The sequence below is a fragment of the Gadus morhua genome, chromosome 1 (genome assembly GCF_902167405.1).
Source record: "Gadus morhua chromosome 1, gadMor3.0, whole genome shotgun sequence".
Lineage (NCBI taxonomy): Eukaryota > Metazoa > Chordata > Actinopteri > Gadiformes > Gadidae > Gadus > Gadus morhua.
Window position 1 is genome coordinate 3,110,899 of NC_044048.1, and position 144,179 is coordinate 3,255,077.

Here is a 144,179-nt window from a genome sequence, read left to right on the forward strand (position 1 = left end):
GTCAAAACGGGTGAAAAACAGAGACCAACGAGATTGCCTGGGATTTAAGCGTTTAGCCGAACGTAGATACTCCAGATTCTTATGATCCGTCCAAACTAAAAATGGCTCCTTAGCTCCCTCCAGCCAATGACGCCACTCCTCTAGGGCCAATTTTACTGCCAACAGCTCTCTGTCGCCAATGTCATAATTGCGCTCAGTGGGAGTGAGTTTGTGGGAGTAGAATGCACAGGGGTGGACCTTCTGATCTGCCCCAGACTTCTGAGAAAGAATAGCCCCCACCCCAACATCTGAGGCATCCACCTCAACGATAAACTGACGGTCAGGGTCGGGTTGGCTCAAGATCGGGGCCGATGTGAAACGACTCTTCAGGTCGTTAAACGCCGCCTCGGCAGCTGGTGAACAAGTGAACTTCACCCTGGAGGAGGTTAGAGTGGTTAGGGGAGCAGCCAGAGAACCGTAGTTGCGGATGAACCGCCGGTAGAGGTTAGCAAATCCCAGGAATCTTTGTAGTTCCCGCCTAGATGTTGGACGTTCCCAGTCGGTGACTGCTTTTACCTTCGGGCCATCCATCTGGACCCCTCCAGCTGTGATGACATACCCCAGGAAGGAAACAGTCTCTTTGTGAAATTCACATTTCTCCGCTTTAACAAACAGTTGGTTCTCCAAAAGGCGCTGCAGGACACTACGGACATGTTGGGAGTGCTGGGAAACCGACGGAGAAAAAATCAAAATGTCATCTATGTAAACAAAAACAAACTTGTTAAGCATATCCCTCAGGACATCATTAATCATACCCTGGAACACAGCTGGGCAGTTGGTGAGACCAAAAGGCATGACTAAATACTCATAGTGACCTGACGGAGTATTAAATGCAGTCTTCCATTCATCCCCCTCCCTTACTCGGACCAGATGGTAAGCACTGCGGAGATCCAACTTGGTGAAAATCTTGGCCCCCCGCAACAACTCAAAAGCTGAGGACATCAGAGGCAGAGGGTAGCGGTTCTTCACAGTGATGTTGTTTAGGCCCCTATAGTCTATACAAGGACGCAGGGTGCCGTCCTTCTTCCCTACGAAGAAAAACCCGGCACCAGCAGGCGAGGAAGAGGGGCGGATAATACCGGCAGCTAGTGATTCACCGATGTATTTGTTCATAGCTGCGGTCTCGGGAGAGGACAAGGAATAGAGACGGCCCCTAGGAGGTGACGTACTAGGTAGAAGCTCGATGGCCAGGTCATAGGGTCGGTGCGGTGGCAGGGAGGTTGCACGGGCTTTACTGAACACAGCCTTGAGATCCAGGTACTCAGGTGGTACTTCAGACAGATCCATGGAATCATCTGTGGCTGGTGAGACTGCAGGCGGGGGGGTAAGGGCACTCTTAAGGCAGTTATTCAGACAGAATGTGCCCCAGCCAAGGATGGTGTTATTAGCCCAATCAATGTGTGGATTGTGCTTTACCAGCCAGGGCCGGCCGAGGACGATGGGAGCAGTTGGTGAGTCTAACATATGGAACACTAGGTCCTCTTGATGATTGCCAGAAATGAGCAGACTCACCGGGGGCGTGACATGGGTTATCTGGGAGAACCTTGCTCCGGTTAGTGCTCTTGCCTCCAGAGGGGACTTCAGCTGGGCTGGGACGAGGTGTAGCTCAGAGACCAGGGAGGTGTCCATGAAATTGCCATCCGCTCCCGAGTCAATAAGTGCAGACACGAGGTGGGAATGAGCTCCTGTAATGAGCGTGGCAGGGACAAGGGTACGGGTGGTAGCAGAGGGATGAAGAGGAGTGACGCTCACCAGTAATCCCCCTTCTACGGGTGAGCGTTGCCTTTTGCCGGGCATTGGGCGGAGTAATGACCCGGTTTACCACAATACATGCACGAATTGGTGTCCCTTCTTCTCTGTCTCTCGGCTGGGGACAGATGGGTACGATCCACTTGCATGGGCTCTGGTAGGCTGGGGTAAGATGGCGCAGGCAGGAACGGGAGAGGGGCCTCCGAGGCGGGTGACCTCGGAGGAGGGCGGAACTCTCGCTCCCCGGCGCGCTGCTTCAGGCGTTTGTCCACTCGGATGGCAAGCTCAACGAGGTCATCAAAGGTGGAAGGCAGCTCACGGGTGGCGACCTCATCCTTAATGGCCTCAGAGAGTCCATAGAGGAAGGCATCATACTGGGCATCTGAATTCCATCCACTGGTGGCGGCGAGGGTGCGGAAGTCTATTGCATAGTCAGAAGCAGACCTCTTGCCTTGACGGATCTGCAACATCACTCGGGCGGCCTCTCTCCCGTGCACCGAGCGATCAAAGACCTTCTTCATCTCATCTATGAATGACTGATAGCTGAGACAGGCTGGGGAGTTGGAGTCCCAAACCGCAGTTCCCCACTCTCTTGCACGGCCCGCCAAGAGGGTAATGACATAAGCAACCCGGGACTGATCCGACGGAAAGGTGGCGGGCTGCAGCTGGAACACCAGCGAACATTGTGAAAGGAACGATCTGCAGGTTCCAGGTTCCCCGGCATAAAGTGCAGGAGCTGGCAGACGGGGCTCTCGGAACAGGTTATCAGGTGGAACGGGGGGGGGGTCGGGCGGTGTCGCCAGTTGAGGCTGGGGTGACCGCACCAGGGCCAGTTGGACCTGCTGCAGCTGGGCCGCCAAGTCTGTGATGCTGGTTGCGATGGCCCCCAGAGAATCTTCAACTGTCTGAAGCTGGGCTTGATGTTGACCGAGAAGCGCTCCTTGCCTCTCCAGCACAGCTTTCACCTGATCCAGATCTGCTGATTCCATCTTGGTCAGATCGTACTGTCACGACACAGAACGGGAATCAATAGCAGATCAAAAAGGGTTTATTTCCATACAGTCCAGCGGGCAAATCAGATTCCAGGTACAGGCAGGGTTCGTAAACAGGCAGGCAGGCAGACAGATACTGGCGGACAGGTACAGGCAAGAGATCCAAAACCGATAGGCAGAAGGCTTAGTCCAAAAACAGGCAGGGTTCAAAACCGGGAAGAACAGTAAACAATAGTTTCTCTTTAAAGAGCTTCACGCTAGTCGCACTCACGTGGCAGTCGGGTAGCAAACAGTACCTAACGTGACGATCTGACAAAGTGAGCAGAAAGGGCAGCGTTTAAATACTCCACCAATCAATGCAAGATGAGGGACAGGTGGACAGAGAAAATGGAGGGCACAAACAAAAGGCAGGAAGTCGCCCAAATAAGGACATGGGTGTCACCCCGGACACATGACCAACACATGGCTCCAAACATAAACAAAGCCCCGAACTATCACACTCCAACAGGTAGGGGGAGACAAAAACAACAGTCCATGCGAGGATCCTGACAATAACACATTGAACATTGAACACAAGAAATGGAAGAAATTCCATTCCATGTACTTTCACCATACATAACTATATAAAAAATAAAAGTGCCTGCAGGAAAATATAAATACAGTACGCAAAAATTAACTTTGACGGAAAGTCCTCCGCTTGCGCTTCAGCTTCAGATGCCATCAAGAGGGGTCTCCGGTCGTAAACAGTCGCAAGTACGTCCCTGACCAATCAGCATTCATTAGCAGAATGCTAGCGTGTACGGCCAACAACAGCCCAAACTGTAAGAAATCGAAAGGACATAAGTACTCATTGATTTGACTTTTGAACTATAATCTATATTGAACTTGCGGAATCTACAATAAAATGTGCGATATTTCAACGACAAGCAGGGGAAAGAGATATATTTAGCCGTCTAGCCCCATAGACTCCCATTCATTCTGGACTCGCCCTTGATCACCCCCAGTGGATGTCTGATGGAACTACAACCAAGATCGGTACAATGGGACGTATAGGAAGTGCCTAGGCTCTTCGTAGACGGGCTCTGATATCGGTCAGCAGCAGCCCCGCAGAGAGAGTCCGGGGGCCTCTACGAATAGTCAAATCTCCTAACCTTTTTGCCTCCTTTCCTTAACCTTTGTGGAAAACGTCGTCTGATCATGGAGAGATGAAAAGGTGCTTCCTTTCGTACATAGGAAAAGACAGCACTGTTTAAAATGAATTCGACTCCACTTTTCCTAACCGACGTCATTGCGGGACGGCGAGTTTTGCTGACCTCAGACCTCTTTTGCGTGGAACTACAGTTTTCCGAAGTTGGACTACAACAAGCGCTCTATATATCCATGCGCTCTTGTCACATTGATTTCAATCAGGATGATCATGTCGCCAATAGTGAGAATCACTTAGGTCGGACTTGGCCTACGGGAATATTTTCTGGCCACTTGAATCCCAATTCACATGTGAAAAAAAAGAAGCTAAATTTATGTTGATGTTGAAATTAACTACCCCCACTAGTCTTTCTTAAAGGGACACTGTGTAATATTTTCAGTAATTTATTACCTAAAATCAACGTATTCATTCATAAATAAGTAATAATTAATATGTAGTTACATAGGAAGTGTAAGCTTCATGGAGGCTTCCATGTTCTTCCGGTCTATGTACTGCCGACAGGGACAAAAAGCACTACGTGGTACAGGAAATACAAACGCGTTTTCACTCTGAGCCAGCGTGAATGATGACTGAAATACTTCACTAACTTGCTCGAGGAATAATTACTCATACATCATTAGCTTACTTACACTAATGATTCAATGCAGTTTGAAATTTGTTTTAAATAACGAACCTCATCATCACTCGAATGACTCGATGAGGTAGTATTGGATGTCATGACACAGCTTTTTGGCACATACTGCCCACCGTAGTTTTTGAACAAGCGAGCACTAATAGTTTGAATGCAATATACAATTGTACCACTCGATGGGAGTAATTTTTACACAGTGTCCCTTTAAATGTGAAGTCAGCATTTTATTTTCATATGGTGTATATTCTGTGCTTAATAAACATCAATAAATGAATTCATTTCGATTTAAATAATATGTTTCTGTCATTGGTATCCATTATTATCAATTGTATTTTATTCTCTTCTCTTCTTCTGCTTTACCGCGTCTCTCATGCGTCTTCGCGTAGCTGGTAAACTTCGCCAGTGGCATTTTGCTTTATATATTGCCGCCATAAAGGATCAGGAAATTCAGGGAAGCCAATCGCGTACAGAGTCATTGATTCTGTATGCGATTTCGATCACGCCTCTTGTGCTGAAGAAAATAACAGCAGCTTCCCCAGACCAATGTGCAATCTACGATTGATCTTGGTCAGGCAATATCTCTTCACGGGCGCAGCCATTTTGGTTGAGAGCGTCATCACTGCGAGAGATGAATACAAAGGGGGCGTGCGCGTGCGAAAAATGCGCAAGAAAGCTCAGAGATTTCCGACTCGGAAGGCTGGCGTCCGAGTATTCAGGAACACACCATTTCTTGCAGCATTTCTCGGAGGCACGCCCCCTTTTTGTCGTAATCTCGGAATTCTGAGAGAAGGCCGAGAGCCGCTCTCAACAAAATGGCTGTACCCGTGAAGATATTTATTTTCTTTGTATTTGTACCACGTTGGTCCTTTTAATGTCGATTTTAAATGCTCTTCAACACTTGATTTCATTGCTACTTTATTCCGGTCACCAATTTATTCATTGCACGGTCTTGCTGTGCATGCAATACAATGTAAAGTTGTGTTGTTTTGTTTTCGAGCTGGTTTGCTAAAGAGGCTAATGTAGCTAACAATAAACAACGACTAGCCAATTTCATGACACAATCACAAAGTCGAACGGGAACGCTGTAAGTGCTCCGATACCGGAAATGACAATTGCAACTGGGAATGCTGGTGTCCGAGGCATCTGGATCACACCATAACCCTCAAGCCCCTGACACCAAAGTTTGCACATTTTGGAACCTGACAAATAGCAACCAGTGTTTTTGAAGGCTTCCAGTCAATACTGACGTCATAACCGATTACTCGAAAAACTACTCATGCCAATCCTTCTTAGGCGGATGGTTGTTGTAGATAATTAAATGGGTGGAACTTACTATGCCATAATGCCTTTAGATTATGATAACCTTCACACATTTGGTTATAAATAAGATTATTACCAATGGTTCAACATTGTTCACATTCAACCCTAATATGACCCTACGTTGTTTATTACCTTTATGCACCATAACCCTACTTATAAGTTGTAATAGCGCGGCCTACACCAGAACTATTTGAAAAGAGCCATCCCTTTATGTAATCACTGTACAGAAGGGCATTAACAAACATTATATCAGTAAGATTTGAAAATATTATTTATATCTATTCAGAATTATTTATACATTGTGAAAAGTATACACTAAGCCCCATACTTGAAAACAAATGAATGATGGACAATCGTCAATCATTTTCAGAATGTTGCACTGAAGTATAAAATTAATGTCACATTTCAGGAATGCAAGCCATGATATCTGATTGCGATTACAAGTTTAGAGTCCCAAAACGGTGTTCTTTAAATACTTAATTCGTCATAGGTTTTATTGTTACGAAAGAGACTCTCAAATGTGCATGGTGCCGACATGAAACAGAACTATGAAACACGTCAAAGGTCCAAAGTGTATGGATAAACGTGATCAAGGAAGAGATTACTCTCTAAAACCAACTGCGTTACGCTACTCAGGTTTAGCATGGTCTGGGGCAGAGAGAGAGAGCTCCCTTCTGATAACTTTTGCGTTAAAGCTAAATATTTGTTCTACCTTCTTCGGTGTGAGTACTTTCTGTTTGGTCCAAATAATGTTATTTTATCTGTGTAAATTCAACATGTCCTCCTTGGCACAGCACAATGGGCTGTGTTGTCCAATCAGATTACAGGCACACATCACACTCTGTTCTGCTTTACTTCCTGATGAATGTGCTGACTGTATCCCTGAATGAACTCAGCCTCGTGCTTTGGGTTATGCTAGCCATTCACAGCGTGTCCTACTGGATATTCAGAGAGCTTACATGATGGACATAGGAACAGCAAGTTGCTGATTGTTGGATGTGATAGAGAATGCATGTGTGTGTTGGACTTCTTTTTTTCTTAAAGATAAGAAATATATATGAAAAACCAGCCAGAGTTTCACATAATGTAAAGTAAAGTGTAGCTCCGGCCCAGTTGTTGTAAGCATAGTGGAAGGAACACATTTTGTAGATCTGTAAACAACATTCGCAGTATGGATACTATGTGTACTAAGTAAACGCAAGCTCAATGTAAATGTGTTTCACGTTGTATCATATGTAAACAGCGTGTTGCCCGCTGTGAACATGATCTCAATCAAGTGTACCTTAGCAGAGACTTGGAATTAAAAAGGGGCTTAACAACTAATCCAAGCAGGTAAGGTCCATGGTTTGTTCATTTGATCATATTAATTTTGCTAAAGAAAAAGCTGCTTTTTGACGTTAATGTTGAATGGTAAATGAATAAAGAGAGTATGTCTCAGATCTCAATCATATTATTGTTATAAATCTGATTCATAGGCCTGCTGCTTCAGGGGATATAACTTACCAGTTTAGTACATATTACGCCATCAATGATGAAACACATGTATGTGAGTGTTCTTGCCACTGCTGGCAGCCTCTTGGTTAGAGCGAGAGTACAGTGAGTTCCATATTTAGATGGTTTCCCAACCTGTTTTCAAGAAGAAGTGGGTTAGAACATGAAGTTTAATAGTTGAAGTGTACATAGTGTTCAAAAAAAAATTAGAAGTGCACATCATGCAAATCACAAGAAACCTTTGTGAATAAAAGACTATTAGAAATATTGCATAGTAGCATGGTCGACAATTCCGGTTTCACCGCACTTACTCCAGATGGCGCACGTACACACATGCACACACCCACACGCACGCACACTAACACTCGCACACACACACACACACACACACACACACACACACACACACACACACACACACACACACACACACACACACACACACACACACACACACACACACACAACCAACGATGTTGAGGAAGTGTTCATCCGGGCTCGTAGCGGCAGTCCGCCCCCTCTGCTGCAGTACAGTCTGTTCCCCGTGGCAGCGTGTCGGCACACAACGGGTTACAGGTCAGTCTGCTGGAACACTGTGTTCTCATCAGCTACAGTACAGCCGGAACATTGTGTTACTTAGTGGCTACTTTCCAAGACCTGCCCTTAATATCACACTGAACGCCCTCCAGCCTCGCTCTCTCCGCCTCCTCTTCGGCGTCATTTCCATTCTTCGCTCTACGTTGGGCGAGATGTGTGGAAGCGAGGTTTATTAAAGTAAGGAGCTTGTTAGTGGACACGAGAGGGGATACAAGTTAATCATCAGACATCAGACTCAGGACCAGGCGTCTTTTATCGAGCTTTTATCAAACAGTAAGTCGGGTTCATTTATTTTGTACAGCCTATGTTTGGTTTACTTCATCTTTTTCTTTGTAAATATGGGCTAATCGGTTTTAAACAAAATAATTATCCACCTGTGCTGAACTCTCGGTGGAGAGAGACTACGATGAGACCAGACACAGGTGAGGAGGTCTCTGTCTCTAGGTGCTTTAAGAGTTGGACCTCATAGCTTTGGTGGATATTCTTTCTTTTGCGTTACGGGAAGGCTGTTGGTCTGGGTCCAACCCGGCATCTCTCTCTCTCTCTCTCTCTCTCTCTCTCTCTCTCTCTCTCTCTCTCTCTCTCTCTCTCTCTCTCTCTCTCTCTCTCTCTCTCTCTCTCTCTCTCTCTCTCTCTCTCTCTCTCTCTCTCTCTCTCTCTCTCTCTCTCTCTCTCTCTCTCTCTCTCTCTCTCACGTACACGCACACGCACACGCACACACTAACACACGGAAATGCATATAGAAAAAATTATAAATATAACGGCTGGCAGACACAGCGAGGTTTCTCAAATGAGTGAAAACATCGTGTGTGGGACACGTTAAAGAAAACATGTTGTGGTGTATTTTTTATGATTTATAGGCCTACTTATAATATAATTGTATATATGTAATGTACAATGTAATTACCGTACTAATCAATTAACAATATACAATGTAATATAATCAAATATATACAATATACAATGTAATTATACATGTATACTTACAATGTAATTATACATATATGCTTAAAATATGTAATTATATAGTAAGTATGACTTGAAGCTTTCGGTTGATCTCCCTATTAGTTTCCTTTCTAAGCTGGTAATGGCAGGTTGTTTTTGGCCTAACCGTAGGATATCTTTTTTTGCATGGGTGTTTGATGGAGGCTACAAAACACACTAATGTTCTCTCATTGAGTGCCAAGAGCTGTTGGGACGGACAGTGGTTTGATGATAAATCTCAAGGAGTGGCAAATATGTCCCGTTAACTCTATAACCTGCTTTATGAGTCTCTCTCAAAGTCTGCTGTCTCGCCGGATGTACAACTGTGCATTTTTGGGTTTAGAATTAACATTTTGAAAAAGAAAATGTCAATTACAAAAGTAGATCAGGACATCGTACAGCATCACAATAGGGTTATGAATTATACTCATGCAGCAGATTGAAACGCTTTTGCTGCTTTCACGATGATGTCATTGATTGTAAAAATAAATGCTGAGTGAGACTGACTTGCCTTCAGATTGGTTAACACCATCTGACCATCTGATTGGTTAATAACATCCGACTGTGCAGGGACGCTCTGAATAGAAGGGACACAGTGTTCTGACACACACACACACACACACACAAACACACACACACACACACACACACACACACACACACACACACACACACACACACACACACACACACACACACACACACACACACACAGAGACACACACACACACACACACACACACACACACACACACACACACACACACACACACACACACACACACATACACCTACACAAACTCACACACTCAGGCACAGGAGCGCAAACTGTACCTTTAGTACAGTTGTGTAATATTATTCCTTCCACTAATTTCTTCATGTAGAGGATGTACATCAGTCTAGCATTGAACACAGACATTTCAATGAGTAAAATACAAAAAAACAACTCTCCTAATGATCTTGTATTAATCTGTAGGAGAATCATCTCAGGTTTACCAATTCAATTTTGAAAAAGGACAGCCAGTTCCTAAAGTACCCTCATATGCGTTTTCCTTAAAGATTCAATAAAAAATCTAGTCTAGATCTTCCCCATTTGATATAGGGTGAAACCATTTATATCCAGATTGTAAACACTCAACTCTCCGCGTGCTTAATGCTGTATTTATTTGTTCAGCTCCTAACAGGAGTTTCGGAAATGTTTTCTTAGTACGTAAATGTTGTCTTCAATCGTTTTGGCTGTAAAGCAAAGGAAAATGTCCACAGTGACCAATGTCGAGAAACCAGTAAATTGTCCAGACGAAAAATTGCACTCAAGCTGAAGATTTAAGTGTTAAAAGGAAAAAAAGTCATCTCTGTCCACAAAGTGAGCAGGTCTGCCAAATGCACAATCTCTTCCAATATCTGATCTGCAATAGCCTTTCAAAAACATCCTCTGAAATTCTTCTCACCCCCTTGTGTCCTCCCCCGGTCTGTCTGTCGATGCGGCTCTTAACCTAGGGTTAAGTCTGGGTTTCCTCCAGCAACAAACAACATTTTCTGTCACCTTTTTGTTTTCTCATTATTTGTCACTTAAAACTTAACTCAGAAAAAATATGTTCCTTAAATTCGATGGATGGTTGAATTTTGCTGTATGAATAATAATTGATATAAAGCCCTAACTAAGTAAAAGTAGAAAAGAAGGCAAACCTGTGTAGCCTTGTTGTACCATTCCCTCTGGATCTCGACTGGCTAACACCTGCATGTGAATAATCTCAGTTTACACTTTGAACTTGCATCACATCTATTTTATTTTTGAATAAATTTAACTTCGACAAAACAGTTATGTTGAGAGCATGTAGTATGTCGATGTTCCTGTTAAATAAAAAGAGTGTTCTATTTTATGTATCCAATCGATTCTCATATGGGAGAATATAATTGTGAATTTGATGAAAAGCAAAATCAATATCCAATAGAAACGGCTTACAGCGTATGCGATGTGTAGACAAGGTGCTGGGGTCGGTTTGAGGTCAGAGTAGATGACGTCAGGTCCGAACCGTGGCATAGAAGGATCAGGGTATTTATTACAGTATTTAATTAGAGGTTAAACCCCTTGAGATGCACATCTTGTTTTGAAGTTATCAGACATTTGCACAATATGAAACAATCACACTAACAGCAACAAGAACATGCACATAAGGGCTCCCCCACACTCTACCTATTACTTCTGTTACAAGTGACATCTGTAACAGAAGTAATAGGTAGAGTGTGGGGTCTGAGTCTGCTTATAAACGTATATACGTATATATAATCAAAATTAAAAGTCTTAAAGGCATGAAACAAAGAAATCGATCTGAATGAAATAGGCTAAACATTGAAGTCTGAGGATGCTTAACATTTGAAAGCATGTCTCCCGATTTCTTTAAAGATTCTAGGGATGGTAAAAAAGGTTGTTGAGTGAATATGGTTATCTTAATGGCAGTAAAAGCTGTTCTAAGAATAGAAGATAGTGAAAGTAATTGCAAAGTGCAACCTTTGATAATGTCAAAGGTTGCACTGTTATTGTCAACTATAGTAAAAGGATGACAAACCTACACATGTTATGTCAACTATAGTTAAAGGATAACAAACCTACACATGTTATTGTAAACTACAGTTAAAGGATGAACATGAGTTTCAGATGTGTTCTGCTATAGGACATCACCACCATAATCAATCATTTGAAATAAAGTTGTTTGCAAAACTATAAAACAATTAAATGGCCGATAAAGTATTCTGTGACTAGCATCTGAGTGTGGTTGTTTGTAGAGATGTAGAGTATGGTTTGATTGTTATGTTTTGAGTCTGTCAGGTTATAATGTTTCAGAATTAAAGTATGTGTTGTGTTGTGTTCAGGAAGCTAGGGGACTCAGGAGGGTGAAGTACGTGCAAATAGTTCACTTCGGATTTCAGGATCTGTGACCATTTATGTTTGATAAACAATATGTTTTAACGTTACAACGTTATGTTATAACATTTTCTTTATTTTTTACATTCTGTCAACAATTTGTTATGTTACTGCATACAATAGTTGTATTGCTGCATCATATTTGGCCTAATTAAGTCTGTACTAAATTTTTATTTTACGGTAATAATATATATTTTGTAATATAAATATTTGTATTGTAGTTGTTCTATCTAGCTGTGTCATAGTTTTATTACGGTTAGGGTAAGGGTTATAGAATTGCAGAAGAAACACACACTTGACAATACAGGTGGGGTTTGACACCTTGTTCTAAGAAGAGGACGAATTAGTAATGATGTGAAGAAAATGATGGTGTTTCTAGTAATGATAAGAGGTTGGCCCAATTTATTTTTGCTTTATTATGAACATCATTTCACGACCAGTCTAAGGCATCCAATCAAGTCTTTCAGCACTATGTTAACTGGGAACATGTTTCATAATTCTAGTGGTAGAAGTTAACTTTATAAGTCAACATTGTTGTATGTATACCTTGTCGGCCATGTCAATGATGTCATCTATTTGGCTAGATGCTTGCCACTTAGCATTGTGTGCAATGGGCTCCAAGTTTGGCTGCAGTTGTTGACAGTCCTAGACAGAAATATGTCCCCTACCTTGATGGCTTGTGTCTGGAAGGACTTCACTCAAAGCACTTGAACCTCCTTATTGTTGGCCTCATAGCATAATTGCCTAAAGGCTGGTTCAGGCTACACAATTCTCAGATATTCCTCCACGATTTAAGATGTCAGACAATGCGATCACAGAGACATGAAATCGGGCCTGGTCTCGTCAGGAGACTGGCCACACTATAAGATTCAAGAGTGCGATGCTCTATGATCTTTAGGTCCTTTCCAAACTAACCCGGGTTATTATAGCCTAGTCTTATTATAGCCCGAAATTAACTAAAAGCCACATAGAAAGAATAAAGCATCCAGCATATGATTTCAACAATGTGTGAGGGCATATACGCAGCGGGGATGATCCACAATGGAATGCTAATGGAAAACCAGCGGACGAGCGTTGGGCAGAGATTTCGGAAACAGGGAGATTATAGAAAAATATCATGTCAAATTGGTCAGTTTGCCGTTTGTCTAGTAGTCAATATTTTAACCTACACTGTAAAAAATAAAAAGTTGAGAAAACTCAAAATTGGGAGGCAACTTACTGCAATCAATTTTTGAGTTTTGAGCCCAACAAAATGTCATTTTTCTTCTTTAGACAAATTTGAAAGTTAGAGTTATACCAACTAAGATTTTATATTAAAACAGTAAGTCAGGGTTGTTAACTTAATATTTCAAATTAAGGTTAATATTTAAAAAAAAAACATTTCAAAGAATGCAAAACTAGTTTTAAGTTCACTTTATTAAATTAATAATTGGAAACTTCCATTTTACATTTCTGAATGCCAGACAGCAATAGAACAAGTAACATGTAGCTAGTTCAGCAGCAGAGAATCGCTGTCTAAATGCAGCAAACCAAAGTGCAGAACAAGTTCGACATTATGGTCAAACTTGTTCTGCACGATACGGGAGCCCAGGTTAAACGGTGACGCAACTCTCGTGCCTCATACACCGCACAATCCCGAGATCTGCCTTTATTTAACACACACCCACAACACACAACGCACCGCAAAACCAACCAACGGACATGCAAGTCTCGGTAACGGTGGTGGCAACACTACACACAATAAACAACACACAAACAATAAAGACCCCAAACCCGTTAACCCCACTTAACCTATCAGAAACAAATTGACAAAAGGCAATAAACCCCTTTTCCCAACCGGCATCACGAATACCCAGACTCCCCGGGGGGTAGGAGTCGCCACAATATTTACCATCTGAAAATTCCGTTAGGAAACCCCGTATTGTGTCGAAATGCGCATGTGCACCGTAGATGACCAAGCCTCAGACAGAGTCTGACTTAAACCCGTGTGTCTTGCTAACAAAGATACTACACTGAGCCCAACTCTTGACCCAAAACTCAACATTGTTGGTTGGACTAAATTGCATTGCACAGTTGACATGAATACTTAATGTTTTATATTCATTTTACTCAGAAATCATAATGAGACCAACAATTTTAAGTTTTCGTTTTTACAGTGTACTTATTAAATATTTATTTATCTCAACCGCGACCCGCCCGCATTCCTCCAAGTCTTCCTTTTTTTCACGCAATCCACCCGTGGATTATCCACGGTGTCCGCGGGTATGACCGCCAACCACGCATCTCTACTAGTCTTTACTTTACTAGTTAGTTCATTACTAGTTAGTAAACACTGCCCTTGAGCTCCAGCTGTTTGCGGGATTCCCTCCATGTCAACAATGGATACGTCATGCGATTCCCCCAAAAATCTGGCATGCCAAACTTTCGTCGTGGCGTTTTCGAACGTTGCAGACGAAAAAAATCGCAGATCGCAAGTGTGGTTTTGATCAATAAGGTATCCGAATGGTAAAGTTAGAATCTTCTTTATTGATGACCAGGTCCAACAGAGAATCCATGCATATCAAGTTCCGGAAAATCGCAACCAAATCATGTGAAGTTAATCCTGCGAGACCCACGCACGGTAACACTTTAGAGTCAAACCGTTAAACAGTACAGCTATCTACATCCCCCATCTTTAGCTGTAGCTCCTGAACATGGGAAACATAAAATGATACACTTCTGTACAAACAGCAGTTTTATAATAGCAATGTAAATATGATCTGGTTCACTTAACTTTAACTGAGTGCCCCACAACTAAATGAATTGTCAACAGAATAAACATTATGCAGAAGTCAAATAACAAAGCATTATTTCTGACATTTTGGATTCAATAAACTTTGGCAGCTAGCTCAGTTCATGTATTTTCTATTTGGCCTAGAGGCTCTGCCGGACCTAGTGAAATACATAGAATTAGCAACTTGAACTGGGTATTTGGCCGGCGGTATGACTGCTCGGATCCCACGCCTTGCTGGGATACAGGTTTGCAGGTGGGCAGAATGGTCCGAGTGCGGGACAACAGCCTTTGTGCAGGTGAGCCCAAGATGTTGTCTTGGGGCATGTTTTGTGTTCCAAGCAGATTCAGGTAGGAGTCTGTCCCGTCCTTCTCTGTGGTCTCTTGGACTGAGGATATCCTGGACTGCTCGTCACATGCTTGAAATCCAAAGATCGGGCGAAGTCATGGAAGGCCTGGCTGGTATACTGTGTTCCATTATCTGAGTACAGATTCTGTGGTATGCCGTGGACTGAGAAGTGACGCTTTAGCTTATTGATGACAGTCAATGATGACAGGCTGCTGAGCCGGTCTATTTCGAACCAGCCAGAATATGAATCAACAAGCACCAGGTAATGGTGATTCTTCCATTCGAACATGTCTGTGGCGACAAGAGACCAGGGCAGGTCTGGGACTGTGTGCAGTTTTAGTGGCTCTTTTGGCTGGTGAGGCCTCAGGCTGTTACAGGCGTTGCATGACATAACGACAGCCTGAATGTCCTCATTTAAAGATGGCCAGAAAACACTTTCCCTTGCCCTTTTCTTGGTGGATTCAACTCTTGGGTGTCCCATGTGTAGCACCTTCAGGTATTCCGAGGGCAGGGCAGTGGGCACGACCGCTCTGTTTCCTTGCATGAAGGATTGATTGATTTTATTTTTGTAGGGTCTGCTTTTAGACCCTTATCTGTGAATGTGTGCCCAACATAGCTCACCTCGTTGAGTCCAAACTTGCATTTGCTGGGATTCAGTCTCAGTTTCACCTGTCTGGCATGATCCAGTACCTTTTTTCAGGTTTCTTTCATGCTCATCAGGGTCTTTTCCACTGATGATGATGTCGTCCACGATTATAGCACATGGATGTGCTGCAAAGATTTGTTCCATGGCTCTTTGAAACACTTCTGAGGCTGTACAAATTCCGAACGGCATCTTTAAGAACTTCAATTGGCAAAATGGATTTGTGAATGTTGTGCGGAGGGATGAGGCATGATCCAGTCTGACTTTCCAGAAGGAGCTTTTAGCATCAAGGACGGAAAAGATAGTGGCACCTGACATCTGAGCGGCAACCTCCTCCACCGTGCGCATGGGATGGAGAGGTAAACAGTTTCTGTGACAGGGTGTGATCCTTAACACAGTCTAGGATGAACACCTCACTGCTGAAGGTGACTAGCTTCATATGTAGGCTGTCCTGTAGGCCAATAATGGAGTGAACACTTTCTTTCACGACTTGAAACTGTAGGTTATACAGCTGTTCATTTAGCTTGCATGGTAATGCCACTGTGCCAATCGGTTTGATCATAGATCTGCCAAATAACACAAGATTTACATGCTTAATTGGCATTTGCAGTTCTTCAGTGTGCCTGACAAGTTTGTGTTAAGGGACATAAAGTTACATTTCGCCCCTGTATCCACTTTCAGGTTTAGTTGTTTGTCATTAACAGTCAAAAAACAATGTCCTTCCTTGTCAATTTTCTTGCAATCATCATGCCAGGACAAGCCTTCAATGTTGAATGTGTCTTCACTTTCACTGCTGGAGTTTGTTTCGGCATATAGCTGGTTTATCTGTCTGTTTGGTCTGCTTGACTTGGTAGACCTGCATTGGGTTTTGAAGTGGTTCTGCTTACCACAGTTGTGGCACTGTTGGCCAAAAGCCGGACATTGGTCACGTTTCGCTGGATGGGTTTCCCCACAATTCCGGCAGCTGGAGATTGATGGATTTTCCTTCACAGTGCGCTTCATTTTGCTGTAGATGTTTCTATGTTTTATTTGTACAGCATCCACACTGACAGTTGTAGCAGTTTTAGGCGTGGAGAGGGCTTTGCTATGTTTTTCAGTGAGCTCGCTAATTTGGCAAATGCGTAATGCTTTACAGTAGACAGTGTTAGGTCAGTCTCTTTTAGCAGCGTACGTCTGACACTGTCACTACTTATTCCACAGACCAGTCTGTCGCTTATCAGTTCGTTTTCCAATGCACCAAAATAACAGTTTTTAGCCTGATTTCTCAGTGTACTCACGTATGCCTCGATTGTTTCGCCAGGTTTTTGGTGTCTGGTGTTGAAGTTGTGCCTCTCCATTATCACGTTTGATTCAGGGTTGCATATTTCTTTAAACTTTCTTTTCAGACACTCTGGGTCCTCTCTAGATTCTGCTGGAACGACGACGCTATCATCTTCTACAAGTACTGCGGGCGCATAGGTGAATGACCGCTCCCTCTCTATAGCCTCCGGTCCTGCGAGGTTGAGGAGAATATAAGCTCTCGTTTGGGCCGGTTTATCGCCGTGTGTGGTGGCAATGAAAATATCATATTCTCGTTCAAACTTGCGCCAGTGCACTGCCACATTCTCATCGAAAACGAGAGGGTCCGGACTTCTGAATCCATCTGCCATTTCGATGGTTTCGCTTACCGCGGTCAAGACTTCAAAGTTGATGTTCCTAGAGATGAAGTTGTCTGGGTTATGGCTTCAGGAAGAATCCCACTTCTAACACCATGTTGTTCTGATCAATAAGGTATCAGAATGGTAAAGTTAGAATCTTCTTTATTGATGACCACAGTCTCACAGAGAATCCATGCATATCGAGTTCCGGGTAATCACAACCAAATCACGTGAAGTTAATCCCGCGAGACCCACTGAAAGTATGGTAAGACTTTAGGGGTTAAACCGTTAAAGAGTACAGCTATCTACAGCAAGCATGTCACATTACAAGACCTCGTCTCGTTGCCGACTTTTCAAAATCGTGTACGACTCCCAAATTTGTCTGCGACGAACAAATCGGGGCAAAATCGGGCTGAAATCGTGTAGTCTGAACCTGCCATAAGTCATATTTTGACCAAATTGTGATATGTAACCTAACTCTACTCTCCTTATGCTGCTGATTCACTGTGCCTCATTGGCTGTATTAATTTTACATTCCATAATCACTATTTCCTTTGTCAGCAATTAGACTTAGGCTTTTTTAACGCTCCTCCAACAGTGCAATATAAGAGAAAGTAAAAGTATATGAGAAACGCAAGTTGACACAAGCTGAGACTTAAATAATAAAAAATAAAATAAATGTAATAATAACTAGAACTGCAAGCAGTTATGCAGGGGTCCAAGAAGTGTGCATTTCGCCGGCACAACGTGACAAGAAATGTGCGTTTCGCCGGCACAACGCGAAGGATGTGTTCAAAACGCTACCCTGAACCTGTGGATACAAAGGATTTGACTGTGGGAGCTTCGGTGTGGGAGTTATAGCCTAAAACGCGTTTTCAGAACATTCCCTTGGCCAACTAGGAGATAGACAATGTGGTGGTTTTTTGGCGCCGCCCTGTGGCGAAGTTTTCCAAAGACAATTTTCCTTTGCCAAATAACTCCCGCCCACATTAATAATTCTTGGCCATATTTTCTATATAGACTCGGGTTTGCCCCTTGACGGTTTCCCTTGAGTTTGAAGAACATTCCTTTGGCCAATTAGAAGATATACAATTTCCTCGTTTATTGCGCCCCCTGAGGGCGTAATTTTCCGAATCTTTTATCGAACGCCGATAAGGTTAGCACCAACATGTGTGTAAAGTTTGGACTCGATCCGATGTCTAATTTTGGATTTCTTTGGAATTTTGATTTTCCACGTCTAATTTAGCTCATAAACCAATATTCAAAACGCTACCGTTTCGTCGTCGAAGGTCGGATCAAAAAACTGTCTCACGATTCCTCTGCGTGTGCGTCTGAAGATGTCGTGTGCAAAGCTTGGTGTCGATTGGTCAAGAAATGTGGGAGGAGTAGGGAAAAAACAGTTTTGCGGTTTTCGCGATTTTGCGAAAAAAAATTCTAGACGCAAATGGGCGTGGCCTATGCCAAAAGATGCAGCAGACTCCAGTGCATCTGTGTGTACAAGTTTTTGGACTCTGGGAGGTTCGGTGTGGGAGTTATAGCCGCAAACGCGTATTCCTTGGTATAGCGCCACCTAGTGGCCGGCATGTCTGGATTTGGTCGTCTGCCTAGAACTCACGTACCTGGATCTAGTCATGCAATTGGCGTGTGTGCACCATTTACGGTTTGGGCTGTGGTACCACTTCTAGGGGGGAATAATAATAACTAGAACTGCAAGCAGTTATGCAGGGGTCCAAGAAGTGTGCATTTCGCCGGCACAACGCGACAACAAATGTGCATTTCGCCGGCACAACGCGAAGCATGTGTTCAAAACGCTTCTCTGAACCTGTGGATACAAAGGATTTGACTGTGGTAGGAGTAGCGAGAAGTCAGTGTAGCGTTTTCGCGGCGAAATTTTGTAGAAGATATACAATTTCCTCGTTTATTGTGCCCCCTAATGGCGAATTTTTCCGAAATTTTTATCGAACGTCATTAAGGTTAGCCCCAACATGTGTGTAGAATTTGGACTCGATCCGATGTCTAATTTTGGATTTTTTTGGATTTTTAATTTTCCACGTCTAATTTAGCTAATAAACCAATATTCAAAACGCTACCGTTTCGTCGTCAAAGGTCGCATCAAAAAAGTGTTTCGTGCATTCTTTGCGTGTGCGTCTGAAGATGTCGTGTGCAAAGTTTGGTGTCGATTGGTCAAGAAATGTGTGAGGAGTAGCGAAAATACAGTTTTGCGGTTTTCGCGATTTTGCGAAAAAAAATTCTAGACGCAAATGGGCGTGGCCTATGCCAAAAGATGCAGCAGACTCCAGTGAATAAGTGGGTACAAGTTTTTGACTGTGGGAGGTTCGGTGTGGGAGTTATAGCCCCAAACGCGTATTCCTTGGTATAGCGCCACCTAGTGGCCGGCATGTCTGGATTTGGTCGTCTGCCGTCATCTCACGTACCTGGATCTAGTCATGCAATTGGCTTGTGTGCACCATTTACGGTTTGGGCTGTGGTCCCACTTCTACGGGGGAATAATAACAAACACTACAAAAACAATAGGGATCCAACCTGTTGGCTTGGACCCCTAACTAGAACTGCAAGCAGTTATGCAGGGGTCCAAGAAGTGTGCATTTCGCCGGCACAACGCGACAAGAAATGTGCATTTCGCCGGCACAACGCGAAGCAAGTATTCAAAACGCTACCGTGAACAACATGTGGATATAAAGGTTTTGACTGTGGGAGCTTCGGTGTGGGAGTTATAGCCCAAAACGCGTTTTCAGAACATTCCATTGGCCAAATAGGAGATAGACAATGTTGTTGTTTTTTGGCGCCGCCCTGTGGCGAAATTTTTAATTTTCCAAAGACAATTTCCCTTTGCCAAATAACTCCCGCCCACATTAATAATTCTTGGCCACATTTTCTATATAGACTCGGGTTTGCCCCTTGATGGTTTCCCTTGAGTTTGAAGAACATTCCTTTGGCCAATTAGAAGATATACAATTTCCTCGTTTATAGCGCCCCCTTAGGGCGTAATTGTCCGAATTTTTATTCGAACGTCGTTAAGGGTGGCGCTAACATGTGTGTTAAATTTGGACTCGATCCGATGTCTAATTTTGGATTTTTTTGGATTTTTAATTTTCCACGTCTAATTTAGCTCATAAACCAATATTCAAAACGCTACCGTTTCGTCGTCGAAGGTCGGATCAAAAAACTGTCTCACGATTCCTTTGCGTGTGCGTCTGAAGATGTCGTGTGCAAAGTTTGGTGTCGATTGGTGAAGAAATGTGGGAGGAGTAGCGAAAATACAGTTTTGCGGTTTTCGCGATTTTGCGAAAAAAAATTCTAGACGCAAATGGGCGTGGCCTATGCCAAAAGATGCAGCAGACTCCAGTGAATATGTGCGTACAAGTTTTTGACTGTGGGAGGTTCGGTGTTGGAGTTATAGCCCCAAACGCATTTTCCCTTGGTATAGCGCCACCTAGTGGCCGGCGTGTCTGGATTTTGTTATCTGAGTAGCGGTGCCGATTCTGGATCTAGTCATGCAATTGGCGTGTCGGCACCATTTACGGTTTGGGCTGTGGTTCCACTTTCACGGGGAGGTAGTATAATAATAAAAATCCTTACAAAAACAATAGGGATCCAACCTGTTGGCTTGGACCCCTAACTAGAACTGCAAGCAGTTATGCAGGGGTCCAAGAAGTGTGCATTTCGCCGGCACAACGCGACAAGAAATGTGCGTTTCGCCGGCACAACGCGAAGCATGTGTTCAAAACGCTACCCTGAACCTGTGGATACAAAGGATTTGACTGTGGTAGGAGTAGCAGGAGTCAGTGTAGCGTTTTCGCGGCGAAATTTTGTAGAAGATATACAATTTCCTCGTTTATTGCGCCCCCTAATGGCGAAATTTTCCGAAATTTTTATCGAACGACATTAACGTTAGCACCAACATGTGTGTAAAATGTGGACTCGATCCGATGTCTAATTTTGGATTTCTTTGGATTTTTGATATTCCACGTCTAATTTAGCTAATAAACCAATATTCAAAACGCTACCGTTTCGTTATCGAAGGACGGATCAAAAAAGTGTTTCATGCATTCTTTGCGTGTGCATCTGAAGATGTCGTTTGCAAAGTTTGGTGTCGATTGGTCAAGAAATGTGGGAGGAGTAGGGAAAAAACAGTTTTGCGGTTTTCGCGATTTTGCGAAAAATATTCCTAGACGCAAATGGGCGTGGCCTAGGCCAAAAGATGCAGCAGACTCCAGTGAATATGTGTGTACAAGGTTTTGAATGTGGGAGGTTCGGTGTGGGAGTTATAGCCCCAAACGCGTCTTTCCTTGGTATAGCGCCACCTAGTGGCCGGCGTGTCTGGATTTTGTTATCTGAGTAGCGGTGCCGGACCTGGATCAAGTCATGCAATTGGCGTGTCGGCACCATTTACGGTTTGGGCTGTGGTACCACATTTAGCGCAGGAATAATAATAAGACTAGAACTGCAAGCAGTTATGCAGGGGTCCAAGAAGTGTGCATTTCGCCGGCACAACGCGACAAGAAATGTGCATTTCGCCGGCACAACGCGAAGCATGTGTTCAAAACGCTACCCTGAACCTGTGGATACAAAGGATTTGACTGTGGTAGGAGTAGCGAGAAGTCAGTGTGGCGTTTTCGCGGCGAAATTTTGTAGAAGATATACAATTTCCTCGTTTATTGCGCCCCCTAATGGCGAAATTTTCCGAATTTTTTATCGAACGACATTAAGGCTAGCCCCGACATGTGTGTCAAATGTGGACTCGATCCGATGTCTAATTTTGTTTTTTTTAGGATTTTTGATTTTCCACGTAAAATTTAGCTAATAAACCAATATTCAAAACGCTACCGTTTCGTCGTCGAAAGTCGGATCAAAAAACTGTCTGAGGGTTTCTTTGCGTGTGCGTCTGAAGATGCCGTGTGCAAAGTTTGGTGTTGATTGGTCGAGAAATGTGGGAGGAGTAGCGAAAAAACAGTTTTGCGCTTTTCGCGATTTTGCGAAAAAAAATTCTAGACGCAAATGGGCGTGGCCTATGCCAAAAGATGCAGCAGACTCCAGTGAATCTGTGTCTATAAGGTTTTGAATGTGGGAGGTTCGGTGTGGGAGTTATAGCCCCAAACGCGTATTCCTTGGTATAGCGCCACCTAGTGACCGGCGTGTCTGGATTTTGTCGTCTGCATAGTCCGAAGAGATCTGGATCTAGTCATGCAATTGGCGTGTCGGCACCATTTACGGTTTGGGCTGTGGTCCCACTTTTAGGGAGGTAAGTATAATAGGAACTAGAACTGCAAGCAGTTATGCAGGGGTCCAAGAAGTGTGCATTTCGCCGGCACAACGCGACAAGAAATGTGCGTTTCGCCGGCACAACGCGAAGCATGTGTTCAAAACGCTACCCTGAACCTGTGGATACAAAGGATTTGACTGTGGTAGGAGTAGCGAGAAGTCAGTGTAGCGTTTTCGAGGCAAAATTTTGTAGAAGATATACAATTTCCTCGTTTATGGCGCCCCCTAATGGCGAAATTTTCCGAAATTTTTATCGTACAACATTAAGGTTAGCACCAACATGTGTGTAAAACTTGGAGTCGATCCGATGTGTAATTTTGGATTTTTTTGGATTTTGGATTTTCCACGTCTAATTTAGCTAATAAACCAATATTCAAAACGCTACCGTTTCGTCGTCGAAGGTCGGATCAAAAAAGTAATGCAGGAATTCTTTTCGTGTAGGTCTGAAGATGCCGTGTGCAAAGTTTTGTGTCAATTGGTCGAGAAATGTGGGAGGAGTAGCGAAAAAACATTTTTGCGGTTTTCGCGATTTAGCGAAAAATATTCATAGACGCAAATGGGCGTGGCCTAGGCCAAAAGATGCAGCAGACTCCAGTGCATCTGTGGGTACAAGTTTTTGGACTCTGGAAGGTTCGGTGTGGGAGTTATAGCCCCGAACGTGTTTTCCTAGGTATAGCGCCACCTAGTGGCCGGCATGTCTGGATTTTGGCGTCTGCGTAGTCCCCATGGATCTGGATCTAGTCATGCAATTGGCGTGTCGGCACCATTTACGGTTTGGGCTGCGGTACCACTTTCAAGGAGGTAAGTATAATAATAAACACTACAAAAACAATAGGGATCCAACCTGTTGGCTTGGACCCCTAACTAGAACTGCAAGCAGTTATGCAGGGGTCCAAGAAGTGTGCATTTCGCCGGCACAACGCAACAAGAAATGTGCGTTTCGCCGGCACAACGCGAAGCATGTGTTCAAAACGCTACCCTGAACCTGTGGATAGAAAGGATTTGACTGTGGTAGGAGTAGCGAGAAGTCAGTGTAGTTTTTTTGCGGCGAAATTTTGTAGATGTACAATTTCCTCGTTTATTGCGCCCCCTAATGGCGAAATTTTCCGAATTTTTTATCGAACGACATTAACGTTAACACCAACATGTATGTAAAATTTGGACTCGATCCGATGTCTAATTTTGGATTTCTTTGGATTTTTGATATTTCACGTCTAATTTAGCTAATAAACCAATATTCAAAACGCTACCGTTTCGTCGTCGAAGGTCGCATCAAAAAAGTGTTTCGTGCATTCTTTGCGTGTGCGTCTGAAGATGTCGTGTGCAAAGTTTGGTGTCGATTGGTCAAGAAATGTGGGAGGAGTAGGGAAAAAACTGTTTTGCGGTTTTTGCGATTTTGCGAAAAAAAATTATAGACGCAAATGGGCGTGGCCTATGCCAAAAGATGCAGCAGACTCCAGTGAATCTGTGTGTACAAGGTTTTGAATGTGGGAGGTTCGGTGTGGGAGTTATAGCCCCAAACGCGTATTCTTTGGTATAGCGCCACCTAGGGGCCGGCGTGTCTGGATTTTGTTATCTGAGTAGCGGTGCCGATTCTGGATCAAGTCATGCAATTGGCGCGTGTGCACCATTTACGGTTTGGGCTGTAGTATCACTTTCACCGCGGGAAGTATAAAAATCCTTACAAAAACAATAGGGATCCAACCTGTTGGCTTGGACCCCTAACTAGAACTGCAAGCAGTTATGCAGGGGTCCAAGAAGTGTGCATTTCGCCGGCACAACGCGACAAGAAATGTGCGTTTCGCCGGCACAACGCGAAGCATGTGTTCAAAACGCTACCCTGAACCTGTGGATACAAAGGATTTGACTGTGGTAGGAGAAGCGAGAAGTCAGTGTAGCGTTTTCGCGGCGAAATTTTGTAGACGATATACAATCTCCTCGTTTATTGCGCCTCCTAATGACGAATTTTTCCGAATTTTTTATCGAACGACGTTAAGGTTAACACCAACATGTGTGTAAAATTTGGACTCGATCCGATGTCTAATTTTGGATTTCTTTGGATTTTTGATATTCCACGTCTAATTTAGCTAATAAACCAATATTCAAAACGCTACCGTTTCGTCGTCAAAGGTCGCATCAAAAAAGTGTTTCGTGCATTCTTTGCGTGTGCGTCTGAAGATGTCGTGTGCAAAGTTTGGTGTCGATTGGTCAAGAAATGTGTGAGGAGTAGCGAAAATACAGTTTTGCGGTTTTCGCGATTTTGCGAAAAAAAATTATAGACGCAAATGGGCGTGGCCTATGCCAAAAGATGCAGCAGACTCCAGTGAATAAGTGGGTACAAGTTTTTGACTGTGGGAGGTTCGGTGTGGGAGTTATAGCCCCAAACGCGTATTCCTTGGTATAGCGCCACCTAGTGGCCGGCATGTCTGGATTTGGTCGTCTGCCGTCATCTCACGTACCTGGATCTAGTCATGCAATTGGCGTGTGTGCACCATTTACGGTTTGGGCTGTGGTCCCACTTCTACGGGGGAATAATAACAAACACTACAAAAACAATAGGGATCCAACCTGTTGGCTTGGACCCCTAACTAGAACTGCAAGCAGTTATGCAGGGGTCCAAGAAGTGTGCATTTCGCCGGCACAACGCGACAAGAAATGTGCGTTTCGCCGGCACAACGCGAGGCATGTGTTCAAAACGCTACCCTGAACCTGTGGATATAAAGGTTTTGACTGTGGGAGCTTCGGTGTGGGAGTTATAGCCTAAAACGCGTTTTCAGAACATTGGCCAAATAGGAGATAGACAATGTCGTCGTTTTTTGGCGCCGCCCTGTGGCGAAATTTTCCAAGGACAATTTTCCTTTGCCAAATAACTCCCGCCCACATTAATAATTCTTGGCCATATTTTCTATATAGACTCGGGTTTGCCCCTTGATGGTTTCCCTTGAGTTTGAACAACATTCCTTTGGCCAATTAGAAGATATACAATTTCCTCGTTTATTGCGCCCCCTAATGGCGAAATTTTCCGAAATTTTTATCGAACGACATTAAGGTTAGCACCAACATGTGTGTTAAAATGTGGACTCGTTCCGATGTCTAATTTTGGATTTCTTTGGATTTTTGCTATTCCACGTCTAATTTAGCTCATAAACCAATATTCAAAACGCTACCGTTTCGTCGTCGAAGGACGGATCAAAAAAGTGTTTCATGCATTCTTTGCGTGTGCGTCTGAAGATGTCGTGTGCAAAGTTTGGTGTCGATCGGTCAAGAAATGTGGGAGGAGTAGGGAAAAAACAGTTTTGCGGTTTTCGCGATTTTGCGAAAAAAAATTCTAGACGCAAATGGGCGTGGCCTATGCCAAAAGATGCAGCAGACTCCAGTGAATATGTGTGTACAAGGATTTGAATGTGGGAGGTTCGGTGTGGGAGATATAGCCCCAAACGCGTCATTCCTTGGTATAGCGCCACCTAGTGGCCGGCGTGTCTGGATTTGGTCGTCTGCTTAGAACTCAGGGACCTGGATCTAGTCATGCAATTGGCGTGTCGGCACCATTTACGGTTTGGGCTGTGGACCCACTTCTAGGGGGGAATAATAATAAACACTACAAAAACAATAGGGATCCAACCTGTTGGCTTGGACCCCTAACTAGAACTGCAAGCAGTTATGCAGGGGTCCAAGAAGTGTGCATTTCGCCGGCACAACGCGACAAGAAATGTGCGTTTCGCCGGCACAACGCGAAGCATGTGTTCAAAACGCTACCCTGAACCTGTGGATACAAAGGATTTGACTGTGGTAGGAGTAGCGAGAAAGCGAAATTTTTTAGAAGATATACAATTTCCTCGTTTATTGCGCCCCCTAATGGCGAAATTTTCCGAATTTTTTATCGAACGACATTAAGGCTAGCCCCGACATGTGTGTAAAATGTGGACTCGATCCGATGTCTAATTTTGTTTTTTTTGGATTTTTGATTTTCCACGTCAAATATCGCTAATAAACCAATATTCAAAACGCTACCGTTTCGTCGTCGAAAGTCGGATCAAAAAACTGTCTGAGGGTTTCTTTGCGTGTGCGTCTGAAGATGCCGTGAGCAAAGTTTGGTGTTGATTGGTCGAGAAATGCTGGAGGAGTAGCGAAAAAACAGTTTTGCGGTTTTCGCGATTTTGCGAAAAAAAATTCTAGACGCAAATGGGCGTGGCCTATGCCAAAAGATGCAGCAGACTCCAGTGCATCTGTGTGTACAAGTTTTTGGACTCTGGGACGTTCGGTGTGGGAGTTATAGCCCCAAACGCGTATTCCCTGGTATAGCGCCACCTAGTGGCCGGCATGTCTGGATTTGGTCGTCTGCATAGTCTTCACGTACCTGGATCTAGTCATGTAATTGGCGTGTGTGCACCATTTACGGTTTGGGCTGTAGTACCACTTTCTTGGTAGGAAGTATAAGAATAATAATCCTTACAAAAACAATAGGGATCCAACCTGTTGGCTTGGACCCCTAAAAATCCTTACAAAAACAATAGGGATCCAACCTGTTGGCTTGGACCCCTAAAAAATCCTTACAAAAACAATAGGGATCCAACCTGTTGGCTTGGACCCCTAATAACTAGAACTGCAAGCAGTTATGCAGGGGTCCAAGAAGTGTGCATTTCGCCGGCACAACGCGACAAGAAATGTGCGTTTCGCCGGCACAAAGCGAAGCATGTGTTCAAAACGCTACCCTGAACCTGTGGATACAAAGGATTTGACTGTGGTAGGAGTAGCGAGAAGTCAGTGTAGCGTTTTCGCGGCGAAATTTTGTAGAAGATATACAATTTCCTTGTTTATTGCGCCCCCTAATGGCGAAATTTTCCGAAATTTTTATCGAACGACAATACGGTTAGCACCAACATGTGTGTAAAATGTGGACTCGATCCGATGTCTAATTTTGGATTTCTTTGGATTTTTGATATTCCACGTCTAATTTAGCTAATAAACCAATATTCAAAACGCTACCGTTTCGTTATCGAAGGACGGATCAAAAAAGTAATGCAGGAATTCTTTTCGTGTAGGTCTGAAGATGTCGTGTGCAAAGTTTTGTGTCAATTGGTCGAGAAATGTGGGAGGAGTAGCGAAAAAACATTTTTGCGGTTTTCGCGATTTTGCGAAAAAAAATTATGGACGCAAATGGGCGTGGCCTATGCCAAAAGATGCAGCATACTCCAGTGAATATGTGCGTACAAGTTTTTGACTGTGGGAGGTTCGGTGTGGGAGATATAGCCCCAAACGCGTATTCCTTGGTATAGCGCCACCTAGTGACCGGCGTGTCTGGATTTTGTTATCTGAGTAGCGGTGCCGGACCTGAATCTAGTCATGCTATTGGCATGTCCGCACCATTTACGGTTTGGGCTGTGGGCCCACTTTTAGCGCGGGAAGTATAACTAGAACTGCAAGCAGTTATGCAGGGGTCCAAGAAGTGTGCATTTCGCCGGCACAACGCGACAAGAAATGTGCGTTTCGCCGGCACAACGCGAAGCATGTGTTCAAAACGCTACCCTGAACCTGTGGATATAAAGGTTTTGACTGTGGGAGCTTCGGTGTGGGAGTTATAGCCTAAAACGCGTTTTCAGAACATTGGCCAAATAGGAGATAGACAATGTCGTCGTTTTTTGGCGCCGCCCTGTGGCGAAATTTTCCAAGGACAATTTTCCTTTGCCAAATAACTCCCGCCCACATTAATAATTCTTGGCCATATTTTCTATATAGACTCGGGTTTGCCCCTTGATGGTTTCCCTTGAGTTTGAAGAACATTCCTTTGGCCAATTAGAAGATATACAATTTCCTCGTTTATTGCGCCCCCTAATGGCGAAATTTTCCGAAATTTTTATCGAACGACATTAAGGTTAGCACCAACATGTGTGTAAAATGTGGACTCGATCCGATGTCTCATTTTGGATTTCTTTGGATTTTTGCTATTCCACGTCTAATTTAGCTAATAAACCAATATTCAAAACGCTACCGTTTCGTCGTCGAAGGTCGGATCAAAAAAGTCTTTCGTGCATTCTTTGCGTGTGTGTCTGAAGATGTCGTGTGCAAAGTTTGGTGTCGATTGGTCAAGAAATGTGGGAGGAGTAGGGAAAAAACAGTTTTGCGGTTTTCGCGATTTTGCGAAAAAAAATTCTAGACGCAAATGGGCGTGGCCTATGCCAAAAGATGCAGCAGACTCCAGTGAATATGTGCGTACAAGTTTTTGACTGTGGGAGGTTTGGTGTGGGAGTTATAGCCCCAAACGCGTCTTTCCTTGGTATAGCGCCACCTAGTGGCCGGCGTGTCTGGATTTTGTCGTCGGCATAGTCTTCACGTACCTAGATCTAGTCATGTAATTGGCGTGTGTGCACCATTTACGGTTTGGGCTGTAGTAGCACTTTCTTGGTAGGAAGTATAATAACTAGAACTGCAAGCAGTTATGCAGGGGTCCAAGAAGTGTGCATTTCGCCGGCACAACGCGAAAAGAAATGTGCGTTTCGCCGGCACAACGCGAAGCATGTGTTCAAAACGCTACCCTGAACCTGTGGATACAAAGGATTTGACTGTGGTAGGAGTAGCGAGAAGTCAGTGTAGCGTTTTCGCGGCGAAATTTTGTAGAAGATATACAATTTCCTCGTTTATTGCGCCCCCTAATGGCGAAATTTTCCGACATTTTTATCGAACGACATTAAGGTTAGCACCAACATGTGTGTAAAATTTGGACTCGATCCGATGTCTAATTTTGGATATCTTTGGATTTTTGATATTCCACGTCTAATTTAGCTAATAAACCAATATTCAAAACGCTACCGTTTCGTCGTCAAAGGTCGCATCAAAAAAGTGTTTCATGCATTCTTTGAGTGTGCGTCTGAAGATGTCGTGTGCAAAGTTTGGTGTCGATTGGTCAAGAAATGTGGGAGGAGTAGGGAAAAAACAGTTTTGCGGTTTTCGCGATTTTGCGAAAAATATTCCCAGACGCAAATGGGCGTGGCCTAGGCCAAAAGATGCAGCAGACTCCAGTGCATCTGTGTGTACAAGTTTTTGGACTGTGGGAGGTTCGGTGTGGGAGCTATAGCCCCAAACGCGTCTTTCCTTGGTATAGCGCCACCTAGTGGCCGGCGTGTCTCGATTTTGTTATCTGAGTAGCGGTGCCGGACCTGGATCAAGTCATGCAATTGGCGTGTCGGCACCATTTACGGTTTGGGCTGTGGTACCACATTTAGCGCAGGAATAATAATAAGAAAAATCCTTACAAAAACAATAGGGATCCAACCTGTTGGCTTGGACCCCTAATAATAATAACTAGAACTGCAAGCAGTTATGCAGGGGTCCAAGAAGTGTGCATTTCGCCGGCACAACGCGACAAGAAATGTGCGTTTCGCCGGCACAACGCGAAGCAAGTATTCAAAACGCTACCGTGAACAACATGTGGATATAAAGGTTTTGACTGTGGGAGCTTCGGTGTGGGAGTTATAGCCTGAAACGCGTTTTAAGAACATTCCATTGGCCAAATAGGAGATAGACAATGTCGTCGTTTTTTTGCACCCCCTTGTGGCGAATTTTTCCAAAGACAATTTTCATTTTCCAAATAACTCCCGCCCACATTAATAATTCTTGGCCATATTGTCTAGATAGACTAGGGATTGCCCCTTGATGGTTTCCCTCGAGTTTGAAGAACATTCCTCTGGCAAATGAGAAGATATACAATTTCCTCGTTTATTGCGCCCCCTAATGGCGAAATTTTCCGAATTTTTTATCGAACGACATTAAGGCTAGCCCCGACATGTGTGTAAAATGTGGACTCGATCCGATGTCTAATTTTGGTTTTTTTGGATTTTTGATTTTCCACGTCAAATTTAGCTAATAAACCAATATTCAAAACGCTACCGTTTCGTCGTCGAAAGTCGGATCAAAAAACTGTCTGAGGGTTTCTTTGCGTGTGCGTCTGAAGATGCCGTGAGCAAAGTTTGGTGTTGATTGGTCGAGAAATGCTGGAGGAGTAGCGAAAAAACAGTTTTGCGGTTTTCGCGATTTTGCGAAAAAAATTTCTAGACGCAAATGGGCGGGGCCTATGCCAAAAGATGCAACAGACTCCAGTGCATCTGTGTGTTCAAGTTTTTGGACTCTGGGACGTTCGGTGTGGGAGTTATAGCCCCAAACGCGTATTCCCTGGTATAGCGCCACCTAGTGGCCGGCATGTCTGGATTTGGTCGTCTGCATAGTCTTCACGTACCTGGATCTAGTCATGTAATTGGCGTGTGTGCACCATTTACGGTTTGGGCTGTAGTACCACTTTCTTGGTAGGAAGTATAAGAATAATAATCCTTACAAAAACAATAGGGATCCAACCTGTTGGCTTGGACCCCTAATAACTAGAACTGCAAGCAGTTATGCAGGGGTCCAAGAAGTGTGCATTTCGCCGGCACAACGCGACAAGAAATGTGCGTTTCGCCGGCACAACGCGAAGCATGTGTTGAAAACGCTACCCTGAATATGTGGATACAAAGGATTTGACTGTGGTAGGAGTAGCGAGAAGTCAGTGTAGCGTTTTCGCGGCGAAATTTTGCAGACGATATACAATTTCCTCGTTTATTGCGCCCCCTAATGGCGAATTTTTCCGATTTTTTTATCGAACGACGTTAAGGTTAACACCAACATGTGTGTAAAATTTGGACTCGATCCGATGTCTAATTTTGGATTTTTTTGGATTTTTGATATTCCACGTCTAATTTAGCTAATAAACCAATATTCAAAACGCTACCGTTTCGTCGTCAAAGGTCGCATCAAAAAAGTGTTTCGTGCATTCTTTGCGTGTGCGTCTGAAGATGTCGTGTGCAAAGTTTGGTGTTGATTGGTCGAGAAATGTGGGAGGAGTAGCGAAAAAACAGTTTTGCGGTTTTTGCGATTTAGCGAAAAATATTCCCAGACGCAAATGGGCGTGGCCTAGGCCAAAAGATGCAGCAGACTCCAGTGCATCTGTGTGTACAAGTTTTTGGACTCTGGGAGGTTCGGTGTGGGAGTTATAGCCCCAAACGCGTATTCTTTGGTATAGCGCCACCTAGGGGCCGGCGTGTCTGGATTTTGTTATCTGAGTAGCGGTGCCGATTCTGGATCAAGTCATGCAATTGGCGCGTGTGCAACATTTACGGTTTGGGCTGTAGTATCACTTTCACCGCGGGAAGTATAAAAATCCTTACAAAAACAATAGGGATCCAACCTGTTGGCTTGGACCCCTAAAAATCCTTACAAAAACAATAGGGATCCAACCTGTTGGCTTGGACCCCTAATAAAAACTAGAACTGCAAGCAGTTATGCAGGGGTCCAAGAAGTGTGCATTTCGCCGGCACAACGCGACAAGAAATGTGCGTTTCGCCGGCACAAAGCGAAGCATGTGTTCAAAACGCTACCCTGAACCTGTGGATACAAAGGATTTGACTGTGGTAGGAGTAGCGAGAAGTCAGTGTAGCGTTTTCGCGGCGAAATTTTGTAGAAGATATACAATTTCCTTGTTTATTGCGCCCCCTAATGGCGAAATTTTCCGATATTTTTATCGAACGACATTAAGGTTAGCACCAACATGTGTGTAAAATGTGGACTCGATCCGATGTCTAATTTTGGATTTCTTTGGATTTTTGATATTCCACGTCTAATTTAGCTAATAAACCAATATTCAAAACGCTACCGTTTCGTTATCGAAGGACGGATTAAAAAAGTAATGCAGGAATTCTTTTCGTGTAGGTCTGAAGATGTCGTGTGCAAAGTTTTGTGTCAATTGGTCGAGAAATGTGGGAGGAGTAGCGAAAAAACATTTTTGCGGTTTTCGCGATATAGCGAAAAATATTCCTAGACGCAAATGGGCGTGGCCTAGGCCAAAAGATGCAGCAGACTCCAGTGCATCTGTGTGTACAAGTTTTTGGACTCTGGGAGGTTCGGTGTGGGAGTTATAGCCCCAAACGCGTCTGTCCTTGGTATAGCGCCACCTAGTGGCCGGCGTGTCTGGATTTGGTTATCTGAGTAGCGGTGCCGGACCTGGATCTAGTCATGCAATTGGCGTGTCGGCACCATTTACGGTTTGGGCTGTGGTACCACTTCTAAGGCGTATAGTATAATAACTAGAACTGCAAGCAGTTATGCAGGGGTCCAAGAAGTGTGCATTTCGCCGGCACAACGCGACAAGAAATGTGCGTTTTGCCGGCACAACGTGAAGCATGTGTTCGAAACGCTACCCTGAACCTGTGGATACAAAGGATTTGACTGTGGTAGGAGTAGCAAGAAGTCAGGGTAGCGTTTTCGCGGCGAAATTTTGTAGAAGATATACAATTTCCTCGTTTATTGCGCCCCCTAATGGCGAAATTTTCCGAAATTTTTATCGAACGACATTAAGGTTAGCACCAACATGTGTGTAAAATTTGGACTCGATCCGATGTCTAATTTTGGATTTCTTTGGATTTTTGATATTCCACGTCTAATTTAGCTAATAAACCAATATTGAAAACGCTACCGTTTCGTCGTCAAAGGTCGCATCAAAAAAGTGTTTCGTGCATTCTTTGCGTGTACGTCTGAAGATGTCGTGTGCAAAGTTTGGTGTCGATTGGTCAAGAAATGTGGGAGGAGTAGCGAAAATACAGTTTTGCGGTTTTCGCGATTTAGCGAAAAATATTCCCAGACGCAAATGGGCGTGGCCTAGGCCAAAAGATGCAACAGACTCCAGTGCATCTGTGTGTACAAGTTTTTGGACTCTGGGAGGTTCGGTGTGGGAGTTATAGCCGCAAACGCGTATTCCTTGGTATAGCGCCACCTAGTGGCCGGCATGTCTGGATTTTGTCGTCTGCCGTCACCTCACGGACCTGGATCTAGTCATGTAATTGGCTTGTGTGCACCATTTACGGTTTGGGCTGTAGTACCACTTTTAGCTGCTGGAATAATAAGAAAAATCCTTACAAAAACAATAGGGATCCAACCTGTTGGCTTGGACCCCTAATCATTACAAAAACAATAGGGATCCAACCTGTTGGCTTGGACCCCTAACTAGAACTGCAAGCAGTTATGCAGGGGTCCAAGAAGTGTGCATTTCGCCGGCACAACGCGACAAGAAATGTGCGTTTCGCCGGCACAAAGCGAAGCATGTGTTCAAAACGCTACCCTGAACCTGTGGATACAAAGGATTTGACTGTGGTAGGAGTAGCGAGAAGTCAGTGTAGCGTTTTCGCGGCGAAATTTTGTAGAGGATATACAATTTCCTTGTTTATTGCGCCCCCTAACGGCGAAATTTTCCGAAATTTTCATCGAACGACAATAAGGTTAGCACCAACATGTGTGTAAAATGTGGAGTCGATCCGATGTCTAATTTTGGATTTCTTTGGATTTTTGATATTCCACGTCTAATTTAGCTAATAAACCAATATTCAAAACGCTACCGTTTCGTTATCGAAGGACGGATCAAAAAAGTAATGCAGGAATTCTTTTCGTGTAGGTCTGAAGATGTCGTGTGCAAAGTTTTGTGTCAATTGGTCAAGAAATGTGGGAGGAGTAGCGAAAAAACATTTTTGCGGTTTTCGCGATATAGCGAAAAATATTCCTAGACGCAAATGGGCGTGGCCTAGGCCAAAAGATGCAGCAGACTCCAGTGCATCTGTGTGTACAAGTTTTTGGACTCTGGGAGGTTCGGTGTGGGAGTTATAGCCCCAAACGCGTCTGTCCTTGGTATAGCGCCACCTAGTGGCCGGCGTGTCTGGATTTGGTTATCTGAGTAGCGGTGCCGGACCTGGATCTAGTCATGCAATTGGCGTGTCGGCACCATTTACGGTTTGGGCTGTGGTACCACTTCTAAGGCGTATAGTATAATAATAATAATCCTTACAAAAACAATAGGGATCCAACCTGTTGGCTTGGACCCCTAATAATAATCCTTACAAAAACAATAGGGATCCAACCTGTTGGCTTGGACCCCTAATAAAAATCCTTACAAAAACAATAGGGATCCAACCTGTTGGCTTGGACCCCTAACAATAATAATGGAAAGTAAGTGTATAAGAGGAACACAACTAGGAGAGCAGAGACCTAAATGCAAAACTAAATAAATGTAAAATGTAAACTTTATACCAGATGTTGACTGGTATAAAGTGGCAAGTTATAAAGTGTTATAGTGGTGAGCTAAGTAGCTTAGGAGTTCAGTAGTCTTTTGGCCCGTGGGATGAAACTGTCCCTGAGTCTGGTGGTGCGAGACCAGATGCTGCGGTAGCGTCTACCAGACGGGAGCAGCTGAAACAGTTTATTACTGGGGTGATGAGGTTCTTTAATAATCCAGTTAGTCTTCTTCCTGCAGCGCTGAGTGTAGAGGTCCTCCATAGATGGCAGCTCTGTCCTGGTAATGTGATGGGCAGCTTTCACCACCCTCTGTAATGTCTTACGGTTGAGGGCAGAACAACTGCCATACCAGGCGGTGATGCAGCCGGTTAGGATACTCTCTATGGTGCACGTGTAGAAGTTGCAGAATATCCTGGACTCCATGTTGAACCTCCGCAGCCTGCGGAGGAAGAAGAGCCGCTGTCTTGCCATCTTTGTGATGGCGTTGGTGTGGTAAGTCCAGGTCAGGTCCTCGCAGATGTGGACCCAAAGGAACTTGAGGCTGCTGACTCTCTCTACTGTCGTCCCGTTGATGGTGATGGGGGAGTGCTCGGCTCCCTGTCGCTTCCTGTAGTCCACATCAGCTCCTTAGTTTTGCTGAGGTTGAGCTTGAGGTTGTTATCCTGGCACCAAGATGTCAGGGCTCTCACCTCCTCTCTGTACGCCGTCTTGTCGCCATCGGGGATCAGGCCGATGACGGTCGTGTCGTCAGCAAACTTGACGATGGTGTTGGAGCTGTGTGTGGCCACGCAGTCATGTGTGAACATGGAGTAGAGGAGAGGGCTGAGCACGCAGCCCTGGGGTGCGCCGGTGTTGAGAGTTCAGATGGATGATGTGGCATTTCCTATCTGCCTGGGGTCTGCCCGTCAGGAATTTCAGTATCCAGTCACAAAGGACGGTGTTGAGCCCGAGTTCCCTGAGCTTCCCAGCAAGCTTGGAGGGCACAATGGTGTTAAATGCTGAACTGTAGTCAATGAACAGCATTCTCACATGTGTGTTCCTCTGGTCCAGGTGGGACAGGGCAGTGTGGAGGGTGAGGGCGATGGCGTCGTCTGTGGACCTGTTTGCCCTGTATGCAAACTGCAGGGGGTCCAGTGAGTCTGGGAGGAAGGAGGTGATGAATGATTTGACTAACCGCTCGAAGCACTTCATGACGATGGAGGTGAGTGCTACTGGGCGGTAGTCGTTGTGGCAGGACGCTTTTGACTTCTTGGGAATGGGAATGATGGTGGACTTTTTGAGACTTGTGGGGACCACAGACTGGAGCTGTGACTTGAAAATGTCTGTAAACACACCTGCCAGCTGATCTGCACGCACCCTGAGAGCCTGGCCAGGGATGCCATCAGGACCAGGGGCCTGTGTGGATTAATCCTTTTGAAGGATTAAGTAGTGTTATGATCAATCCAAAGAAACCTCATCATTAACTAGAAAATACATTTCCTGCAGAAAATGCGGTGAGTGCTGTAGTACAAAGTGTCGTTGAAAATATTTTTGAATGAAGCCACATAGATTAAGACATAAAGAAACGTTAAATGGCTTAAATCAAGTGAAGGGATTTGAACAAAAGTTCAAAAGTCTAAATGGAGTAAACAATCTAAAGATGCACACCATTTAAAGGTCCCATGGCATGAAAATCTCCCTTTATGAGGTTTTCTAACATAAATATGAGTTCCTCTAGCCTGCCTATGGTCCCCCAGTGGCTAAAACTTGCATTTGGTATAAAACGAGCACTAGGTGTTCTGCTCGCCTTTGAAGAAAACGGAGGCTCAAGCGGGCTGATTTGGAATGTGGTCCCATATGTCGTCATAAAGGATCTTAGCTCCTCCCCTTTCTCTGCCATGCCCGCCCAGAGAATTTGGCCCGCCAATGAGACACGACCGTGCGAGCGCCACATGTGTGTGTGTGTGTGTGATTACACACACTGTAACGCAAGTGTTTGCTGTCGGTTCTTTGACATCTCTAGTATTTCCACAACGAGAATGTAGTGGGGGTTATCTCAGCCATGGTTGAGAAGGAATTGGGGGAAAGGAACTTTGGCTTTGACTCCCTGAAGTACATGTACTGCGACATGCCGCCGGTTACCGCGAGGCACCACCGCCCGGCAGCGGGCAGGGGGGAGCAGGCAGCGCGTGGTTCAGTATACTTCAGATTGATGTAGAAGTGGAAGAACCAGAGACGTCGGAGAACCCGACAAAGTCATTTGTGATTCATAATATCGTCTGGAGGCGCACACAGCTTTTGGCCGTGATAATATGTATTATATAGTGCTGTCAAGTGATTAAAATATCTAATCGCGATTAATCGCATTAATGTCAAAGTTAACTCACAATTGCAAAAAAAATTCCATGCTAAATATCCCTTGATTTCTTTGTCCCATATATTTTTCTCATTTTAATGCTCTTATCAACATGGAGAAGTGCATCGGCTTGCCTTGTGCAAATGTTTTTTTATTGATAACAACACATATACTGATCAAAACAGGATGATGCAAAAAAAAAGCCTATAGTGCAATTAAACGATGAACATACAAACATGCCGCCTTGAACATAGCAGTCAGACTACTGCTTCTTTGTTTTTAGCCAAAGAAAAAAAAAGAATTGCGTTAATCGTGCGCTAAAAAAATTAACGCCGTTAATAACGCGTTTAACTGACAGCACTAGTAATATATGATATAGATTACTATGTATTATATGATATTATTTAGATATAGACTGTAGGACTGTAACGCAAGTGTTGTATACTTCCTTGTTATTTGGATAACCGTTCTGCTTTTGGTGTTATGGCGCATAACACGTCGGACTCTCGTCTCTTGTATTTCTACAACGAGATTCGTATTGGGGGTTATCTCATCCATAGTTGAGAATGAATTGGTGGAAAGGAACTTGGCTTTGACTCCCTCAAGAACATGAACCACGACATGGTGGAGAAAGGGATTGTTGGCCGTGAATGTCTGCCGCTTGAGGCCCGCTTCCCGCTGCCGAGGGTACCGCTGCCGAGGGACCACCGCCTCGGCGCTGCAGGAGGCGGAGGTGCCTAAGCACTGCCCGGCAACAATCCCTTTCTCCTCCATGTCGCGGTTCAGTCTACTTCAGATTGATGTGGATGTGGAAGAACCAGGAACGTCGGAGAACCCAATGCGGTCGTTTGAGATTGATAATATCGGCTCACACAGCTTTTGGCCGTGATAATATATGTTATATGATATAGATATCTATGTAGAATATGATACTATTTAGATATAGAGCTCCAGGGCTACCGTGTGTTCTAGAATATTTACAGAACACGGCTATAGGCTGTGTGTGCCTCGCCATTGCGATACATCCACTGTAAACAGAGCGCAAGGGACCGTGGCTGCAAGCTGCTCAGGACCACACCCCCACCCTCCTCCTTGACCCCCCTCGCTCCTCCTCATTTGCATTATAGCTACAGACACCAAAACCGCGCATTTGGGGGAAGCTCAGCCATCCGTGAGGAACTCGGATTAGAGCCGCTGCTCCTCTACTTAGAAAGGAGTCAGCTGAGGTGGTTCGGGCATCTGGTAAGGATGCCCACTGGGCGCCTTCCTTGGGAGGTGTTTCAGGCACGTCCAGTGGGGAGGAGACCTCGGGGAAGACCCAGGACTAGGTGGAGAGATTATATCTCAACACTGGCCTGGGAACGCCTCGGGATCCCCCCGTCAGAGTTGGTCAATGTGGCCCGGGAAAGGGAAGTCTGGGGCCCCCTGCTTGAGCTGCTCCCCCCGCGACCCGACCCCGGATAAGCGGACGAAAATGAGATGAGATGATGATGAGATGAATGTGCAACTGGCTCGGAGTGGCTGTAACTCTGCACCATGGCTGAATTTCGGGAACGTCTTTGTATACTGTGTTAGTGGCCTACTAATACCTATATTAAAGCATCAATAAAATAGCATGTCATGGGACCTTTAAGAAAAAGTTAATGGTTGAAAACAAATAAAGTGACAGCTGAATGAAAAGCACAAAGCATTGCTAAAAATGCAGAAATGTAAAAGGTCAAATGTATTGCCCTGCACTGCTGGTGTGTGTGTGTGTGTGTGTGTGTGTGCGTGTGTGTGTGTGTGCGTGTGTGTGTGTGTGTGTGTGTGTTTGTGTGTGTGTGTGTCTTTAAGAGAATAGCTAGCCGGTATGTGTAAAAGTAGCCCAATAAAGCAGGAAAAACAGCCCAATCTGGCCCCACTGCCTGAACGTCCTCCAAAAGTAGCCCAATCCAGCGGGAAAAAACACCTAATCTGGCAACACTGCTGAACGTCCTCACGCTCCAGCTTCAACGTAAATCAATGTGACCAAATGAAAACGAAGCCGGTATGAAACTAAAACTGTTATTCTGAAGATACAAGTGTGTAGATTTGTTTAATTGTTTGGACGATGGTAAATGGTTGAAATTTGACCGAGTTACGATGTCTTAAGTAATTTAAGTGTTAGAATGGGCAGACGGCTTCACTGTGACCAACTGTAGAATATGACGGTTTGAAACTAAAACTGATTCTGAAGAAAATGATATCGAAATTCCGATTAAGTTACGCCTTAAACAGTTGAAGTACCAGAGGCCTCCCATTGACTCCCATGTTAAAAAAAGATGATTTTTTAAAAGTATATCTTAAAAAGTATAAAATATTTTAAAATCTGAAAAGAATCAAGCGATTCCAAATATTTAAAAATTTGAATGGAGTCTCTAGTTGAAAAATTGAGATAGGTCCCAAAGTTTGTAGAGAGAAAGAAAGAAAGAAAGAAAGAAAGAAAGAAAGAAAGAAAGAAAGAAAGAATAAAACTTATGAAGAACAATAGTTGAGCACTGCATGCAGCACTCAGCTAATCGACAATTGATAAATCAATCATTTGTGCACATTGTAATTTACTTTCTTTATGTGACTCAGTGTTTTGCTGTGGAGTGTGTGTGATTGATGGCTGGTTGAAGCAGCCTCAGCTGGCGAGCCTTTGGCTGATTGGCCTCTGGGGCTGGTTCAGGCTGTGGTGCCCCCACTCATCAGGGAACACCAGAGCTCTTTCTTGATCAGCGTTGATGTCTGTACGTTGCGAAGGAGAAAACACGAAACAGTAACTTATAATTCTGATAAATGTCCATGATTTTTTGTCAAATTTATTAATGTCTGATGTAGAATTGTATCATTCATTCACCAACGTACACAACATTTACATTTACATTAAGGGTATTTAGCAGACACTTATCCAAAGCAACTTACAATTAGTACATTTGTCAGAAGAAATATATTCAGACATTTGTCTGAATATATTGTTTCAGAAGAAACAAACAATATATTGCTGTCGATACAGTAAGGATGTTCATAGAAACAAGTGGCAAACACAAAAAAAAAATTCTAACCCTTTATTGAACAAAGATGGGGTAAGATGCTACACGATGCTTAGTACTATTTTTAATTACAAGGGCGTACAACATACAATAAGTGTGTACATTAAGTGCCAGGACATACAAAATACAATAAGTGCAATAAGCGATGAAGAGGGGTATGGGGGGTAAGGGGGTGGCTATGCAGAGTCTAGGTAGACTCTGAACAACAAGAACAACCTTCCACAACCTTTTTCTCGCCATTGGCCTTTATAAGTAAGCTACAGATCTTGGAAAACTCAATATATATATATATATATATATATATTTCTTAACTCTTCTTCTTTAGTATAGGGCACATCGGACAATCATTTACAAAAGGAAAGGAGATAATGCTGTCCCGAAATTTTGAATATAAATATTTACATATTTCCAAACGATCAACATGGCCAACAAGTATTAAGGTCACCGACAGGTCAGTGGGTCACACTGGCTCTGCCGACGAACTTTCCAATTTTGTGTTCACACGAGAGTTGTAGTAATGTAAAATGCTAAATAAACATAAATATACCGTAGCGTAGGCTAATTAAAACGTAATGACAAATGATTTCGAGATAAATTACTGAAACATAATCAAAAACACATAGTTACTAATAACAGTTTTCACTGCTCCTCTACTCCCGAAATGGAGACGTTTATTGCTATGGTACGTCATGACCTCCAAGCCCTCTAAACTGGTTCCTAAACCTCTACATTCGGTGCTGGGGTCTATAGTGCTCAATAAAGCCACCTAGGTGGCATGGGCTTCTACATTTCTCAACAGTGTGATTTATCTTTGTGATGATCCCTAACAGTGTGATTTATCTTTGTTATGATTCCTAACAGTGGGATTTATCTTTGCGATGATCCCTAACAGCGTGATTTATCTTTGTTATGAACCCTAAAAGTGTGATTTATCTTTGCGATGATCCCTAACAGTGTGTTTTATATTTGGGTTACTCAACTGCAACATTGTGATTTATATTATGTCTATTTGGGTTACTCATCTGTAACAGTGTGATATAACTTTGTGTTGGTCAGTAACAGTGTTATTCCTCTTGTGTTACTCTTGAGAGTATGAGTGGGATGTCAAGAGAAAAGGATGACCACTGATCAAGACTTGTCTGTCGACCAATCAGCTGTCGCTTTGTTTGCTGTAAAGGGTATTGACGTAACGTCGAGCAAGGATAAAGGAGTACTGAAGGTATGAGTGGCATTCCCTAGTATCTCATGTGTCAACTTTAAAATACACACATTCACTGTTGAGCTAACTGACAAAATTATAAATAACTTTATGGCTATTATATTGTATCTGATTCCATACAGTAAATATACACATACACAATCACACACACACGCACACGCCCACACACACACACACACACACACACACACACACACACACACACACACACACACACACACACACTTGAGTGTCTGTGGAGAAGGGAATGAATGGATTTCATCATTGCAGATAGTGAAGGTCCAGGGCGTAGATGGAGACAGGCCCATGCTTGGGGACAGGGTTACCCTGCACTACACGGGTAAACTGCTCAACGGGCAGAAGGTGGACTCCAGTTTAGATCGCAAGGAACCCTTTTCATTCAGTTTAGGAAAGGGTAAGTGACTCATAATAATAATAATAATGTCCCAAGCGATGATATCTTTGCAATGGCATGTAGCTTAGGCTCTAGACGTATTCAACACTGAGCCATTCCACAGGGCAAGTGATCAAGGCGTGGGACAGCAGTGTGATGACGATGCAGAAGGGAGAGGTGTGCTCACTGCTCTGTCGTCCGGATTACGCCTATGGAGCCCCAGGGAACCCACCAAAGGTTCCCCCAAACTCAACCCTACTGTTTGAGGTTAGTATAGTTTTAGTATAGTATGGATGCCTTGACGTCACTACAACAATACCTGACACACAAAGGGAGTGTGGTGGTTGTGTATGGATAGAGAGGGAGAGATTTCCCCTGAACGTGGAGCTCTTCTTGATGGTGTATCGGCAGGTTGAGCTGCTGGACTTCCAGGGCGAGATGCTCACAGAAGACGGTGGAATAATGCGGAGGATCAAGACCAAGGGAGAAGGCTTCACCAACCCCAACGACGGGGCTACTGTCGATGGTAAATCTCTTCTGGTATTTAACCGACTTTCATAAATACATACTGCGTTGTTGTTTTTTGAGTGCCGATGTTGCTTTAGAGAATCGATCAGGAAGGATTGGTTGATCTGTTGTTCCCTTCACAGTGCACCTGGAGGGGAGGTGCGAGGGCCAGCTGTTTGACTCCCGGGATGTGTGTTTTATTGTGGGAGAGGCGCAGGACAAGGGCGTCCCACTGGGAGTGGACCGGGCCATGGAGAAGATGCAGAAAGGAGAGTGCTGTCTACTTCAGCTTAAATCCAAGTACGCCTCAAGCATCAACATGTGGCCCCTCATCGATTTCTGCTACAGTATTTACTTCATATTAACTCACGCTGTCCTTGTCGCCATGCCCATAAGAAACACTTCAAGGCGTAAGTTTGACCTAAAAGCATAGTTTGATAGATTGAGTGATTTTTCTTTGTTGCTAGGTATGGCTTTGGGAGAGAAGGTAAGCCAGAGTTAAAGATTGGACCAAACAAAGACATGCTCTATGAAGTTACCCTCAGAGACTTCAAAAAGGTGAACCTGCTTTAGAGACGGACGGAGATGTTTTCCACAGCCATTAGAAATAATTTTCAATTTTGATGTTGATAAGTAAATTAAGTGAATAAATGCATGCCAGTAAACATTCAACATCAGTTACCATTCAGATTGTAATGTTATGCTATCCTCCGTGTCTCCTCAAGGCCAAAGAATCATGGGAAATGGACTTGAAAGAGAAACTTGAACTGTCTGTTGAAGTTAAGCATAAAGGGAATCAGTATTTTAAGGTAGACTCGCCTACGTTTCTTATACTTGCCGTAACTAATCAAAGAACCAATGGATCAGCTGACACCTCCTCTGCGCGCGGCTAGGCGGGCTTCCTCCAGCAGGCCATCATCCAGTACCAGCGCATCGTGTCCTGGCTGGAGATGGAGTGTGGCGTGGGAGAGGAGCAGCAGAGGAAGATCCAGGAGTTCCTGCTGCTGTCCCAGCTCAACCTGGCACTGTGCTACCTACGGCTGCAGGAGTTCTCCCACGTGGTGGACAACTGCAACAAGGTATGCCACTGCACATCTGTGGTCAGGGGCGGAGTGGGGCACTAATAGCCACCGGGAGAATCCTCCCTGGTCCGGCCCTCCCCCCCACATGTTTGGGTCGCCACAGTATTAACGGTGTTGAGGCCAACACCTATTACTCAACACCGGCAACACCGTTTTTTTTTTGTTGCCTAGCGACACGCACAAACACGCCCCTTTTCCTCGGACTGCAAACTCGCCATCTCGGTTGAACTCAGTGGTGACCGAGTTAGACAGGTTAGTTTTACCCTACTGATGATGTGTTGTTGCAATAGTAATCCTGCTCAGTACGAGAGGAACCGCAGGTATGATCAACATATTGAAGGCGTATTATCAAGAGTATTCTATGTATTCAATGTGTCAGCAACTACCTTTTTTTTTGAGGTTACTATTGCAACAACACATCATCAAAAAATCGAAGAAAAAAATGTAAAAGCGCTTCGTAAACATATGTCTCCGAATTCTCTTTGCAAGGGAATTCGGAGACAGAATTCAAGATGGCTGCGCCCGGTGTGACTTGAAGTATGAACTGTTTTCATTGTACTTGGACCACTTTGGTGGTTTAAATGGCAATTTCAATCACTCGTATTACTGCAATACCTTACTGCGTCCGTATCTCTGCCTATGGCCTATAGCCTACTTATTTTGGAGCGCTTGGTCCTCTGCCAATGCTAACGCGACAACAGCTTTCCGGGTGGCGTCCATGTTTTCCTCCAACGACCGAGCGAAATAATAAAACGCTTGAAGTGTGGGCGTGGCGTCAGATCCGAGATCCGAGTCGGTTCGCAGAGAATACTGGAACGCAGCATAATCGTGGGGCCGCTCATATATCCCCCTACATTTCCGAAAATGGACTTGACCTGCAAGCTGTTTATTGGATAAACGCATTTCCCGATCCCAGGAGTCTTTGCTCCATTCTACGTCAATTCAAGAACAAACAAATTAAAGGAAACTGTAGTTCGTATCATTTATTTATGGCCATGAAAGTTCTGTTACGCCTGAGTAATGAAGAATTAAATGAAGTAAAAAAATATATATATTAAAAAAAACCCATGAATGAGACATAGAGAGTAAGCAAGTGGTATAAATATTGGATGTTCTCGGGACATATATTGTTTGTTTCTGAGATTTTTACGGCGTCTTGACGGGGAATAAATTATGCTCAGGGCCGGCTTGCAGACGTCTCGCGGCCACTCACAACTGTGAGCCGGTCCAACTGACTTCAGGGGCCGCTCACAATTGTGGGCCGGTCCACCTGACCTCGCTGGCCGGCCGGCCGACCGGCCGACCGGGAAAATCTCCCGATCGTCCCGACGGCCAATCCGCCTCTGTCTGTGGTATGCCATGCAAATGTAACAGTTCATCTACCGATCACTGAGGCCTCTCAGGAGGCCACTTATCAGACGCAAGCGAGTTACAGCTGAGCAATGAACAAAGCACATAATCGATCATTTGTTCAGAAAGGCCAATCGAATGATGTAGCAAAGGATAGCTAGGAACATTTTCTTCTTTTTAACATGAGTGCCCATGACTGTTAGTTCAAAGGGACATATTATGCCAACAGGTGTGAGTGTGATTAGCCTTACAAGCCATTTTGAAAATCTGCCCGATACGACATCGCTTGTGGGCGAGCCCACCTAGATCGGTGCTGGATAGATCAATCTACCAGCCTACCCAGTGGACTGAAGTAAACGTTGCTCATCTATCCAGCACAGATCTAGGTGGACACGCCCACTAGTGATGTCATATGGGGCAGATTTTCGAAACTGCTTGTAAGGATAATCACACTCACACATGGTGGTGTAATATGTCTCCTTTAAACTTCTCATGACATGCACATCAACAGACGCAGCTGGCCTGCTGCTAAAGCAAATACCGAAGGCCTGAAGGAAACAGGCTCTTAGGATTCCCTATGATTGTTGCTTTATGTTTGGTATGTAGTGAATAAGAATAAGAATGTGTTGTGAATAAGAAGTTGTTCAAACTGTCCTTTTTGTGTGGTGGTTACTGCAGGTGATTGAGCTCGACGCGACGAACGAGAAGGCGCTGTATCGCCGGGGCGAGGCCCGTCTCTGCCGTAACGAGTTCAGTCTGGCCATGGCCGACTTCCGCCAGGTGCTGCAGGTCAACCCGTTGAATCGGGCGGCCCGGGCTCAGATTACCATCTGCCAGCACAAGGTCAGGGAACACCAGGAGCGGGACAAGAAGATCTACGCCAACATGTTCCAGAAATTCGCGGAACACGATAAAAAAGTCAGTGAATTCCATGGGATGAATGAAAAGTGTGTAGAATAGTTTTACGCCATTTTCCTTTTGTCATAGCAAATGTTTATGTTGTGTGGTCCTGAAGACCTTTGACAATAGTTGTTAAGGAACGTATCGTCTTCATACGAAGATTGATACCAATGTAATGTAAATGTCCAACTAAATGAAATTTCACCATTTATTTGCCCATATAAAATATTGAGTAGCCTACATCAAAGGAAAAGACATGCTCCACGTATTGTAGTTAGATGACTTTGCGATTGCTTTTAAGTGGCAATGCAATTTCAGATAACATTCAAGGTTTGCATTATAATCGTATGTATATTTGGGGCTCATTAATTTAGAGAAATTAAACTTTAAATAAATTGCATCTGCAAAAATATGTTTCCAATTAACTTTTACAAGTTTCTGTTGTAGTATACTGCCACCTAGAGTCCATTCAGTGGTAAATCATAGTTGGGACAGGGATTTATATAAGAACCCACAATCCTATTCAGCAAATCATAATTTACATTTCATACAAATGTTGTATTTCAGCAACTCTCTCCTTAAACAATGACTAAAGCAAGGTGCATGGATCTTGAATTTAAAGTACTATTCCGTATTTCCTTGTGCTGTGCAGGTTGGGAAGCAGAAGCGAAGGAAGGATGAAAGTGTAAAAAGCAACGGGGAGGTGGGGAGTAAACGGAGACGCAGGAGTCAGGAGAACTCATGATGTCAAATACTCTGAGGAAGGGCAGGCCTTTCCTTTCCTAGCCCATCATAACACTCGTCGCTTCGGAGGTTTATATACGGGATCTCTGGAACGTTTTGGTTCAGAAGATATTATGGAATCGGCTGAGCAGAGCGAAGGCATGTCATTGATTTTTGAACTCCACATCATATCACCCATATGCCTTTGGCATTCAATCTTTTTTGGGCATCTGTCGGTAAGTGCAATGCCCGTCCTTGGGAACAGAAATATTTGTGGCATTTTTTTCAAAACAGAATCGTAATTTTTTTTTGTTGTGCTATACCAATTGTAAATAAATGGCCCAATCATTTTATACTCCCTAGAAAACTTGATAGAGTCAATAAAACATATTCACAACATGCACAATAAAAGAATCATGACTTTTGAATTTAACCGTTTTCATTCTAGAAAACCACAAAACAAAACATTCTAACGGTTGTATTGTTGAACATGGTTAACGAATGCTGCCTTTGTACCTTTCTATAAAAACTACTGGTACATACTGTTGCATGCTATTGTCATCGTTGTAAGCTTTAAATATGAATTGTCGAAACCACAATGCTATCTCAATGCATCTTAACTTTTTTTTGTTATGCCCTCTTCGTAGGTCTCCGGACTTTGTTCATGAATTCTGAATTCTGCGCTTAGATGTCTGATGCTTTATTTAGATTGTAATTCCACCGCTGTTCTCTCGCCAAAAACAGGCATCATCAGATATGATCCTGGATGAGATTTGCACCCTGAATTTGCTTTATTAATTTGACGTAAAACAATCTAAATTGGTGTCTTAAATAGTGACAATGGTGTAAAAGGAAAGGAACTATGTGTGTTATTAGGCTACTTTTTTTATTTGCAAGGGAAGTGCTGCTGTTAAACAAAACCTTTTCGTTAGCAATGTCACTTTAAGATATGATGGTGTTGTTGTGGTAAAGAGCACAGCAGCCATTTTTGATATGACGTGGGATACTAGTGACCACTGAATCTATGTTGGCCGTCGATATTTGGGATGCTAACCCTGCTCTCGCACCATGGGGTAGTTCGGGGGGATTAGCAAGCAGAAAGTGTTACCTTGATTACATAGGATACTGATGAATATTTGTGAGATACTTTTGTTTTCTTCGTCTGTCTGTCAAATTTTATTGCCATGGCTTTTTATTTTGTGGGCTTATTTTGACCTGGCCGTTTATTTAAGTATTTGTAGTTCAGTATGGTCTATAGGCCTACTGTTGTGTAACAAACTTTATTAAGGGCTTTTTTTTAACCAAATTGTTCAATGAATTGCTTTTGAGTCAGTGTAAAGCTGATGCACTTTCCAGATATTAAAACATTTCCTCGCAAATTAATGAGATGAAACAATAAATCAGACCCAAATTTCAAATGACTCGGTTATTTTAAGAAATTAACAACATGTCTGATCTCCCTGCTCTTAATTTAACTTGTGATTCAGCGTTACATTAAAAAAAAACATATGCTCATTTTAAGCGTACATAACCCTATAGAAGAAAGCTTTAAAAGTGCTTGAATATTAAATGCATTGATACGATTTCAGTCCAATTTCAAAGCAGTTATAGACGTTTAAACGTCCAAAAAGGACAATAATTATTTGAAAAATCATTAGTACCTTTATTGCTGTGAAAAAAGAGTTTGACATCTATAAGAACCAACCATGATAAAAATAATCATAAACATCATTAAGAGAAACACATACAGTATTTTTATACAAACTACTGTTCAACTCTTATATGAACAATATCTATATTTTCATACACCCATGACTTGATATTAGAACTGAATATTAAGGCACCAGAGCTGTGCAACATGTTTGCATTGTCCTGGAGACTCAAGGTTCCTACTTAGTAAGATAAGATATGTTTATCTGCTGGTTGCCCCGTAGTTCATCAAGGAGTGTCATTATCACAATATATATTTTTATAATTAAGCACGTTCACAATTCATCTTCTGTAGGTAATATTTAAAGGTCGAAAAGAGTTGAAATTAAGCAGCACAAATAAGCATCTTCTCTGTACGCCGTGATTGACGAGCAAGATGGTTTCGCTGAATGATTCAGGGAAACCATCTTGCTCGTCAATCACCCTGATTCGCTTGAAATGACCCAGAAGCTTTGTTCAAGGGGGCGTATTATGGAAAGGCCTCATTCTTGGCCCTTCCACTTGTTCCTCATGTCGATCATGACTTTAGTAGAGGAAAATCTGAAATCTTGAATTTCTTGAGTCTCATTCTGAAGTTTTGTTGTAATAATCTGTTAATAAATGTAATTTACCACTATGGATGCATTAAGAGGTCTATGTGTTGAGAAACTTTGCCTACGTGACTATATCAAAGCTCCTGATTGGCGTTGGTTCAACTGATTTATTCTCTAGCTAGGTCCATAAAAATTTGACCATGATAGGGGTAAAATTAATGTTTCTTTTTTGCCAAACGAATGATCACGTTTAATGTCATGGGACCTTACTGCTGGTTAAGGAGCGGTGGTCAGATTTACAGTAAACTTCACCTCGTTAAATGTGCTCGTTAGCATAACCCCCCCCCCCCCCTTCAAAACCTGCCAGTTTTTTTAGTGCAGGAAATGAGACTACAAAAGCTGGCTTTATCATATTTCATATATAGACTTCACAAATGTCTTTTGAAGACCCCAGGGAACCGTTTTAAGTAGCCGTTAAAATGTATAATACAGAATCTTAAGATCTATCTCTGCACATACAGTTGATATATATCTGGTATTCTCATACATTAAAGTCGCTGTAAGTAAAAAGAAGAACTATTATTAGAGTGTATATGTAAGAAATGGCACAGCCATCAGTCACCATTAGGGTGAAATGCGCTATGAAAACACCTGTTCTAGACTGAAAGAGTCTTAGTATTTTTCTACGCTTATCTCATTCATAAAGCATAAAAGGCAAGATAATGATAGTACTCCTAAGAGTAGAGAAGAAATTCTCCCAGTGTCAGAGCTGAGTATTATGGGGTAGCTTCTGGTCAGCCTTGGTCCCTCTTACCACCAAAGTACGATTTCTGATCTCTTGTGTTCTCTGAGCTGTGAGGCAGTAAATAGTCCCCGGTTAAACATCACAGATTTGAGCAAGAAGAAGAGAAACAGGAGACATCCCCCTTCTCTATGGCAGAGTGGGAGAGGGCCAGGATATATCAAGATACAAATATTTAACTATATCAAATATACCTGTTTATCCAAACATATATATATATACAGTATGCTAGCATTTTATCAACTCCCCCATCTCCAAAATATACATCTTCATCTCCTCTAACATCTTTTCCCCAGTATGTTTGACTTTCATAGGGTTCACATCTTTTCACATGCATACACTACTATGTCTTGGCACTTGACTTGGTTTAAAAAACGCAATGTGGCCCTCGAGCCTAAATAGTTCTCTTTGGTCACAACAAAACACAGCAGAGTGAGAGAAAGGAATTCTCAGCCTTCCTCATCATGCATCGCTGTAATGTCTATGAACTGGCTAACTGATTCCTTTGCACATTATTCCCAGTAGCATGGTTACTGGTTAATATGATCGTTAAGGCACATTGTAATTACGCTAATGCTAATCACGTGTTAAAATAATTGTTACCTTTAGCTCTAAAACGACTGAAATGATTTTGCAGTTTGACGGTTCTTCTTCTGTGGTATTTCTTTTTTCTGCATGATCATTTCCGTTAGTTGCCTATATTAGCGATCTAGCAGTATTCACGTTATCGTTCTTGATACCATCTGATTACAGAATTAACACCATAAAAACACTGGTCGGATACAGCCTAAAACATTGTAGTTGTACTGAAAAACAAACCAAATATGTGTAATTTTACTTTTGTAGAGCACGTCGGTCTCAAATGTTACAATTTCCTCCATTTTCAGATTTGAAATTCCCGCCCCCTCTGCTAAGTAGACAAGATCGTTTTGAGTGCGCCACCTGCTTCCAGTGCACTGCGTTTTGGCACACTCGCAAAGTGCACTCAAAAATGTAAGTGTAGGTATAGAAGTGCGCGATTTCAGACACAGCATGAGAGTTCTGTTAAATGGTATTTCGATTCCACATTCTCCATTGCTTTAGCTTGTCGTGTCAACTGCAGGTCATCTGATGGGGTGCACAGCTTAGAGATCCTCTGCAAGGAAGAAAAGAAAAGAAGACCCATAGGTCCCGGTAAACGACCGATGCTCTTCCCTGTTCACACACGCAGCTTTCCCGTTGGGCAAATTGATGAGGGAACGGCTGGGTCGAGGGACAGTTGACAGAGGGCGCTAGTGCAACACCTGTGGATTCATACCGCCAGAATACTTGCCCACTGAGAGGAGCACCCTTATTTGGGCATCTGTCAGGTTTTCAGCCTTTCTTGAATAAAGGAGCTAGTTTGCAAACAAAATTTGTTGCATTGATATTGTTATGAAATCCCCCGAAAAGCATTGGCACGTTCAAACACATTATCAGCCGAATATTGTAATTGCCTCTTATTTGTGTTCTAATTTACAACACAGCATAAACGTTAGCGTTCAGGGAATGTTAACAGGTGTTGAGCAGGTATTTCCAGTCATGCATGAAATTGACCCCATGCAGGGAACTTTATGGAACATTGCAGGGAAACACTGCATGTGTGAAAGGGGCTTATGTTGCTGACAATGAAGATACAAAAAAAACAAGAAATAAAGAAACTGCTTACTTTTCTTAGTGTGCCGGGTGTGATTGCAACCTTGAAAATCATCCAAAGGGGCACTATTAGGGTGGAGGACAGAGTGAACCACCAGCCAAGAAGAATGCCCCACCATGGATAGTCTAACGTGTTGTTAAACTTCAGGGGAGTGTACTTCACCAAGGAGAACACAAACGTTGCCTTAACAAGTGAGAAGAGAGAAAAACACAAAAAAGCTTCATGGGTTTTTGGAAATTGTATCGTGCCAAAGTTTAAATAGACAGATCTTGTGTTTTGGCACAAAACAAGGATGTAAACTAATTTGGGAGAAACGATCACAACTTACAATGCAGATAACTGGAGTCACATATTTCAAACAGTACTTGATAAGGGGAAATGGTCTGTATCCGATCATGTCCTCTATGATGTCATAAAAACGGTCCGCGCCTGTGGGATGATAGAAAACATTGAGCCAAATGAATAAATGAATGAATCCTATAGCCTTGAGACAATCCTTATCAAATGACCTGTAGCCAAACATTCTGTTTGGCTACAGATCAGTGTTAACCTTTAGCCGCCCACATCCATTTCCTGAAATAAAAATGCAGACAGGGGACTGTGTTTTAGTCAAAGACATAACCCAGGCCAATCAGGGACTGTGTTGTAGTGGATGACATAACCGGGCCAATCAGGGACTTTGTTGTAGTGGATGACATAACCCAGGCCAATCAGGCACTGTGTTGTAGTGGATGACATAACCCGGGCCAATCAGGGACTGTGTTGTAGTGGATGACATAACCGGGCCAATCAGGGACTGTGTTGTAGTGGATGACATAACCCAGGCCAATCAGGGACTGTGTTGTAGTGGATGACATAACCCAGGCCAATCAGGGACTGTGTTGTGGTTGTGGATGTCACATACAGGCCACCGCTAGCTACATATTAATGGTGTCTCCCAAAGCAACGTTAGCGTTAACACAGTCATCAAGACCATAACCAAGAGCCTTTTCAAAAACATAATGAAAGTCACAATGATTCATAGCATGCAGAGCAGAATGAAAAGACAAGGCTACTCTGGCTTGGTTCTACCTATCTATCTTTGAGGTCTTTTCATTCCCTTTGCACTAAAGGGTTTTGCCACAAGCAGTGCATTGGAAGCCATGCTTTGACCGACAACGCATTCAGCCAAGCATGCTGTGATGTGTCGCAGAACCCAGAGGCAGTAAAGCATGTCTGTGACAGCAAACTATTCAGTTAAGGTCTTGTTCTGTTGGGATATGTCTTGTGCCAGACGGCAACAGCTTACAGGGGGGGCAGGGGCCCAGGCATGACCAAGGCTCTGCCATTTCTTAACTTAAAGGGGACCTATCATACCACCAGGTGTGAGTGTGATTAGCCATTACAAGCCGTTTTCGAAATGTGCAGCATTGTGACATCACAGGTGGGCGTGTCCACCTAGATGTGTGACGGATAGATGAGCAACGATTACTTCAGTCCACTGGGTAGGCTGGTAGACTGATCTATCCAGCACAGATCTAGGTGGACACGCCCACCTGTGATGTCACAATGCTGCACATTTTCAAACCTGCTTGTAATGGCTAATCACATTCACACCTGGTGGTATGATATGCCCCCTTTAAAAGACAAGGCTACTCTGGCTTGGTTCTACCCGTCTTTGAGGACTTTTCATTCCCTTTGCGCTTTCTTGTCAACTCTCTTGCATCATCAACCAAAGTCCACCTCCTATCACCACGCCCTCCTCTGATTGGTCTTGCCAAACTAAGGCCTCTCACCAAACACCCAGCCAATGCACATAGACTGCAGAATGGCAAACAGAAGCAGCGTCATCCCACTGCAGGCGTAGTAATCAAACAACTGGAAGATGTACAATCCGCCCTGTGTAAGAATGGGACAAAGCGTTACAAACATTGTCAATGAGTCTGAGTACACTCATCAACACGGCTGATTACACTCATTATCAACACATTGGTCATACGTATTATCAACCATCTGACGACGGGAGAGCCTCACCTCTGTCACCATCAGCAGGCCCACAAAGAAGCATCCCAGGCAGATGATGAGAAGGAGGATTTTGCGGCGATGGCCCATGTGGAAGAACTCAGGATACATGTCGGAGATGGCGGTGGTCAGAGCCTCCAGGCCTACGAACTACCATCAACAGAAGAGCAGATCCGTTCATGTGCTGTGACACTCAGACGCTTCAATGGGATCTCACAAGCTGGTCCGTCAGGAAACAACAGAATGTTTTGACTGCTCCACGTTAGCTGACCTGACTGTCCAGTCCGAGTAAGATGATCATGAGGAAGAAGAGGATGGCCCACAGCTGAGGAAAGGGCATCATGGCCACCGCACGGGGGTACGCTATGAAGGCCAGGCCAGGACCTGGGGCAATGGTAAAGGGACTGCATTTATATAGCGCTTTTCTAACCAAAACACTCAGTGTTTTACAATACTGCCTCACATTCACGCACACATTGACACACCAACAGCAGAGTCAACCATGCAAGGCAGCTTGTCAGGAGCAGTTAGGGTTAAGTGTCTTGCTCAGGGACACATCAACACTCAGCTAGGAGGAGCTGGGGATTGAACTAGCAACCTTCCAGTTACAAGACAACTGCACCACCTCCTGAGCTAAGCCGACCCACCAAAAACATAGTTCAGTGAAGATAACTAATTGTTATGGGGGGGGTGGGGGTGTAGGATCGAGGTGAGCATAGAGAGGTTGGTAGTTGATGGGATCCTTGATGATCTATTGAGCTAGAGTTTTATTTTAAATGAATAGCGTTGAAGGATTAGGATTGCAACCTCTGTGTGGAAGTCTCTTTCATTTTTTCCATCCGAGCATTCCGCTTCTTTCTTGTCCTTCACTTTGGGGTCTCTCTCTCTCTCTCTCTCTCTCTCTCTCTCTCTCTCTCTCTCTCTCTCTCTCTCTCTCTCTCTCTCTCTCTCTCTCTCTCTCTCTCTCTCTCTCTCTCTCTCTCTCTCTCTCTCTCTCTCTCTCTCATCCCCACACACGCTCAATGCTACCTTCTCTGAAAACTCTGGGCCCACCTGACTCTGCTACTTTGGATATGTCTATGTTCTGCTCATAGGCCATGAAACCAAGAACAGAAAAGATGGCAAAGCCCGCGATGAAGCTGGTGGCACTGTTCAGAAGGCAGAGATAAACACAATCCCTGGGGAAACAGAAGACAGTGTTGATGTGGTGACATGAATGCATGCATTTGCATATTTAAATATGGATGCCGATTCTACACATCATTTAACATTCCTCTAGAGCCGATAGTGTGATATTTTTCACTGAAAATGCCCTGGGATGTTGGTTTGATGCTGCTAGTACTTACTTGTAACAGTTGTTGTTGTACTTATTGTAGCTTCCCAGTGCAGTTAGACATCCGATACAGATGGCGTATGAATAGAATATTTGAGTACCTGCGTCCATCCACACCTACAAACAAACACAAACACATTGTTTATTAGCGTTACTCCGGGCAAGCTCTAAACTCCTTGATTTACGAAAAATAGTACCTGGAAGGCTTATTTTATCAGTTTTTAATGCCATAAAAGACCCTGGGTTACATTTTCACCGGAATTATACTTTAACCTGTTAAGCTCCAGCCTATTTTTTAGGTTTCTGCTCGAAAATGACAAAATGAAAAGAGAATATCTCTGCATCTACAAGGTCTATTTGAATAATTGTGGTGTCATTATAAAGGGAACACTTGTGAAATGTGTTCAGATGTGTAGGTATCTGTATTTATGTCACTGGCTCAGAGTAAATTAAGTTGGCACATAAGCATGAATGACAGATTTCATTTTAGTTTGGGCAAGGCAAGGCAAGGCAACTTTATTTATATAGCACTTATTTATATAGCACTTATTTATATAGTCGTTTTTATAGTTTTTATAGCTTTTTATAGCTGCTAGGCGTAAAGAGATCACCCTTCAAAGCGGAATGTTTATTGCGGGGGAGGAGCCGCGGCGGCAGACGTGATCGTAATTTCCGGTTAGTGCACCACGGAGTATTCGATTTGGAACAGCACTGACATCTGAAAATTAGCGCACTTAGTGAGTGCGGATAGTGTACTTCGTTTAAGTGTACTCATGGAAGTATGGATATCGGAACACGGCACAACTTCGATGCATGCTTCATGAAAGGAAGCCATCTTACACTAAAAATAAGTGAGGTTCACATTAAAACTGGTTGTAAACAAACGCAGACATGTCGGACGTACTAAAACCGGAGTTTATTAAGTAATGAAAAAGCAAAACTTTTCCTAAAAAAATCGCAAAGGTAAGACAGAATTTCTGTCGCTGTAAATAAGTGGTTGTATACCTTTGTATTCTTTGGCTGCTGGTTCACTGAGTTTTTATCGTAGGGTCTTTAGAGTGGCACTGTCGAACTTGTCATGGTCTTACCTTTCATTTGAGATATATTTGTTTGCGTACAATGAAGTATCGGTGCGGTAGCAATGGAAATGTGTGGGTTGAGGTGGTGCGTTCTGACGCTATTCAGATTTTGATATTTGATAATTAATATGCTTGGCGTTGCTTGAGTTGTGTTTGGTGTGCATAAAAATGTGCTTGTATGTGCTTGTAGCGGAGTTTCTCATGTTTAATTTGCTGTGCAGTATGACTATTTCTACACAATAAGGGCAGTGTTGTATGCCATTTGATGCGAGAGTGATCGAGAGTCCCCAAATATGGGGACCCTCAAGCTTTATGCCGCATTTCCACTGCAGGGTGCGGAACGGATCGGTTCGCAAAGGTGCGGTTTATGCCGCGTTTCCACTGCAGGGTGCGGAACGGTTGGGTTCGCAAAGGTGCGGTAGGGAGGGGGCGGTATAGCCCAGCTCAGTTCCGAGGTCGCGTTTCCAGCGCCCACAGCACCCTTTAAGGTAGGCCGGATGTCGATCGCCGCGGCAGCTACCTAAACATCGTAAACAACGTCTTCCTCCCCAAGAATGCAGACGAACATCTCCACCTCCTTGTTTGCCCAAGCAAGCGTTTTACGCGACATGTTAATTGTAAAGAATAATACCTCGAGGCTACTGTTTGTTTGTTTTTATCCCCACGTCGCCCAGAAGTGGTGATTCTGTCGACCAATCAACGGAGGGGGTGTGTAGCTAGAATTTCCCGGGACCCTCTCAGGCATCTCGTCTCGTTTTCGGTACCCCAACGGAGGAGTACTGAAAACGAGGCCAAAACGGGTACAGCTAAGTCCGGGTCACGCCCACAATTATTTTTGCTATGCTCAAAATATGTCATACCATGACTGTCAGCATTTTTCCATAGTGTTAAGTTCATCCTCAACGAGATCCCATTTTTTTGGGGTTCATGAGAATTGGCGAGCATCTCAAAACAATGACTTCATATAACAGTGTCTTTAAATTATGGAATGGTAGTAAGCATGAAGAGCTGATGGTGATGTGTTACCATGGGGTCGGAGAGGCGGGACGGGTCTGGGTAGAGGTAGAACTTGATCCCGTCGATGGCCCCTGGCAGCGTCAGCCCCCGGACCAGCAGCACCACCAGCATCAGGTAGGGGAAGGTGGCCGTGAAGTACACCACCTGAGACAGGAGGCAGAGGCACCGGTAAATGGAGGAAGACATTCCCAACAACAGGAATGCCAAGTCAAAGAGTGTGATGACGAATTAAATATCATTTGCAATATCATTTTTTCCAATGTTGTTCCAAACAACATTTAATTATATTTTTGACTTTGACTTGGGAAATGTGATGTATTCATTATCACGCCCACTACTTGTCTCCTCTACATTTCTTTAAGAGCTCATAACTTTAGAATTTTAGAGGAGCTCAGTACTGGTCCTGAGAACAGCTCAGTACTGAGAACAGAGCTCAGTACTGAGAAGAGAGCTCAGTACTGGTCCAGAGAACAGAGCTCAGTACTGGTCCTGAGAACAGAGCTTGGTACTGGTCCTGAATCTATTCAGGGCTCCACCCTCAGGGTCTGTCTGAACAGACTCAGGGCTCCACCCCTCAGATTCCTCTGTCTGCCTGAACAGGCTCAGGGCTCCGCCCTCAGTGTCAGCCTGACCCTCTCCCAGTGGATCATTGCCATCTGATGATTCAAGGCCTCTGATGTGTTAAAATGTATAAATGACAGAAGCTCTTGTAATACACCATGTAGAGTATTCCAATTATACTGGTACAGTGGTACATAGAAAATGAGTAAGTAAGAACACAAACACTAAGGAGGAACACTAATGTGTGACCTTATAGAGCACACATTGACAAACAGTGACGATGGCAAAAGGCGACGACGAATGTAAAACATTGTCTACCCTTTTGTCTTCTCTGAACAATGTTAGGCATCAGCCAATGCAGTGAGCTGTTGTGTGTCAGGGGGTGTGAATAGGGCTGTCTGTAGGGCTGTCTGTAGGGCTGTCTGTAGGGCTGTCTGTAGGGCTGTCTATAGGGCCGTCTGTAGGGCCGTCTGTAGGGCTGTCTGTAGGGCTGTCTATAGGGCTGTCTGTAGGGCTGTAAATAGGGCTGTATATAGGACTGTCTGTAGGGCTTTCTATAGGGCTGTCTGTAAACCTGTGTGTTAGGCTGTCTATAGGGCTGTCTATAGGGCTGTCTGTAGGGCTGTCTATAGGGCTGTCTGTAGGGCTGTAAATAGGGCAGTATATAGGGCTGTCTGTAGGGCTTTCTATAGGGCTGTCTGTAAACCTGTGTGTAAGGCTGTCTGTAGGGCTGTCTGTAAAACTGTGTGTAAGGCTGTCTGTAGGTGGCCTACACAGGGCCAGCTGCAGACAGCAGAGTTTTTTTTTTAGGGGCACTTCTTACTTGGGGCCTGGAGACGAAAATGATAGAAATGGTAAATGGTATATTGACTGCTTTGATATAGCGCTTTTTTGTAACCAGCACTAAAAAGCACTTAAGTGTAAAGCACTTTACAATAATGCCTGATATATATTGTAATATCAGGCAATATTGTAATCTTTATTGTAACCCCGCTGTAATCGTTTGTCCAAACAATCATGCTAAAAATAATTCATGAGCATCTTGAATGTTTACCGTTACCGTACACATACAAGTGTTTCCCGCAGAACCAGTCTCTACTCTTTCTTAAGATTAAAAAAATATTTGATATTTATGTCTCATACAAAAAGTCATCAGTTGTCAGTTTGCCAAGACCCCAGGTCAATTGTCTGTGTCGAGATGTAAATGAATCATGATTTTTGTTCAACATTCGTGTGACTTTATCTTACCTTTCCGGTTGACTTCACACCTTTCCAGATGCAGAAGTAGCATACGATCCACGACAGGAGAAGACACAGGGCCAGCTCCCATCTTATGCTGCCCATCTCGTTGGGACTCCCGGTTACGTTCAATACTCTCCTCCTAAAGATCACAAATGAGAATCACATTAAGTACTGCCATTCATGTTACATGAATGGCCTGCTTATTTAAACAGTGTTTTTACTCACTCCCAGAATTCCTTGACCGGTGATGAGGCATTTTCTGCTGTACTCCAGTTCATGTGGCTATTCCCATTATTCAATGGCAAACAGGTAGCTATGGGGAACATACGCATATGAATACCATGTTACAATATACAGACTGAGTTTAAATTGCAACTCAAACACATCTCTTTAAATTGCCATATAAGGACTGATGATATTAGTTCTTCGGTTGATATTTAATTTACACCTGCTGCCATTGGGGTTCAGAAATGTGATTGATAAATAAAATGAATCCTTATCATCATTATTAGGGGTCCGAGCAGCGAAGCTGCTTGGTCCCCTATTGTCCCTATTGTTTCTGTAATTGTTTTTTTACCCTCAAATTCTGTAAAAGTCATACTGCAGCCTATGCCTTAAGTCTAAAACTCTTGAGTTTTCAGGTATGATTACCAATAACCCCCACTACCCATAAACCCACATTTGTGGTACTGCACCCAAAGTTGGCGCTATTCTGCCATTGCCACTCATTTAAGAAACACAACATTGAACAGTACCTGAAATTCATCAGGCAATCAACATTCCAGCTCATTAGTTTCCAAGAATCGGACTGCCAAGACACAGTATGGCATTAAGGGGAACTTCTTCATTAACCATTTTTCATTCATAATTAACTCTGTCATATTTATATTTCTTTCGTTGGTGTTCTTGACTACAAAGGTTTAATTTCCCCAGATTTTCAAAGATTTTTCAGGTATATGCTTTGAAGAAAGCCCTTAATTCAGTTGAGAAATGTGTGCTTTGGGTTTTCTGGATATTGTGTGATTATCAATAGACATTTTTACCACGTGTATGAGGCGACATATCATGTCGCCTCATACACTGATGGCTCAATGACATATCACTGATGGCTCAATGTCCCATTGAGCCATCAGTGGCTCAATGGGATAATGCCTTGTATTGGTGATCCTTAGTTTGAGTGTTTGAATCCCGATTAGACAATGCCGAACATGACATTCGGCCATCGCTCTGCAGCCCAGTCACCTGAAAGCCGAGGCACATTATGGCAATAAGGGGAACATCAACATCTTTCCTTCATAATTATATGTCATATTTATATATCTTCCATTAGTGTGTTCTTGACTTTTCATTTTGCTCGGACCCTGTTAATTACTGTTTGCGGTTATATTTGGGTGTCAAGCAGCGAAGCTGCGAGACAACCTATTGTTTTCGTATGAATTCCTATTATTATAATTTACCTGCCATGGGAGTCTATGGCAGCCCATAGAACGCCTTGATGAAAGTTGTGAAATTTGGCAAACTGGTTCAGGACAGTCCCATTAGCCCATAGAGCAAAATTTGAGGTCGCTAGCTCATGAGCTCTAGTGCCACCAACAGGTCAAAGTTTGACATGCATTCATGTTTATAACTTTCGACCCATTGATCCAATATTCACAAACAATGTATCATTGGATTCCTTGATCCAAGCAGAGTTCAACGCACCCTATGTCGTCGTTTTGCGCCAAGATGGATTTTCCGCCATCTTGGTTAATGTCAAAAACCTTCAAAATGCATCTCCTATCACAGATTTTATCCAATCATCGTGAATCTTGGCAGCCATGATCATCAGGCCATGCTTGATAAAACTTATTGGACCGATTTATCAAATTCAAAACCGTTTGGCCGGGACAGTCAATCAAATTTGACCGCGAAATAGGAAGTTAGCCAATATCTCAGCAGCCCTTTGACATATCATAACCAAACTTATTACATAGACCCATGACGTCATCATGGGGACATTTTGGTGACAATTTGGTGACCATTGACCTCTATGGGGCACTATGATTACTCAAGACGTGTTTTAACTCCTCTCTCTTCACATGAGTATATTTCAAACTTATTTTCAATGTCTGGTGAAACTGTCAGACCGCCCCATATAGCTAATAAAATATTTCCAACGACAACATCAGAAATTGGCTGCCATGTTGAAAGTTGTCAATATCAATATTACATATCCACAGGCCACAGATAATGTCCAATCATCATGAAACTGGCCATATATGATCTTCAGACCAAGCTGAACAAATCTGCCGAACAGCTTTTTCTAATTGAAAACCGTTTGGCCGCGACAGCCAATCAAACTTGACGGCAAAGCCGCCAAACAGGAAGTAAGCCTGTTCTCCACAACTCTTTAACATAACATAGCCAAACTTGCTACATAGCCTCATGACATAATTCTGGGGACACCCAAACAATTTGGTGACCTTTGACCTCAGGGGGACGTCAAACAACAATGATTTATTTACCATTCCTCCCACTTACAATATAAACTGCAATTCTTACTGGATTAGATGCTTCATGAACCACCTCAAGAACGGATGCTTGTTAACATTGTGTCTCTGTTAGGGATATTGCTCCTAATACCCCTATGTATTTGTGTCATTTGTTCTGTCAGGCAGACGATAATGCGCCCTTACCACTAGGTAGGGTCTTTTTTCCATTTTGTAAACATTGACGTGTACTCGTATAATGCTCTAGTTCATTCCACCAGCTGTCGTTATTACTGATTACCGAGACGGCCGTCATGTAGCCACTCAGCCAATTACGTCCGTCCGGCAGAATTAGTTAATCGAGTCCCATTCTGCTTGACACCCACATTGCTGCTCGCAGCTATATTTATTATTATTATTGTTTTTAGGTGTCTAGCACCGAAAGTGCAAGGGATCATTTGTTATTGCTATTCTTTCATTATTATTTATACTAAATTGTACACATTGATCAACAGCCAAACATCCAAATCTATATTGTGGAACCAATCCAGTATCTGGCGCCATCATAGATCTCGTAAGTCTGCCCCTTCCGGTAGACCCCAATGGGACCTCTGAGATCGAAAAATATGAATGGGTTTCAATCAGTGGCGAAGTTAGACCTCTTTTGGGTGGGCTCAAGCCCACCCAGAACTTGCCTTAGCCCACCCTATCGTTTCGTCCTCAAATTTTTTTTACACAAGCAATGAGAGAACGGATGCCGTAAACTCATGAACAGGCTCAAATGGGCTAGTGAAATCGAGCGCAACCTTCCTGCAAGAATCTCTAACCTCTGATTGGTGGGTGGGCGTCTCCTGTTTGACAAGCTTGTAATGCTGCATAGCATGATAAGCATGATAAGGTGCAAGGAGCAGAAGAAGTTGACACGGGTGCTAATTTTCAGTTCAAATAAAATGCTGGCATTATTTTATCAGCTGAGGGCATATTCATTGCCATAACAACGTGAGCTAATCAACAAGTACAACATGTTCTATAATTTTTTTTTTTATTATTATTATTTTTTTTATTATACAGGAAAGTATTACAAGTAACAAAGTTACAATATAATTGAGCCTGTCTCAGTATAATAACTGATTTTCAGCAGGTTCCTGTTTTGCAGCACAATATAACATACAGGGACAAGGCACTTTGCACGTCACATTTACATACATAACATAAAAACAGGGACATAGCACGTGTAAGTCAGTGTTTGCAAGTGTATGTGTTGAGAAGTAACAATTTATATGCTTTTTTGAACTGTGTGATGGATTGTAATACTCTAATGTGATGGGGAATGCCATTCCAGACTTCGGTGAAAGTGTGGATGAAGGACCTCTGTCCATAGCCGTTATTGAAAGCAGGGACTGGGTGGAGGGCCATGGAGAGAGATCTAGTGAATCGCACTTGGGGCATGTTATGTGTTGGTAAGAGGGAGATGAGTGTTTGTGAGGTGCTGTGTTGGAGGTGAAAATAAAATGTGATAGCATGACTGTAAATACAATTTTGAAAGGACAGAGCGTGAGATTGAGAGAGTGCAGTGCAGTGGTGTGTCCATTTTGGAAGATTACTGTGGATCTTTAAAGCTTGGTTGTATAGTCGTGCGTTGGATTCAGTAACTTCCTTGGTGGTGAGAGACCATATTGGTATACAGTAGTAGGGGTGTGCCAAATAATCGTCATGACGATGCATCGCGATTCTAATTTTCACGATCTACTGCATCGATTGTTGACGCCAAGAATCGATTATTAATTAAAAAAAAAAGAATAATTAATTTTTTTTATTTTTTTATATAGTTTTATAAAGCCTATTCACTTTTTGTGGCATCAGTTTGTCCTCTTATGTTTATGAAATGATATTGTTGTTATAATGGCAGCTACTTCCAAAAGGGGGAAATGTTTGAATGTTTTCATTTCATTGGTTTAAAGGACCACTGAGGCCATGTAAACGGCACTGATTATCCTTATTTTGTTATTTTAAGTTTTATAGATCCTTAGCACTTCTTGTCAGTGTATCCAGTAATAGTCGTTTCAATAAATACAGCTATGTATGAATTGAGTTGCTTTGAGTTATCAATTGAACACAATATCCAGATCATACACAGCCAGTCAGCCACTGGTAATGGCTTAATTTTTTTTTAACAGTGTTCAGTGAAAATTCGCAATGCATCGCAATGCATCGCAATAATTCAAGTATCGCGATGCATCGTGATAGAATCGCATCGTGGCATGTGAATCGTGATACGAATCGAATCGTGACTTCTTTGGCAATACCCACCCCTATACAGTAGGAGATGGTTGAGAATACAATCGCATGCAGGTAGGTTTCGGAGACAGTTGAGGATAGGTATGGTCTAATCTTGTTATATACATATAGTTTCTGATGTAACTTTTTAGTTAACTTGGAGGTGTGTTCGCGGTAAGTGAGGTGTGAGTCAAGTAACACACCCAGATACGTATATGTATTGGTGATGACAAGATTTTGATTTGAGAAGATGATGGGACTGGTAAAGGACAGATGCTTTCTGGATGAGTGGAAATACATGCATTTAGTTTTTGTGACATTAATGGTTAAATTAATTCAATTAACCATTTATGCAAAGATTGAAGATCAGATGACAGTTTGGAGTTTATGGTATCATGGTTTGAGTCGGACAGAAAGAGCACGGTGTCATCAGCGTACATTAGGCATTTAGGGCCCTATTTTAACGTTCTGAAACGCAAGTGGGAAGCGCAAAGCGCAAGTAGCTTTGTGGGCGGTTCTACGGCGCTATCGCTATTTTACAGGCGGATAAATGACACTTGCGTCGCGGCGCAAGTGTCAAAAGGGTTGGTCTGAAGCAGCCTAGTTACCCGTAGGTGTGGTTTGGGCGTAACGTCCAACAAACCAATGAGAGTGCCAGCTCCCATCCCCTTTAGGAGCCATGAGCGCATTTGAATCGGACGAGTTGATATTCTGACAGCGCGTCTGCAGTCTCCGATGAGACAGATGAACATGAATTTGAAACTGCAAATGGCTCAGTTTATTGCCAAATAATATGGCCTATTTCACACATGGAATAAGGGGTTTTCTTCCACAACTTCAGAAATACTGAGTCCTCAAATAAATTTCGGCAAAGAAAACGTATATGATATAACATATGATATGCGGTAACTGTGTTTCTATTTAATGATATACGCAATACATTATAAACATTGTTTTTTATCAGTATTGTATGCTATCCTAATATGCATGTGTCCCCGCGGTAATAGACATTGCCATTGATTGTATTATGCGTTACGTGTTTTGTTTGCGTGTGTTTAAACAGAGCACACACGCGCGCCCGCATTCATTCATTCTTTTTAACACTCACTCGCGGTAAAACAATGTTTTTCACGATCAAATACTCATCAATCCTAAAAGTTATGGGCATGTAGGCCTACACGATGTCTCTGTCAAGAAAATATGTGTTTGCTGTACGGTGTTTGCAGATGCATTGATTTAAAAGTACAACTTATTACCGCTGCATCAGCTGTTCTTTCCCAAATAATTTACAAAGAATGTGCGGCTAGGTAGATGGGAGAAGCAAAGTGCATGCGCGAGGTGCACAAGCAATCCGTATGCATCGCATGCGCATGTATGCATGCACCCTTAAAATAGCATCTGAACAACGCGCCACTGACTTTAAACCAGGTATTTCCTGGTCAGTAGCGCAATGGTATTCAGAAACGACAAAATACCGTTTGCGCCAGAACACGCCTCCTCCTTCCGCCGAACCGCCCCTTGGGGCGCATGATCAATCCCTAATTTACCGGCGAGTGGCGGTGGTGGGAAAAGAACGCTCTGCGCCAGTTGTAAACTAGCAACGACACATGCGCCAGTGACTAAGTCACTTGCGCCGGATGCAAGATAGGGCCCTTAGAGTAGTTACACACTTGCGGGAGATCGTTAATGTATAAAAGAAAAAGCGAAGGCCCAAGGATACTTCCTTGTGGAACACCCATGTCACATCCTATGGGCTGAGATGTTGCATGGTCAATTTTGACAACTTGTGATCTGTCTGTTAAAAAAGAGGAAATCATATCTAGAACAGAGGGTGATAGGTTAAAAGAGTGAAGTTTGGATAATAAAATCAGGTGGTCTACTGTGTCAAACGCTTTACTAAAATCAATAAAAATTGCTCCAGTGGTGTGTCTGCTATTTATAGAGTTCCGAATTTCCTCAGTGAAGAGTAGTAGAGCTGACGTAGTGGACCGCTTTGCACGGAAACCATGTTGGCAGTCACTTAGCCTGTTGTTGCTTTCAAGATAGAAGCTTAATTGATTGTGTATGTTTTTTTCAAGCAGCTTAGATATTGTTGGGAGTATGGCTATAGGTCTATAGTTAGAAACCAGACAAGGGTTGTCAGCTTTGAAAATTGGTAAGATTTGGGCTGTTTTCCAGCTGGAGGGGAAAATGGACAGCCTAATACAAAGGTTGATTAAGTGGTGGAGAAGAGGTATAAGGCTGTCAGCATGAGTCTTCAAAAACATAGTGTTTAAGCCATAACTATCACGACTGTGGGAGTTTTTTAGAGCGTTTATATTCTTTATCAGATCGTCTTGTGTGATTTCAAAGAAAGAAACATATCAGCTGTTGAGGGTGGGGGAGATATGGAATGAGAGGTAGTGGGAAAGACAGCGGCTAATTCTTGAACTGATAATATGAAGTATTCGTTGAAGGCATTTGCAATCTTTTCAGAGTCTGAGATGAGACTGCCATGTAGAGAAATTTACAAGTTTGGCCTTTTATTTTTTTTATTTCTCCAGTGATGACTCTAAGAGTCTGCCATAGAGACTTTGGGCCCTATCTTGCATCCGGCGCAAGTGACTTAGTCACTGGCGCATGTGTCGTTGCTAGTTTACAACTGGCGCAGAGCGTTCTTTTCCAACCAGCGCCACTCGCCGGTAAATTAGGGATTGATCATGCGCCCCAAGGGGCGGTTCGGCGGAAGGAGGAGGCGTGTTCTGGCGCAAACGGTATTTTGCCGTCTCTGAATACCATTGCGCTACTGACCAGGAAATACCTGGTTTAAAGTCAGTGGCGCGTTGTTCAGATGCTATTTTAAGGGCGCATGCATACATGCGCATGCGATGCATACGGATTGCTTGTGCACCTCGCGCATACACTTTGCTTCTCTCATCTACCTAGCCGCACATTCTTGGTAAATTATTTGGGAAAGAACAGCTGATGCAGCGGTAATAAGTTGTACTTTTAAATCAATGCATCTGCAAACACCGTACAGCAAACGCATATTTTCTTGACACAGACATCGTGTAGGCCTACATGCCCATAACTTTTAGGATTGATGAGGCCTATTTAATTGTGAAAAACATTTTTTTTACCGCGAGTGAGTGTTAAAAAGAATGAATGAATGCGGGCTCGCGTGTGTGCTCTGTTTAAACACACGCAAACTAAACACTCTCATCATCATCTCATCTTCGTCCGCTTATCCGGGGTCGGGTCGCGGGGGGAGCAGCTCAAGCAGGGGTCCCCAGACTTCCCTTTCCGGGGCCACATTGACCAGCTCTGACGGGGGGATCCCGAGGCGTTCCCAGGCCAGTGTTGAGATATAATCTCTCCACCTAGTCCTGGGTCTTCCCCGAGGTCTCCTCCCCACTGGACGTGCCTGAAACACCTCCCAAGGAAGGCGCCCAGTGGGCATCGTTACCAGATGCCCGAACCACCGCAGCTTACTCCTTTCTAAGTAAAGGAGCAGCGGCTCTAATCCGAGTTCCTCACGGATGGCTGAGCTTCTCACCCTATCCCTAAGGGAGACGCCAGCCACCCTTCTGAGAAAACTCATCTCGGCCGCTTGTACCCGCGATCTCGTCCTTTCGGTCATCACCCAACCCTCATGACCATAGGTGAGGATAGGAACGAAGATCGACCGGTAGATCGAGAGCTTTGCCTTGCGGCTCAGCTCTCTTTTCGTAACAACGGTGCGGTAAAGCGAACGCAATACCGCCCCCGCTGTTCCGATTCTCCGGCCAATCTCACGCTCCATAGTTCCCTTACTTGCGAACAAGACCCCGAGGTACTTGAACTCCTTCACTTGGGCAAAGTAAACACGTAACGCATAATACAATCAATGGCAATGTCTATTACCTCGGGGACACATGCATATTAGGATAGCATACAATACTCATAAGAAACAATGTTTATAATGTATTGCGTATATCATTAAATAGAACCACAGTTACCGCATATCATATGTTAGCCTATCATACGTTTTCTTTGCCGAAATTTATTTGAGGACTCAGTATTTCTGAAGTTGTGGAAGAAAACCCCTTATTCCATGTGTGAATTAGGCCATATTATTTGGCTATAAACTAAGCCATTTGCAGTTTGAAATTCATGTGCATCTGTCTCATCGGAGACTGCAGACGCGCTGTCAAAATATCAACTCGTCCGATTCAAATGCGCTCATGGCTCTTAAAGGGGATGGGAACTGGCACTCTCATTGGTTTGTTGCACGTTACGCCCAAACCACACCTACGGGTAATTAGGCTGCTTCAGACCAACCCTTTTGACACTTGCGCCGCGGCGCAAGCGTCATTTATCTGCCTGTAAAATAGCGATAGCGCCGTAGAACCGCCCACAAAGCTACTTGCGCTTTGCGCTTCCCACTTGCGTTTCAGACCGTTAAAATAGGGCCCTTTGGGTTTGAAGCGGATTGGGTGATTTGCTGCTGGAAATATGTTGTCTTTGCCTTGCGTAGTTCAGTAGTGCATTGATTTCTTATTTTTATGTGGTCATTTTTGCTCTCAGGTGTTCGATGTAATCTAAATTGTTTGAGTGATGAAGCCTTCTGTTTAAGGAGTTTGAGTATCTGAGAGTTTAACCATGGTAATTTAACCTGCCTAGGGCGTACCTTACCAATAGAAGTATATTTGTTTTGTATTATGTTGAGTTTAGTGTGAAATTGAGCCAGAATAACATCTGGATTTCCTAGAGATAGCTGGTCACTCCAGTCAATTTCTCTGAATTCAGCATTGAACTGCGGTAATTTTGACCATGATATTTTTGGTTCTGAAAGATGGACATGAGTGGTTGGTGGTTTAATTTTTTTTCTGATTGCATAGACAAGCAGATGATCAGATATATCTACGTCAATCACACCGGAGAGCAGTGGCGTGCACAGACATTTTGGGGGGCAGGTGCTCAGGGGGGAAGGGAAGGGCACTTTTTAGCGCACGCGGAACACCTTATTATAAAAAAGTTACACGCACATGTTGAATGAAATTTTACTTTTATTTGTATCATTCTCTACACGTGAGTTTCCTATAGAAAAAAGTCACACCACCAACAGATAAAATCCACATCCTATATTAACTATATACAGTCATTGCTAAGTCCCAAGATGAACTCTAGACATCTCGGCGAAGTAGATAAATTTCACTTTGCCCTCCACTGTCTTCTGTTTACCCTCCACTTCTTGCTGCGTACTGCTTTAAAGCAGCATCCTTCTTGGTGCCATGTCTTTAAAGATGTTGATGGCGATCTGTATGTTACCTGGCTGGTGGGAACACGGGAGAAGATGCCTGTCTGCGACCGTGCCTGCTATGCTGGAGACGCTTCTGTTTACTGAAGCGCATGTGGTGCCCTGCGCGTGCCAGCGCGAGTGCACGTGACAAAGGAAGAGAATTGAGTCTGGTCTGTGCAAGGGGGACGTGGCTCATTTTTGGGCATTGTTTCAGTCGTTTTTAATCGCTTAGGTTTTTAAAAGATCATTTCAAAACCGGCCTCAGTAAAATGTTAATAATAAAAAAAAAAAATAAAATAAAAAAAAGTTTCAAAAGGGCATTTTCGTTGATAAAGGGCAAAAGTCTTGGTGCGTTAGCACCACCAGTGGCGGATTGGCCGTCGGGAGCACCGGGACGTTTCCCGATGGCCTGATGGTCCTCCTGGCCTGACTTGAACAGTCACCGGACTGAGTGACTGACGCCCGGGCCAATCAAATCGATCCAACTAGTTACGTAATAACGCCGCTCGGCGACCTGTCGGGGTAACACAACAACCAATTAGCTCCGCTGTCTTCATTCCAGTAGTCGAGAGAAATGGAGAGTCAGAAAAAGAGGAAAGGTGGAGCAGAGAGAGAGAGGGACAGAAAACGTAAAGCCCTCGCCACAGACGGAGCAAAATGTTGCAAAATAAGTGACATGTTCACCAGAATGGAAGGTCAGTCAAAAACAATACAGCTTTCATTGCGTTTATCGTTCACGAAGGGTTAAGTCCATCAACTTGTTCACCGCTATTGACATCTAAGACGTCAATAGCAGCATCATGCTAGTTGTAAATAAAAGTTTGATGCCGAACTCACCCCGTGAGTGATGGATCGATTAGTCGACATAGTCGACTTCAAAAATTCGTCAACATGAATAATTTGCGTCGACTAGTCGCCTCCCCCCCCCCCCCCCCCCCCCCCCCAGTCCAGTCGTGGCGGTAAATATGCACCAGAACGTTAGTCGCCAATCGTTTAATCATAACAATGGCGGCGGCAAGCAGTAGTAGCGGGAGCACAGAGGCTCCAACAGCAAAAAAAACACGACTGAGGTGTTCAAAAGTGTGGGATTTTTTCACTCTCAACGCTCCCAACAAGGTGGTTATTTGCAGATTATGCAAATTTACATTAGCGTACCACAGCAGCACTACGGCAATGCACTAACATTTAAAAAGAAAACATCCGGGAGCTCTGTTTCAGGATGGCCGCAAACCACCGCAAGTTCTGTTGATTTTCCCCCTTCCCCGAACTGGAATGTTCGTTTATCAAGCAGTCGCAGTAGTATACCAAAGATAAAAGTTTGTATGTTTATTAATATTAATATTCGAATATATTCGAATATTTATTAATAATATTTGGACCATTAAATGTCTTCATTCCTTTATATGGTATAAAACTCGGCCAAAAGCCGAGCTCCGAGGTGTCTGGCCTATTCTGGTCGAATCTTTAATTAGTTGATATAGGCCAAGTTTTATTGCAATGGTTTTCAAAGGCTTGGATACGGCGTCATTCCAGTCGAGGTTAATGTCGCCCATTATTACAAGCTCCTTAGTTGTGACTGGTTTAATTATGTCATTTACCGCGAGTGAGTGTTAAAAAGAATTAATGAATGCGGGCGCGCGTGTGTGCTCTGTTTAAACACACGCAAACTAAACACTCTCATCATCATCTCATCTTCGTCCGCTTATCGGGGGTCGGGTCGCGGGGGGAGCAGCTCAAGCAGGGGGCCCCAGACTTCCCTTTCCCGGGCCACATTGACCAGCTCTGACGGGGGGATCCCGAGGCGTTCCCAAGCCAGTGTTGAGATATAATCTCTCCACCTAGTCCTGGGTCTTCCCCGAGGTCTCCTCCCCACTGGACGTGCCTGAAACACCTCCCAAGGAAGGCGCCCAGTGGGCATCGTTACCAGATGCCCGAACCACCTCAGCTGACTCCTTTCTAAGTAAAGGAGCAGCGGCTCTAATCCGAGTTCCTCACGGATGGCTGAGCTTCTCACCCTATCCCTAAGGGAGACGCCAGCCACCCTTCTGAGAAAACTAATCTTGGCCGCTTGTACCCGCGATCTCGTCCTTTCGGTCATCACCCAACCCTCATGACCATAGGTGAGGATAGGAACGAAGATAGACCGGTAGATCGAGAGCTTTGCCTTGCGGCTCAGCTCTCTTTTCGTAACAACGGTGCGGTAAAGCGAACGCAATACCGCCCCCGCTGCTCCGATTCTCCGGCCAATCTCACGCTCCATAGTTCCCTCACTTGCGAACAAGACCCCGAGGTACTTGAACTCCTTCACTTGGGCAAACTAAACACGTAACGCATAATACAATCAATGGCAATGTCTATTACCGCGGGGACACATGCATATTAGGATACAATACTGATAAGAAACAATGTTTATAATGTATTGCATATATCATTAAATAGAACCACAGTTACCGCATATCATATGTTATAGCCTATCATACGTTTTCTTTGCCGAAATTTATTTGAGGACTCAGTATTTCTGAAGTTGTGGAAGAAAACCCCTTATTCCATGTGTGAATTAGGCCACATTATTTGGCAATAAACTAAGCCATTTGCAAATTCATGTGCATCTGTCTCATCGGAGACTGCAGACGCGCTGTCAAAATATCAACTCGTCCGATTCAAATGCGCTCATGGCTCTTAAAGGGGATGGGAGCTGGCACTCTCATTGGTTTGTTGCACGTTACGCCCAAACCACACCTACGGGTAATTAGGCTGCTTCAGACCAACCCTTTTGACGCTTGCGCCACGGCGCAAGCGTCATTTATCCGCGTGTAAAATAGCGATAGCGCCGTAGAACCGCCCACAAAGCTACTTGCGCTTTGCGCTTTCCCACTTGCGTTTCAGACCGTTAAAATAGGGCCCGTAGTCTTTCTCATTGTGTTTTCTCTACAGCCTTTAACTGAACAATTGCACAATAAACGGCCAAACTCTTGACATGAAAAATTATCATTTAAATCCACAAACAACATATGTGTAATCCAGGGCATATAAAGACTGGGACCATAAAATAATTACTTTCTCTCCATTGAAACCCATCCATATTTTACGATCTCAAAGGCCCCATGGGGGTCTACCGGAAGGGGCGGACTTACGAGCTCTATTATGTCAAGTTTCTACAATTCAAAACTACTCAAAAACATATTGTAAAATGATTTAGCCTCTCCTTGCCCGTCACTTTGCTACTGAGACCTTGGACTTCCACCTACGAGTGCTTCCACAATGTTTTATTATCTGCAGAGCTGCTTTTCACATCTCCTCAACCCAATTGGCCAATTACAACCAATCCATCTGTAATTGATTCCAAATCTCAATAGGAATCAAAGTGATCAAAATAGTTTTTCAATAGAGACTAACGTAGTGTGCTTGAATGTCACACAGGAAATTGGCATTTTTCCAGTAATTCCATTAAAAACAGTGATCCTATTCCTATCCTAGCTACATAGATTGGGAAAAATCTGGAGTCCAATGTATACAATTGCTGACAAGTTAAAGGAAATTCTCCATTATGCCACATTTGATTCGGCCCATAACCCTTGGACCCCAAACAGAAAATGAAAAAACAAGTGTTGAAAAATCTAATAGATGGAAAAATCAGCCACTTCTAATGTATTGATTTAACCGTTCTTTTTCATTGCCAAATATTTTATTGGTTTGAGTAATCCAACAAGATTTCTTGTTCGATTCCGCTCTTTCAAATCCCCAGTATCATTCAGGTTTTTTAAACTTGCATTTATAACATCCTCCACATTCTTCAAACATTTCCCAATGTCTATATTGATCCGGGTCAGCCCGCATCGTCCACATCTGGAAAAGGGACCAATTAGACAAGTTCTATCCGCCACCAACAGGTCAAGGCTTCTAGTGCCTAAAGGCCATATCTCAGGTTCCATTTGATCCACACTCACAAGCTTGGTGTCCGATTATATATAGATTATATTGTCCTTCTCATGGCCGCAAGCTTTCCTTTCGGGACCATTGACATGCCTGACGGGATGAGGCTATTTGGATTGAACCTTTATCTCCTCCCTGGCCAATTCACCAATTCCAACTAAACCAACTCAAATTGGTTCCTCATTACGCAAATAATAAAAGCTATCCAAATAGTTTTACAAGAAGGACTGTTGCTCAAATACCAGAGAGTATGTCCAATTTCATAACACCTGCTTTCTCGGACTTAACAACTTCTTTACATTTAGGTCCATGTTAACCCAATTTTCCATTACCCGCTGTTGTTTCGTGTCTGTCAATATTTCTGAGAATAGAACACTCAACGGAAAGTTAAAAGGTCCATGGGTCAATTCCAACTAGTTACCTCATAGGTACTAAGAAACAGTTTGTAATTTTTTCTTCTTACGTCCACGTTCAGTGAATGTATTATATGTGGATTTATTCTGCGACTGTATTCTCTGATGGTATTCTACAACATATCTCCATCTCACCCTATTGGTACATTCTAAATTGGTACATTCTAAGTTCTTGCCAAAACGTGTAAAGTTCTTGCCAAAAGTTATGTTGATCATGTGTCAAACCCAGCACCTTGTTGGTAATACAGAGAGTCGGCTGCGTTGGGTTTGGATAGTGTGTATGGTGTCCTGATAGATAGTGGATGTGGTATTCTACCATAGATAGAAGAAGTTTCTATGACCGACAGTTGATGTCTCCTACGATATACTGTGTAACTTATTTTCCTCTCCACCTGTTGGTAAGTATCTGTCAAAAGCTCAGCGGGAAGAGCACTGGCTAATATGTGCTGTGTTCCAATATCCATACTATCACGTACTAGAGATCGACCGATACAGATTTTTTAAGGGTCAATACGATACAGATTTTTTTTCATCAGCCTTAGCCGATAACTCATACACCGATGCCGATTGTCTTGAGCCGATGTTTGGAGCCGATAATACCCTGGAAATCCAGAGTTCTCGCGAGAGCACAATTTGAATTTGCTCAGCAAGTCACTCTGGGAACGAGTAATATACTTGTGTATATTCTTGGCTTCCCCTGGCTAAGAACATTAATCAATCACATCGATGTATCAATATAGGCGGGCCAAAAGTGTTGCTGTTTTACCGACCCGATACGGCAAGAGTCTTATCTATTGGTTAGCTCCATTGGTCTGGATACGTCACCCCTTGTATTCTTCTGATTGGTCATAGTGTTATCCAATGTGTGCTATCCAGGGATATTTTCAAATGCATGCTTGGTTTCCTTACTCGTTGCCAGACCCTACAGCTTTCTAGATGTGGGTCTGGATTTCCAGGCTAAGCCTCCCTCAATTTACACCATAAAAATGACACAATGATGATAACAAATGTTACAATGTGTCAATTAAAAAAAATGAACATTTATTGAACTGTCTGTAAATCACAAGAAAAACTAAACAAAAAAAACAAAAACAAAAACCGGTTGTTTTTGTTTCAAAAGGGTTGGTCTGAAGCAGCCTAATTACCCGTAGGTGTGGTTTGGGCGTAACGTGCAACAAACCAATGAGAGTGCCAGCTCCCATCCCCTTTAAGAGCCATGAGCGCATTTGAATCGGACGAGTTGATATTTTGACAGCGCGTCTGCAGTCTCCGATGAGACAGATGCACATGAATTTGCAAATGGCTTAGTTTATTGCCAAATAATGTGGCCTAATTCACACATGGAATAAGGGGTTTTCTTCCACAACTTCAGAAAAAAAAAAACACGTACACGTAAAGATACACGTAAAAAACGCAAATATCGGCCGATAACATCGGCTAATCAGTACTTATTAGCCTTAGTTTGAGTACGTAGGGCGTTCTAATTCAGATCAGGCGAAAATAAGTGTACTGAAAGGACCCTGATAGTGTACTCAAAACGGTCAAATCGCAAAGTGTGGATTGATGTACACTTTTCGGACTCAACGGCAGCCATCTTAGCTACGTAGCGGAAGAGGGTGGAGCCAGGCTGAGCCAAAGTCGTAGCATTTTCCAAATGCATTAATAGAGTTATTTTGTAGAGTTCATCGTTCAAAGCGGGATGTTTATTGCTGGGGAGGAGCCGCGGCGGCAGTCGTGATCGTAATTTCCGGTTAGTGCACCACAGAGTAACCGATTTGGAACAACACTGACATCGGAAAATTCGGATAGTGTACTACGTTTAAGTGTACTCATGGAAGTATGGATATTGGAACACAGCAATGGTCTGAGGTAACAGACTGTTTATGGTCTACTACTTTCAGCAGTGGAGACATTATCCATCAGTCTATGGGCTAATATTTCCAATAGTGGGAACACTTTCCTTGAACACACATGTTGTGAATAGAATGGAGCTAACCCTGGGCAGTTGGCTGTAATGGGCAGGTCTACATTGACGGGACTTCTAGCAGTCTGGTCTGATAATTGTGTGAAGAAATATCACAGTCGATGGTTGATTAATTTCAGAAGTAGTGGGGCTGCACAGACTCAGGGTTCCACTTTCAGGGTCTGTCTGAACAGACGCAGGGCTCCACCCATGGGCGTAGCGGACGCGGGGTACGCGGGGGACATGTCCCCTACACTTCCCGTATCTGTGCCCTCTGTCCCCCGCACTTTTTAAAGCCATTACAACCATTCAATTCATATTTAACACGTGGAAACACGTTTTTCCGACCTGACTTTGAACGCACTTTGAACGCATCTGTGCTGTCATAGTTGACGACGGCAAATGTAAAATAGGTACATCTTCATGTCGATATGTTTATTGTTGTCACTTTCACTTGTCACTTCTTGCCATTAAATTAAATTATGTGGCTTATTACCCTGTCACTTCCATTCCATTTTGGTGCTGATAATTTCAAACAGGAATGGTGTTCTACAGAACTTTTCGTGTTCAGTGTTGTCATTTGGCACTTAATTATCTGGCTACTTACCCTGTAGATGCTCGAGGGTCATTCTGTGTCAACTCAACCAGAGTTTGGCAGCTTTAGATTTTAACTTTAGATTTTGATAGTATATCATTTTAAAGAACTAAAGTCGGTCCCCTGGTGCTTTGCTGTTTGTGGTTATGTAGCCACTAAGGAGAGGTGCAACTGAATGCAAGAGGATGATAAATCACTCAAAAGACCTCTGAACAATTTGTCCCCCTCACTTCTGAAATGATGGCTACGCGCCTCCACCCCTCAGAGCCCCCCGTTTGTCTGAACAGACTCAGGGCTCCGCCCTCAGTGTCAGTTTGACCCTCTCCCAGTGGATCATTGCCATCTGATATTTCCAGGCCTCTGATGTGTTAAAATGTATAAATGACAGAAACTCTTGCAATACTCCTTGTCGGGTAATCCATTTACACTGGTACGTGGAAAATGAGTAAGAAAGAACACTAAGGTTCACTGGTAAAACATGTGTGACCTTAAAGGGCACAGATTTAGCACGACTCGACAAACAATGACGATGGCAACAGGCGACTCACTTCAAGTTATCTGTCCGCAGAATTTTAGTTACCATTTAAAAAATAAATAATAATCTGGTTTTTGCTGCTTGCAGCTTTGGTTACTATTATTATTATTAGTTATAGTAGTAGCAGTATTAGTATAATGCAGTTTAAATCAAAATATATCACAGAGAGTATTCACTTTTCCATAACATGTGAACCCAATATGTCCGTTGAGCACACACAAACCTACCGGTGTTCCAGGTGTTGCTGCAGGACGCCCAGGGAAGCTCAGAGCTGAAGGAGGAGAACAGGTAGAAGAAAGCCCAGGCCAGGATGATGATGTAGTACGTGCTGGAGTATAAGACCACCACCTGACTTCCGTAACCTATTCCTGTCCAGGAGAATTACCAGTGGGCGTTAGGTGGGGGATGGCGTCAAAAAGATCAAGAAGAGTCAGGGGCCCATGTTTTCTGGTTGTACCCATCACTGCACAATAACAGAAACCCACTTTTGGGGGATACGCAAATTCATGCAAGTTCAACAGATATATTTGTTTTGCATGGTCCACTAAGTGTAGCGCTGTGCACCTCACTCTCAGGATCAATTAAACAATTGTGAATAGATGTTAGTAGCTTTACAGACACTGATACAATGAAGGTTAATTTTTCAACATTTGATAGAATTATTTATACAAAATTGAAAGATAAATGTAAATATTAGATTGCAATAATTGATTTCTCTGCCTTTGATATTTTATTTTATATTATATTACCTATTGTCTTACTGGTTGCTAGATATTACTGCGTGCCTTTCGCAAAAATTCTCCCAAGCCCTTATGGTTTCTCAATGTTTACCTTCAAACAGAGGGCATATCTTCCTCCAACAGGTGATACTGCCCTGGGCAGTGTACTGGCCTAGGGTTGTCTCCAACAGAAACAGTGGGATCCCACACGCAAACAAAAATACCACATATGGTATGAAGAACACCCCTGAGGAAAAATAACGATTAGTTTCCACTTCAATGCAAGTTTGGACATTTCATCATTCAACATCCAACTTCACACCTCAACATGCAATTAACCTCCCCTACATTTGACTTCAGGCAGCTGTCCTGAAGAATGTTATACATAATTATTGGTTGGACTTGTTTCAACAGCAAGACAACCCACTCTATCAATGGCAACACCTTTTTGACAGATTTTAAAAATGTTATGATTTATGATTATTACGATTGATATTACTTGTATGAATAAAGTGCTTGGCACTTGGTTCTAAATTCACTAAATAAGTTCTTAATCATCCAATTTACTTCTGTATTATATATTTATCTGGGCGCCATTCTTCAACTTAAAATTATTTATCTTTGATAAGTATTCTATGCTTACTAACCAGGTAACCTTTTTCCAAGTTACTAAATTCCTAATTTATTCATCAGGGCCCAGTCCTTTTCGTTTTCATCATAACCAAATTACAAAATTGTATCCTCAGCTCACCTCCTCCATTTTTATAGCACAGGTAGGGGAACCGCCACACGTTTCCCAGCCCTATGATCTGCCCGGCCACGGCCAGCAGGAATTCAAGCTTGTTGGACCACTGGCCCCTGGTGAAGGTTTTGAGCACAGGGATCTCTGTTTTCCCGTCCTGCTGGGACTTCGGGTCGTAGTGTGGGTCCATCAACATTCTGGGGGAAAAGACAGATGTTTTGTTACAACACACATGGCCGGTTTTATCAGATACATTAAACTCAACATACAGATCTTCGGCGAATAATAGGACTTAATTCATATGACTTACTACTCCCAGAAATAAATCCTAGCCCATAAACAGAGCTGATAATTTGAAGCAGAAAATGCTTCCATTGGCTTAACCATAGGGCTGTTAATCCGATAAATAATAATATCAGACGATAAATAATCCGAGAAATAAGGCCCCCATCCACGAGATCAAAAGGGCCCACCAAGGCTTATTCCCACGATTAGCCAGAGAGAAGCACTTAGAGGGAGATCAGTAAGGATAAAACAAATTTGAAGTAAAGCTGTGTGTTCTGTCTGTACGTTTTAGATGGTCTACTAAATATTAAGCAGGCGTGTATCAAATGTATTAAATGCATCTCAAATGAATGTCTCTTAAATGGATGTTTGAATGGGATTTATCTATGACGGCCAAGCAAAAATGACTTCCCGCCCAACTATCACATCTGTGCACAAAAACGATTATTGAGAGCCCTTTTACTGCACCTCGCGCAAGCATATAAAATCCTTCAGCAGGCAAATAAAGTGAGACAGCACTGAACTGACGCCCCCGTGCACATATGTGCTGCACATTCGGATATAAACTCTCCTCACAAGGTAGTTTTCTATTCACTTATTGGGTGGCGCAAGCCATGGGCCTTGTTTCCCTGAATGTGATCGGTTACATTGCGTTACGTTACGTTACCGGACCAGTCCAAACACCTTTTGAAGTGCTTCGACAATATATTAGGTTGCATCAGGCAAGCTCACTAGAGTCTGCCCAAGAGCTGATTTCTCAGGACTGTCTGCACAGCTTTCATGGCTTTAATAACAAGATATGTGAATGAAGCATGCATGAAAGTGTCCTGTTACAAAGTTATAGAATGTTCAGACAAGGACGTGGATAAGATTGAAGATGATGATATACATGGAACAAATCCCAACAATACGAAAACAACAGGAGTTGGTTGGTGGTGGAGCCATGCATTGACATGGTGTGACAACAAGCCTGGCTTGGAGCTCATGGGAGAATCCCTTGTTGGGAGAGCAGGTGTTCTGCAGACCAGCTCGGCTTTTGAATAATTTTGTTAAAGTTCTGGATAATAGTCTTCAAATTTATTCAGTGGTTTCCTGATCTCTTTTTAGTTTTTTTGTTTAGGTTTTGCAGTTACCACAAATATGCATACATAGATACCCTCCCCTGATGCAATTAAATGGCTTGAGATTCAGGTAATGTCTGTTCTCTATTGTCTAAGTTAGTCATGTGTTCTCGAAACAAATACAATTAGCCAGCTCTCTAAGAAATATATTTCGGGGTTTGGGGCGTCATCGCGTTCAGCCCTCCTGTGTGTACCATCAGTATTGGCAGTATTCTTGCTTGATATTTTTCCTAATTGTGGATCAAATACTCTGTACAGCCTTTGCTGAACTTTACAAAGATTAGACAAATATCTTATATATCCTAAGGCATTTTGCCTATGCCTTTCAGGGCTTCTGCAAAAAGGAATTTGTTTGGTTTGTCGGCAGGACGGACAGAAGTCACTTATCTGTTTACAACAAACCTCTGCTCATGATTACTGCACCAACGTTTTACTCTAATATGTGTGAAATATTCGCTTAATGATATGTATTTTGTTAAAAACACTCATAAAACCAGATTTAAGGGCCAAGCACGTTGAGAATGTCGCGTTTGTTATCCTCATGTGTTCAATTCTGCATGTTTAGTAGCCACAAGACAGGAGACAACCGATCAACAAAGAAGAATCCAACAGCTCAAAACAAGAACTAAAACGTCTTGATGCTGCTGTTTTGCACTTTTACTTCGTAATTGTTAAATGGCACTTTGTTCTGTTTTGAGTGTGATTTGTTTGGAATTCAAAGTTTGATGTTTTTACATTATTTAAGGTTTTTATACCAATGTCAAATTATGATATTCTGGAAATAATACAGTTTGGTATAATTCTATCTAAATAGTTTACTAAATTAAGAGCCGTTTGGGAGCTAAAAGAGCCAGCTCTTATCACAGGGCGGAGCAAAACGATCTGGTTCACTAAAAAGAGCTGGCTCTTATTGCTGGGCCGAGCCAAATGATCTGGCTCACTAGAAAGAGCTGGCTCTTACTGCTGGGCCGAGCTAAATGGCTCACTAGAATGAGCAGGGGCCTCTACGAATTCTCTTTTTTGCATAGGAAATTTCCTTTCCTATGGAGAGACCCGGAAGTACTTGGAGGAAAGGTGGTTCAACTTAAAAAAAACGTAGAAAAGGAGCCATGATGCATCCTTTAATCCTCCTTTAGCATAGGTTACTCCTGGGGAACCTTTACGAAAGGAAAGGTGATAGTGGTATCCCATATTCCTTTACGGCGGCAATATTTAAAGGAGACATATTATGGTGTTTTCCCAACAAGTAAACATAGTATTTGGGTTCCAGAAAACATGTTTTTGAAGCTGTTTGCTGGAAATAGCTTTTAGGAAAAAAAAGTATCGTCTACCGCTATAGAGTGGCGAAGTCACGCCCCTTCCGGTAGAGCTCATGGGACCTATGAGATCGAAAAATATGAATGGGTGTCAATGGAGAGAAAACAACTCAGGCACGACGGAAGTACTCTGGTGTGACGGAAGTGAGAGTAATATTCATGTTAACTCTCACTTGTTTTTCTCCGGGCTGCAGCTGGACCAGACTCGGCTAAGCTTTATCAGGTTCGAGGTAATTAAATGTACGGATTCAGTCGTTAAAAAAAGGGATAATTTTTTATTCCAACAAGCTAAATAATAGTAACTACGAGCATCCCCGTAGCAAGATATGAGGTCACCAATGGACCTCGTCATTCTTTTTGGAGCTAAACATGAAATTGAAAAGTAAAAACGATTGTAGGCTATATAAAATCAGGGGTTGAGAACTTATCTGAGATGGGTGCATTCTTAATAAAGTTCAGAATTGTTGGCTCTGGTGAAAGCACATCAGACACAGACGCAGAACTAAATAGTTCTCACTAATGGGGAAACATTACCGGATCCTTATAAGGATATTGGATAGCCTTATTCCAAATATCCAAGTTGGTAACTATTAGGCTATTATATGATATTATAGCCTACAGGTATCTTATAGAAGAAAGCCTGGCTTATCTACAAACTAAAATCTTTGTGCATAGAAATCAATAGATTACAAACAGAATTGACCCTCTAAAAGACTGCCCAGTAGCCCTTTACTGCTCCTTTAACTTCTACCTGGCCCCTCTAGAGCTCCTTTAACTTCTACCTGGCACCTCTACGGCTCCTAGCTTCTACCTGGCCCCTCTACAGCTCCATTAACTTCTACCTGACCCGGCTGCTGTGCAGTCCGGATAACGCAGCGAGTGAAGGTGTTCAGATTCCCATTCTGTCCTCCCCTTTAACTCAAGGTAGGCTATTCATTTTCCGTCTACGTTTATTCTTTCAATAATCTGCTGAATTTACACAGAAGAGCTGCATTTACAGAATTCGCTAAAAATCTTAAAATGTAAAAATTAGGAGAATACATAATATTACCGGGAAGATGGCATCATTTTATGATTCGGTTCACGTTATCGTTTCATTGAAATGCGTGCATTTAGTTCCGCCCATGCAGCGACAAAGAATTGTCCTGACAAAGATCTCCACAGAGCGGTCCCTAGTGCCCGAGTGAGCCAGTAACCTTTAGCCTACTTTCCCCCGCCGCAGCTCGGCCAGCAGCGGTGCGGTGACCACCGAAGCCTCGTCTCAACGGATAAACAACCCCACGGCATCTGAACCTGGAGTATGAATAACAATCCTATCCACTACTGACGACCTGTATGAAGAAATGTAGAGGAAATGGTAATGAAGAATACCTGACGCTCCTCGTTGCCGAACGATCGCTGTGCGGGTCTCCCAGTGGACTCGTCCCCTTTCAGATGTCTTTTAAACCAGGGCTCTCTCCACGGTCGGACCCATGTGGAGACTGGATGGCAACAAGTTGTTACAAGTGCAATGAGCAAGCGGGAGAGCATTCGGTGCGCGTGTGATGAGGGGCGCAGGGCGGAGCCTGTTAGCTGGGGGGGGGGCGGGTGCTCTCACTTTCCTTATTATCTTACCAAAAAGGAAGTATTACTACTATACTGCTACTATTACTACCACTAACAACAATAATACTAAAACATGTTTTGTGTTCAAATAATTTAATAGGCTAATTGCTGGGAATTAAAAAAAAAAATAGCGCTACATTTTGTAAATGCTCCATGACCAGAGCCGTCTTAAAACACAGAGACAGCTGAGAGCCCAGAAGGATTTTAATGCACATTGAGCCACATGAGCTTTTTTTTTAAAATCAACGAATACATGGCAAACGTATTAGCTGATCAACATACAGTGTAGGAGTTGTCGTTGCTTGGTATGGTCAAAGCCTAGCTGATAAGGAAGTCTGGTGGAGCTGAAGTTCAAGTTAAGGAATAAATGAATAAGCTTGTAGTAAAATAATGAATTTATATGATGAAATTTATATTTACAATGTAAAATATTTGTTTTAAAGGGATACTTCACCGGTGGAGATTTGAAGGTTAATGAAGTAAATAATCATATGTATTATAAATGTGCAAAAATAAATTGAAATCGGTTTATCCTAGCCTGAGAAAAGGCAGAAAGTGTCTCTCTGGCTCAAAAGTAAGAAATCCTCCAACTACCACAGTGCATTGCGCTCGCTGCACCGCCCGCCTGTTTCCGTTTGGAGGGGGAAGGACCCATGGTCCTGGCGCGAGTGTTAGCGTGAGCAAACTTTGTCTAAACATATCCCCGTGATACGATGACTAGTTTAGACTTCTGTTTTTTCAAATGCATCATTTGTATATTACTGTACAGCATTAAAACATTTGCTAATTACAGTAGCTCAGCATATCAAGTATTTGTACTCAAACTTTTCTCCCCAGTCTAAATAAGTGTTTATCTTATACAATAGGCCTACTTTAGTATAACAACACTTGGGTTAGTAAACAAATCACAACAACCAACATGAATTTGAAGTTTTATTCATGGCACATTTTTGAACTATTTGCAAAACTAAAACGTGTAGTGTGCGTTTGCTGGAGTCAATAGTCACAGCTCAGCTTAAGCATCTACTGTCTTCTGGTAGCCACGGTACTGCCCTTCTTGTGCTGGGTAAGTATGCTGCGTTTTATTATCCATCCGTCTCGGAGGTCCGAGGACGTTGCCTTGCGACACGCACGAAAACGCCCCTTTTCCTCGGACAGCAAACTCGCCATCTCGGTCGAACTCAGTAATGACCGAGCAAAATTCCGAGACAGAATTCAAGTTGGCTGCGCCCAGTGTGACTTGAAGCATGAACTGTTTTCATTGTGCTTGGACCGCTTTGGTGTTTTAAATGGCAATTTCAATCACCCGTATTACTGCAATACCTTACTGCGTCCGTATCTCTGCCTATGGCCTATAGTCTACCTATTTTGGAGCGCCTGGTACTCTGCCAATGCTACCGTGACAACAGCTTTCCGGGTGGCGTCCATGTTTTCCTCCAACGACCGAGCGAAATAATAAAAAGCTTGAAGTGTGGGCGTGGTGTCAGATCCGAGATCCGAGTGGGTTCGCAGAGAATACTAAAACGCACCATTAGCTCTGATGGCCCTGGACAACACAGGAAGCCGATACTGTCTACGAAAGAAAGAGAACATGTTTTCGGCCATGTTTTCTGCTGTTGAAGTCTAACGCAATGGCACTGATCTGTGATAGGTCTGTTAGCGCATTAGGTCCCACCCCCTATGGCCGGATTTGAAAGGGTGGGACTAGTGCTTGTAGTCTCAATAGAAATCCCCCTCTTGTATTTCCTTCTGGCAATGACGCAAAATGACAATTTTTGCATCATTGGAAGTGCAAGAGGTAAATACGGATTTCTCCTGTCTCAGGGAAAATGTGATAGTGTTGCAAGACCATTCAGAAGTACGACTGGGTTTCTAACAATGCAAAGCTTAATGCAAATGGGTGGAGTGTTCCTTTAAGTGACAGATATAAGTGACATAAAAAATATTATCAAATGTGCAGATTGATATGTGCATAAATACAATAACAGGTTCAAAAGGGTAATTCAACATTTACTCACATCAACAATACAAAATGATAATTAATGCACGCCTTTGATACATTTGCGATCTATCATGAGAATGTATAAAGGACATCACACTTTGTCAAGCGCTGTGACGGTGAACGCGCCTTTGTGTGTCTGTTGGTTAAGCCTCTCAAGATGGCGCCCGGCGTGACATAACTTCACGTTCCCTATTGCTAGCTCTTAAGTTTTAGCTTTGGGGCTGGTGTATTTGCTTTTAAAATTATTTATAGATTAATAATTTTTTCACATCATAGCACATCACATCACATCGTGGCCTGTGTAGCTTTTGAATTTGTGAAGAGGTAAATTAATTATTTCACAAGGAATGTCACAGCTGCATGCACTCTTGCTCATTGGACCCTCACTAATGTCCTGTTACTGTTAGCTGCTTAGACACTCAGTGACAGGGGAACAAATTCTTATTGAAGGTGCCATTGAGTTCACTGCTAACAAACCACCAGGGGCTGCGTCACACTGGATTAACTGATGTGACGCCGCAGATGCTAGCCGGCGCCAACAATTATTTTTTCCCCCCTAACCCTAACCTGCAGACCCAGTGATATCTCATGTTTAAAGCTGTAGGCAGTAGTGTAATTAAAGATCAACACATTAAAAACTACAAAGAATTGCTCAGGCTCATACTAGTTCACTGCTAACAAACCACCAGGGGCTGCGTCACACTGGATTAACTGATGTGACGCCGCAGATGCTAGCCGGCGCCAACAATTATTTTTTCCCCCCTAACCCTAACCTGCAGACCCAGTGATATCTCATGTTTAAAGCTGTAGGCAGTAGTGTAATTAAAGATCAACATATTAAAAACTACAAAGAATTGCTCAGGCTCATACTTGAATATATTAAGTTGGCTTATCAGGATTCTGCTTGATTACTTAGAACTGTACATTCTCAAGGGTCATTATGTCTGGCAATGTCAAAAGCCAGGTAGAGAATCCTTAGAATTGTAGAGAACTCTTAGAAATGTTTGTGTTGGTTTTTATATGAATCGTCCAGAAATAATCAACCAGAAGTCTAGCATTACCATACTGATTGGTCATTCAACCAGCCAAAATCAGCTCTTACTCATTAACGACAGACTGGCTGTGGCTGTCCCACAGAACATGTCTCTGTGGGTCCTGGGCTTGCCCTCATACCCAGCAGCAGGATGGGCGATGGAGCCGATAGGGAGCGAGTCTGTCGGTGGTGCCGGACCACAAGACGCCCAACCCGGCATGCACACCCTGTAGCCCATCCCAGTTATTTTTGTGGATAAAAACCCACACAAAATATGAGAGGTCGAGAATGACGATATTTGAAAGGTAATGACTAAATTATCAATTAAACATAAGGAATAACTTACTTAACTTAATAACTTACATAAGATGGTTTGCAAAGATAGTTTAGTTTAGTTTTATTTCAGCATTATGGCAGGTCAATGAAGACTGCATACAAAAAAACATTCCCGCAAAACTGAAATACTCGTGCTGTTACAATAAGAATAAGAACATATTTAAAAAGTCACCTCCATATTTATTATTTCAAAATAGAAGCTAAATCAAAACAAACAGGAAAAATGGACAGTCCATTGTCATTCAAGAGTCTGCACATATATGGGATTGGAGATCTTCTGTGTCTCTCAGTTCTGCATCTTGGGAGTGTCAGTTTGATTGCATTTCTCATTGTTGAATCAGTCAGTGTTTCTCTTAGGGGAGGAAGACAGTTTCTGTATGGGAGGAAGCCAGATTATTTTCTGGCAAAATTAAGATACAGCTCAAAGATCTCCTGTTCAGGAATCAGGCCTCAGGTTATATCTCCAAACTGTGTGCCTTCCCCCTACATGCACTGACCAATCCCAACAGTCCCGTTCCCCCCACCCCAGTTCCCCATTAACTTAACATGCACTTATCCTTCTCTGAATTCTCAGTACATTACAGTGTTAAGAATTTACATCTTAAACATTACAGTAAAATCATATGTAGGGCAGTGTAATACTCAATCAACCCATCACTTTATTAATTCAACTGATTTAAAACATACATAAAAAAACACATGTACTAATTAGATGAGCAATGGATAATCAAATTAAACAAATCCCCATACCACATTGGTTAACATGAAGATAGGACATACCCAAACACAATGGCAATCTACTGTCAATGACAAGGCCTAAAAAAAAAAAAAGTTTGGTTCCTGTTGGTTGTCAGTTGAGGTCATGGGTAGGTAGGGAATTTATTTTATTTTATTTTTTTATTTTTTCCAGCGGCAGCGAATGATAGGTAGGTTGTTTTCATTTAAAAACGAGAAAATTCGCTCATCCTTGTACAGAATGAAGAGGTGCTGTACCAAAACGTAATTATAGAGGTGCTGTACCAAAACGTAATTACATTTAAACATTTTTATTTATTTTTTTTATAAAACTCATAAAATAATTTGGGTCGCACATAAATTGACAGGGTCGGTCGGAAACCGGAACCAAACAAAATTTTTTTTTAGGCCCAATAAGCATGCATTCAAATAATTGACAACAATTTTGTATGTGATTGTGGAATACATTCATGAAGCAGGCAGTGTTTGATTCTAACTAGTAGTTAACTTTGATCTGTAAGTCAGTGTTAGTAACGTGAGAAAAAGATTACAGGGGGCTCCTTCTTCCTGTCACGTCTTGCCCTGCTCCAAGCTACTTCACGCCTTTGATTGTTTGCCGTAACGTTAATAAATTTCACCTGTCGCTCAATTTCTCTTCTCCCCAAGGGTCTTTAATCAGTGTGTTTCCAACCTCCCTTGCCAATTAATCTTTGTTCCTCTATATCAAATGTTCCTGCATTCCCGCTAGCAATCTTCCTGTTCCTGGTTTTTTATTACTGTTTGTTCTCCCCGACTACACCTTTTACCTTCTCTATGGACTAAGCAGACTCTGATTTGCTGCGTGCCGCTCTCCAAGCCTAGTTTAAGAGAATCCACAAAAAAGATGAGCAACTTATCTATCTCTGTTTCCTCTGCCTTCCTTAGGAGGCAGTGTTCAGCCAGTTCTTCTTCCGTTCCTTCTTTCCGTCAACACTTTGTGCCTACCACTGCTACTGGGAGTTACCAATGCAGTTAGGCAGATGGGCACTGCGTCGCATGCGGGGGGTCGGTGCATCTACTGTGCTCAGATGGGTCACTACATCATGCCCAGTAAAATACCAGGTTTCCCAGTGAAGAGGGCACTGGTTACTTTTCCCTCTTATTCCCATTCAGTGTTTGTGGTCTCAGGGTCTGACGCTAGCCGGTTGGTCTTTGAGCTAGCTAAGAGAGTGGGTCTAAACATTGTCCCCTTTCCCAAACCCCCATCGGATGGACGTCTTCTCTGCAGGGTATCCCACCACACACAGCCAGCCCAGCTAACCTTGCAAGTCAACCACACATAGACTAGTCCCTTAGATTCTGAGTCTGAAAATTCAGGAAGAGACTGTCCAAGCCGCTCCTGTCACTAGAACCCCCTGCAACAACGTACTCACAACCACTGAATCCCCTGATTCTGATTTCCTGACCAGATATTCCTGACCAGATTTTCCGACTTGTTATCTGGAACCAGAGGTCGGCTCTACTCGCATAATATGTCCTTCTCCTTCCGGTGCTGGGTTCTTCTTCGTGAACAAGAAGGATAAATCTCTTTGCGCCTGTATGGTACACTCAAAACCAAACCACTATTTCAATATGTATTCTCTTTTTTTGTGATTGTATGTATAACCGATGGTCATTCATTTACATTTGTTTTATTTACATTGAGCCTTTATTTATTAGGTATTATTACGCTATACTTGGAACCGGAAGGGCGGAACCAAAGTGTTTGTGCTGCAGCCCGGACTCCTATGGTTTGTGGGAACTTCCGCTTCCTTGCCAGAAGGATTTCGGAAGACCAAACAAAAGCTGTGCTGCTTCAGTCATTGTAGTATACCTGCTTTTCAGGTTTGTACACCGTGAAAATCACAGAAATAACTATTATCATTAGTCAGAAAATTTTAGAACAGAGTCGATAAACTTTGTGTTGAGTTTGAAGTCTGTTATGTCGAGTCATTTACTTTTGAAAAGTCCTGTTTATTTTGCGCCAAACCACCAGGCATCGAAGGGTGGTCTTCTGGTCTTGGTTTACCCTCTCGGTCTGTCCATTGGACTGGGGATGGAAGCTGGAAGACAGGCTGACGGAAGCCCCAACTAGGCGGCAAAACTCCCTCCAGAAGACCGACGTGAATTGGGGCCCCCAGTCAGAGACGACATCCGTGGGAAGTCCGTGGAGACGGAAGACGTGGTGGAGGACCAGTTCCGCAGTCTCCCTGGCAGAGGGGAGTTTAGCAAGTGGAACGAAATGGGCCAACTTGCTAAACCGATCGATGATGGTGAGGAGAACAGTGTGGCCTTTTGACGCAGGTAGACCAGTCACGAAGTCCAGGGAAAAATGCGACCAGGGACGATGGGGGATAGACAATGGATGCAGGAAGCCGGCTGGTGGGCGGCGGGAGGTCTTATTCTGGTTGCATACAGGACAGGCGTTGACGAAACCCCGGACATCCTCCTCCAGTGACGACTAGGGCTGTCAACGAATATTCGAAGTTCGAATATTCGTTCGAAATGTATCCAAAAACGCGAATTCGAACGTGAAAGTTAATATTCGAATGTGAAAAAACACTCCCGCGGTACAAGCGCCTCTATCTGCTTTGTGAATGAGCCTCTGTCTGTTCGCGATGTCCCTCATAATATTCGAATGTGAAAAAACACTCCCGCGGTACAAGTGTAACAGACTAGTATTGTGAAGAGCGAATGTATTTTATCCCCTCGGGGTTTCCGTACTTGGATATAGGTATTCCAGCTCGGCTATGCCATTCAATAAGCATCCGTAGTAGAGCTCAGGGAGCTAGTAGTCTGGCTGGTGAAAGCTGCTGTAACGCAATGTTCTCGGCAAAGTCCGAGACAGCTTTTTTTTCATGAATCCGAACGGTGCGTAGTGCTGGCCCTTTCGCTGGCATGGTGAAAGACGTAGGCGACATGCATTTTTTTCTTTATCGATTTTAATAGGCCTTCTCGATAAATGGTAAGCAAAGCAAGGAACGTTACCACTAGCATACTTTGTAACATTCAGAAGCGGGCGTCTTCTTCAGATTACTATAGTTTGCGCGCTTGCAGGTGTGGTGGTGAAATGCAAGCGATACAAAGTTGTGGCTTTTCATGATTAGGCCTCCACGTTACTGGGCTGTTTATAGGATATATATATATCCCACTAATTTGAACCATGGTTTTGTCGCATTATTGACATATTGACGGCAACTGCGTAAAATAGGCAACCAGATATTCGATTGTTCGAATTCGTGATTTTTTTCCAAACGAACATTCGAATGTAATTTTTGAGCAATTTTGACAGCCCTAGTGACGACCACCAGAACCGTCGCTGCAGGAAGTCCCGGGTCCGCTGGATGCCGGGATGGCAGGTGAGCCGGGAAGCATGCCCCCACTGGAGCACATCGGAGCGGAGGGGAGCCGGAACGAACAGGCGGTCAGGAGCTGGGGGCAGGCTGATTCAAAGTGGCAGTTCGTACTCTCTCCTCTATCTCCCAGGTGACGGAAGCGACGAGGCAGGAAGCTGGGATGATGGTGGAAGGCTTGACCATCTCATCGGGACACTCGGGGAGCTGTCGGGAGAGAGCATGTGGTTTTAGGTTACAAGAACCGGGTCAATAGGACAAGGTGAAGTTGAGCCGGTCGAAGAACAGTGACCAGCGGGCCTGTCTGGAGTTCAACCTCTTGGCGGACCGAATGTACTCTAGGTTCCGGTGATCAGTCCAGACCAAAAACGGGGAGTGTTAGACGGCGAGAGAATAAGGATTTTCTGGTCGGTGGAACAACGCTGGGAGAGGATCGCCCCTACTCCCACACCGGATGCGTCCACCGGTCGGGCTCGGGGATCTGTAGGATGGGGGCGGTGGTGAAGCGGGTTTTGATGGTCTCGAAGGAGTTTTGTGCCTTTTTAGACCAACGGAAGGGGACCTTGGGCGAGGTGAGGGCCGGACGCGATGGAGCTGAAGCCTCTGATGAAGCGCCGGTAGAAGTTGGGGAACCCCAAGAAACGCTGCAGCTTCTTGTGTGTTTCTGGGGGGGCCCAGGAGGTGACAGCAGAGACCTTGGCAGGATCCATCCGCAGGTTGTCCCTTGCTATAATGTATCCCAGAAAGGAGACAGAAGGTGCATGGAGCTCGCACTTCTCCGCCTTGACGTACAGGGAGTTGTCTAGGAGGCGGCGGAGAACTGACCGGACATGGGTGACGTGTTCCTCTAGGTCGTCCAGATAGACGAAAACAAACTTATTTTACATGTCATTGACGAGCGCTTGGAACACTGCTGGGGCGTTGGTCAAACCGAAGGGCATCACCAGGTACTCGTAATGGCCCGTTGGGGTGTTGAAGGCCGTCTTCCATTCGTCTCCTTCTCTGATGCGGACCAGGTGGTAAGCATTCCTTAAGTCGAGCTTGGTGAATACCGTTGCCCCCTGGAGCAGCTCAAAGGCAGTGGAGAGTAGTGTAAGGGGGTAGCGGTTCTTCACGGTGATGTCGTTTAGACCACGGTAGTCAATACGAAGCCGCAGAGACTTGTCTTTCTTACTTACGAAGAAAAAACCTGCCCCAGCGGGTGACGAGGAGGGTCGGATGATCCCTGCTGCTAAAGAGCCTTGGATGTACTCCTCCATGGATTCTCTCTCAGGAGCAGAGAGGGAGTACAAGGGTCCCTTGGGGGGAGAAATGCCCGGGAGCAGGTCAATGGCGCAATCATAGGGACGGTGAGGGGGCAAGGAGGTGGCTTTGGCCTTATGACCTCTCTAAGGTCATGATAAACGGCAGGAACCCCAGAGATGTCCGAGGCTGAAGCGGGAGTGAGAGCGTCAGGTAGCGGTGAAGGGGTCCTGAGACAGGATTGCTGACAGGTGACCCCCCATTTGCGGATAGAGAAAGTAGACCAATCAATGTTTGGATTGTGTGTACGAAGCCAGGAATGACCCAGGATGACCGGCTGGTCGGGTGTAGGCAGGAGCATGAACTGAATGGTTTCCCTGTGGCCTCCGGGCAGGAGCATGTGTACGGGGTTTGTCTTGGAAGTTACCCTCCCCAGCACGTATCCATCCAGGGCTCTGGCAGAGATCGAAGAGCGAGGGACCGATCCATGATGCTCTCATCAGCTCCTGAATCGACTAGGGCGGTTATGGGATGGGGACCAGAGGGTAACAGGAACTCACCGGAGAGAATGGGTCTTGATGGGGGAGCAGTGACCGTGGCGGAACTCACAAGTATGTTCCCGCTCACTTGGGGACTCTGCCCCTTTGCTGGGCACTGGTTGATGAAGTGACCATGCTGGCCGCAGTACAAACAGAGGTTCATGGTAACCCTCTTATCCCTCTCTTCCGAAGTAAGGGGGCTGCGGACCAATCGTATCGGCTCGGGGCCGCCCAATCCTACGGGAGCGGTTGGGACAGGTGAGAAGAAGACAGGGGGTACTGCTTTTGGGAGTTGTACAAGGTTTCGCTGTCTCTGAGCCGTGGCGGCCATCAATCACTGTAGCGCGCTCTCCATCCGGGAGAGGCGGTCGTCCATCTGGGCTGGGTCCATTCTTGGCCAGATTCTGCTGTAATGGGGGCATTTAGCAGAACCCAAGTGCACAGACAGACGACTGGCGCAGAATGAGTACAAGGCTTTATTTGGGGACGGGGTCGGCAGGCAGAAGGTAGTCCGCAGGCAGAGGTCGGCAACGGGAGGGCAGATGGACAGACCAGGAATTGGGAACGGGAAAGCAGACAAACCGACAGGGACTCGACGGCAGGCGGGATAGTCAGACAGGTAGGGGTCGGCAACGGGGGGGTGGCAGGCTGGTGGATCAGGAGCCAGGGACAGAAGAGCAGACAGACCAGCAGGGGCTGGGCAGCAGGCAGGATAGTCAGACAGGCAGGGATCGGCAATGGGAGGCAGACGGGTGGATCAGGAGCCGGGGACAGAAGAGCAGACAGACCAACAGGGGCTGGGCGGCAGGCAAGGTCGTCAGACAGGCAGGAATCGGCAACAGGCAGGATCGGAGAAGTATGAGGAATCAAGTCGCGGGAAAGCTCTGAGAAACTTTGGAGACAATCTGGCAGGGAATGTTTGGAAGGAGAGGACTGATATAGGGGGAGCACAGGGGAAGATGATTGGGTTAATTAGGAGAGATCAGGGTGGCAGGCAGGTGAATGGGAAAACTAGGGACGGACCATGACAATATTATAGGAACAGAACAGTATTTACTTGCACTATGTGAGATACCTTATTGGTCCGAATATAAGACGACCCTGATTATAAGACGACCCCCCGTTTTTCAACACAAACATTTAGAAAAAAAAATTTGCAGACTACATTTGCCGAACAAAGAACTTAATTTTAAAAAAAATATTAAAAACACAATGAATTAAACACTGGCCACGGCACTTTCGAGGCAAAATATGTACAGTATGATTCAAAATTAATATCAAGCAATAAAAGTTCAGATTCAGACCTACTGCTGAGTCAGCAGTGCTGATCAAGGTGGCCAGAGCCAAGCAACATTGTGAAAATGTTTAAATAACAGAGAAAATACAGGCCACACATTTAACTAAACTTAACTAAAATTCGCCAAACTTCTCCTCCGATCTCTCTCTATCCCTCACACACGTCGTCTGCCCCTCTTTGTTCGCTCTCGCTGTCATCGCTCCCCAGCTGCTCCGCTTCCAGCGGCTCCTCACAAAGCGCGTCATCCTCACTGCCGTCCAATGCATTTGAGATGCAACATTTTTAAAGCCATGGATGATGCTCTGTGAGGGAACAGCATCCCATGCATGCAGGATCCATTCTGCAACAACGAATCGATAAAATCGATAAAAATCGATTACTAAATGCGTTGGCAACGAATTTGGTCGTCGATTCGTTGTGTCGCGCGATTAATAAGTTACCCGTAGGCGCAGCACCGTTTACAGCGGCGTCATCCCTATATGTTCCCCGGGTCCTATGTTCCCCGGGTTCTATGTTCCCCGTTTTTCCCAAAAAGGGTCCTATGTTCCCCTGTAGCCATACATACCGGGGAGCATAGGACCCTTTTTGGGAAAATCAACCAATCTTTAAAAATAATTAAACTTTGACGCGACATTCGCGTGATGACAGCCAATCGGCGTTCAACAGCGTGGCCACTGAGTGACATGTGTAATGTAACAGCCAATCAGCGTTCAACCGGCCAACTCAGTGCAGCGCAGTCCGGGGTGAACTGCAGCATGGAGGAGAAAGTGATTGTTGCCGTTTGCGACTCCTGGAGCTCTTTATATAATAGTATATAATATAATATAATTGTATAATAATATCACGGCCAATAATACCATGGGAGCCCTCTTAGGGCTTGGGCTTCTCGGGGTTTGTTTACCGGCGTATGAATAGACTGCGTCAGGTTCTCCGACGTCTCTCCCTCTTCCACAAAAGGTAAAGACATCCAATGGTATTTATCTCGGCCGGAATTTGGCAGTAATGGTGGAAAAAGTAACAGACCGGGGAACATAGGACCCTTTTTGGGAAAAGCGGGGAAAATAGGACCCTTTTTTAAAAAAAGGGTCCTCTTTTCCCCAGTCTCATACAAAGAGGGGAACATAGGACCCGGGGAACATAGGACCCGGGGAACATAGGACCCGGGGAACATAGACACGCTCCCTTTACAGCCAGCCGCCGACAGGTTGGATCATGGTTCATGCACGCCCACATCGAGCTTTAGTGTGAGCGACCACAGCTTGTATTTTGGTCATATCTTAACACTGGACTGTAGGCCTACATAAAAGTGTTGTACCTTCACTGTCTTTGGGTTAAAAAAACTCCTTAAACTCAGTATCCGTCTAGTAGTCCAACCGAAAACTGTCAGCTGCTGCTGCTGCAGACGTTGTGCATCAACAGTCATTCAAAGCAGCGGTAGTAATCACACAACCGGACGGTGAAAAAGTCCCGTCAGTTAAAAATAGTAATGCAGTTTTTAAATCCATGTTAAAATTGGCAGGATATAGAGCTAGTTAGCTTAAAAAAAAGAAACTGACCAATGGTCACAAACAGTGTCAAATGTGATGTGTTCAGGTCGGCTCAGTAATATGGTTGATACGATCAAATGCAACAGAAAAAAATAACAATTGATATTTTGGTGAAAACTTGTTTTCCCAGTAATATAAAATAGATAGTAAAGATAGAATTATGACCTGTTTAATGTCCTATCTTGAACTATCATCATCTTATCAGCAATTAAAGCAATATTACAAGTTCTATTTCAAGGAGTCTCAAAAATAGTATCAATAAGTTTGACCGGTTAACCATGGACATCCCTTATATACATATAAAAGTATATCATACATTGTATGTTTTTTTTTGTGTTATCCCAGTTATGTTTTTTTAATTGTTTTATTATTTAATATTACTTTTAATAGTTCCGGGACGTTGGAAAAATAACCTGGTGTTTTTACACTTCAGTCTGCACTGTGAATTTGGAGTAATGTTCAGTTTTTGAATAAGGATGCGGCAATTACAAATGTTTAATTTTTTTATCCGATTCATCGAAAAAATAATCAACCGATTAATCGATTATTAAAATAATCGTTAGTTGCAGCCCTAATTCACACAGTAGACGGACTGACGGCTTCTGTATTTTCCCGGTCGGTGTGAGTGTGTGGTTGCCAGACAGGAGCCACTCTGTGTATTTCTTTCGCAGGTTATCCTTGAAAGGCTTGTTCACAACTACGTCCAACACCTGTAGCTGGCTTGTCATTCCCCCTGGTATGATCACAAGATCAGCGTTCATTGCTCGCACCTGACTTTTCACTGACTCAGTCAGATGTCTGCGGAACGCATCCAGAACGAGCATGTTCCTCCTCTTCCTCAGTCCCCTGTAGCGTGCGCCCCACACAACCTTTAGCAAGTCCACTACAAGCCCCGACTCCATCCAGCCCTTCTCCTGGGCGCGCACAATAATACCAGCTGCTATTGGGTCCTTTGGCACTGTCTTACGCTTCAGAATGACATACGGGGGGAGTTTGCTGCCATCAGCGAGACATGTCAACATGACAGTGATGCGGCTCTTCTCGTTGCCTGTTTATTTCACCAACACAGACTTTTCTCCCTTTCTATTTACCGTCACCGATGTTGGCATGTCAAAATAAATGGGTGTCTGATCAGCATTGCCGATCTGATCCAGCGGGTAGGAGTGCTTCTTCCTCAGGTTAATAACAAAGCGCTGAAACGGAAGCAGCTTCTCTCCGAAGTCTGACGGCAGGTGTTGGGCCAAACTCATTCTCCGTCTCAGTGACAGTCCATTACGCCGCATCATCCTACGACACCAGCCGAGGCTGGCTTTAAATCCAGTGATGTTGAGCTCTCTGGCGATTTCCAGGGCCTTAAGCTGGATGACAGCTCTGGTAATGGGCATTCCCTCACTTCTTTTTTCCCTGACATATTCAAAAACTCTCCGGTCAACCTCAATGAAACGACCACTTTGAGGACCATGGTAGGATTTGCGCTGACTGTTGGCATCTTTTAGACATTGTTTTTCTGCTCGCCATCTTCTTACATTACACTCCCTGACCCCGAATTTCTTGGCAGCTTGGCAGTTGTTAGTTGACGCTGCCTTATTGACGACCGTTATTTTGAAATTGGCATCATAGCTCCTCCGCTGTTGTTTATTGACCTGACCCACTTTTGAGCCACTTGTCTCTAAATGGTCAGCCTGTCTTTCCATCTTTAAACACCGGTAACGGGCTGGTTGTTAAGGATGCTGGACTTCTTCTTCCCGCCGTCCGGAACGAATTTTTGGCGCCATCTGGGGCCGCAAATGTGTATTGACATTTAAAGGGAGCACCGAAGAAGAGAAACTGCGCTCTGAATACTAGACCCCGAATATAAGACGACCCGACTTTTTCTGACCTATTTCGAGGGGAAAAAGGCTGTCTTATATTAGGACCAATACAGTAGCTCAAACAACCAGCGAATAAGCTGAAACAGGATTTTGATAAAAAAGCTTGTGTATTTGTTTTATGTGAACTAAGAGTGGAGAGAAACGGTACATGTGAGCCTCACTTTTTGATTGTATTGATTTTGTCTATTTGTGAAGAGAACTTGAGGAGAGACTCGAAACGGATCCAGCCATGGTTGGTGCTGTCTCGGAGTGGGCCATCCCCGCAGTTGCAACAGATGCAATCTTATGGTCGGTGGGTGTGGACCGACAATAAGACAGTCCCTCCAGAAAAATGCGGCGTTTTTTTGTGATTTATGCGGCCAAAAATCCTTGATTATGCGGCACGTTTTCTTAAAAAATGCGATAAAATATGCGGCATATTTATGCCATTTTATGCGATGAAATTGTGGGAACTCGCGAAAAAATGTGGGAACTTGCGAAAATTGGGGTTTGAAAAAGAGGGGAAAAAGTGATTCCCCCATCACCCTGTTCTCACTAGGCTATTACCTTAATGTAAAGAGTAATTTCTTATTACTTTCTATGAAAAACAAGCATACTACATCATAGAAAGTGCTCTGAATATTTACAATTTACAATTTGACTTGACGAGCTGGCTGTCGCCTTGCATGGTTGACTCTGCCGTCTGTGTGTCAATGTGTGTATTAAACTATGTAAATCTGCTAAATGCCCTAATTGTAAATTGGAACATTTAAGTTCTAGTCTTGTTTTATTTGAGACCTTAAAACATGGCTCAAACTTACAAAACATTGAGTACAACTTCTGTAGCTTTACAAAATAATCTGCTAAAACTTCTGTAAAAATGAATAAATAAAATATATAAATAAATGTTCCTGTTTTACAGAGGAAGCTTTTCAAAAGAGTAAGAAAAAAGTGCAATCTTACAACTGTAAAGTTGAATCAACTCATTGAATGAAACTACAACAGTCCACTGTGAAAATGAAAACTAACTGCAGCCTCTAACACTAGCCAATCATTCCTCACCCTCATCCTCCATCCCCTCTCCCTCAACGTCCATCTCTTTAACCATCCTGGCATGTTTGGCTGCGGCAAAGTGGTTTTCCAGCGTTGACTTCCGCCTGTGGTCCAACACGCAGTTGCACGGAGTGCAAAATAATTTGCCCCCACTGTCGTGTAACAATCCGGGAAACTGCTTTGCACGGCCTTTTGCACTTATCTTTGTTGGCAAATGAGACCGCTTCATCTTGCCTTCTTCGCGGGGTTTGCGATGACGTTCACGTCGCGTAATTACATCACTTCATTACGTTCCCATGGCAACAGGGGGAAATGGCTGCTTTTTTCGCGGAAATTGGCAATTTATGCTGTGAAAGTGCGGCATATTTGAAAAAATGCGGCCCCCTCTTGAATATGCGGACTTAGGCTGATTATGTGTTGAATTATGTGATTGCATAATCGCGTTTTTCTGGAGGGACTGATAAGAGCTAGGTGTATCTTCGGGCCGCAACGAGGCTCAACCCCCGTCAGGCCAGGTTGCCTCTGTTCTTTAGTCGTTTTAATTTTTCTCTGTCCTACCGCCTCGGTTCGAAGAACATGACCTCAGATGCTCTCTCGTCTGTTTGACCCTGACTCCACCCCCAAGTCTCCCTCCTACATTCTGCCACCTCCATGTTTGGTCGGGCCATCACCTGGGGCATTGAGGAGAATGTACTGGATGGTTGCACCCAAAACTAGTTGTTTGTGCTGTCTTCTCTTCATTCCCAGGTGATCCATTGGGCACATAGTCCCCTCCTGTCAACCGGGGGTAAAAAAGTCTCTGTTTGTCATCAGACAACGTTTCTGGTGGCCGACCATAGAGAGGGAAGTGGGAGAGCATGTTTCTGCCTTCCCAGAGTGTGCCGGGAATGAGTTCACACTTGTTCTCCTTCCGGCCTACTACGCCCACTCCCAGTCCTGCATCTTCCCTGGTCGGTCATCTCCCTGGGCTTTATCTGTCCATAAGAGTGGACAATTCCTCTTCTCAAACTGCCCTCCGCCAAGGAAACCGCAGAGACCGTCCTGTCCACCAATGAGGAGTTGGAGACTGATCTGTGCTGCCTCGTCTTAATTCCACCTCCTGGACGAAACACCTCATCTGGGTCTAATAAGCCAACAATACACTGCCTGGCACCTCTACTGGTAACTTCCTTTTTTCAGTGTGTTTATGGTTACCAGCCATCCCTATTCAAGGCCATCGAAGAGGAGGTTAGCATTCCCTCAGCTCTGACTGAGGGAACGCGCCAGTATTGCAGCAACTGGAGCCGGGCCCGGCAGGTGCTTCTTATGAGTGCAGCATGTTTTAAGAGAATGTTACCCAGTTATCCACCCGGGGCCTCCCGCTCCATGTGTTGTCTCACCATACGGATCGCTTTGTTGGCCCCTTTCCAGTCTCAAAGGTAAAAAACCCTGTGGCGGTCAGACTCAATCGCCCCATACCCATGTAGGTACTAGGGCTGTCACTTTTTATTCGAAGTTCGAATATTCGTTCGAAGGTGGGGTGAAAAGTTCGAATTCGAAGTGTAATTCTCCATTCGAACTGTAAAAATGCGCTATAAAGAAGAGAGCGGCGAGTGGCTTTTCCTCAATAAAGCGGCCCTCCTGGATCCCCGCTTCTCCCGGTTAGTCCACCTTTCCCCTGCACAGAAACATCTCGTGACTGAAAGCCTCTCACACGAGCTCATTGAAACGGAGACCGACACTGATCGCACACGACAGGGAGAAAAGTCCGCTGCTGCGCTGGGCGCGATGGGCAGCCTGTTTGGGGACTTATACAGCACGGCTGACAGAAGCAGCTGCAGCGGTAACGGAGAGCTGCGAGACTACTTGTAATTTTCTTTCCGTAAGGAATAAAAAGAGCAGCATGCCGTGTTGGAGGTCGGCCTCACAGATTGTTCGTTTATATAGGCTGTGTGTGCCATGGACGACATGCGCTCTGCATATCGCGCTCTGAGCAGTTATTGTTAATGCGTAAAAGACAGCCGCACTTGTGTGTCGGAGCTTCCTCTTGTTGTGTTTACAAATGTGTTATCAAAGATGTGTTTTTATCCTGTGCTGTTACGAATTCAGTAGGTATACGTGATTTCCACTCGAATGTATTCGAATGTATTCGAATTAATTATGGACATTCGAAATTCGTTCGAATTTCATTTTTGGAAAAAGTGACAGCCCTAGTAGGTACACCCAACATACCGTGTTGCACGTGTTAAGCCTGTCAAGCAGAGCCCTCCCATCTCCAAGCCCCAACCACCACGGGTTCATCGATGGAGGCCTTGCCTCCATTGTTAGACGGCTGTCGGTGGTCCGACCCCATGGCTATCAATACTTGGCCGGCTGGGAGGGTTAGGGTCCAGAAGAGAGGTCATGGGTCGCAACATTGTCAACTCCGGTCTCATCCTTGATTTCCACCGCTTTTGTCCTGACCAGCCTGGGACTTCAGGGGCTGTCCCTAGAGTGGGAGGGGTTCAAGAGAGGTTTACACATTTTTAGGGGCCAATATAGAGTCAGTTAAGTAAACGGGTTCATCTCAGGGGCGATAAATGGTGTGAATGAGAGACACGTGAATGTCCCTCAGGGTGTAGGCCTCAATTGACATTTCCTTCACGTTTGCCAGATGATGGCTTTCTTAAACCATATGATAAATTCAATAATACGGCCTGCAACGTTTAATTTAAATTGTGACATTGATAAGTTATCCTTAACATATAAATGGATCGCGAAAAATATTCCATTAATTTATACACACTTTGAGACCTATCTGGCACCCAGCGCAATTGCCTTTCTATAACGACTCATGTATCGTTGCTAGATGGCACCGGGCGCAAAGCTGACTTTCCCCCGCGCCACTAAACTTGCGCCCCGAGAAGTGTGTCGGCGAAAAGCAGAGGTGTATTTAGGCGCAAATGATACATGGTGCTCAGGCCTCGACATTAACGGTTGCCCGCTTGCCCGGGGCAACCAAAAGTCATATTTGGGCAAGTTGAGAACGGGCAAGTGGATTTTGGGTGGATGTTAATATAAAGGCTATTTATTCAAATGTTTTTAGAAACTGCAGAACAACCTTTTTTGCCGCAAAATAACACAAAATATAAGTATTCGCAATTGATCAGCGCGCCGTCTTCTCTTCTCTCGGAAAGCGAGTTAACAGACACGCATCGCTTCAGTGCGAATATAGCTCGCAGTGCGGTCTCTGGCCGTGATTCGAAGGTGTTGGCTAAAGGTTACCCAACAAAGCTAGCATCGCAAGTGCAGCGCCTCCGTGAACGGTTTAGGTAGAAGGAAATGGAGTAGTGATGGAGGAGTGCAGTTTGGAAGTACTTTGGATTGAGGCAAATTACCAATTTAAGTCATATGTGTTACGTATTTTAGGAACACAAGCTGTATTTCCCTCACTTAACCAATAGGGGGTAGGACCAAACATATAAGCCGTAAATACTACACATAGCCACAAGGGAAAGCAGGACATTACTGAAGGCTGCAATAGATACTTTAGCCACAGAGGGCAGCACCACAGACCAGGCGAGGAAAACCGAGGATTACGTCACACCGGTTCCTCTCCAAGTCTTCCGGTGCTCGCTGAGTCCATAAGAAGCCTCCAGCTCGTGGAGGCAGATCAGAACTCTCTCGGCAGCGATTAGACATACGTGGGTTTATGCCTTTGATCAGCTAGGAGAATACTCCCGCACGTGCTTAGAACACATCTTCAATCTCTATTTACTTCAGAGCATCAGTTTACCATACCGAAAATACTTTATACAAATAAAGTCTCTTTAAAGCTATTCCTTTGGATTCGACCCCTCTTTCCATGAAGAACTCTGCAAATTGGTGACGCCCGACGTTCTTGGAAAGTTCCGGACCGAGACTAGCGACCGCAAGGCCGTTCGGAAAGCAGTACAAGCTACTTACAGGCGCCACAAGAAAGGTAAACAGAACCTGTTGTCCATGACTGAACTCTGTATAGTTAGACATAGTCACATTTAGGTGAATAGCTTGTACTGCCTTGACTGGTTGAGAGGACATGTGGTCTCGGCCTGATTTGAAATTCATACAGCCGGTTAGATAAACGGCCTAGGATACGCTAACAGATTGAAATTAAATAACGAGCTCACGAAGTAAAGCGCTAGGAGTGTGTTTTATATGGGTTTGTAGATAGAATGTATCCAATCCTGTCTAGATCTAATGTATGTACCACGTGGTAAACGTATTACCTGTGGTTTTTGTGTTATATGGTGATAAGCTCCGAAGTTCAGCCGGGCCACCATAAGGTATATTTATAACCGACCATAAACTTCCAACCTCTTATGGTGGGGGAAGGAAAGGTCAAGTTTATAACGTTAATCTAGCTTAGTTGCATATTAAACCGGAGGCTTGGCCGTCGTTTGCCAAGGAGTTCAAGTTGAATTGATTCCTCACAGCCCGGTTCATGTAACATCTAATGTGCAATTTTGATTAGTATAGAACGCAGCCGTAGAGGTAGACTTACGCAGTATTAACCCATCTGCTATCAAGTGCCTCGCTAACCCGCCGTGGGGACAAACTTGCAGGAATCTCATGCTTCTTATAGAGATCCAATACAGTGCGTTTGGCCAGTGCTACCTAGGTCAAAACTAGTTTGTTTCTACAGCATTTTGGATGTACCACGTGGTGTACGATTTAAAGGGACAACGCGTCTTGGAAACGTGCGTTTCCTTTGTTCATACCTTCACAGTCTTTATAGTCGGACCCCTCTTTTGAAACAAACGCCATTGCTCAGACAGGGGGGCTCAACTTAAGTGTTACATTCTCTCTCCCCCCCCTCTCTCTCTCTCTCTCTCTCTCTCTCTCTCTCTCTCTCTCTCTCTCTCTCTCTCTCTCTCTCTCTCTCTCTCTCTCTCTCTCTCTCTCTCTCTCTCTCTCTCTCTCTCTCGCAAATCGGTAGGGGATGAATGGTCAGTCTTTTGTTAAGACTGCATAACCTCTGACCTAGGCAAAAGCAGATCTCTCTCTCTCGGCGCCGGTGCCATCTTGTGGCCTGGTTGCGCAGTCCGATAGGACTGGAACAACTCGAATAGTTGTTGTACTTTTTCTCCCATACCCTTAAAAAAAAAAAAAAAAAAAAACCTTTGATAACCCCAATCCTTTGTCTTTGTCTCGACAGATCCGGTCGTAAACTCCTTCCAATAACCCCAACCCTTTTGTCTTTGTCTCTACAGATCCGGTCGTAAACTCCTTTTGATAACCCCAATCCTTTTGTCCCTGTCTCTATAGATCCGGTCGTCAGACCCCCCCCCCCCCCCGTCCCCATCCTTTTGTCCCAATATCCCAAATCCTATCGTAAACTCACCCCCCCTCCCCATCCTTTTGTCCCAATATCCCAAATCCTATCGTAAACTCACCCCCCCTCCCCACCCTTCTGTCCCTGTGCCCACATCCTATCGTAAACCCCCCTTCCCACCCTTTTCATCTCTCTCCGCAGGCCCTGGAGTAAACCCCCCCACCCCTTTTTATTTATTTTTTTACATTTCGCCACCTTAACTCCACCCTTTCCGCAGGTCCTGTTGCAGATCCCTGTCCCCATCCCATTGAGTATTTGTTTATTGACAGATACACTCACAGCGCGACGTGTGAATAGTGTGTGCTTGGTCATTTAAGTGTTGGCTATAGGTAAATAGGTTATCACAGCCTTTTGTCGTTCAGATAGAAATCAAGAAAAGTTTCTTTATCGACAAATAAGTTGTGAATTAAAAAAAAAAAAAAAAAAAAGTACTTCGCAGCCCCTGTGCCGCGACCCCCACCCCCACCTAACCTCCCCCTGTAGGCCAACCCCGGTACCTGCCTCAACGCTCCCCCTGCCGACCAACACCGGCACCTACCTCTACGCCTACCCCTGCTGGTTTGCAGCGGCGCCTATCCTGTACCCTCAACGCCTCCCCCTGCTGGCCGAAACAACGCCTGCAGCACTCCTGCCGCAACACCAGACAGCGGCCCGCAACTGCTCACCCACGCCTAGCCCCAGCAGACGCGCCTTTCCAGACATCATGGCCTCGCTCAATGTGCTACCTCGCCTAACGGAGGCGAGACCTGACCCAGATACCCCGGCCCAGATGAGGGCGGCAGTAGCCAGGTATTTGGCGGCAAACGCCCTGAAGGACAAAGCGTTGTCCACTGAACAACAGAAAACATGGGCTATGCGAGAAGAAAAGTACAGAAAGGAGTGGGAACGAGTTGGAGTTTGGGCTGTTGGCGTAAAGATCACCAACGGCCTTACAACAGCGGCCTGGGAATTCACCCTGAAGGAGAGCGAATGGGCTGCGACGAGACGCGCAAACACGAAGAAGGTACGAGAAGCGGATTCAGTCGACTACAGGAAAAAGAGGGAGAACTACACCTACGCCCTACTCAACGCCTACAATGCGGCAATAAACATGGAAGTCCGGAAGAGGGAAGGGCGACCAACCAACCTTTCCCACCAAGAGAAAACGGTGTTGAAAGGGCTCCCTGCAGCACCTCAGGATGGTTGGTTGTCAGGATTACAGTGGCGTTGAGTACGACTCGAAGAAGGTGCCAAAGGACGGGACCGGCCGCGTGATAAAAGGGAGGAGCGGCCCGGGTGCAATAATTGGTCGAGAAGCGGACCACCCTCCGGGCGCAACGAACGTCGGCATGCCCCAACCCTGCCCAACCGAACATCAGCTACAACTCAACCCCCAACCCTACTGGCCGCAGCAGCAGTTTCAACCCAGCACACAGCAGCAGCAACAGCAGCAGCAGTTTCAACCCAGCACCCAGCAGCAGCAGCAGCAGCAGTTTCAACCCAGCACCCAGCAGCAGCAACAGCAGCAGCAGCAGCAGCAGCAGTTTCAACCCAGCACCCAGTAGCAGCAGCAACAGCAACAGCAGCAACAGCAGCAGCCGCAGCCGCAGCAGCAGCTACAACTCAACCCCCAACCCTACTGGCCGCAGCAGCAGTTTCAACCCAGCACCCGGCAGCAGCAACAGCAACAGCAGCAGCAGCAGTTTCAACCCAGCACCCAGCAGCAACAGCAGCAGCAGCAGCAGCAGCAGTTTCAACCCAGCACCCAAGAGCCGCAGCAGCAGCAGCTACAACCGAACCCCCAACCCTACTGGCCGCAGCAGCAGTTTCAACACAGCATCCAGCAGCAGCAACAACAGCAGCAGCAGCAGCAACAGCAGTTTCAACCCAGCACCCAAGAGCAGCAGCAGCAACAGCAGCAGCAGCTGCAACCCAACCCCCAACCCTACTGGCCGCAGCAGCAGTTTCAACCCAGCATCCAGCAACAGCAACAGCAGCAGCAAAGGCAGCAGTTTCAACCCAGCATCCAGCAGCAGCAGCAGCAGCAGCAGTTTCAACCCAGCAGCAGCAGCAGCAGTTTCAACCCAGCACCCAGCAGCAGCAGCAGCAGCTACAACTCAACCCCCAACCCTACTGGCCGCAGCAGCAGTTTCAACCCGGCACCCAGCAGCAGCAGCAGCAGCAGCAGCAGCAGCAGCTACAACCCAGCACCCAGCAGCAGCAGCTACAACCCAGCACCCAACAGCAGCAACTACAACCCAACCCCCAGCCCAACTCAACCCAGCAGCAGCAGCTACAACACAAACCCCAACCCGACTCAACCCAACTCTACGCACCCCAACATCAGCTACAATCCAATCCACAACTACCGCAACAGCAGGAAATACTACAACCCATCAAGCATCTACTAGGAGATCCAAACTGTTCCAACCAAGGATACATGGGGAACTCGAACTCCCTTAACATTCAAGGACAAGGACAAGACAACTGTGAAAACCCACAATACGTGCAAGAGAACCCCGTAAACAATGATACAAGTACGGGGGCCATACAGAAGACGAACGCCACTCCCGCGGGAGCCACCTCGGGATCTAAGCAAGATCAACAAACATCAGCCTCCCAACCCGCAACCCGAGGCAGAAACCGCGCAACCAAGACGGATCGCCGCACTAGGAAGACCAAGACGAAGAGTACCAGTCCGAACCGGTCCGACGACGAATGCTCAGACGAAGAGGGCACCGACCTGATGGCACCCCTGATGACGGACGCATGGGACAGGAAAATATTTTCCTGTTGGGGACACCGAGAAAGGCACATCCTGGCCCGCCGTTTGCCTTCGATCACGGCGGGAGCTCCGGCCTGGATCAGGACGTTCGAAGAGGAGACATCAGGTGATGTCCTGGCCATAGGAGATGTAAGAGCCATCATCGGAAAAGCCCATGGTTCCGACAAAACAATAGAACTGGAAAGAATGACCCATACTACTCATGTGCCAGACAAAGCACCCTTCGACATATACCGAAATGCCTTCTGGGATAACCTCAAACGACAATACCCACCAGACCTCAGTGCAGTGGGAATCCAAGGCCTGGCCATCAAACCAGAAGAAACCATCCATGATTACGTAAGAAGAGCCGAAATCCTATGGGCAGACAAAAATGACTGCAGCCCGTACGAAAGCAACCTGGCAAACAACACCTTCCGAAAGGCGGTCTTGAGTGGGCTACCGCCCGAGGCCCAGACTGGACTGGAGACGGTGGTTGGACTGTGCGTCAAACCAAAGGCAGAGTGGATGGAACACCTCATTCACCACCTCAATCTAAGCAAAAAGAAGCAAGCAAAGAAAGACCACGACGGAGGTATTGGGGAAATATTCAAACAGATGTGCAGGGTGAACATAGAAAAGGACGTGGAGGTGACCCGGCAGCTCAAGAGAGCCGTGGAAGACCAGGATTACGAGGCCATGATGTCCCTAAGGCCTAAAAAAAAAAAAGTTTGGTTCCTGTTGGTTGTCAGTTGAGGTCATGGGTAGGTAGGGAATTTATTTTATTTTTTTATTTTATTTTTTCCAGCGGCAGCGAATGATAGGTAGGTTGTTTTCATTTAAAAACGAGAAAATTCGCTCATCCTTGTACAGAATGAAGAGGTGCTGTACCAAAACGTAATTATAGAGGTGCTGTACCAAAACGTAATTACATTAAAAAAAAAAAAATCTTTTTTTTTTTTTTCTAAAACTCATAAAATAATTTGGGTCGCACATAAATTGACAGGGTCGGTCGGAAACCGGAACCAAACAAATTTTTTTTTTAGGCCTAATGTCCGAAGCAGTCCCTCAGGTGACCCCACTTCCAGAGTGGCTACGACAGGGCAACGATCTCACCGCATACGCTGCATACGTGGCCGACGCCATGCAACAATCAGGTCAACAAAGACAGAACCAGCCAAACAGAGGAGGAGGAGCCGGAAGAGGAAAAGACAGGACAGTGCGTATATTTCCATGCATGCATTGCAACCAATTGGGACACTGGATCAGAAACTGCCCCAAGTACCACTCCGACAGGGCCCAATCTAGGTTCCCGTCACAACAAAAAAATCAGAATACTGAACCCACGGCTCGGCCCAGAGCGGGCAACTCCATGTTAGCCTTACAATAGGGCTGCCCAGAGGACGAGCAGGCAAGAAAGGAACTGGGTCTCGGACAACCTACTGTGGAAGCATACGTAGGTGGACACAGATGCACGTTTCTAGTGGACTCGGGAGCATCCGTATCAACTATCGGAAGTCTCGCAGGAAAAACACCCCCACTCTCTCGCCGCTCTCTAAAAACCATGGGATTCTCTGGGAAACCCATGGAACAGCCGTTCACAACCCCACTCGACTTCGACATACTAGAACAGAAAGGAAGTCATTAATTCCTATACGCCCCAAAATGCCCCATCAATCTATTAGGAAGGGACCTAATGGGTTCCCTACAAATCACTCTTGCCTGCAACTTGGGAGGCATCACCCTGTACCACCCCGCCAAACCCGCACCAGATGAAGCACACATGTTCATGTTAATAGACGACCCGAAGCCAGAAGCTCACGAAGATACCACCAACTACTGGCAGGAACTGACGGGAACAGCACAGACAACTCCTGGACTGGAAAGCATATATCGAGAGTGGGAAATGTGGATCCAAGAAATCGGAGAATACAATGAACTGTTGGACCCATTACACTGCACGCTCAACATCACACACGAGCAGGACCTGACCTACGATGAACCATGGTACAACAAGAAAGATGGACAGCTGGAGGACCTACGATGTGGAGATATATACCTGGGACCCGAAGGAGTGGCGGCAGGAAGAACAACTATCCTGGTTCCAGCTGGAACCAGAGAGTGTCCCTCATGTCTCCCTCTTGGTCAGCGCAGACCACCAACCCAAACAACTCGGACCAATGGTAAAAAGAGCACAAGAGGTCCGTGAATTGCAACCCACAGACAACCAATATCTACACAGAAGCCCAAATGCAGAATTCTGGAGAATATCCTCACGTACCACGAACAAGACAATCTGCCGAAGAGTGGACGGACATCGGATGGTGATCGACAACACCACCAAGAGCGACGAGCCAGAAGACCCAGAAGTGACCACCATGCTTACACGCATTAAGGAGACGGTGTTGGCAAATGGACCGTATGATGTGGGGCACACCCCGCAACACAACATTGTGGTGAACGTGAAGAATCCTCATCGCCCGGAATGGCGACATCAATACAGGATAAAGCCAGAGGCGGAGGAGGGAATCAACGACACCATAACGGGCCTGCTGGAAGCAGGTGTGCTGGAAAAGACCACCTCAGAATGGAACACACCGATCCTGCCAGTGAGAAAAGCCGATGGGCTGACCTGGAGGATGGTGCATGACCTGAGGGCCATCAACATTCGGACGATAGCCCCCCCCGGAGAAGGTCCCTAACCCATACGTGGCCCTTAATCCAATAAGCTCTGAACATCAATGGTTCACGGTGGTGGATCTCGTCAATGCATTCTTCTGCATCCCTTTGGCCACTGAGTCAAGACAATTCTTCACTTTCACATATAGAAATCAACAATACACGTACAGAAGGATGCCACAAGGTTTCCGAAGCACCCCCACCATCTTCGACACCTGCCTCAAGGAGGACCTTGCAGGCCTGGATCTCCCTTCAGGCACGGTCCTGATACAATACGTGGACGACCTCCTCGTGGCAGCTGAAACAAAGGAAGCTTGCCTACAGGCAACTGAAAACTTGCTGCAAACAATAGCACAAAAAGGATACAAACTCAAGAAAACAAAACTACAACTGGTGAAACAAGAGATTACTTTCTTGGGGAAAGTAATAGGAGGGAATAGAAGAGAGATCAGCAAAAGTCACAGAAGCGCGATCAAAACCTATCCAAAGCCAATCACAGTCTGACAAATGCTAGCATTCCTAGGACTGACAGGATATAGCCGGACCTACATCCCTGATTACACCGGCGAAACAACTACACTGCGACAACTCATCACCAAAGCAGGACACAGAAATCTAAAAGCCCCCTTGGAATGGACCCCTGAAGCAGAAGAAGCATTCAACAGGCTAAAACAAAGCATGTATAGTGCCGCGGCCCTGGCCGCCCCGGACTACAAAGAACCCTTTCACCTGGATGTGTCAGTAAAAGACTGTGTGGTCAACGGAATCCTATGGCAGAAACAACGAGGACAACGGAATGTCCTAGCCTACCACAGCTCTGCCCTGGAACCACCAGAAAAAGGACTCCCCGAGTGTGGAAAAGCTATATGCGCCATCGCCAAAAGCCTGGACAAGACGGCCTACATAGTAATGACACACCCAGTTGTGGTCCACACTATCCACGGGGTAAAAGCATACCTGGATAGTTCAGACTACACAATCACCACAGCAACCAGGAACGCAAAACTCCAGAGAATATTGGGGAATCCCATGGTCACCTTCACCACCCAAGGAGCCAACATGACGGACACCATGCCCGGACCCAAAGATGGAGAACCTCACACATGCTCAGAAGAAATAAAGAAAACAGTGAAGATTCGACCAGGACTGAGAGCGGAACCCCTACAGCCAGTGGACATGACCTTGTACACCGATGGATGCTGCTACAGAGCCGCCAATGGAGAAAACCTGGCCTCATGGGCTGTAGTGGAACAGACCAAACAAGGAATATGCAGCACTCTGGCTAGTGGCATATTAGAACAGCCCGCTTCAGCACAAGGAGCCGAACTATACGCTATGTGTGAAGCTCTACGGATAGCCAAGGGGTGAACGCTAAATCTCTACACCGATTCCAATTACGCATACAAACTAGCCCACCTAAACGGACAACAAATGATCAACAGACAGATGATCACCAGTGCAAATACCAAAGCAAAACACACAGACCTAATCCTGCTGTTAGCCAAAACAGCCCAACTACCTCGAGAAGTAGCCATCATGCACTGCCGAGGACATCAGAAAACAAAAACAATGGAGGCAAGAGGAAACCACGCAGCGGATGAAGCAGCTAAGAAAGCAGGCGGATACGTCCCAGTAGAACATCTAAAAGAAGGAGGATACACCCCGGTGGTACACCAGATGATGGTCAACGAAGAAACAGCCCTGGACCCAGATGAACAGATGGTCAAAGAAATGCAAGGAGGAGCAGGACCTTATGAGAAATCGGCGTGGAGAGGAAAAGGGGTCAGACAGAGCCTGGATGGAATATACTACTCCACCACTGGAAAGCCGGTTGTCTCCTCCAAGGCCCTGCTGTTCCTCCTAAGGAAGGAACATGGATTGGCACACGAAGGAAAGACCAAGACCCGGGAAAGGATTGAAAGGTACTGGTGGCATCCAGCTCTCAAAGCTGTGTGCGACCAGTATGTCCAGGACTGTCAAACGTGCCAAGCCCAGTGATGTTGATAGGTTTTCAATGTAGTGAGTCCCCGGGACCCACAGGTGGCGAGTTGGGTGGGTCCCTGAGAAATTCAATGGGTCCCGAGTCGACTCCCCAGTTTAAAAAATGTGTTTCTTTTTTATTATTATTCTATTTCTTAAATTAAATTAATAGTGTTAAACTCCTTGATGGTGGTATGATATGGTTAGAGCTGGAGTACTCAACCGTTCATGTTTAACACTAGAAACGCCGGGCCATTTTTACCTACTCCTAGCGCCGCAAGAGGGGTCAAATGACCCCTAAGTCATTTTAATGAGAGGCTGTGCATTTGCACATAATGATCACTAGGTGGTGCCAATGAGCTATTACCGCGCGAGCGCCACATTTGTGTGTGTGTGTGTGTGTGTGTGTCACAAGCCTAGTCCTCACGATTTTGTCATAAATGTACATATATTCAATCAGAAGGATTGCAAAAAAATCCTGTTTGATTTGCTCATTCGACACGAATGAGCACAGCATCGAGCAGTGGAAACGTGGGTTTATTTACTACGAAGTTCGTATTTTTAATTGTTGAAATGAAATCAGCGGTGACGAGCTAGTTGTTTTGGTAGCGGCTAAATTAGCATGTCCCGATACTTTGTACAGGGGATCACGTCTGCGCCAAGTAGATGCGCAGAGGGTTGAAACAGCGCTTGTCCGATCTGCTCACAAGAAGGTTTCTTTGGCCAGTTACTGTGATTAAACACGAGTTGTTTAATGTTCACAATGTATCGTTTTTCATGGGGAAAATGAGATGCGTCCCCGGGACGCATGGATAGTGAGTTTAGTGCGTCCTTTCAGATTTTAATGCGTCAGGGACGCAGGACGCGTACCTAGCAACATCACTGCAAGCCTGTAACCAAAGGCGGGGATTCAAGATAACCAAAGGACAATTCCCCGTACCCCAGCTCCCATTTCAAGAAATTTACATTGATTTCACAGATATGGGACAAGAGAACAGAGTTGACGGAAAACGGTTTATGTTAGTAGCCGTCGACAGGTTCACTAGATGGGTAGAAGCAATTCCGGTTAAAAAAGAGGACGGGAAAACAAATGGTTAACACAGGAACTCATTCCCCGCTGGGGATACCCAAAGCTTATCTGCTCAGATAATGGTACCCACTTCGCCAACGCCCACCTTCAAGAGGTGGAAACATACATAGGACTCAAACATAGATTCGGCTCAGTATATCACCCCCAATCGCAAGGCCTGGTGGAACGAGCAAACCAGACAATCAAAAATCAATTAACAAAAATACTCAGAAGCAACAGACTGGAGAAATCTAGGGAGGAGGCAGAAACTCGAACCTTAGGACGCATGCAGGTGAATCAGCTGACAGGGAAAGTTAAAGAAAAGACAGCAGGGAAGAAGATGACCTGGGTAACAGCTCTGCCATTGGCATTAATGGCCATAAGATCTTCTCCTTCTAACACCACCCTTCTCAGCCCCCATGAATTAGTCACAGGACGTCCCATGCAAGGACCATACAGCCCACCATCCAAAGGACCCCCATCTGACAGGTTTGATGAAGTAATGCAGGAGTACCTGCAAGCACTAACTCAAGCTTCTTTAAAGTTGTATTCCCAGATCACAGACCAGAAGCCGTCCGATCCAGAGGATCCTTCACCAACGTCGGTGACACCTGGCGAGTGGATCTGGGTGAAAAAACACCATCGAAAGACCCTAGAAGACCGGTGGGAGGGGCCATACAAGGTACTCTTGGCCACACCCTTTTCTGTTTCTGTAGAGGACCGACGTGGGGCCCAGTGGCACCACCTGAGCCGGTGCCGCAAAGCAGATACTCCTGGCAGATCGTGGACTGAGACCCTGACCGACCTAGCTGCACTCCAAGCCAAGGACAAACACTCCTCATCCCAAGACGATGGGCCACAGCGTGCCCTTGGGAAAGTACCTGGTAGGATTCCTTCTGGTAGTCCTGTTCCAAGAAGGAGCGGGAGACAACATCGCCAGGTACCCACCGTCTAAACCAACAACAACAGGTCAGGTCTGGTTAAGGTACTGTCGAGGGATAGAAAGTATCTTTGAGCTGAATTTTTGTGATATGCTGCCCTGTGGGACCAGGATGGACCGGGTCTACCAGGCAGAAAAGTACATGTGCGTAAGTACCAGACGAGACGGTAGCTACATGAGAGGTTATTCCTGCGAGGAGTGGTCTCAGGCATCGTGGCTTACCCATCCTAGGTACAAAGAGGGCTATTATCCCCTGTGGTCCAGCTACAAGGAAATCCAAAAGGGAATCTCCCTTACCAGAAGATTATATTGCTATAAGGAAGTCTGGAGCAATAATGGTCTAGCAGTCAAGGGAGAGTCAATATTCATAAAGTTAAGGGCAGATTTACTCATTCCCGAAAACAGATCTCATAAGACAGACAAAGGCTTGGTTTTTCTAATGTTAAGGGCGGATACTTATGGGGAGGACCTAAAAGTAGTTATCCATCTATCAGGAGTTGCATGCGGGCCCAATAAATTTCCATCTAGAGGGACGTATGATTCCTTAGGAGCGCCACATCTCTCACCACCCCCGGTAGTGCACCCAAATGGAGGGACGCACGAAGAATATTGGGAGGTAAAGACGGGTGAGCTTGATCAGAACATGTGGTTAAAATGGATGAACTACACGGCCCGGGCCCAGGGCAAGACCAACTGCATTATCTGTGCCGCCGGCCGCCCCTCCTTGACCACAGCCCCCGCTAGAATCACCCCGCATAATTCGCGCAAGGTTTTGTTTGTTTATTAGAATTGTTCGTGGACGGCCACATCCCAGGATGCTCAATTGCAATAAAATCCAGACTAAATAACATGTATCCTCAGACCCCAATTAGATCTATACCCCCAAGATTTGAAGTTAATTTAACTCCGGACTATCATTGTATCACAGGAAGGGGAACAGGGAGAAAGGTGGGATCATTTCCTCTTGACTCTTGTAACACCACTAGAGAGATAAAATGGTTGTCCAATATGACCCGTGCCCGTAGTGATATGTGGTGGTTCTGTGGAGGTCAGATCCTCAGGGGAGTTCTCCCCTTTGAATTCTCAGGAACATGCGCAATCATACAGTTAATAATGCCCATCTACATTTTACCCGATAGCAAGACTGTGATGGATCTCACATTATCCAGCAGTGGTGGTCTCCCGGATTTGACCCGTCGGAAACGAGAGTATGCACCAGTCCCGGGTAGTTTTGATAAAAACATATACATAGACGCAATAGGAGTACCCCGAGGGGTCCCCAACGAACATAAAGCCCGGAATCAGATAGCGGCAGGATTTGAATCAGTTCTATTTTGGTGGTCTACAATTGATAAAAATGTTGACTGGATAAATTACATATACTATAATCAAGAACGGTTTGTTAATTTTACAGAAGAGGCAGTCAAAGGACTGTCTGAACAATTGGATGCCACCTCCCGGATGACCTATCAGAATAGGCTAGCTTTAGATATGTTATTAGCAGAACGAGGAGGGGTGTGCGGGATGATAGGGACAACATGTTGTACATTTATCCCCAATAACACAGCACCAGATGGGTCCGTGGCCAGGGCATTGGCTGGACTGCAATCCCTCAAGTTGGAGTTGGCCGAGAACTCCGGCATTGGTTACCCAATAGCTGGATGGATGGAGAACCTGTTTGGTAGGTGGAGAGGGATGATCCAGTCAGTACTCATCGCGGGAACAATGGCAGTAGCCGTGTTAATTGTTGTCGGCTGCTGTTGTATTCCCTGCGCACGAGGGCTACTGAATCGGCTGATCACCACAGCAGTGGGCGCTACAGAAGTGCCAGGTGACATTCATGCTTACGTAGGAATCAGATATAATCAGTTGAACTTGAATGAGATACCACCTGAGGAACCCGAACCTATCCAGTTACAATGTATAGAATAAAATGCCACCATTTGTAGCACCTGTGTCTAAGATAATCAATATCCTGGATTTACTTGAATAATTAATTATTGAACCACCAAGAAGAGTTGTGTCTGTTATTATATAGTATTGTTTGGTTGCGAGTACAACCCGTTATTTCTGAATCGCTGCATTGATAATGGTACTGTTGATCTTCCTTGAGACGATTGTTTTACAGGCCACCTGTTGCTGACACGACGACGACGGAGAACCTGTTTGGAGGCTCCCATGATGTGGGAGTAACCTCTCTGAGTTGAGCCCTTGACAAGGAGGGACGAGTCTTTGGTTCATGAATTACAGGCCCGACGGCGACAGAAAAAACAATGACTACGATAATAACATCGCCCAAAACCACCCACATGAACCGGCGCACCAATACACAAAGATCACTTGAACTCCCCAAATCCATGCCCAAACCACCCACATGAACCGGCGCACCAATACACGAAGATCACCTGAACCCCCCAAATCCATGTTAGCTTATCAATCATTTTGAAATTTTAAAATTGTATTATGACCACCAATTTTTACGTTACTTTTGCACCTGTTGAATATTTTATGACCTTGTTGCACATAACCAAAAGTATTAGCTCAGGATTTCTATGGATAGTTTTGTTTGTGTGCTGTTTGGCCATGTGATTGTATGATAACAAGATTTATGTTCATTGTTGTATTGTTAAATAATGACCTGTATTTCCAATGAGACCCACAAGGTGAATGCCGTCTCAGTATTATGGGCGCGTAGTGGTTTTTTCCCTCTCTTCAAGAGTTCTTCCCACAACGGTTGATGGTGTCGATGATTGATCCTACTTTGGATATGTTTTTCGGTGTGGTAAATGGTGTTTATGATTTAAAATATTATTGTATGGTCATCTGAGATGACCAAGGAGGGACTGTTACGTATTTTAGGAACACAAGCTGTATTTCCCTCACTTAACCAATAGGGGGTAGGACCAAACATATAAGCCGTAAATACTACACATAGCCACAAGGGAAAGCAGGACATTACTGAAGGCTGCAATAGATACTTTAGCCACGGAGGGCAGCACCACAGACCAGGCGAGGAAAACCGAAGATTACGTCACACCGGTCCCTCTCCAAGTCTTCCGGTCCTCGCTGAGTCCATAAGAAGCCTCCAGCTCATGGAGGCAGATCAGAACTCTCTCGGCAGCGATTAGACATACGTGGGTTTATGCCTTTGATCAGCTAGGAGAATACTCTCGCACGTGCTTAGAACACATCTTCAATATCTCTTTACTTCAGAGCATCAGTTTACCATACCGAAAATACTTTATACAAATAAAGTCTCTTTAAAGCTATTCCTTTGGATTCGATCACTTTCCTGGAAGAACTCAGCAAATGCAAGAACACGGTTTTGGGTTTCATAACTGTGCACATGCACAGAAATAGCGATCTTTTTCACGAAATTGGACCCTCACAAACTATATATTACATGAAAGCTGAGCCTCCACTTATTCCAACAGTCCAAATCATATCATTCTGTGACTAAAACTTCTGTGACTAAATAACAACTTAAGAAGAAACGTCCCCTTTCTTTTAACAACCAAAAATGAAGTATTACCTTTGTGATTTTTGTCCACAAAGTTGATTCTGGTCGAATAAAACCACCATAAACAGATTACCCAGTGTCTGGGCCAAAAATTGCAACTAAACATGGTATTTTCAATCAATGAATAAGAGAAGGTTTCTTAGGAAATAGGTAAATTGCCTTCAATCAGAAAACATATTCTTCAGCGCAATCTAGTGGCCAATGCCATATCTTTATTTGCGAGTGTTTGGCTTGGTGCATTTGAATATATTGGCCCTGAAATTTAAATAGAGGTGTCAAGTGTCAAAATTGTAAGATATCTACCTTTATTTGTGTCTCATAGTAAGACATCGCTCCCAAATGATAACGACCAACTGATAATTATTTTAGGTGGAAATGTTATCTTCCACTTATGCCGTGTTCCATGGCTTTATTCACTTTAACCAAGTATCATCCCCATTGAATATTTCACTTGCACAACAACCTTTCTTTTGGCACAAAGATGACATTATCGCCCTTGCAGTTGTGGAGATATACTCTATTTACTTTGGGCATGTTCTTTCCTGAAAAAAACGTTTCCCCTGATATCGAAAATGGTATAGAATATCGATATTTTTCCAGGTATAGTGTTAAAGTTAGAAAATCCAGTATCGTGACTGACAACACTACTAGAAACGCGATTGTGATTATTCAGTTAGAGCTACAAGAAACGTGAAAGTTAAAAAAGACATATCTTTGCTACTACCTCTGACATTTAGTTAAGTACATTTGCATGAAATCATGCAGGTCTACATGTAACTCCGCTCGATAAATAAGTAAACAAATGGAAGTTTGTTATTTTTTAAACACAACATGTGTGGAAGCTAACATTCAGCTTCAGTCTGAGCTAGGATGATTTTTCTGAGCCCCCCCAAAACCAGGCCGCGTGCCTGGCAAAAAGAGGCCTGTTCAAGATTCTGATTATAATTTGGGCAAGTGAACATCACATTCGGGCAAGTTGAACCTGACTGCTTTTGAAACCTTAATGTCAACCCCTGGTGCTATCTTACAGGGCCCCGTTTCCCGAAAGCATCTTTAGCCTAAGTGGATCGCAGAGTGGGTCGTACGAGCATCGTACAGTTTTCACACCGTTTCCTGAAAGCATCTTTGGTAACGAACGTCTTGAAAACGCGCGTAGCTAACGAGTGCTCCAGGGTACTCGTAGGACGCTAAGAGCCTCGTTAGCCTACTATAGCCTCAGTGGCGTAACCAGCGGACATTCCTAGTATTGGATGCGTTTTATTATAACACATTGTAATGGTGTATCATGTGCGTCTGAGCCTAATGTGGGCCATTATGTTCTTAGTTTGAGAGAGACAGTCCAGGAAATGTTTGAGCAGGCAGGGCACTTCAAATGTGTGAGAGAAAGTGGGGGGGATTTTGTGCAGACTGACATAGGCTACTCATAAAACGTAGCCTAAAATGATGTAAAAAAAAAATAAAATAAAAAAGTAATAGAAATATTAATTATAAAAATATTAAAAAAAAATGCAAAGGAGCAGGCAAAAGGCTGGGATATGGTGGGGATTGTTCACGTTGACGGGAATGTTTAGTGACATGTGGGAGGGTGGAGGGCAAGGGCGTCAGTTTGTTTTTAGAAGTGGTGGGGACAATAACCGAGTGTGGTCTGAAAAGTGCTGGGTACCCTTATGTAAGCTATTCATCCATTGAATGCTGCATTACAATATGCTCTACAGTGTATTGTCAGGTGTTGAAATTATTCGAATATTCGAATACTGGTTCGGAAAATTAGTATTTGAAGCTTAAATCAGTATTCGGAGCTTCGTTATTTTTTTTTTTCCACGTGACTTTACCAGAGCGAGGGAGGCAAACTAAGCGACACCAAGCAGAGAAGCGAGAGAGGTGGAGGAAGAATATATATCTTGTTTCCCTTTACTTTATAACACAACATTAGCGGGATCTCTGGAGGAAAAGTAAAACTTAAAACCTTAGCTTAGTTGTGACTGGCTTGCTGCAGAGCGTGAGCGTCTTGGGAATACCCGGTCAATATAATGGATATAATATGGACACATAAGACAATCAATATTCTGTATTTGTTATGGATTTATTGTACAAATTCCCTGAAAAGATGCACGTTCCAGGATGAATTGAAAAGCTCCCGTAAGGGCTGAGATGGCAGAGAACAGCTGATTTGGAACGGAGCAACAGCTGTTAGCTTTCACGGGGAAAAACGAAGGAACTTCAACCTACGTAGGCCTACTAATTAACGTTCAAAACCTATTAAATCTTCAACAAAATATGCAGATACTGTCAAAATCGGTTCCAGGGAGTATATAAGGATTATTAATGTTTTTGATGGTGTTTTTTTCTGGAACGAGTATTCGAATATTCGCTCGGAAAAACCAACGAGTATTCGAAGGCTGAAAAATGGCATTCGGGCCAGCCGTATGAAGATCCTATTCGAACAATAAAAGTTGAAAACCACAGTTATTGTTTTGGCTTGTTTTGCAAAACGGCGTTGGAAACACCAGGGTATTGGCTCGGGATATGTAGGCCTAATACTAATACACACAGGACAAAGAACAGTGTTGGCAATTTAACACTTATCTTGACATCCACAAAGTTTACCAGACAAACAATGCCAGACTGTAAAGGGGGTACGAAATGAAACGAGGTACTGAACATAAGCCTTTTGAAGACGAGCAAGGGCTGCTGGTAGCATATGTTATGCTGCATTAAAAAAAGAAGAAAAATACAAGCACCCAGAGGAGAATTGCATCAGCCAAATCCTGACCACCAGTAAACACTTAATTGCGAAGGACCAATGTAGACTTCACTCGTTACAACATCATAAGAAAATTGTACGCAAATAAAATCCCCTTCAGTTTAGGATAATCACACAGGTTATGCGAGAACATATTTATGTCAGGATAGGCCTACCAGGCTCCAAGTCGTCGCATACCTCAATCAGACAAAACCAACTATAACCACATTGGCATAGCAATCGCACCGTGTGTAGCTGCTATTAGCTGCAATATATATATACAATGCATACTAACTGGAGCACCAACCAGAATCAGATCACAATCGCTTAGGACCGTGGGTAACCTTTGGCCAGGTCATCACGATTCACGAGCAAACAGAACCAGCAGCAAAGTTTACGTAAACCATTTTCTTACCTTATGTGGCCCTCCACATGCAGGCTAGATGATGTATCCATATCGATATCCAGTGTCACAAACATGCTTTTTATAGGAAGCAAAAGCACCGGCTATTTTCTGAATAAAAATGTCAATTTTGGCTGTCTGTCTTGAAACTTCTCCAGTGCGTTCACACCAAACGCAACGGGACGACAAGATCCCATACAAAGTGAAGGTATAGACGCGTATTGGGCGAATCTTTTTGATTTGTCGCGCCACACTTTTGCCGTGCACAGGCGAGCGCGTTCACGAGGATTTGTGGCGCGACAAATTTCAACTTTGACACGAATTTCGCGTGATGACAGCCAATCAGCGTTCAACAGCGTGGCCACTGAGTGACATGTGTAACGTAACAGCCAATCAGCGTTCAACCGTCAAACTCAGCGCAGTGCAGTCCGGGGTGTACTGCAGCATGGAGGAGAAAGTGATTGTTGCCGTTTGCGACTCTCGGAGCTCTATATATAATAGTAGTATATAATATAATATAATTGTATATATAATATCACGGCCAAAAGCTCTGTGTGCCTCCGGATGGCCGTAGCGCGGGGAGCTCTCGTACCCTGCGTTCACACCAAAAGATGCATTTGCTGCCCGAACGCGTTGACGCCTTAAGGTGCGGCCACACCAGACGCGTATCTCGCGTAGCCTACTTCGCGTATGAAATCGCCATTTTTTCCATAGGGAACCATTGGTTTACGCGCGTATTACGCGTATTTAGCAACATTTTACGCGCTTATAGCGCGTATGTGGCGCGTATATTTACGCGCTATACGCGTGTATATCGCGTACATTTCAAGAGTTAAAAAAATTGAACTTTTTACGCGAAATACGCGAGATACGCGTCTGACGAGACACGCATTGCCCAATCAGCGTTGAGCTTGACCCGACGTCACTGGCAGAGAGTAGTGAGCTTGGACAGAAGCATACGGCCGACATCTTTCTTTATTCTGTGCGGAAATAGTAACATAGTTACGCCATTAAATGCTTTTATGGAAACATTTCTAGCGAGAAATGTGCATTTTACTTTCATAATGTTCACTCGGTGAATGTGAAGGATGTTTGGTTTGATAGTTATGACGAAGAGGGAACGCTCCGTTCACTTGCATGGACAGAGTCTCTGGTTACTAAGCAACCTCAACGTCTTGGCGGACTATTTCTCTGCTGGGAAACACACCAGACACACCATGTGAAGTTATTTAACCCGATTATTGTTATTTATATCCGAGATTATTTAATCTAACCCGATCTAAACTCTATCACCCAAACACGGCGGCGTTGGGGTTTCCTACCTCGGACTCCAGCGCAGCCACGGCCGACAACTTTCTTTATTCTGGGTGGAAATAGTAACATACTTACGCCATTAAATGCGTTTATGGAAACATTTTTAGCGAGAAATGTGCATTTTACTTTCGTAATGTTCGCTCGGTGAATGTGAAGGATGTTTGGTTTGATAGTTATGACGAAGAGGGAACGCTCCGTTCACTTGCATGGACATGGACTCATCTAGGCGAGTGACGTATGCGCGTATGGCGCGTATTGCGCGTATGTGACCATTTTTGACACAAAATGGTCAAGCAACATTTTACGCGCGTATCTCGCGTAAAAATTACGCGAGATACGCGTCTGGTGTGGCTGCACCATTAGTTTTGCGGCGCGTCAAATCAAGTTTTGCGGCGCGTCAAAAGTTTTGCAGCGCGGCAAAGGTTTTGCGGCGCGTGAAAAGTTGAAATATTTCAACTCGAGCAGCATTTGACGCGCCGCAAAATACGTGACCGCGCCCGCCGCCCGTGCCCGGCAGCGGGCACGGGCATGCCGCGCCGCAAATCAAATTTTGCTGCCCGTTTTCTCGGCAGCAAATGCTGCGGCAGCAAAGCAGCAACGCGTCTCTACATTCACTTTGAATGGGATCTTGACGCGCGTCAACTTTTTGCATCTTTTGGTGTGAACGCAGGGTATAGGGATTGGGCTTCTCGGGAGTCGGGGTTTGTTTACCGGCGTTGCTATGGGTTCCGGGGCCCGTTTCAGAAAGCAGGTTTAGAATAGAATAGAATAGAATAGACTTTATTTGTCATTGTGCATTGGATACACAACGAAATTTGTTTGTGCAACCACTAACAAAAGTGCAGTTGTGCAGGGTGGAGGGTAGGAGTGTAGTGTGATTATTAAGTTCTGTGATGGCCCTGGGGATGAAACTGTTCTGCAGTCTGGAGGTGCGGGCTGTAGTCGCCCGGTAGCGCCTGCCAGAGGGTGAAGAGATGGTTTGCGGGGTGAGTCTCATCCTTTAAAATGCCACATGCTCGGCGGAGGCAGCGCGTCCTAAAGATGTCATCCAGGGGAGGCAGTGGAAGTCCAACTATTCTCTCAGCAGACCTTATGACCCGACTGAGGGATTTCCTGTCCTTTTCTGTGCAGTTGACGTACCATGCAGTGATACAGTAAGTGATCACACTTTCAATGCAGCAGTGGTAAAAAGTCTTAAGCAGCTCGGGAGACAGGTTGTTTTTCCTCAATATTCTCAAGAAGTAGAGCCGCTGTTGTGCTTTCCTTACTGTGGCAGTTGTGTTCATCACCCATTTCAGGTCCTCTGAGAGCATAACCCCCAGGAACTTAAAGCAGGAGGTCCTCTCTACTTCCTCACCATTGATGATGAGGGGTTGAGGGTTCGCCTTTTGCCGCCTGAAGTCGACTATGATTTCTTTTGTCTTTCTGACATTCAGGGTCAGGTTGTTTTTTTGACACCATTCTGTCAGTCTGTCAACTTCGTCTCTGTAGGCACTTTCATTCACATGGGTGATTTGTCCTACCACAGTGGTGTCATCTGCAAATTTGATCACAGTATTTGAAGGATTGGTGTTGGTGCAGTCATATGTGTATACGGAGTACAGCAGGGGACTCAATACACAGCCTTGTGGAGCTCCAGTGCTGAGGGACAGGCTCGAGGATTGGTGGGGACCCAGTCTCACTGTCTGCGGGCGATCTGTTAGGAAATCCTTAATCCACATACACAGGCTGTAGCTGAGGCCCAGATCAAGAAGTTTGGTGATCAGCCGGTTGGGGACGATGGTATTAAAAGCCGAGCTGTAATCTATAAAGAGTAGTCTTACATATGTCTCCTTCTTGTCCAGGTGTGTCAGCGTTGAATGGAGGGCTGTGACGATAGCGTCCTCAGTGGACCTGTTTTCCCTGTAAGCATACTGATGCTGGTCCAGGGAGCGAGGGAGGAAAGCCTTAACGCGCTTCGCCACCAGCCTCTCAAAGCACTTGGCGATGATGGGAGTGAGCGCCACAGGTCTATAGTCATTTAAGGTGCTGATGTTACTTTGCTTGGGCACAGGTATAATAGTGGCTGTTTTAAAACAGGTTGGTACGACCGCTTTGGCTAAAGACATATTAAAAATGTCCGTAAAGACATCTGCAAGCTGGTATGCGCATTCTTTGAGCACTCTTCCTGGAATGCCATCTGGTCCCTCTGCCTTCCTTGTGTTCACAGACCTGAGGATGAGTCTTACCTCCTCTGCTGTTACCATGGCTGTGTGGTCTGTGCCAGCAGGTGGGGGAGCAGCTCCATTATCTAGCCCAGGTGTCTCGAAGCGGGCATAGAAGTGGTTGAGCTCCTCTGCTAAGGAGGCATTGATGTTTGTCGGTGGGTTGCGGCTTCCCCTGTAGTTCGTGATCTGTTGTATGCCTTGCCACACTTGTGTTGGGTCTCTGTTGGTGAAGTGGCCCTCAATCTTCTCCCTGTAAATGGCTTTGGCCTGCTTGATGCCTTTTTTCAGGTTGTGCCTGGCTATGCTGTACTGTGCTCTGTCACCTGATTTGAAAGCTGCGTTGCGCTCCCTCAGAAGGGCCTGTACCTCCCCAGTCATCCAGGGTTTCCTGTAAGGGGGAATCCTGCTGCGGGTGATGGTGGTGATATTTTCAATGCAGGTCCTGATGTAACAGAGGACAGCGAAGGCATACTCATTTACATCCTGATTAAAAAACAAGGTCCAGTTTGTTCTTTCAAAGCAGTCCTGGAGCTGTAGAGATGCATCTTCAGGCCACTTCCTAAACGTTTTAATGGTAGCTTCTTGTTTTTTAATGATGGGGCGATATGCGGGAATCAGGGATAGTGACAGGTGATCAGACTGGCCCAGGTGTGCGAGGGGTGAGGCCCTGTATCCCTTTCTAATATTTGAATACACACAGTCCAGAATATTTTTTCCTCGAGTTGCGCACTTTACGTGTTGATCAAAGCAAGGCAGCACCGTCTTGAGGTTGACATGGTTAAAGTCACCAGCCACGATAAAAACGCCCTCTGGATAAGTGGTCTGCTGTTTGTTTATAGCTGCTAGTAGATAGTCAAGTGCTGCATTAACGTTGGCATCTGGTGTGATGTATACAGCGGTTACCACGGTAACGGAGAATTCGCGTGGTAAATAAAATGGTCTGCATTTGACTGCTAGCATCTCTAGATCAGGTGAACAATGCTGATCAATGACAGTGGAGTTTGTACACCAGTCCTTATTTACATATGTACATAGTCCTCCTCCACGGCTCTTACCAGAAGCCTCTGTTCTATCGCTGCGATGAAGTGAGCGACCTGCCAGCTCCACTGCTGCATCTGAGATCCCCGAGTGTAGCCAGCTTTCCGTGATAACGATGATGGAGCTGTCTCGTATGGTTGACCGCGTCGATATATCTAGATGAAGCTCGTCCATCTTATTTCCTAGAGACCTGACATTTGCGACGTAAAGACTGGGCAGTGGTGGTCTGTTTGGAGCCCTTTTTAGCCTAGCCAAGTCGCCAGACCTGCAACCCCGCTTCTGTTTACGTTCCCTCCTCCGTCTTCGGGGTATGCCGCTCGGTGTATCTATCCATGGAGACGCCGGTGTTCTAGCTATTCCCGGAGGAATCCCATGCGAGTGTTGAAAGGCACTCGTTATCGGAATTTGGCATGTTCTACCGAAGTGAAATAAATCCTCTCTGTTGTAGACAATATTTGACGATTGATTTGGTTTCATTTGACTGATTTCACTGCATTGTTTTTGGGAGCACTGAGCCGCTGCGACTATGCGCGCCGCCATGGCAACGGCCATAAAGTTTAGTGAAAACTCTGAGTTAGTTAACCCTGAGATGAGGGAAACTCTGGTTTTTCAGTTTCACAAAGCCAGTTCAGCTTTACTCTGAGTCAGTTACCCTGGCAACATACTCCGTGAACCTAACCTGCTCGCTGGCAGGTTTTCTTCAACTAACCCCGAGTTTCTCCTGCTCTTAAGTTGAAGCCTGCAGACTGAAGGCAGTGGCAGACATGGCGTGTCCTTTTATTGAAGAGCCAGTTGATGTCGAGGCGCAAATACTTGGATGTTTTATCATTCCCTGATGAGTAGCTACCTGTTTGAGCGTTTCCGTTTCTCTGCATCATCAATAATTTATATAAACAATATTCTCAGCCCTCACATCGCTCACATGACACATCGTGGACACGCTCTCAGTTCCGAGCAAATTCTTTGTATTGCACTTCGGTTTTTTGCCAACGGCAGTTTTTTGTATAACGTCGGTGATGCAGAGCATGTGTCCAAGGCAACTGTCTGTCGGGCTGTCCGAAATGTGACACTTGCACTGAAACGGCTACTATGCACGTTTGTAGTGTTCCCAAGTCACAGACCCACCAGACTTCTCAAAGAAGAGTTCCACAGAATTGCAGGTATCAGTCTAAGCAGTAATTCATTTATGTCATAAAGCTTTGAGACTTGAAGCACTAATCAGTCAATTTGATATATTTTAGGGTTTCCAGGTGTGATTGGCTGCATAGATGGCACTCACATTCCTATCATAGCTCCTTCAATAAATGAAGGAGATTATGTGAATAGGAAATCTGTCCACAGCATTAATGTACAGGTAGGCCTAAATAGTAGCCCAAATGAAACATGCTTCACTATACAGCTAATTACTGTTCTCCACTGTGAAGATCATATGTGACGCAGCCCACATGATAAATAATGTGGAAGCGAAGTGGCCTGGGTCTGTGTATGACTCACGAATGTTTCGTGAGTCTACACTGAGTGCCAGATTTGCCCGTGGTGAGTTTATATATATAGTTTATATATCCAGTATATAGTTATATCCTATGATCAATATTTTGTTTCCTCCTATTACAACTGAAACAATAAAGTGTATCTTGTATTATCATAGGAGAGTTTGATGGTTATCTACTCGGAGACAGAGGGTACCCCTGCCAGCGCTATCTGCTGACCCCTTACCCTGACCCTGACCCTTGCCCACAGCAACACTACAACTTGGCTCACTGCAGGACACGAGCCAGAGTGGAGATGACAATCGGCATACTCAAGGCCCGGTTCCAGTGCCTTCGTAGGCTCAGGGTCACCCCGGAAAGGGCTTGTGACATTATAGTGGCATGTTTGGTTCTCCACAACATTGCCACTATTGGAGGAGAACAATGTCCTACTCTTTCCCCCAATGATCCAGATAATAATCCTGACCCCCCTGCTGATGCACGAGATGGAAGAGCTGAGAGACATGATATGCTTCAATCATTTCTAACTGACTCTGCCTTTTTTCTGTTGGCAATAATGGAGGTCAAATTTCAAGATAACCAGAAAACACAAATTTGGAGACTTGTATGTATAAAAGGCATTTAGGTGTTGCTTTCATATAGACAATATTAAATACTGGCAGTGTTGGGATTTTTCTTTGTTTAGCAGATTTCCCTAATTACTTAAATATATCTATCACATGTTGAATGCAGCCACTAAATGCTGTTTAATGAGGGCAGGCTAAACAACATCACAATTGCTTGTACTTAAATTATACCTTATCTGTTTGAACTACATTTTTATATTTCATTTTTAGTTGTAGCCAAGTCCGTTTGGGGCCTGTTGTGTTACAACTGTGCGCACAAACACACATATGGAATATAATTGTTGAATAAGTGGAACATTCAAGAGAAAACATTTTATTTTTCTCAAATACTCTGACTCGGTCAGCTATTTTTTTCCACGCGAGCTCCCGCTTTTTGGCTGCTGCCATAGTATTGCTTTTTAGTAAAAATATATGCTTGCTTTCTGCATATGCAGTCATTAAGATTTGAAACTCCGCTGGGGAGAAGTAGGAGGATCGAGGCTTGTTAGTACTTGTTGCCATGGTGAATCATGTTATCTGTGTTCCATTGATGAGGGCTTTTTATATCCTCATGCACGAGCTTCACTCAGAGTTACCTTGACTCAGAGTTGATTGAACTAAGCGTTATCACCTGTTCTGAAACCGAAAATTCAGAGTTTTACAGCTCAGAGTTGGTCAACCTAGAGTTAAGGTTTTAACTTAGAGTTTGTTGAACCTGCTTTCTGAAACGGGCCCCCGGTCACCAATTTTTTATTTGTAAACATTCGGAAGCGCGCGCAGGGTGGTGGCAGAAAACAGCGAAAGGGTAGTTATTTATAACGGCAAAAGGACCACTCGGATAATAATACAAGTAGCCTAGATAGATTTTTAAGATTATAGTTAATATTGATTAGATCTGATTAGTAAAATGTTTTCGACATATTTCAATAGCCTGTCACCCAGTGATAAACAGTTATTTAGCCAAATTGACGTTAGTGGGCAGTGGGATACGTCTTCCAGATCCGTTTGCCATAGCACCTTGTCAATGGTTAAATGATGAAACGAAATGGCCTAGCAACCAGTGGCCAGAGATTTATAATTACCTAATCGAAACTCCAAGTGTATAATAATAAATAATAATAATACATTTAATTTAGGGTCCTATATGTATATACCCGGGAGAAGCTAAAAGTGTACAAGTCTCTGGATGCTTACAATTTTGTTCTGTGTGGTCATGTCCAAGACATACTATGGCATGATTACAATGTTCAAAACTTTGTTGTGATGAAGACGGAGGTTCTGCCTAGCCAAAGACAGGGAAAGAAGACAGAATTGTACAAGGCCTGGGTTATCGTCAACAAGACCAACAACTGTATTCGAACTGCACCTGATGGCTGGGTATGTAAACCAACATAAGTTTACTATTGTAAATGTTCATTATTTACCCAATTGTCAGTGTCAGCAACGTATATGTAAAGCCTAACGTACAAAAAATGTTTTGTTCAGGTTAGGGTCATGCTGCAGCCATGCAGCTGCACTAATGTTCAAAGTTGAGGTGTGGGTCAGGATGGGAAAGACGGAGAGGTGCTGTACTTCAGGGACAAATATGTGGATCCACACATCCAAGAGAGAGGTGAAACCAGCCAGACTAAGCGAGATCAGCTTCAGAAAGGCTAAAAGGACAGACACCCAACTGAAGCCAGTCAGAGTAAAGCGTAGACAGAATAATGTAAACGGTAGGCACAATCTGAATGTAGGGAAGATCAGGTCATGTACATATAGCAATAAGGTATTCATTATAGTTTATAATTAATGTAAATACATACGTTATAATCAGGGTCATGTAACTATTAATGGCAGATGTATGAAAATAAGTTATCTAATATTTATTTTGTGCATTCAGAACTGACAGATGAAGACATTGCGGAATTGAAACTACTGGCACCTGACGCAGCTGTACTCACTACCATGGAACTCAGTGACACAGATTCCGCAACAGAATCTGACAGAGGCCGAAGACCTCCCAGAGCCACTAGTAGCTCTGTATGATGCCAATCTGAGATGCCTCTGCAAAAATGAACTACAAGAGAGGAGTGAAGAGACTTTTGAAAAACTGAGGAAGGGGTTAACTAATGAGCAGTGTGTAAACCTTGAGCTTACAACTAAAAATCAGGCACAGTCTCAGGCCTGGCACACACACAGAAATGGAAGGATAACAAGCACAACCCTACATCGTGTATACACTGTAGTAACCGAAACAGCTAAACTAAACCTTGTAAAACAGGTAATGCACTACAATAAACAAGACTTGTCCCATGTGCCAGCAGTACTTTGGGGAAGAGATATGGAGGACACAGCCAGAAGACAATACACAGAAATAATGAAAGCACAACATTCCAACTTTGAAGTGGAGCTTTGCGGTCTTGTTGTGCGGTCAGACAAACCACATCTTGGGGCATCGCCGGATGGAATAGCAAACTGTACCTGCTGTGGGAAAGCAACCCTAGAGATTAAGTGTCCATACAAATACCGTGATGGTCTTACAGGGAGTAGCGAGGACACACAGTTCTGCTTAGACAAAGCACTACAATTAAAGAAGAATCATGAATACTACCATCAAGATCAGCTACACATGTTTGTATGCAATACCCAGTACTGCGACTTTGTGGTTTGGACAAAGCAAGTTGTTGCTATCAACCGCATCACCAGAGATGAAGAAATGCTACAAGCAGTCCTGCCTAAAGCTGAAAAGTTCTTCAAACAGAGTATTTTGCCTGATCTGTTAACAGCAGCATGGATCCACTGATGCAGTCACCTACAGTCTGCTCACACTGTCAAAGGCCAGACTTTGGAATGATGATTGACTGTGCAAAGTGCAAGAACCATTGGTAACCCTTCCTTTTACAGTCCCCTAATTACTAGGTATTTACCCGGTACATGCATGGTAAATCATAGTGTATTACTGGGTAATTACCACTGGTAATAAGAAGGTAAATACAGAGGTAGTTACCCAGAAAATACATGATAAATCATAGTGTATTACTGGGTAATTACCACTGGTAATAAGAAGGTAAATACAGAGGAATTATCCGGTAAATTATAGTGTATTACTGTGTAATTACCACTGGTAATAAGAAGGTAAATACAGAGGAATTACAGCTGAAGTACTAAGTAAAACCTCCACTATTACCCATCAACTCAACTAAGTAGCGTGTAGTTGTAACCGTTTTAGGTTGGTAATAACTCCGATATTGTGTACTTCCTAGGAAATTAGGCAAACCAATTCTTATAAACACCTATTATCCAAGGTTTATGTTGTTAACAGCCCAAGTTTAATGATGTACTAACTAGATATAGTGCTTTCCAATAAAATACTTTTTCTTAGTTATTATTCGTAGCTGCACCCATTTAGAAAGGGTTTATTTGATTTACCACTATGGAATTACTTACCTGGTAACAACCTCTGCAGGAACAGTTTTCCTCTAGTGTTATGGTACATCTTCTTAAATACTGGGTACAAAGCCGTTTGTTTCCATGGTATTACCAGGTTCTTACCATATAATTTATAATAGATACATTCCATTATCCATGCGGTCAATACAAACTTACCATGTACGTTCTGCGACATTACCAAGTAAAACACACCAATTTACCCAGTAATTAAGCTGAAACTGTACTGTAAAAGGAAGCCTCGTTTATTTCCATGGTATTACCAGTTTCTTACCATATAATTTGTAATACATTATTCCCTTTTCCATGCAGTCAACACAAACTTGTACCATGTATGTTCTGCAACGTTACCAGAGCCGGACAGTAACGGAGTACATTTACTTGAGTACAGTACTTAAGTACAATTTTTAGGGATCTGGGGTCTCATTTATAACCGTTGCGTACGCACAAAACGGGGCTGAAATTGGCGTACGTGACTTTTCACGCCAAGTGTGTGATCTATAAAAAACCAACTTGACGGGAAAATGTGCGCAGCCCTAAGCAAACTCTGACCCATGCGTACGCATGGTTTGGAGGAAAAGGAGAATTGGCGACACAGACGGTGTGGTGGTGAACTGAAGTCAGACCGAAGAATTGCAGAGTGAGAAGAACGATTATGTTTTATCATCGCCCTTCATCAATTTAATTTCAACCCGTATCATGCGTTAAATCCTAATCAGAATAATTTAAGTCCACTGCGTTATTTCTCAGTTATAACTCCAGAAATATCTCCTTAGAATAGAAATAAAAAGAAATTCTCTATATTTAATCCCGTCACTCCATACTGTCCACTGACGGCGCGACTGCATGGAATAAAGCATCTGTCCAACATGTGTCAATAACATAATATTTTTATGTGACACTGTAAACACATGATCGAATGTCAATTAAATCCCAAGTGTGAAAAACCAAGCCACACTCATCACAATCGTTGTCCGTTACTCTTGATGCTTTTCATGACAAATCAGGCATTAAAAAGGGGTTATGTTCAAGAACATTTTACGTGGGTAATTACAAACTGATTATCCAAGGCGTTCTCGTCAGTCTTATTACCGTAACCCTATAAATACAGAGGTGAGCGCCGTGGTAATGCTGCACCATATGGCACTTCTGGCGGACCATGCAAATGGCAGGATTCGGAGGGAGAGGGTATTTAGGGACCATAACGATTTATTGGTAGGCTAGATAAAAATATGTAACTATGTCAGACCACTTCTTTTTTTAATTCTGGGACAGTGCGCTCCGTGCTACTGACAGAGTTCACTGCTGCAGCAACATGTTGCCACTCACTCTGCTTTTTGTTGTTGGCGATCCCAATCCCGTGACCGCCGAACAAAACTACCTTTCGGGCCTCCATCTCACCCACAAGTGTCTCCACTTCAACCTCCGTGAAATTTCGCTTTTTTGATTTTCTCAGTACTTCTGCCATTGTTTCCAACAAGACATAATACCGGCATCTGAGTCTGTTTTATATGCAGATCGCATTCATGAGGTCATTTGCATTGACCATTTATGGTTAAAAAGGGGCGTGTAGAGGGCGGAACGTGAAGCTGATTCAGCTGCGCACAATTGTAGTCAGTATGTGATTTATAAAGCAAAGATTGCGTACAGGTGTGCGTACGCAGTGTTTTATAAATCTGAATATTTTTTGGCGCACGCAAAACTTGGCTTCTGGGCGTACGCACATTTTTAGTAACGATCCTACGCACAGTTTTATAAATGAGACCCCTGTACTTTACTCGAGTATCATTTTTTGGGAGTACTCATGACTTTACTCAAGTACATTTGAGAGGCAAATATTGTACTCTTTACTCCGTTACATTTCTATCCATAACCGTGAGTACCCGTTACTCCTTCTGAAAAATAAAAAATAAAAGGAGAAAAGAAAAATCACGGAAACCCTCAATTTGTTGTTTCCCTCTCAAACGTGATTCCCTCTCAAACTGATTAGGACAGCCTTCAGCCTATCAGCAATCACCTTTGCTTTCCGCCAAAGCCAACTCCATGGTCAGAATTAGATGAGAGACGATTGTTGATTTGATTGATAAAAAAACGGAGAAACTCACACATACATAGAATTGTTAGCTGAATTTTCTTTTCTGATATTGCATATTTATGTAAGCTGAGCAATTGTTTTTATGTTCCTGAGTATACTGTTATACTTTATACAACGGGGGACCTAAATCCAGTGATCTGATTGGTTCCCAACTGTTGTATAATGAGCATATACATAACTGCTATGACGCCCGATCATTTTGTGAAAGTTTGCATATCACTCCGCGCCTGGAAGTAGAAACAGTTACAAAGTAAAACATGTGTTGGATGATGGAGAGGGTGTAAATGTTGTTACTCCGGAAGTGAGCAAGGCGATGGAGAGACTAACGAAAGCTTAAGCACACGGCGAGTGAACTGCTCCATAGGATAAATTATACCACTGTGAAGGGGGTCGCCGGCCCTCCACTGCGTGTCGGGGCCGGACAACGCCCCTTAACAGTGGTAGAATGAGCACATACCACAGCCTGGCGTGATCTGTTGCTTAAGTATACTATTGTGCTATTGCCATGGTAAAAAGATGAAAATTACTTGATTTTACTTTCAATTCCTTTTACATTCTCCAATGTTTTAACATTTTTCATAACTCCATGTAGGACGTTTCTATACATAAATGTAAGCACTGTGGCAGTAGTAATGCAATATTTAGAAAACATACTCTTGTACTCTTGATACTCAAGTACTTTTAAAAACAAGTACTTCAGTACTTTTACTTAAGTAGACATCTGACTGTAGTACTTTTACTTGTACTTGAGTAAAATTTAGCAAGGGGTATCTGTGCTTTTACTCAAGTAAGGAAGCTGTGTACTCTTTCCGCCTCTGGGGTCTCATTTATAAAACTGTGCGTAGGATCGTTACTAAAAATGTGCGTACGCCCAGAAGCCAAGTTTTGCGTGCGCCAAAAAATATTCAGATTTATAAAACACTGCGTACGCACACCTGTACGCAATCTTTGCTTTATAAATCACATACTGACTACAATTGTGCGCAGCTGAATCAGCTTCACGTTCCGCCCTCTACACGCCCCTTTTTAACCATAAATGGTCAATGCAAATGACCTCATGAATGCGATCTGCATATAAAACAGACTCAGATGCCGGTATTATGTCTTGTTGGAAACAATGGCAGAAGTACTGAGAAAATCAAAAAAGCGAAATTTCACGGAGGTTGAAGTGGAGACACTTGTGGGTGAGATGGAGGCCCGAAAGGTAGTTTTGTTCGGCGGTCACGGGATTGGGATCGCCAACAACAAAAAGCAGAGTGAGTGGCAACATGTTGCTGCAGCAGTGAACTCTGTCAGTAGCACGGAGCGCACTGTCCCAGAATTAAAAAAAGAAGTGGTCTGACATAGTTACATATTTTTATCTAGCCTACCAATAAATCGTTATGGTCCCTAAATACCCTCTCCCTCCGAATCCTGCCATTTGCATGGTCCGCCAGAAGTGCCATATGGTGCAGCATTACCACTGCGCTCACCTCTGTATTTATAGGGTTACGGTAATAAGACTGACGAGAACGCCTTGGATAATCAGTTTGTAATTACCCACGTAAAATGTTCTTGAACATAACCCCTTTTTAATGCCTGATTTGTCATGAAAAGCATCAAGAGTAACGGACAACGATTGTGATGAGTGTGGCTTGGTTTTTCACACTTGGGATTTAATTGACATTCGATCATGTGTTTACAGTGTCACATAAAAATATTATGCTATTGACACATGTTGGACAGATGCTTTATTCCATGCAGTCGCGCCGTCAGTGGACAGTATGGATTGACGGGATTAAATATAGGGAATTTCTTTTTATTTATATTCTAAGGAGATATTTCTGGAGTTATAACTGAGAAATAACGCAGTGGACTTAAATTATTCTGATTAGGATTTAACGCATGATACGGGTTGAAATTAAATTGATGAAGGGCGATGATAAAACATAATCGTTCTTCTCACTCTGCAATTCTTCGGTCTGACTTCAGTTCACCACCACACCGTCTGTGTCGCCAATTCTCCTTTTCCTCCAAACCATGCATACGCATGGGTCAGAGTTTGCTTAGGGCTGCGCACATTTTCCCGTCAAGTTGGTTTTTTATAGATCACAACCTTGGCGTGAAAAGTCACGTACGCCAATTTCAGCCCCGTTTTGTGCGTACGCAGCGGTTATAAATGAGACCCCTGGACGTTACCAAGTAAAACACGACAATTTACCCAGTAATTAAGCGGAAACTGTACTGTAAAAGGAAGCCTAGTTTGTTTCCATGGTATTACCAGGTTCTTACCATATAATTTGTAATACATTATTCCCTTTTCCATGCAGTCAACACAAACTTGTACCATGTACGTTCTGCGACATTACCAAGTAAAACACGTCAATTTACCCAGTAATTAAGCTGAAACTGTACTGTAAAAGGAAGCCTAGTTTGTTTCCATGGTATTACCAGGTTCTTACCATATAATTTGTAATACATTATTCCCTTTTCCATGCAGTCAACACAAACTTGTACCATGTACGTTCTGCGACGTTACGAAGTAAAACACGACAATTTACCCAGTAATTAAGCTGAAATTGTACTGTAAAAGGAAGCCTCGTTTATTTCCATGGTATTACCAGGTTCTTACCATATAATTTGTAACACATTATTCCCTTTTCCATGCAGTCAACACAAACTTGTACCATGTACGTTCTGCAACGTTACTAAGTAAAACACGACAATTTACCCAGTAATTAAGCTGAAACTGTACTGTAAAAGGAAGCCTCGTTTATTTCCATGGTATTACCAGGTTCTTACCATATAATTTGTAATACATTATTCCCTTTTCCATGCAGTCAACACAAACTTGTACCATGTACGTTCTGCGACGTTACCAAGTAAAACACGACAATTTACCCAGTAAGTAAGCTGAAACTGTACTGTAAAAGGAAGCCTAGTTTGTTTCCATGGTATTACCAGGCTCTTACCATATAAGTTGTAACTGGTTATTCTCTTTTCCATGCAATCAACACAAACCATATATGTTCTGCAACATCGTTCACCAGTAGTTAAGCACTTTAATTGTTGTTATAAAACCCGAAACCACTGTTGATGAAAGGCATATTAAAATTAAACAAAATCAAAGGCTTATCTTTCAAACAATGCATATCTCACAAACAGGCACTGAACACTGAAGAAATCGGACAAAAAAATGAGCCGTCCACATCAACTCAATTTAAATGTTACTGATGGTGTTTTCATAAGACACATGACATTGTTATGGCAAGTGACCACAAGGAAGAATGCTTCAACCTCTTCAATTTGAATAAGCGGTGAATGCCATGCAGCAATCTGCCTAATGGAGCATCTTTGTGGTCATTCGCAAACCCATGAGTCCACTCGATGAATGCGAGATGACTCTTTAGTGTTTTCTCTGTGAGGTATCCCTGCAGTCTCCACATCTGGGATTTGAAGGCTGACCAAGACCTGACCAGGTACCTCCAAATCTCCCCTTCCATACTGTAATAAAGAATCAGAAGACAAGAAAATAAACATTAGGACTGTCAATTAATTAACATTTCTAGAACATGTAGAACTCAAAGATTATTTTGTTTATTAGTTATGAAAGGATGCTGGTCCTCTGGCCATTGTGTTTGGTCATATTGAAAAGAGAAAAAGGCATAGCCATAAATACAGTTAATAGGACGGGAGGGGACAGGCTGTTACCTCCGGTTAGCACTTTAGCATCGAGCTAGCGGAGCTTCTGTCATTCAACTAACTCTGACATGTTGTTTAAAACCTATAACACCCAATTTATTAAAATATCCGGATTTAATCGGGCTCTCTCCCATAAGTACAGCTAATAGGACGGGAAGAGACAGGCTCTGTTAGCCCCGGTTAGCGCGATGCTAAAGAGCAGCTCTACCGGAGCATGCCACCTCAACAGGTTCAAGTTAGCCTCCGGTTTGATATTCGCCAGATATTCGGTTTCCCACCCAATCGGATTCATCAACATAATTGCGATACATTACGGGCTTAGTATGTTGAGGACGTTGCATCGCGAAAATCACAAACACATGTTGTCGCCATTGATGTCTGTGCAACAACGTCATTTACGTTCTGGCTGCTACCTGTTTTAGGGACCGTCAACAAGTTACACTCACCGACTGGTGGCAGAGACGTTACCATGGAATTGTTTCTGGAAATAAATCATATAAAATAATATATAAATCACTAAAAAAATACATTTTGTCACCTGATTGTAGTAGTAGTTGCCAATGGTGGGCTGCTACTTACTGCAGGTAACTTTGCTAATATATGATATTATTTTTAAACGGGATGCAATTAATAATTTCAAATATAGTTTAGTCGATTTTTGTCGAATATAAAACTATTAACTTCATTATGATTAACTATATTGCAATATATTTGTGTGATTAATTTCCTGAAACAATTCCATGGTAACGTCTCTGCCACCAGTCGGTGAGTGTAATTTGTTGACGGTCCCTAAAACAGGTAGCAGCCAGAACGTAAATGACGTTGTTGCACAGACATTGATGGCGCCAACATGTGTTTGTGATTTTTGCGATGGTGTCCTAAACCGTCCTCAACATACTAAGCCCGTAATGTATTGCACTTATGTTCATGAATCCGATTGGGTGGTAAACCGAATATCAAACCGGAGGCTAACTCAACCTGTTGAGGTGGCATGCTCCTGTAGAGCTGCTCTTTAGCATCGCGCTAACCGGGGCAAACAGAGCCTGTCTCTTCCCGTCCTATTAACTGTACTTATGGGAGAGAGCCCGATTAAATCCGGATATTTTAATAAATTCGGTGTTATAGGTTTTAAACAACATGTCAGAGTTATTTGAATGACAGAAGCTCCGCTAGCTCGATGCTAAAGGGCTAACCGGAGGTAACAGCCTGTCCCCTCCCGTCCTATTAACTGTATTTATGGCTATGCCTTTTTCTCTTTTCAATATGACCAAACACAATGGCCAGAGGACCAGCATCCTTTCTTAACTGATAAACAAAATAATCTTTGAGTTCTACATGTTCTAGAAATGTTCATTAATTGACTGTCCTAATGTTTATTTTCTTGTCTTCTGATTCTTTATTACAGTATGGAAGCCTTCAAATCCCAGATGTGGAGACTGCAGGGATACCTCACAGAGAATACACTAAAGAGTCATCTCTCATTCATCGAGTGGACTCATTGGTTTGCGAATGACCACAAAGATGCTCCCATAGGCAGATTGCTGCATGGCATTCACCACTTATTCAAATTGTAGAGTTTGAAGCAGTCTTCCTTGTGGTCACTTGCCATAACACTGTCATGTGTATTATGAAAACACCATCAGTAACATTTAAATTGAGTTGATGTGGACGGCTCTTTTTTTGTCCGATTTCTTCAGTGTTCAGTGCCTGTTTGTGAGATATGCATTGTTTGAAAGATAAGCCTTTGATTTGTTTAATTTTAATATGCCTTTCATCAACAGTGGTTTGGGATTTTATAACAATTAAAGTGCTTAACTACTGGTTAACGATGTTGCAGAACATATATGGTTTGTGTTGATTGCATGGAGAAGGGAATAACCAGTTACAACTTGTATGGTAAGAGCCTGGTAATACCATGGAAACAAACAAGGCTTCCTTTTACAGTACAGTTTCAGCTTAATTACTGGGTAAATTGTCGTGTTTTACTTGGTAACGTCGCAGAACGTACATGGTACAAGTTTGTTTTGACTGCATGGAACAGGGAATAACGTATTACAAATGATATGGTAAGAACCTGGTAATACCATGGAAACAAACGAGGCTTCCTTTTACAGTACAGTTTCAGGTTACTTACCGGGTCAATTGTCGGGTTTTACTTGGTAACGTCGCAGATCGTACATGGTACAAGTTTGTGTTGACTGCATGGAAAAGGGAATAACGTATTACGAATTATATGGTAAGAACCTGGTGGTAATACCATGGAAACAAACAAGGCTTCCTTTTACAGTACAGTTTCAGCTTACTTGCCAGGGCGGCGCGCCCAGTCGCAGCGGCCCCTCTTGAGATCTGTGAGATTGAGATTGAATGTTTGAGTGTGAGACGTCCTACGAACATAGTTTATGACAGGGAAACATTATTAAACATTAGGACATTGCAAGCGAGTAACATCACTGGCATTCGCTGGCATCTGGACATATTACGCAAACACAGGATACTAACGGATACTGTGACACTGTGCCCGCAACTGCCCGGAGGAGGAAGCAGCAGAGACGGGGTGGACGTAAACAAAACAAAACATATCAAAACAAAACGTAAACTAAAGCGGGGAAAGAGGGCTGGCATCAAAGCTAGGCTAAAAACTAAACCCACCAGACCAGCAGTGCCAACAATCCTACTCTCCAACGTCCGATCTCTCGAAAACAAACTGGATGAGCTCCGTCTGATGAGAGGATCACTCAAGGTATGGAGAGACTGCTGTCTATTCATTTTTACCAAATCCTGGTTACATGAAAACATTCCGGACGAGGCTGTTCAGCTAGAGGGAACAACACTCTTCAGAGCTGACAGAGACGCGGCGAGTTCCGGTAAGAGCAGAGGCGGGGGGCTATGCATTTATATCAACAAAGACTGGTGTGTAAACGCTGCGTCGGTGGCTCAACACTGCTCTGAACTGGTGGAATTTTCTATAGTGATCTGTCGGCCATTCTACCTGCCAAGGGAATTCACCTGTGTGATTGTAGTAGCTGTTTACATAGCCCCTTGCGCCAACGCCAATGCTTACGAAGTACTCCGCCCCCTGTTTGACGTCATCAGCGCACTGTTGACAAAACACCCGGACAGCTTTGTGGTTGTTGCAGGAGACTTCAACCACATTAGCTTAAAGACTGTGCTCCCCGGATTCAAGCAATATGTGGACTTTAAAACAAGAGGAGAAAATATACTTGATTTGGTCTATTCCAACACTGCGGAGGCATATAAGGCCATTCCTCAACCCCATATTGGCCTTTCAGACCATAAATCTGTGCTGCTGGTTCCAACTTACAAACCCAGGCTGATACGAACTAGGGCAACCCAGTCACACATCAGGGTGTGGCCAGATGGAGCAGTCTCAGCGCTGCAGGACTGTTTTAAATGCACTAACTGGGAGATTTTTAAAACAGCTGCATCTCAGGGTGAGCATCATATTAACATTGAAGAATATGCTGAAACGGTGATGAGCTACATTGCCAAGTGCACAGAGGATGTTACTGTGATGAAGACCTATATAGTACGGAACAACCAAAAACCCTGGATGACTGCTGAGGTACGTCAGCTGTTAAAGGCTCGGGATGCTGCGTACAGTGGAGGAGACAAGGCCGCTCTCTGCTCAGCCAGATCAGCTCTCTCCAGAGGGATCAGAGCAGCCAAAAGACGCCATGCAGGGATAATCAAGGAGAACCTCTGTAGCACAGGAAACACCAGGCAAATGTGGCAGGGGGTTCAACAAATCACTCAGTACAAGACCAGGCAGAGGATTGAGGACAGTGATGTTTCTCTCCCTGACAGACTCAATGACTTTTTTGCCCGGTTTGAGGCACCAGGAGGGCCAACGAGAGGGGGGACTGGACTCTCCCCTGCATCCGGTCAGCCACCTGTGGCCATCAGCCCAGCTGACACCAGGAGAACCCTGGCCAAGATCAACCCTCGGAAAGCAGCCGGCCCGGACAACGTTCCGGGGAGGGCGCTCCAAGCCTGTGCTGATGAGCTGACAGATGTTCTAACAGACATTTTCAACATCTCTCTCTGTCAAGCCATTGTACCCAGATGCTTCAAAACATCCATCATCGTTCCAGTTGCAAAAAAGTCTGTTGTGTCCTGTCTGAATGACTACCGTCCTGTTGCATTGACCCCAATAGTGATGAAGTGTTTTGAACGGTTAATCAAACCACACATCACATCCAGCCTACCTGCATCACTGGATCCTCATCAGTATGCCTACCGTTCAAACCGTTCCACAGAGGATGCAATATCCACCACCCTGCATACAGTACTCACCCATCTAGAACAGAGAGACACCTATGCTAGAATACTGTATGTTGACTTCAGCTCTGCATTTAACACCATCTTGCCGCAGAGACTGATGGATAAACTTCTCCTCCTGGGCCTAAACCCCACCCTCTGTCACTGGATACTGGATTTCCTGTTGGAGCGACCACAGTCAGTTCGTGTTGGGAAAAAAATCTCCAAATCCATCACACTGAGTACAGGATCCCCCCAGGGATGTGTGCTCAGTCCTCTGCTGTACACGCTGCTGACCCATGACTGTGTGCCAAGGCACAAGAACAACATGATTGTTAAGTTTGCAGATGACACTACAGTCGTGGGTCTCATTCATGGGAATGAGGAATCCTATTACAGAGAGGAGGTCAATCTGTTTGAGAGATGGTGCAGAGACAACAACCTGGTGCTCAATGCGGAAAAGACCAAGGAAATGATCGTGGACTTCCGTAGATCAAAACCTAAGCACACACCCCTCTGCATCAGTAATCGTGAAGTGGAAAAGGTGGAGAACATCAAGTTCCTGGGAGTACAGATCTCTAACAACCTTTCCTGGTCCAAAAACACCACTGGGCTAGTGAAGCGAGCCCAACAGAGATTGTACTTCCTGAGGAAACTCCATCAGGCCTCACTACCTCCCAGTATCCTCACCACATTCTACAGGGGGGCAGTGGAGAGTGTGCTGACGTACGCCATCTCTACCTGGTTCTCCAGCTGCAGTGCGGCGGACAAAAAGGCCCTGCAAAGAGTGGTGAGATCAGCGGAAAAGGTCATTGGAGCCTCACTTCCCTCTGTCCAGGACATATTTCAAAGCCGCTGCAGGAATAGGGCCCAGAAAATAGTGAGAGACCCCTCTCACCCTCTGAACAACTTCTTTAAGCTCCTACCCTCCAAGAAGCGCTATCGCAGCTTAAGATGCTCCACCACCAGGCTGCGGAACAGCTTCCTGCCTCAAGCTGTCAGGATGCTCAATGCACCAGCGTCCTAAATCTTCCCACTGGACTTTATCTATTATTTATTTATTCATCATTGGGACGTTTGTTTGTAATTTATGTGATCTTGATCCCTGAGAAACGCCTTCTCGTTTTGTTGTTCGATCAACAAAATGACAATAAATTTGATTTGATTTGATTTTACTTACCGGGTAAATTGTCGCGTTTTACTTGGTAACGTTGCAGAACGTACATGGTACAAGTTTGTGTTGACTGCATGGAAAAGGGAATAACGTATTACGAATTATATGGTAAGAACCTGGTAATACCATGGAAACAAACGAGGCTTCCTTTTACTGTACAGTTTCAGGTTACTTACCGGGTAAATTGTCGGGTTTTACTTGGTAACGTCGCAGAACGTACATGGTACAAGTTTGTGTTGACTGCATGGAAAAGGGAATAACGTATTACAAATGATATGGTAAGAACCTGGTAATACCATGGAAACGAACGAGGCTTCCTTTTACAGTACAGTTTCAGCTTACTTACCGGGTAAATTGTCGCGTTTTACTTGGTAACGTCGCAGAACGTACATGGTACAAGTTTGTGTTGACTGCATGGACAATGGAATTTATCTATTATAAATTATATGGTAATAACGTGGTAACACCATGGAAACAAACGGCTTTGTACCCAGTATTTAAGAAGATGTACCATGAAACTAGAGGAAAACTGTTCCTGCGGAGCTTGTTACCAGGTAAGTAATTCCATAGTTTCTAAGGTAAATCGAATAAACCCTTTCTAAATGGGTGTAGCTATGAATAATAACTAAGTAACTATAATAACTGTGTAAATTAGTAATAATAACTAATTTACACAGTACTTAGTTGAGTTGATGGGTAATAGTGGAGGTTTAACTTAGTACTTCAGCTGTAATTCTTCTGTATATACCTTCTTATTACCAGTGGTAATTACACCGTAACACACTATAATTTACCATGTATTTACTGGGTAACTACCTCTGTATTTACCTTCTTATTACCAGTGGTAATTACCCAGTAATACACTATGATTTACCATGTATTTACTGGGTAACTACCTCTGTATTTACCTTCTTATTACCAGTGGTAATTACCCAGTAATACACTATGATTTACCATGTATTTACTGGGTAACTACCTCTGTATTTACCTTCTTATTACCAGTGGTAATTACCCAGTAATACACTATGATTTACCATGTATTTACTGGGTAACTACCTCTGTATTTACCTTCTTATTACCAGTGGTAATTACCCAGTAATGCACTATGATTTACCAGGTTTTTACCGGGTAAATACCTAGTAATTAGGGGACTGTAAAAGGAAGGTTTACCGAACCATTTCCACTACACATGTGCCAGAGTAAGAAGAAAGGTTGTGGATTGGTGTTGTGAACAGTGCAAAAAAAAACAAGTCAGAATGAAATGTTCTTCGAAGCAAATGATTTAATACACTACTAATATTTTACATTTTAACACTTGAATGTGCAATTAATTGTGTTGATGACAATAAACAGTTACTTACAGAATAAATCTAAATTAAGCTATTTTGGGACTATACATTTACAAAGGTTTGTTAGTGCTCCACAAACAATCACTATATCGTCTAACAGGTCAACCTGTGTGAGTGGAATATTAGTTGTCAGAATTTAATTTTTTTTCCATCTACCTATTATTCGTTCAACGTGTATTCTCACATTAGACAAACGCCTTGATATGTCCAGTGGTGTATAAAGTACTCAAAAGCCATACTTAAGTAAAAGTACAGATACCTTACTGGAAAATTACTTAAGTAAAAGTAAAAGTCACCTTTTAGAATAGTACTTAAGTAAAAGTATTAAAGTATCTGATCTTTACTGTACTTAAGTATCAAAAGTACTTTTCTGATATTAAATGTACTTAAGTACTGAAAGTAAAAGTACAAGTAACTGCTGTTAATAAAAAAGCAAAGGGTCAGAATTTTGAGAATAAGTAAGGAATAATCACCGAGAGGCCGGGCAATAAACAGTTTGATATGCCCGGCTCGTGGACGGCTTACCGCCCGAGACGAAGTCGAGGGCGGTAACCTTCCGCGAGCCGGGCATATCAAACTGTTTATTGCCCTGCCTTGAGGTGATTATTCCGTTTATTCTACTTCGCGCCGGCCAACATAATAAAACAATTCAAATACTTTAATAATTAGCCTTTTTCTTATTCGTATTGCATGCTTATTAAATGTATGCTCTGTTTAAGTTCATCTCCCTCGAAAAGTAGTTCCCTTTAGAACTACGGTGAATAACGTTAGCTCAACTGTAGGTAACGCGTTTCTATAGCAACCACACAAGGATGGATCTGATCTCACTAGTTTAACAACGTTGTTACATTCGTATCAAGTCAGCTTTAATGACGATCGATCAAACATGCACTCCTTGGTTTATTTTTACAACGGACCTCATGTTTGAAATGTATGTGATAGAAAACGATACAAGCGGCGTATTGATCTACTGTGCTCAGTCAGCAGCAAGTAGAGTGTGAAGTGTATAAGATAGTGTTGTAATACTGCGTGTACAAACCAGCCTGATACAAATAGTAGAATTTTGATAGCCCTTGCCCTCGTCCTAGCCATGCATTTGTGTGTTGACCGTCGTAGGAGTTTTGATCGACGTAGCAACAGTAACTAAGCAAGGGGGCTTTGCGAACGTGCGCTGGGACAGCTGATTCGCCAAACAGGCTCGCAGTCTGTGTTCTACCACAGTCCCCGGCGTTATTCTCATATCTCTCATGATTCTTTTTTTTTTTTCTAAAGATGAGTTGATTTTGTAACGAGTAACTAAGGTTTCAAGCGAAATGTAGCGGAGTAAAAGTATCCGTTTTCTTCGCAAAATGTAGCGAAGTAAAAGTAAAAGTACAGAGAAATATAAGTGGTAAAGTAAAGTACAAATATCCAAAAAAACTACTTAAGTACAGTAACAAAGTATTTCTACTTCGCTACTATACAACACTGGATATGTCCACTTCTTGAGCAGAGCGCTGCTTTTTACCTTTGGTAAAGTGAGGGATCCTAAGTGTGGCACCACGTGTGGCAAGCTCATCTCTGATGGTAAAACCCCGATCTGCTAGTATCTCATCATTATGCTCTAGAAGGTCATAAAATCCAGACTCAGCTGTAATTTGTTTGTCTGAAACTCGCCCACCCCAACCTGCCGACAGAAAAGAAATGGCTCCTGAAGGTGACATGCCAATCAAATATTTAATAGTGTTGTGGCTTTTATAATTCGAGTACGTCTGGGCTCTGGAGGTTAAATTTGTGGGTCTATTGATAAAAATTTCTGTACAGTCAATAATGCACCTGCAATGTTTATATTTAGGTTTAAAACATTTTGGCATATTCTTTAATACTGCATGCTTGCTTGGCCACTTTATGAGAGGCTTTAAAGTCGCAGACATAACAGGGAGCCAACTTCTCAAAATGTTTGAAATGTCACTTTCTGTGACATTAAATCTGAAAGCAATATCCTTGTTGCAGAGCCCTAGTCTAAGTTTCATTAGGACGATCAATAGATGATCCTTCAGGTTCATAGAGCCACGCACAACCTCTACACTGTCTTTAAGTTTGTGACTCAACCACTCAAATAAGACACTGGTCAGCCCTGTGAAAAACAACCTGCACTGCTTTACTCTTGATAGAGCTAAAGGAAAATTGTGTATTCATGAGTGTTGCCTTTAGTTCCTCATTCTCAGTTTTCAGTTTGTCGATCTCCAAACGCATGTTGACACACTCTGCAGAAAGTTGGCTGTACTTGTGTTTCAGATCATCATGGAGAACCTTTGGGACTGTGGCTTCTGAAATAGATATTAGATAGTAATAGACTTAAGACTTAATAAAATAAGCACTGTCACTTGTTTAAGTTGAGCTTTTCTCAATATTTTTTAAGGATGTTTTCAAACAGCATGTGCTAAACAGAATAATGATCAATGTCATTAACAACACAGTTATGCTGTATTAAACAATATATAAACAAAACCTGATTCATCCTAATAATGACTGCCCTACATTAGTTAAGGTATTATAAGCTCTTACCAGTGCATTGATCAGCACCAGGCTCCATTCTGCAGTCATCTGAGGACAGGCAAGCTCCAGAAGCCTCATCACTAGCTTCTTTGGACCGCTGTACATCATCTGGTGGTCTGTGGATGGTTTCTTCCCTTTTTCTTTTCCTCTTAAATCTGATACACAGAGATGAAGTCAAACAGTCAGTCCAAAACAGTTTAGTTGCTTGGTAGATCATAGGAGGTTATCAGGTACCAAAACCAAGTCAAGTGTAAATTACATAGCATAGCTTAACAGGGCTTCACAAGACAATGTAGACATTACAAAAATCTGGTCTGACAAATAATCTAAAAACTATCTGACTTTACTTGCCATACATTCTCTGCATTTTGATGCATGCAATGTGATTCCAGTTAGCAACTAAATAAGGCTAAAGTGACAATATTTACCTCTCAAGTTTTGTATCTCCTTTGTCTATTTCACACTGGGTTGCGAAGGAAAAGACAGAAGGTACAAAGTCGGGAATATTGAAGTCCATGGAGACCTCTGCTGTCCAAAAAACAATATTCTAGTTATTGACAGTACGATAGTGTAACAGGTAAATTTAGCCTGAGTTTGCCAAGCTTACGAGACTAGCTAGTCGTCAAGACAACGTAACACAATTTAAGGTAAGTTAGCTAAAACGACTAAAACTACATTATTCTGTGTTCTAGCGTTAGATAAGCGTACAACTTTACCATTATTTTGTTGTTGTAAGCCACACCAAATGATGTGTCTGATTGAGTGAAGCTCTAAAGTTAACTTACCTGATATAACAGGTACATTTAGCCTGAGTTTGCCAAGCTTACGAGACTAGCAAGTAGTCAAGACAACGTAACACAATTTAAGGTAAGTTAGCTAAAACGACTAAAACTACATTATTCTGTGTTCTAGCGTTAGATAAGCGTACAACTTTACCATTATTTTGTTGTTGTAAGCCAAACCGAGTGATGTGTCCGAGTGATGTGGCATTTTTAATAAGGTCTTTGTTCCAATCGGATCTTCTGATCAGGGGCGATTCTAGGTAGTGTGGGGGCCCTAGGCAGAGGATTGTTGACGGGGGGGGGGGGGGGGGGGGGAGCGATTTTTTTTTTTTTTTTTT

The 144,179-nt window shown here is 43.9% G+C and overlaps 2 protein-coding genes and 1 long non-coding RNA gene across 12 annotated transcripts; 2 read left to right on the forward strand and 1 right to left on the reverse strand.

Annotated features, from left to right (window-relative positions):
* Positions 1–7,995: 7,995 nt before the first annotated feature.
* Positions 7,996–48,588, forward strand: fkbp5 (FKBP prolyl isomerase 5). 8 transcript variants are annotated; one of them, XM_030358588.1, is made up of 12 exons: positions 35,750–35,900; positions 41,265–41,306; positions 41,577–41,721; positions 41,825–41,967; positions 42,112–42,226; positions 42,351–42,507; positions 42,675–42,765; positions 42,933–43,016; positions 43,101–43,286; positions 45,318–45,559; positions 46,297–46,498; positions 46,910–48,588. In XM_030358588.1, exons 1-12 carry the CDS (start codon positions 35,781–35,783, stop codon positions 46,928–46,930), a joined length of 1,548 nt encoding a protein of 515 aa, XP_030214448.1. In that variant the 5' UTR covers positions 35,750–35,780; the 3' UTR covers positions 46,931–48,588. The 8 variants fall into 8 exon arrangements, with proteins under 8 accessions (XP_030214530.1, XP_030214620.1, XP_030214770.1 ...); XM_030358670.1 differs by lacking the exon at positions 35,750–35,900 and adding an exon at positions 7,996–8,299 and having other exon boundaries at positions 41,177–41,306; positions 46,297–48,588; XM_030358760.1 differs by lacking the exon at positions 35,750–35,900 and adding an exon at positions 7,996–8,299 and having other exon boundaries at positions 41,182–41,306; positions 46,297–48,588.
* On the reverse strand, positions 47,909–81,408 carry slc6a22.1 (solute carrier family 6 member 22, tandem duplicate 1). 3 transcript variants are annotated; one of them, XM_030358321.1, is made up of 16 exons: positions 81,214–81,384; positions 79,858–79,905; positions 77,130–77,317; positions 76,491–76,625; positions 75,887–76,027; positions 58,441–58,528; positions 58,222–58,354; positions 56,422–56,556; positions 54,330–54,433; positions 54,037–54,161; positions 53,255–53,367; positions 52,996–53,133; positions 52,758–52,860; positions 51,311–51,411; positions 50,995–51,165; positions 47,909–50,442 (listed from the first exon to the last, which is right to left on the reverse strand). In XM_030358321.1, the coding sequence occupies exons 3-16, from the start codon at positions 77,314–77,316 to the stop codon at positions 50,329–50,331; spliced, it is 1,788 nt and encodes a 595-aa protein (XP_030214181.1). In that variant the 5' UTR covers position 77,317; positions 79,858–79,905; positions 81,214–81,384; the 3' UTR covers positions 47,909–50,328. The 3 variants fall into 3 exon arrangements, 2 of the variants coding, with proteins under 2 accessions (XP_030214181.1, XP_030214097.1); XM_030358237.1 differs by lacking the exon at positions 79,858–79,905 and having other exon boundaries at positions 81,214–81,408; XR_003977076.1 differs by lacking the exons at positions 47,909–50,442; positions 52,758–52,860; positions 79,858–79,905 and having other exon boundaries at positions 81,214–81,408.
* Positions 81,409–123,714: 42,306 nt separating this feature from the next.
* Positions 123,715–124,129, forward strand: LOC115548447 (uncharacterized). Its single transcript, XR_003977591.1, has 3 exons — positions 123,715–123,774; positions 123,845–123,956; positions 124,069–124,129. It is a non-coding gene; the product is annotated as an uncharacterized LOC115548447 (long non-coding RNA).
* Positions 124,130–144,179: the final 20,050 nt, after the last annotated feature.

What these genes read in the sequence shown, in the direction of transcription:
- fkbp5 (XM_030358494.1), top strand. Translation starts at nt 35,781, where the DNA reads ATGGCGTCGTCTGTGGACCTGTTTGCCCTGTATGCAAACTGCAGGGGG. An exon ending in TTCATTCAGTTTAGGAAAGG is followed by an intron (nt 41,722 to 41,824) that starts GTAAGTGACTCA and finishes GCCATTCCACAG; the next exon opens with GGCAAGTGATCAAGGCGTGG. An exon ending in TGGTGGACAACTGCAACAAG is followed by an intron (nt 43,287 to 45,317) that starts GTATGCCACTGC and finishes TGGTTACTGCAG; the next exon opens with GTGATTGAGCTCGACGCGAC.
- slc6a22.1 (XM_030358237.1), bottom strand. Translation starts at nt 77,316, where the DNA reads ATGTTGATGGACCCACACTACGACCCGAAGTCCCAGCAGGACGGGAAA. An exon ending in TACAACAACAACTGTTACAA is followed by an intron (nt 54,162 to 54,329) that starts GTAAGTACTAGC and finishes CTGTTTCCCCAG; the next exon opens with GGATTGTGTTTATCTCTGCC. An exon ending in ATCCAAAGTAGCAGAGTCAG is followed by an intron (nt 53,368 to 54,036) that starts GTGGGCCCAGAG and finishes CCATTGCCCCAG; the next exon opens with GTCCTGGCCTGGCCTTCATA.